At 40.7% G+C, this 126,929-nt stretch overlaps 2 protein-coding genes across 4 annotated transcripts; both read right to left on the bottom strand.

Moving 5' to 3' along the window:
• Window positions 1-5,337: 5,337 nt before the first annotated feature.
• Window positions 5,338-22,146, bottom strand: laptm4a (lysosomal protein transmembrane 4 alpha). The gene is made up of 7 exons (XM_078400118.1): window positions 21,936-22,146; window positions 14,818-14,938; window positions 12,284-12,360; window positions 12,063-12,185; window positions 11,070-11,165; window positions 9,711-9,809; window positions 5,338-6,333 (listed from the first exon to the last, which is right to left on the bottom strand). The coding sequence occupies exons 1-7, from the start codon at window positions 22,032-22,034 to the stop codon at window positions 6,259-6,261; spliced, it is 690 nt and encodes a 229-aa protein (XP_078256244.1). The 5' UTR covers window positions 22,035-22,146; the 3' UTR covers window positions 5,338-6,258.
• An 8,748-nt stretch (window positions 22,147-30,894) lies between these two features.
• LOC144593976 (protein LYRIC-like) lies at window positions 30,895-78,734 on the bottom strand. 3 transcript variants are annotated; one of them, XM_078400117.1, is made up of 12 exons: window positions 78,330-78,734; window positions 65,548-65,646; window positions 64,488-64,572; window positions 58,217-58,390; window positions 52,242-52,478; window positions 50,773-50,844; window positions 44,112-44,210; window positions 40,585-40,700; window positions 38,651-38,771; window positions 36,010-36,122; window positions 34,220-34,358; window positions 30,895-33,080 (listed from the first exon to the last, which is right to left on the bottom strand). In XM_078400117.1, the coding sequence occupies exons 1-12, from the start codon at window positions 78,621-78,623 to the stop codon at window positions 33,013-33,015; spliced, it is 1,617 nt and encodes a 538-aa protein (XP_078256243.1). In that variant the 5' UTR covers window positions 78,624-78,734; the 3' UTR covers window positions 30,895-33,012. The 3 variants fall into 3 exon arrangements, with proteins under 3 accessions (XP_078256243.1, XP_078256241.1, XP_078256242.1); XM_078400115.1 differs by lacking the exon at window positions 36,010-36,122 and having other exon boundaries at window positions 38,655-38,771; XM_078400116.1 differs by lacking the exons at window positions 36,010-36,122; window positions 58,217-58,390 and having other exon boundaries at window positions 38,655-38,771.
• Window positions 78,735-126,929: the final 48,195 nt, after the last annotated feature.

Raw genomic sequence — 126,929 nt, 5'->3', positions numbered from 1 at the left:
CCGCGCTTTTGCGGTTGCAGCTCCTAGACTGTGGAACAGCATCCCTCTCCCCATCAGAACTGCCCCCTCCATCGACTCCTTTAAGTCCAGGCTCAAAACCTATTTCTACTCCCTAGCGTTTGAGGCTCATTGAGGAGGCGCTGTGAACTGTTTGCGTGCTACTGTATGTTTCATTTTTTTTCCATTGGAACCTAATCAGATGTACAGCACTTTGGTCAATGTGGGTTGTTTTTAAATGTGCTATACAAATAAAAATTGACTTGACTTGACTATCGCTTCTGTTATGTCAATATTAGCTATTTTTCTAAAGAGCACTATAATGCAATGGTGTTGATCTCTAAAATATTGCTGAAAGCATAGATGCATTATCCTTTAAAGTGGAAATAAAGAACTATTATGGACTTGAATATAAACAAACTGTTTTTTAGCCTAGATCCTGGGTCAGCTCAGTTCAGCCATTCCTTCATCAGAAGACAAGGGGAAAAATCAGAAGTCACACCAAATAAACCTCACATAGAGGCTGTAGCACCAATGCATACACATAAACAGTATTTGTATCCTGTATTGTACATGCTGTACAGTATTGTATGCTGTTATCAGGCAACCAAAACATCCTACCACAACTAGAGAGCAGTCCTGAACTAGTATTTACCTCATTGGAGACCCTCGGACAATTTTTGATCGGACTTTACTGGCTTTATCTTGCACTAAACGTTATTCCCTTATCATGTATCTGTACACTGTGAATGGCTCGATTGTAATCACCTATTGTCTTTCCACTGACTGGTTAGCACGCAACAAAAGCTTTTCGTTGTAGCTTAGTACATGTGACTATAAACTAAACTAACTGTATCCTTTTCATCGTATAAACAAATAAACTTGCTTCAGGAAACTACATCAGGAATAAATGACCTCTGTTGGCTCCTCTTAAAGTAAAATATATGTGCAGTGAAATGATTTCAGAGATTTGAAATGAAAATCAAGTGAGGAATTCTCAGCTTTTAATGTATTCTTCCTCTTCAATTGCCTGAAACAAATATTTCATCAATACTGAAGATCTAAATCCATGACCAATTCAATGTCCAGCGAAAGTATACAAACTGCTCAGGCAGTTCCACCGCATATTGGCACTCTGGGAAGATGACTAGGCTTTGTCTTCCTGTGAAATGAAAAGAATTATTAAAAAATTGCTGAGTTGAAATAAAAAGCAACAATGGGTTTCAACAGGGATCAAAAAATAAAATCCAAACTAACAAATGACAGCAAATGTACATAGCATTTCTCCATTACTTCCAAAAACTTAATACAGAACACTAAGGAAATGTATGGTCCACAAAGGTTGTTCTCTCCAAAATCACTTTGAATTGACTTTAACTGTTGTGTTAGCTCTCCAAGAGGAAACTTGCATTATTTCACATATTCTATTGGCTTGGCTTACACGATACTATGTGGCTGAGCTGCAGATAGAAAGTTTCCAGGTGCGATAGGAAAAATGTTCGACTCTTGAGTTCTTTTACCCTGCGGATATTTGCTATACTAATAATATATTTTATGGACTCGAGTTGCCCAGAGTTCCTGTTCATTCCTGTTCGATCTTATAGAGACGTATAAAATTATAAAAGGACTAGACAAGCTAGTTGCAGGAAAAATGTTCCCAATGTTGGGGGAGTCCAGAACCAGAGGATACAGTCTAAGAATAAAGGGGAGGCCATTTAAAACTGAGGTGAGAAGAATTTATTTCACCCAGAGAGTTGTGAATTTGTGGAATTCTCTGTCACAGAAGGCAGTGGAAGCCAATTCACTGGATGAATTTAAAAGAGTTAGATAGAGCTCTAGGGGCTAGTGGAATCAAGCGATGTGGGAATAAGGCAGGTACAGGTTACTGATTTTAGATGATCAGCCATGATCACAATGAATGACGGTGCTGGTTCGAAGGGCCAAATGGCCTCCTCCTGCACCTATTTTCTATGTTTCTATGTTTTATAACTGACCATAAATTAGAGAGACCTTCTGGAATCTGTGGTGATTGACAGGCATCATAGCCAAGTCATCTGGTGGTTAGGCTTCCATGGGTTCACTAAAGCTGCAGAATCTAATGTGAAATTCATCGAGGCATCCAATAGCCGAGCATGCTTCAATCAACTCAAAAAACAGCGAGTCTCACAATTTTAGATTTTCATGCAACCCCATCCATGTTATACTGATTTTTATACTGATCATTAACAAGTTTAAAATATCCTTGGAAAATTAGAGGTGGAGGATTTTATAGTTATCTAAAATTGGAGAATTCAAAGTTCACACCGCTGGTTTGTAAGCTACCCAAGCAGAATATGGGGTGTTGCTCTTCCAGCTAGCTTGTGGTCTCGCTCAGGCAACAGAGAAGGACCAGGACAGAAAGGTCAATATGGAAAAGGGAAGAGGTATTAAAATGGTTAGCAACCGAGATCTGGAGGAACAAAAGTGTTTGGCGATACAATTGCCAAGTCCACACTCTGCCTTATGACAATAGATGCAGGAGTAGGCCATTCCAGCCAGCACTGCCATTCACTGTGATCATGGCTGATCATCCACAATCAGTACCCCCTGTTCCTGCCTGCTCCCCATATCCTTTGACTCTGCTACCTTTAAGAGCTTTATCTAACTCTCTCTTGAAAGCATCCAGTATAGGCCATATCGGGAACAATGGATGCAGTAGAGGGGGTTCGAGGAGTATGTGAACCTCTGTCTCACCTGGAAAGTTTGCTACGGTCCCTGGATGGGGGTGAAGGAGGTGTTTACAGGGGAAAGTACTGGGGAAGGGGTAGTTTGGATGGGAAGGGATGAGTGAACTGTTTCTGTGGAAGGCGGAAAGGGATGGGGACTGGAAGATTTGAGTGGTGGTGGGATCACATTGGAAGTGAAGAAAATGTCGTAGGATGCAGTGGCTGGTGGAGTGAAAGAGAAATCTATCCTCATTCCATCTAGGGGAAGTGAGAGCAAAAAATATGGGACACAGAGGAGATGCGGGTGAGGGATCCATTTATGAACCAGGGGGAAAAAATCACGATTTCTAAAGAACATTTTTGGTGATCCTGGAATGGAAAGCTTCATCTTTAGAGCAGATGGGGCAGAGACGGAGAAATTGAGAGTTGGGGACAGAGTCTCTGCAAGAGACAGGGTGGGAAGAAGTGTAGTCCACATAACTGTGGGAGTTGGTAGGTCTGTAGTACACATTAGTTGATAGTCTGTACCCAGTGATGGAGAGAGATAAACAGGGAGAGGTGTCAGAGATCATCCAGGGAAATGTGAGGGCAGGGTGAAAGTTAGTGGTAAAGTTAATGAAATGAACGAGTTCTGCACAAGTGTAGGAGGCAGCCCCAATGCAAACGTCGATGTAGCAGAGAAACATGGGGTGTGGTGCCAATGCACATTTAGAACAAGGATTGTTCGACACAAGTAACAAGAAGGCAGGCATAGCCTTCGTTGGAGAAAACGAGAGGAGCCAAAGAAGTTGTTGAGAGCGAGGACATATTCGGCAGGTGGATGAGTGTTAGCAGAAGGAAATTGATTGGGACTCTATTCAAGCTTCAAGTCTCAGTTATCTGTACATGTCCTCCCAGCCTGCCTCTAGCAAAGACGCAATCCCCTATTGAATTTTTAGATGTCCTTGGTCTTTAATAAATGTGCTTTTCCCCCCTACGGTCATGGATGGATCCCTCATCTGTGTCTCCGCTGTGTTCCTGAGTTCTGCTCTTGCTCCCCCTCCTTCAAGACAAAACTAGGATAGAGATCCCTTGGCCCTTTCCTTTCACTTCAACCACCGCATCAATCCCTTTGTCTCACACAGCCTGTATTTTCATTTCTGGCCTTTGCCCACTATCTGCCTATCAATCCAATCCCCTCCCCTCCCCTCCCCTGCATCAGCCTATTACCAAATTGGACTTTGATCTGCCCCTCCTCTTCCAGCTTTTACCCTCATCAAAACCCTCCTCCACCCCCACAATCAGCCTGAAGGGTCTCAACCAGAAACATCTATCCATATTCGCCAGAGATGCCGCCTGACCCACTGCGTTACTGCACCACGGTGGGACTTGTCTTGTAAGCCAGCATCTGCTGTCCCTTGTATCCACCATTACTAATCAGGTTAGCTTTCTACTTTCCACAGTAGTCGTTCTTGTCACCTTGGTACAAGATGATCTCCAAAGTTGCACCGTATGGGAATGGATTTTTTTCAGCACAGAGGCATAGATGTTCCCTCAGAGCCCCAACAATCATGTTCTTTCCATGTGGAGTTTGCACGTTCTACAGTGACTGTGGAATTCTGGTTGTTTGCTTCCATCCACATTAGCTGGTAGGCTAATTGGCCACAGTGTAAACCACCCTTATAGTGTAGTAAATGATAGAAACGGGTAGGGAGTTGATGGGAATGCAGTTAGAATAAAATGTTACATGCGAGTATAAATTGGAACTTGATAGACACCAAATGCTATACACCAAAAGGGTCTATTTGGGTGCAGTAAGACTGGAAAATGTTACTTTAGAATTTTCAAAGACTGCAGAAACATTTACCCCATGAAATAACGCTGCAGACATGACAGCATAGATCATAACTTTAATCTGAATTTGAATGATTACGAGATATATCAACAGATGCAAAGAAACAGCTTTTAGTACCGTGTTCTTTTTTCTGACTAGTTCTGACTTTTTCAGAAGGCAAGAGAATGAACTAAAGATGAGATCAGATATAAGCTGTCCCCCAACCTCCATACCCGTTACCTTAGTATACCATCCAAACCCTGTTCATCTATTACTTTTCTTCATTGACCTATGATGGCTCTACACTTAAACATGTTTGTTACTCAAATCCTCCATGGGCTTCCTCCTCCTCATTTCGAGTTCCTGGGAGGTCTTTACTTTTAAATAAGCCTTTCTCTTCTGCAATTCTTTTGTTTCTTCATTAACTAATGTCTAAAGCATGAGCTCTGGAGCAACCTTCCTAATCTTCTTTGTGTCCATCATTCTCCTTTAAAATGTTATCCTGCTGCCCATGGGCACCATTTTACTTTAATCAGAACACACTAGCTCAGATTTGTACAAGGTTAAAAAGGACAAGACAATGAAAAGTTCTAGTAGATCAAAAGGAGAGGCTCAACTAGAACACACCAGAGGATAGATTTCATGTACATGAGCATGGAGTTTAAAAAAACAAAATGAAATTAATAAATCAGAATGGTTTATCACCTTCATAAACTGCTTGTGGGTACCTTATTCCAGACCCAAATGCTTTCTATCAGGCTAGGTCAAGAAAGAATTCATGCATTTTCATTAGTTTAATATAACAAATTATGTTTTATTCCATAATCAACCTATTCATTAGGTACATGGAGATACATCAGTTCTTTAATTCAACTAGTCAGCTTAAAATGAAACTTAGCTGTAACATAAATTGAAGTATTATTGTTAATCAAAACAAAGCCATATGACCATTAAAATGAAACTGTTTACACTTTATCAGCTATACAATGCAGAAAACAGCAACAATGTCTTTATTATTATTTCTTCACACTTAAAAGGATTCAAATTAAACTGAAAAGTATCTTAAAACAAATAGAAAAAAAAAGCACAGACAAGTGCAAATATATTTGACTCATACATTCAATCAGTACATTTCCTTACTGCAAATGGACAATTCACTATTCTGAATTGACAGTGTCAAGCATTGAAGTCTATAAGCAGAAAGTTGGAAGGATCAGTGGAAATATTCTGTGTAGTACATGATTTCTGCCTCAAGAGGTTGCATTAGCCCTCAATAATGAATCACTAACCTCTAGTGGTAGAAACCAAGTATTGCAATGTCAAACTGCACAGCCTTCCAGCAAAGCTTTCATTGCTCATCTATTCAAATGGTCAAGTTTCAAATTAGTGACTAGCTTGGTCCTCTCGACTTAAAACAATCAACTTGACACTCAATGTTATAAAGATAAATTTTAAATGGTTCTCAAGTAATTTTGAATGAAGGATAATTCAGATGAAAATCTTGGACAGAAGTAGAAGGATCAAAAACGATCACCCAGCTAATTTAACAAGAAATAGTTTAAAAATAGTTTCAATATTCAAGGTTTAGTTTTAATCACGGTTGCATACAAAATATAAATCTCCTAGACACGAGGATTTACTCAAACACAGTATTGCTCTTACAAAGTTTCAAAGCTTAAATGCAAGATAAACAGGTTCAAATTTAAGAGAAATCGCTCATTTTGCTTTTGATTTACATTGTGTTCAAGCAGGCATGTATGGAGGCGGAGGTTCCTTCTCTGGCATCTTCACAGCCATTTCGTAGGTTGGGAGCACATACTAAAACAAACAATTGTGAAAATCAGCTGTACTATTTCAACAAAAATATCTTAATGTACATTTAAATTAGTAATTGAACCAAGAACTATATAGGATTTCAGTTAATATATATGATATTTCAAAGAGACCAAGCTATGATGTACCAAATAGAAGGAAACACTACATACTTGGGCATCAGTAAACATTGATTACATCAAGCATCCAAAATCTGTATATGAAATAATCTTGTCAGTGTCATGTCCCTGCCCAAGGTTGCAAACAAGGAATAAAGGCAATCTGAAGCATACAGGGAAAATTCAATGAAGATAGACAAAATGCTGGAGTAACTCAGCAAAACAGACAGCATCGCTTGATAGAAGGAATGGGTGATGTTTTGGGTCGAGACCCTTCTTCAGGCTAAGACTCATGGGAGATACAGAAATAACAAAGAGAAATATAAGAAGATAACTGCAGATGCTGGTACAAATCGAAGGTTTTTATTCACAAAATGCTGGAGTAACTCAGCAGGTCAGACAGCATCTCGGGAGAGAAGGAGTGGGTGACGTTTCGGGTCGAGACCCTTCTTCAGACTGATGTCAGGGGGTGGGACAAAGGAAGGATATAGGTGGAGACAGGAAGATAGAGGGAGATCTGGGAAGGAGGAGAGGACGGGAGGAACAGAGGAACTATCTAAAGTTGGAGAAGTCGATGTTCATACCACTGGGCTGCAAACTGCCCAGGTGAAATATGAGGTGAACTATGGCACTGGAGGAGGCCCATGACAGAAAGGTCAGACTGGGAATGAGAGGGGGAGTTGAAGTACTCGGCCACCGGGAGATCAGTTTGATTAATGCGGACTGAGCGCAGGTGTTCAGCGAAGCGATCGTCGAGCCTGCACTTGGTTTCGCCGATGTAAATAAGTTGACATCTAGAGCAGCGGATGCAATAGATGAGGTTGGAGGAGGTGCAGGTGAATCTTTGTCTCACCTGGAAAGACGTTTGGGTCCTAGGATGGAGTTGAGGGGGGAGGTAAAGGGACAGGTGTTGCATCTCGTGCGGTTGCAGGGGAAAGTGCCCGGGGTTGGGGTGGTTAGGGTAGGAAGGGACGAGTGAACCAGGGAGTTACGGAGGGAACGGTCTCTGCGGAACGCAGAGAGGGGAGGGGAAGATATGGCCAGTGGTGGGGTCCCTTTGTAGGTGACGGAAATGTTGGTGGATGATTCGTTGGATCCGCTGGCTGGTGGGGTGGAAGGTGAGAACGAGGGGGATTCTGTCCTTGTTGCGAGTGGGGGGAGGGGGAGCAAGAGCGGAGCTGCGGGATGTAGAAGAGACCCTAGTGAGAGCCTTATTTATAATGGAGGAGCGGAAGCCCCGTTTCCTGAAGAACGAGGACATCTCTGAAGCCCTAGTGTGAAACACCTCATCCCGGGCGCAGATGCGACGTAGACGGAGGAATTGGGAGTAGGGGATAGACTTTTTGCAGGGGACCGGGTGGGAAGAAGTGTAACAAAGAGCAAGGTGTGAAAACGTGACATCAAAAGGGATGTTGGTCAAGGAGAATGTAGAATAGATAATTGTTAGCTAAGACAAGGTGACAGTCAGACTGGCCGGAGAACTAGGAAGGGGAAGGATGGAGAGAACAGGAAAGGAAGGGTTACTTGAAGTTAGAGAAGTCAATATTCATACCACTGTGGTTCAAGCTGCCCATGCGAAATATGAGGTGCTGTTCCTCCAATTTGTGCTGGACCTCACTCTGACAATGGAGGCCCAGGACTCCACTCTTGCTCCTAGCTAACAATGATCTATGTATGAGGGGGATTATCTACTGCTGTTCTAGTATTTACGTGCAGCAGGGGTAAGCCAAGTAACAGGCTAGTGGGCATTACATCAGTGGAAAGGAATTCCTGGTGAAAATCCCAAGGGATATGTATATTTGAGAAGAATGGAACTGATCAGAGATACCCTGCACGGCTTTGTGTGAGGCAAATCCTGTACTACTAATCTGACCAAGTTTATTTTTGAGGAAGTAACCAAGATTGATGAAGACAGGCAGCTAGATGCTGCCTATGGACTTTAACAGATGTGATGGGTTACTAGAGAGTCAGCTGGCCCAGAGTTTAAATAGCCACTAGGGATCCAAGGCAAGTTGACACATTTCAGTCAAAAATTGGCTTAGTGATGGAGAAAGAAAATAGCTGTAGAAGGTTATCTTTCTATTTGGAAGTCTGTGACTGGTGGTGTCTCTGTCACCACCCTTGTTAATCACGATATATATTATCATTTTGGATGCAAATCTAGGTGATATGATTGGTAAATTTCTGTACATGCTACAATTCGAAAACACAGGAATATTTCAATCCCACAACATACTCACGTATTAATTGTGCTATGGTATTGAACATAGTCTGATATTCCCATAATAGCCAAATAAAGTATTTAAAAAGACAATGTGATTACTTTTAAAAAGCACCCAATAAATAAGGAGTTACAAAAAGTTACGATAAAAATGTCGCATCTACTTCGTCTCACTATTGTTTTATTATATTTTCAATACCGAAGCCAAAAATAAATCATGGGCCAAAAAATTTGCTTGAATGAGATTACATTGACAAACCTCATGACTAAGTGAAAATGCCACTTGAAAATTATGTATAGTTGTTGTACAATTGATGCAATTTCATGATTGAGCTTACATGATTAGTTTGACAGCTAACCAAGTTCAAATTCTGTTCCTTGAATTTAGTCACATTTAACTGGTGTTGAGTTAAATAATAGTCAATGCGCTGAAAAGAGGAAGTCTTCAGAATAAGTGATCAGCAAAATCAACAGCCGTCCAAAAGCAACATTCAATTTTTTAAGTGGACATGGAAACATTATGGCTCCGAGACCCTAAATGCATCTAGATTAGCACATTTGGCTGGTTCTAATTCAGAATATACCCCGCTTCATCAAAAAGAATGCTGAAGTTAAGAATCCTATTCAATATTCAAAATAATCTGCAGGAGATGTCAGCATTTTCAAGCCTTAATGACACTGCATGTACTGTTCATAATTTGCATTTACCTATTATATTGAATCCAATGTCAAAAAATAGACACATAAATTGTTACCGTAACAAGTATGTATTTTAAACATTTTACAAGGTCAATCATGGGCAGTGTAAACAAAATCTAGACAGGACTTCTGATCAGATGTGACTAAAGGGAGTACAAAGTCAGAAGTTTGGCACTGTTCCTAATGACATGGCTGAAGACAGGGTGTGATAGAAGAGGATTAAATGTACCCAATAAAAAGAGTTCTGTAGCGATGAAGACAGGACAGTTTGAAATTTAACACCATTTAGGATGTAAAAAAGTGATGAAAAAAGCAGATATAACCCATATCCTTCTTTTGCATACCTGTATTGGTGTTTCAAAAGCTGGATACACAGCTATCTCAGGTGTGTTTCTGTTGTTGATGTACTTGTAGCAGTTCCAAACACAGTTAATGAAGTAAGCCTGCAAAACATAATAGAAAATTTATGCATTTACCCATAACGGGTTCTGTTTGATGTAGCAAAACATTGGTAGATTTCTAGCTCAAAATTAAACAATTCCAAATAAGAGTAGAAACAAGGAACTGCAGGTGCCGGTTCACAAAAAAAGGACAAAGTACTGCAGTAACTTAGTAGGTCAGGGAGCATCTCCGGAGAACATGGATGTGGCCTGAAGAAGAGCCCTAACCCAAAAATGTGACCTATCCATGTCTTCCGAAATGTTGTCTGACTTGCTGAGTTACTCCACCATCTTATGTGTGCTCCCCCCCCTCCCACCCCCAACAAATATATGTACTCAAATACATTGTTCTTAGTGCCAGGAATCAGATAGACAGGGATTTGTTAATAGAACTTTAAAGATGTAACCCAAAAGACATTTGTATGAAAAAAGACTGATCTTTCATGTATTAGAGCAGGTGGAGGGAATAAATGTCAAATGATGCGTTTTATTAAAAAACAATATACTACATGATGCAGGAATGGCTCATTACCAGAGAATGTATCGTAGAGCACATTTCTAAAAGACCAAAGAAATAGTGAAAGAACAATTAATGAGTTACAGTAAAAATAGAATTCATTGGAAATACTCAGCAAGTCAGAGAGCTTCTGCAGAGATAAACAGAACTAATGTTTCAATCAATAACCTTTCAGTATACTTCCAACATTCGGCATTTGTATTTTCTAGTTTCTAGCCTTAGCATTCATTTTATTTTTCCATTAATGAGGAAGAAAACTGAAGACAGCCAGTGGGCAGATAAAGAAGAATTGATGAAGTGCATCAAAAACAGGTCCCCAAGGCCACAGTAGCACAGCAGCTTTAACAATGTTGCTGCACAGCTCCTGTCATCTGGGTTCATTTAATTTCATATTAAATACTAATTTACATTTTCAATACTACTATTTAGCACTGTAACCACTATTGTGGATTAAAAATACATTTTCATTGCATATCAATCAGAGCAAAAATAATCTCACAGCAATCACTAGTGTAGTGTTTCCATGTTCACACTGTGACTGAAGGAGCTTTTCCTCCGTCCCGATCTACTCACACTTCAGGGATGTTCTAGTTGGTAGATTTATTTGGAAATGGCAGATTATGCAGAAAATTGGATGGGGGGGGGGAGGGTTAATGCCTTTGATTAAAGCTTGAACTGTTCTGATTAATTACATTATTTTTTACCTTAGAAGAAACATTACTTTGACACTGCTTCTACCACCTTACCTTAATAGTTATAATAATGGTAAAAGAAAGCAGAACCATCAGCAGAAGGCAACTGGAGTCCAAAGCAAGTAGGTCATCCTTGTAAGGAAAATCAGGCTGCAAAAAGGTAAAGAAATTAGGTGCTGTGCATATCAAATGCATTTATAACACTTTTATTTAATACCGTAACCACTATTGTGGATTAAAAAGTCATAGTTCATCAGTCAGAGCAAAAAAAACTCAGCTGCATTATTAATGAGCAATATGAATAACTGTCCTACTACTGAAATCATATATTTGTAAGTTACTCCCAGATTACAACAGTCAGAAATGCAGCCATGAACCGCATTCGCACACAATAGAAGATGCCTGTAGCCCTACAGCAGCCAGCAAGTCCATGTCGCCGGTCTCCCAACTGTTCACATGTACAAGCTGTAAGCAAGTCAGGCGTTCAAAACCTGGGGAGGATCTGCATACAATATTTTGGTAGTTCAAGTTAAACATACTCCAACATCAACGTTTTACAAGTACTTCACTGGCAGTAAAATGCAATGAAGTATTTAACCGCAAACATATCTTAAGAAAAATCAATTTTTGAAAGGTCTGGGCACATACGAGATGATAGGTACAATACTTAAAAACTAAAGAGTGCTATGTCCACATCTAGACTCTACTCTGCCAATTATCATGTCACATAGGAGCTTTAGAAGCCAATGGTATAGAACAATGTCATTCGATGGAAGGAGACTTTTGGATAGCTTGGTATGCAATCAACTTAAATCAAAATTATCTACCATCTTAAATAAAGCAAACTTATGTTGTTTTCCCAAAGCAACATTAATGATTTGGGAATGAAATCCATACTTTATAAAGGCAGGCTATATTTCATCACAATGAACATTTAAAATACAGCACTACTGAAATCAAGGATGTGTTTCGAAATACTAGTATTGGTGTATGCTAAGTTAATATCTGCTAATTGTAAAATAATGCACATTTCATCAGCAAGCTTACCAATTGGTCAAGATAGTCCTTGATCCTGGGAACATAGGTGAGAGAGCTGATGGCCACAAGGCAAGAAAGGGCAAAATTGAACAACAAGTAGCAGAAGAAAGGAATCAGCCATCCTCCACGATGCTGGATGAAGAGGAAATAGTAAAGAGAAAGTCAGGTGAATTTGCAATTACAAAGATGACAATTTTATTGGACAAAATTCTTGGCATGAAAATACTTACAGTGACAGCACCATACACCAACATGGCACTGATAGTAAACATCAAGAGAGAGATGGTAAACCCAACACAAGCATTTTCTAAACAAAAAGAAAATTAAAATTCATGAAATCAGAATTTACTTTTAAAAAAATTATCAGGTCTATGGGAAATGGTTGGAAAAACTGCCATGTTTGTAATTTAAACTGTATACGTGCACCATGGCGGCATCATTCAATTATTATAACTATTTCCAAGAGAAGGGAACTCCAATATCATAAACAGGGCTGTTAGATGGTTTCAACAACAAAACAAATTCAAACTAGACTGCTAGTCTTGAACAATTAAAAAAACCCTATCTAGCTGGCTTAAATAACTGAGTATTTCTCATTAGAAAGACATCTTCAATTAATAATTCTCTTAAGCTTTGATTCCAAATTCACCAAGAATAACATGTGCTGGAAATTGATTTCCTAAATTTGGGAATCAGTTCTTTAAGAACCGGCTATGGTAAAGATTGGTATAATTCTGCATTTCAAACAAGTTAATTATTTGAAATGAAAGTGGAGAATAATCCCAAGTGTAAATATCGTTTTGTGGCTTGACATCAATCCTATTGTCTTGTTCAGACAATAGAAATAAATAGTTTCCAATGATCAAAGTAGCGGGTCGAAATTGTTTACCCTGCAACAATTGTACTATATTATCAATAATGAATTTCCAGAATCAATATTAATACTAGCTCTAGTCAGATTAACCACTATTTTTGTTTTGATTTTACCGTCAAAGTATGCATTAATAATGGATCAATTTCAGCACAGCCATTGTACATGTAAAAATGTTTCTCTGGCATATAGAAACTGACAGAGGATTTTTCCAGGGAATCATATTTAAATGGAAATACCCAAATTGCAGATAAAAATCAATGGCACATGAATTATATTGTGTATTGTCAATGGTGAGACCACATGGAATACTGTGTGCAGTTTAGGTCACCCAGCTATAGGAAGGATGTCATTACGTTGTAAAGGGTAGAAGAGAGAGTCACCTGGAAGTGAATAGGGAGAGATTGGATCAGCAGAAACAGTTTTTTAAAACTTAGCGAGTGCAAGGGGCTGAAGGGGCGACCTTCGAGGTTTACTAGATCATGCGGGGCATGTGAACAGTTTTTTCCTGCAGGGCGGATTCTAAAAATAGAAGGCAATGGCGCATGGCAAGTGTTTTAAGAGGAGACTTTTACATCGAGAAGATGATCCATATCAGGAATGAGCTGCCAGAGAAAGCTATAGAAGCAGAAACAATTATTGTTTAAAAAAAATATTTGCAGAAATATAGATGGGAAAGGTTTGGAGGGCTATGGACCAAATGTAGGTAAATGGTACTAACCCAGTATGTCAACTTGGTTGGCATGGACAGGGTGGGCTGAAGGGCCTGTAAGTTACCTACCTAATAGAAACAGCGCTATGACTATTACTAGGTAGGTTACATACCTACGCGAAAAAAACTTTTTTTTGTTGCATTTGCGTCATGTTTAAAAAATATATATAGTGGCTTTGACATACATGGTCATAGTGCTTTCACTACCCCACACCACAAATCTCCCATTTTTTATTTGACACAAGAACTGTACAGTCCTTTGTCTAGAGTATGCAGTAATGTTTAAAATAGTGAGAAAACAAATAGACAACTATTTATTTCATCCTGATGTCTGGCAAACAGGCAAAATAAAAACCTGGTTCGAACAGTTGAAGTTTAGGGACACTATTATTGATGCTGCTTTGTAACTTGTGGTTGAGAAGTTAAATTTTAGTTCAGGGATGAGAACACATGGTATAGGATGGCATGTCATTAAAATGTACTAGAGCAAGACCATTGAAGGTTGTAAATGCCATCCTTCAAATGAAATACGAAACTGAGTCTTGGGCTTCTCCTTATTTAAACAATCACAAAAGAAAAAAAATAGGAATGCCTCAGTATTATACCGTTTATAGAACTTTGTTGTGCATAAAGTGCCTGCATTCTCTAAATTGCAATAATGCTTGGAGTTTAAAACAGTTTATCTCAAAAAGTTTTTTAAAAAGGAAGTTAAACATCGCTTGTTTAGATGTTTCATCAACTTTGATATGGACTACTGGGTTCAGTTCAGACCACTACACACTGAACACTGATAAATGAGATCAGAATTATATTCTGACAATGGATTGCATTATCTACAGAGTTTAGGGCATTTTTGGGCAACTTAGTTGGTATTTAAAATGTCTAAATAGAGAAATTATTTTCTTGTGAAAATTCGAGAAAAGTCAGCCCATGCAGATGAATTTAGGCATCATCTTCTCCCTCCAAATGCAGCAAAAGATAGAAATTCTTCTACAAAAGTTAATGAACATCGAGTTTCATCTCTCTCAAAGCTGTGTCTACCAACGATAAGAATAAGTTTCTGGAACAAGTGTTTCATAAGTGGACAAACCAATATGTTTATCAAAATGAGGAAAATCATTGCATTTAAGTAATCGAATCATCTTCTAAGGATCAAAAGAAAGATCAGTTATTTCTCATACCCGTTATTCGATCTGAGGAATAATAGTTTCCAATAACTTCATACTGTATGTCCAGTGGGGGCACAGTTTCAGGGTGAGTTACCGCCACAGTCAGCAAAATGCCCATCAGCAAATTCACCACCTATTCAAAAATGTAAATACAATAATGTTAAAAAGTTTCAAATATTTACCAACATCCATTACAAAGCAAAAAGTTACCAATAAATCTAATTTGTGCAATATTTACATTAGACAGTAGCATTTGATGCAATATATAGAGCAACTGTTTAAACACAGAAGTGTCAATTTCAACAAGATGAAAGTCACCTGAAAGCTTTGCATAAAGAGATGGAAAGTCTTAATGTAATGATATAATGCATATTATATGACCCTCAGGCAGTGAGCATTCAATTTCATCCTTCAATAATTCTGCAAAGCAGCAATGTTACAATCAAAGTTATTCACAGGAATTTGGAATACAATTAGGAAGGCCAAGGATCAACAAACTTGTCTTCATCAACAGTGGTGGTGGTGGAAAGTGTTAATACTTCGAGTTCCCGGACGTGCATAACTCTTGAAGATCTGTCGGGACGCAGCACATTGATTAAATTATAAAGAAAGCCCATAAACACCTCTACTTCCGCAGAAGATTGAGGGGATTTGGTATGTCGATGAGTACTCGCTTAAACTTCAAGAAGCATACTGTAGAGTGTATGTTGACGGCCCGGTTCACCAACTTGAACGCCCAGAAACAAAGGCGATTACAAAATGCGGTGAATGACCTCTCCACCATCAAAGGGTTCAATAGAGGGCACTGCCTCAAAAAGGTGACCAGCATCATCAAGAGCCCACACTCTCATTTCACTTCTGCCACCAGGAAAGTAATAGGAGTCTGAAAACTAACATCCAGGTTCAGGTTCATTGGGAACAGCTTCTTCCCAACAACCATGAGGCTATTGAACACAATGAACTCCAACAAAACTCCGAACTACAAACTGCCTTGGGACTTTGGGCTTTTTTTTTGATTTGCACCATATATTTTAAAATTTATTGAACTTGTCATTATTTATTATGGTACCTACTGGGTACTACGTTTACTTGTGTGCTGCTGCAAGTAAGAATTTCTTTGTCCTGTTTCGGGACATATGACAATAAAACACTCGACTCATTACAAGGAGCAAGACTCTAAAAAACATACCCGGACCTTGACATGGAAGAGAAAACGTGTATTATGTCGCAAGAGGATTATCAGAGATATTGCTGACGCTTAAAAACACATGAAATAAATTCTATACAGCTAATAAAACCTCACCTATTAGATACCGACTGTATCTAGTTCATTAAATGGCATTAGAGAGCAGTATGCTTAATCCACACCTTGCTTACATTTCAAAAGCTCTTCTTGTGGATTCCTTCAAGAACACCAAGTTGTATGAAGCTCCAGCTTGAGCTACAAATATATTGCCACCTACACAACAGCCACAATATGCTGATGTGCAATTATGCATTGCATGACAGAGCAAAACGATCTGCTGCCAGCCAGCCAAGATGAAATTACTTTTATGACAACCAAGCATTGCTGCCAGAATGAGAATAGGTGGCTTGATGGTTAATCAATAGAAGTTTACAAAGTCATCAAGATGTACCATCAATATTCAAATAATAGATCTTTTCTGGCTGCTTTTTCGCAAATTATCAACAAGGAACGCAAAGAAATGTCAATCAAAAGTATTCAAAAACCCAGCACATTAATCAGTATCTGACTACTGTTTAAAACAAGTAACAATACAGTACATTGGACTTTATTGCAAGAGGATTTGTGAACATAAGTAGCGATGTCTTGCTTAAATTATATTGAACCATTGCAAGACTAATTCTGAAATACAGTGTAGAGGTCTAGAGCAAAAGATAGGATGGAAGTGCTCACAATGCAGAGTTCATGCAAGGTTCATTAAGTTGGTTTGTGAGATAGCAAATTTGTTATAGCAAAAGAGTTTAAGCAGGCTGGGCCTATAACTCTCTTGGGTGTAGAAGACAGTAGTATTCAGGTTGAAAAGTGTCCAAAACGGATATTTCTCCTGAAGATAGACACAAAATGCTGGAGCAACTCAACGGGACAGGCAGCATCTCTGGAGAGAAGGAATAGTGACGTTTCAGGTAGTGACCCTTCTTCAGACCTAAAACATCACCCTTTATAGAGATGCTGCCTGCCCCACTGAATTACTCCAGCATTTTATGTCTATCTTCTGTATAAACCAGCATCTGCAGTTCCTCTTGCACATTCTGGATATTTCTCCTGGAAGGATAATCCATAATCAGGGGTTAGTCTCAAAACAGACAAGAATAAATCTTCAACCATAAGGGAACTAATCATTTGAATTCTCTTCCCAACAGGGGGTGTGGTCACTTAATTGCTAAGTATATTTAAGGAATGGATTAGTGCAGGAAAGTGGCAGACAAAAAAACATCATCCATAATTTTACCATGAAGCAGTAAGAACAATGGACCAAATGACCTACATCTGCTCCTGTTTCTTTCATTCACATGATCCGTACACGATGCACACTTTCCAAATCACGACAAAAAGAAAAAGCAAATCCACGGAAAAGGATGAAAAAATGTGTCAATAGACAATAGGTGCAGGAGTAGGCCATTCAGCCCTTCGAGCCAGCACCGCCATTCAATGCGATCATGGCTGATCACTCTCAATCAGTACCGCGTTCCTGCCTTCTCCCCATACCCCCTCACTCCGCTATCCTTAAGAGCTCTATCCAGCTCTCTCTTGAAAGCATCCAACGAACTGGCCTCCACTGCCTTCTGAGGCAGAGAATTCCACACCTTCATCACTCTCTGACTGAAAAAGTTCTTCCTCATCTCCGTTCTAAATGGCCTACCCCTTATTCTTAAACTGTGGCCCCTTGTTCTGGACTCCCCCAACATTGGGAACATGTTTCCTGCCTCTAATGTGTCCAATCCCCTAATTATCTTATATGTTTCAATAAGATCCCCCCTCATCCTTCTAAATTCCAGTGTATACAAGCCTAATTGCTCCAGTCTTTCAACATACGACAGTCCCGCCATTCCGGGAATTAACCTAGTGAACCTACGCTGCACGCCCTCAATAGCAAGAATATCCTTCCTCAAATTTGGAGACCAAAACTGCACACAGTACTCCAGGTGCGGTCTCACCAGGACCCGGTACAACTGTAGAAGGACCTCTTTGCTCCTATACTCAACTCCTCCTGTTACGAAGGCCAACATTCCATTGGCTTTCTTCACTGCCTGCTGTACCTGCATGCTTCCTTTCAGTGACTGATGCACTAGGACACCCAGATCTCGTTGAACATCCCCTCTTCCTAACTTGACACCATTCAGATAATAATCTGCCTTTCTATTCTTACTTCCAAAGTGAATAACCTCACACTTATCTACATTAAACTGCATCTGCCATGTATCCGCCCACTCACACAACCTGTCCAAGTCACCCTGCAGCCTTATTGCATCTTCCTCACAATTCACACTACCCCCCAGCTTAGTATCATCTGCAAATTTGCTAATGGTACTTTTAATCCCTTCCTCTAAGTCATTAATGTATATCGTAAATAGCTGGGGTCCCAGCACCGAACCTTGCGGTACCCCACTGGTCACTGCCTGCCATTCCGAAAGGGACCCATTTATCCCCACTCTTTGCTTTCTGTCTGTCAACCAATTTTCTATCCATGTCAGTACCCTACCCCCAATACCATGTGCTCTAATTTTGCCCACTAATCTCCTATGTGGGACCTTGTCGAAGGCTTTCTGAAAGTCGAGGTACACCACATCCACCGACTCTCCCCTGTCAATTTTCCTAGTTACATCCTCAAAAAATTCCAGTAGATTTGTCAAGCATGATTTCCCCTTCGTAAATCCATGCTGACTCGGAATGATCCTGTTACTGCTATCCAAATGCTCAGTAATTTCGTCTTTTATAATTGACTCCAGCATCTTCCCCACCACTGATGTCAGACTAACTGGTCTATAATTACCCGTTTTTTCTCTCCCTCCTTTCTTAAAAAGTGGGATAACATTTGCTATCCTCCAATCCACAGGAACTGATCCTGAATCTTTTGAACATTGAAAAATGATCTCCAATGCTTCCACTATTTCTAGAGCCACCTCCTTAAGTACCCTGGGATGCAGACCATCAGGCCCTGGGGATTTATCAGCCTTCAGTCCCATCAGTCTACCCAAAACCATTTCCTGCCTAATGTGGACGTGACGTGGCGGCGCCTAACGGCAGCGGCTGACTAGCAGTCTGTCCGTCTTTTTTTTCCCTTTTTTTGTTGTGTGTCGGTGTTGGGATGGTTTTTATATATATTTTTTTGGTTGTGTATGTGTGGGAGGGGGTGGTGGTGTGGGTGGGTGGGTGTGGGGGGGGGGGGGAGAACTTTTCTCTTCCTCACGGCGCGGGGTGCGGCTCGGCTGCGGGGCCTAACATCGCCCGCTGCGGCTCGGCTGCTGGACTTTGCATCGCCCGGTGCGGCTTGGCCGCTGGACTTTGCATCCCAGTGCGGCTTGGCCGCTGGACTTAACAGTGCCCGGTGCAGCTCGGCTGCGGGGCTTAACATCGCCCGGTGCAGCTCGGCTGCGGGGCTTAACATCGCCCGGTGCAGCTCGGCTGCGGGACTTTTCACCGCTGGTGCAGCTCGGCTGCGGGGCTTAACATCGCCCGATGCGGCTCGACCACGGGACTTAACATCGCCCAGTGCAGCTCGGCTGCGGGGCTTAACATCGCCCGGTGCAGCTCGGCTGCGGGGCTTTTCATCGCTGGTGCGGCTCGGCTGCGGACTTGACATCGCCCGGTGCGGCTCGACCACGGGACTTAGCTGCGCAAGGCTTGGTCGCGGGCCTTTCATCGCCCGGTTCGGCCGCGAGACGTTTCAGCGCCCGGTGCGGGGACTGTGCGGGTCGGTCGGGGACGAGCTGTCTGTCCGTGGGCGTGGGGAAGAGAGTGGAAGTTTTGTTGCCTCCATCGCAGTGGGGGGGTGTTTGGAGTCACTGTGATGGACGTTTGTGTTGGGGTTGTGTGTCTTGTGTTCTTTTTTTTTCTATGACTGCTATGTAGTTTCGTTCGGTACTTCGGTACCGAACGACAAATAAAGCTCTGTTATATACCTGTTATAATAGGGGTGAAGTAGAAATGTGACACTATAGACAGAAAAACACAAACTTCTGGTGCACACATGAATGTTCACCAGAACATTAAAAAATGAACATTAAAAAAAGAATGTGGGGGTCTCATTGATTAAACTAACACTTTTAGTTGGGTTTAAAAATGAATTCAACTACTTTCATTTACTACAGTAGATACAGTAGTAGAGAACCCAAATGCTAGTTGTTCAAGTACAACTACCGAAATTCACAATTAGAACACCAATCATAAATAGGAGCAGCATCAGAGGTTTTGTCTCAAACATTCAACTCCTGGGGGAAGATAGGAAAAGTCTCTGGCATAATCAGAGTACAGATTCTCAGGTCATTAGGAGTGTCAGATTTTCACTTATCCAAGATGAATAGACATACTGAAAGCATTACAGGCATCAAGGGTTATGGGGAGAAGGCAGGAGAATGGGGTTGGGATGGAAAGATAGATCAGCGCTGATTGAATGGCACAGTTGACTCGATGTCCAAATGGCCTACTTCTGCTCCTATGACCATATTAATTTATTCTCCCAGCAAAGGAACAGAACACATTCCACTAAAACGACAGACTCATAGACAATAGGTGCAGGAGTAGGCTACTTAGCCCTTTGAGCCAGCACCACCATTCAATGTGATCATGGCAGATCATTCACAATCAGTACCCCGTTCCTGCCTTCTCCCCATACCCCCTGACTCCACTATCTTTAAGAGCTCTATCTAGGTCTCCCTTGAAAGCATTCAGAGAATTGATCTCCACTGCCTTCTATGGCAGAGAATTCCACAGATTTGCAACTCTGACTGAAAAAGTTTTTCCTCATCTCCGTTCTAAATGGCCTACCCCTTATTCTTAAACTGTGGCCCCTGGTTCTGGACTCCCCCAACATTGGGAACATGTTTCCTTCCTCTAACGTGTCCAATCCCTTAATAATCTTATGTTTCAATAAGATTTCAGTGTATACAAGCCTAGTCGCTCCAGTCTTTCAACATAAGATAGTCCCACCATTCCAGGAATTAACCTAGTGAATTCCCTCAAGCCCTCAATAACAAGAATATCCTTCCTCAAATTTGGAGACCAAAACTGCACAGTACTCCAGGTGCTGTCTCACTAGGGCCCTGTACAACTGCAGAAGGACCTCTCTGCTCCTATACACAACTCATCTTGTTATGAAGGCCAACATTCCATTGGCTTTCTTCACTGCCTGCTGTACCTGTATGCTTCCTTTCAGTGACTGATGCACTAGGACACCCAGATCTCGTTGTATGTCCCCTTTTCCTAACTTGACACCATTCAGATAATAATCTGCCTTCCTATTTTTACCACCAAAGTGGATAACCTCACATTTATCCACATTAAACTGCATCTGCCATGCATCCGCCCACTCACACAACCTGTCCAAGTCACCCTGCAACCTCATAGTATCTTCCTCACAGTTCACACTGCCACCCAGCTTTGTGTCATCTGTTCATTACGCTATCTCTCGAGAAAAGGGAATGGGCGATAGGCTGGGAGCAAAGGTTTGATCCGTGCCCAAATCCGCGGAGAAAGGATGGAGTGAGGAGGAGGAGCGACAGTATTGGACCGGTCCACGGAGGAAGCATCAAGAGTCACATGTTCCTGATAGAACAATTAAATTCTTACTCGGAGCAACAAAACACAATATGTAAACATAGTACACTGTAGACAACATAATAAACGAGACAAATAAGCCCAGTGTGTGTATGTATAGACACACGAACACATATTCACACAAAAAGAAACAATAATAGTGCAAGCCGACAAAACCAGTGCATCCTCCGAGACTAAGCACCCGGAACCCCGTAACCGGCCCGCCCGCCCGCCCGCCTGCACACACAGCCCGGATCCGCGGGCCGCGGCCCCACTCCAGCCCGGCCCAGCCGGCCGTTTGTCCACTCGGCCGTTGCTCAACCCTCCCACCGCCGCCGGCCCGCGCACTCACCATGTACCAGGCCCCGAGGACGATGGTGCCGGTGCGGACATGGCACAAGACGCAGCAGCGGGTGCTGTAGAAGCGCCCTCCGACCGTTTTCAGAGACATCTCCGCGTTCACTCGCTTCCCTCCCCGACCGACCGTCTCCGCCGCCTGACCCGCGGGGCACGTACACGTCACCCGACTGACAGCCCGCTCCTCCAATCCAAGCGCGGCCAAGGGCACCCGCGCCAGCCGGCCAATGGCGTGGCCGCGGGACCTGCCCTGTGACGTACCTGCGGGGGCGGGGCCCTCCGCTGACGCCACACACATTCATTTTCCCTTCGTCACGGCACGTCATGGGCTAGCAGCTGGCGGACGGGCCGAGGGGTTGGGTGTGTGTGGGCAGCGGTGTGGAAGTCACTTAGTAAAAGTGATGCCCATCAGAGATTCCCTCTAAGGTAGACACAAATTGCTGAAGGGTCTCGACCCGAAACGTCACCCATTCCTTCTCTCCAGAGATGCTCTGTCCCGCTGAGTTACTCCAGCTTTATGTGTCTACCTTCGATTTAAACCAGCATCTGCAGTTCTTTCCTACACAGAGATTCCCTCTACCCGCTCTCCTCCACCCTTTTCAGCAATTTAAAACAAACTTGTGTACTCCACTCTGTCAGAGTAAGGGCACACGGAAATTGGAGGAACAGCACCTCATATTTCACAACCCAGCGGCATGAATATTGATTTCTCGAACTTCAAGTCACCCTTGCTTTCTGTCTCTCACCGTCCCTCTCCCACCCCAGTCATCTTGCTAATGTCACTATTTGTATTCCCTCATTGTCACCACGTCCCCAGCCAACAATGGACCATTTCCTGAGTCATCGATGCATGCTCTGCTTTGTTCTGCACCTTCCCTTGCCTCTAGTGTCCCCCTCCCTGACTCTGTCTGATGAAGGGTCTCTACCGGAAAAGTTGCCCATTCCTTTTCTCCGAAGATGCTGCCTGACCCACTAAGTTACTCCAGCATTTTGTGACTATCTTTTGTGTTCTCACTATTACAGTACTGAGATATGGTCTCTATTCTGAGACATTCACCTCTGTTTCTCTTTCCCCATATACTGCCTGACCTGCTGGGCGTTTCCAGCATTTTCTGTTTTGTTTTGTTATGTTATGAAACCAATGCACGTTAAAATTACTTATGATATTACTACCTCTTGTGTGAATTTTAAGGGTGTCAAAGGTTACTGGGAGAAGGCAGCAGAATGGGACTGAGAAGGAAAGCTATATTAGTCATGATTGAATGGCGGAGTATAGGCCTAATTCTGCTCCTGTCTTATGAACTTATGAAATTCATATACTCATGTTCTACAGTGACGTGCAAATAAATTTAATTCAATAAATTTAGCAATGTGTGTGGCAGGAAAAATCCCCAAACAATACAATAATTCTGTTCAGAGGTTGGATTATTAGGTGTCTAGTTGACTTGAGTGGGACAGCAATAAAACTTTCCATTAGATACTATTACAAACCCAAAAGTTCATGTTAGACGAGCAGAATTAGGCCATATGGCCAATTACTCCGCCATTCAATCATGGCTGATCTATCTTTCTTTCTTAACCCCAGTCTCCTGCCTTCTCACCATAACCCCTGACACCCTTACTAATCAAGAATTTGTCAATCTACACCTTAAAAGTATCCATTGACTTGGCCTCTACAAGTGTCCGTGGCAATGAATTCCACAGATTCACCATCCTCTCACTAAGCAAATTCCTCCTCATCTCCTTTCTAAAAGTACCTCCTTTTATTCTGAGGCTATTGCCTCTGGTCCTAAACTCTCCCACTAATGGAAACATCCTCTTCACGTCCATCCTATCCAGGTCTTTCGCTGTCCAGTAAGTTTCAATGAATTCTCTTAAAAGTTCACATTATTCCTTGTACAGTATTTCCTTTCTACCATATATTGCTGAAGCATAATCTTGGAGTTACCATTTTTGAATGCGATCCAAAATTATCTGCCTTTGATTTCATAATGCATGTTACACTGAGACAGAAATAAAATGCTCTTCAACCAAGTCATTATTTTTTCTGGATACATTTCTTTATTCAAGATCTTCCAGGTTGCATCAAGCAGTCTTTGAAAAATTGTTGAGACATTTCATCGCTGCTCTATTTAGGAGGACTACAGTATTCATACTTCGTTTAATGAATCCTTCATTGTGAAAGACTAGATGTATAAACTAACATGACTTAGTCTGTGAATTTGCATATATTATCAATCATGTGATGGGACCAGGATGATTCCTGCCCCTTCAAATAAGTCAAACCTAGTTTGTGAAAATAAAAAGCACAGAAACTAGTCATTCACTCAGAGATTGCTTTGCTTTACTACACTTTTCACTACATTTATCCTCACTTTTCTTCAGGAGACTACAGTGCCCAGGTAACGTATAGATAATGGGGAGAGCAACAAGTTGCCCCTGAGGTTGTTGCCATGGTAACCAGGCACTTGAATAAGCACAAAGATTTGATCTTGGAGAGGTAAACAAAATACAGAGTAACAAGGACACCAGACGCAGGTCACTGGAGGAGAGTGGTTATCAGCGATGTTCACTTGTAAAGTTTGAAAATAATTGAATTTTAAGGACCTTCCTCTCCTGTACCCTATCTAGACTCACACTGATTTTTTTCCCTCCCCCTCTAAAGTGAATATCTATACACTTGTGAAGTTGTACCTTGTATATGAATGTACATAAAATTGCTATGCTATACACAATCAAAGTGAACATCTGTGGACCAGTTCCTTGAGGTAATGGGCCTTCTCTTTTCTTTTTCAAAGGTAATAAAGTACTTCCCCATTTGACCAGTGTGTGCGAGTGATTCTCTTGCTCCACAACATAGGCATAAGGAATGTACAGGGGAGTTCTGAAAATACCCCGATCAATCTTATGGGATTTATCTTACAGAGAACTACATCAGTATGTAGTCCAGACTGTCAGAGCCAACGATTCCCCGAATAGAAACTGAACATTATTTGGGAGTGAAGGCAGAGCTTTGACCCTGAAGTTACAACACACAGGACAGCCTGTAACATGCCTCAACTACTAATTTTAGGTAGCAAACTGTTGAAACCTGAACGTTTTCCTAACAAATCATATGTTTTATGACATGGAAGGCTATTTGGCCCACTGAGCTATGTTAATTTTCACAAAAAACGTATGATGCCGTACTGTGGTGACATTTTACAAGCAGCACAATTAGACAGGTTCAAATATTACAGTTCTGTATTTCTATGGATAAAAGAAACATCATAAATCAGTACTGTAACTGATAAGCTGCAAGTCCATTTAAATGGATTAACTTTATTATGATCTTACCACCTGTAAGGAAATCCCCATGTACGGAGAAATCGCTGACCTCATGTAAGAACACACTTACAAAGAATACAGTGCCAGGAAGACCTCCATTGTGTTCGGGAATATGATCGACGGGGCGGCCTGCAAGTAAGACTGAAGCGCAAGTAATGACTTGGTCGTCATGGACAAGTTGGGCTAAAGGGCCTGTTTTCAAGCTATAATACTCTATGGCTATAAACCTGCCTCACATTAGGGATCAGGATTGAAAGTTATCCTTATTAGCAACATCCACACAGAATAACATTGTCTTCATTGTTCAATTGTATTATTGTGGAAGATGAAATAGTTGGCTGTTGCCCTAAGGAAACAAGGGGGTGAACAAAACCCTGTCCTCATCAATGGAGCTGCTGCAGAGATGGTCACTAACTTCAGGTTTCTAGGTATCCACATCACCAACAACCTAACCTAGTCTCTTCACAATGATTCGGTGACTAAGAAAGTGCATCAGCTTCTTAGGTGTCTAAATAGACTCGGCATGTCCATGAAGATTTTCTCGAAAGTCTACAGATGCACTCCAGGAAATATTTTGATGGGTTGCATCTCAGCCCGATATGGCAACTGCTCTGCTCTTGATTGCCTGAACCTGCAGGGAGTGTGAATACCACCCAGTCCATCACAGCTCATCACTTACTTAAATCCATTCTGTCTTCATAGTGTATTGCATGAGAAAGACTGAAAATATCATCAAGGATGCCTGCCAACCTGGTCATTCCCTTTTCTTGCTTGTACCTCTGCAAATAGATAAAAGAGCTTCACAGCTAAGATGTCCAGACTTATGAACAGCTTCTTCCCCATTGCTATCAGACTCTTGAACCAATCACCTTTTTACATCTGCTTCTCACAGATGCTGTCATGTACTCTTACTCTTATCTCTACCTCATTCAGTTAATTGGCTATTAGACTTTGATTTTTTGTTGCACTATTTTTTATTGCAATCTTGCACCATTATGCCATTTTGCACATGTATTTGTTTCATTTATCATTCCTGTATGTATTCTGTGTACTCTGTTAGTTTCATGTGAAAAAGGAATTTCACTGCACCCAGGTGTATATCACAATAAATTAATCTAATTTTAAGAAAATGGAGAAACAAGAAACTGCAGATACTGATTTACAAAAAAAAGACACAATGTGGGCTGGAGTAACTCAGCGGGTCAGGCAGCATCTCTGGAACATGGACAGGTGCTGTTTCGGATCAAGACCATTCTCGGGGTTCTTCGGGACCGAGAAAATGTTCTCTGGATATGCTGCCTGACCCACTGAGTTACTCCAGCACTGTGTCTAGAAAAATGAATCCTGATTCCCATAAGCATTCATTAGGCCACTGAAGAATCTCTTTATTGATCCATACCGTGCTCTTTGAATGCTTACATTAAAATGGTTATGAATTCTGCAGGCATCTCAAATAGAGCACATGGTGAGAACTCTTTCAATAGTAAAATCTGTGTTTGTGTTCCTACTGCTTTGCTAGTAGGAGCTGCTTCTAGTTTACTGGCCTCTACCATAAACATATATGTACATAACATAGATGAAGTCTGTCTTATGACTGTACTTTCAAACTGTATCTATCTTGTTTTCATTACATTTTCATTTCAAACCTGATGTAATAATTACATTATCCTCAGCAGTGAATATAAACATAGCACAAAAAGTAAGGACATTTGTGTTTGGTAGATTATTTCTTTGTTGTAACAATGCTTCTTGGCAATAAATCTTATACCGTTGGAAAGCCTGTTTATTTCCCTTTTAAATGGTGCCACATTTGTAAGGAACATGCATTTGTGGGATGAGCAGCAGAGCTGAGTATATGGGTTGCGCCCATGAAAAATTTGCCAAATCTTCTCTGCCAATGCCAAACAGCTTATTCTGCCATTGACTCTTGTTCGGTGTTCTTTGGTGGATTGGATGATTGTAGTCTGAAGAAACAAGACATATTGGCAATTTAACAATTTATTCATTTAATAAACAGGAGCCACAGTAGCGTGTGGAAGAACCATACACAGCCATAACAGCCTGGCACCTCCTCCTCATGCTGGTCACCAGCCTGGTCACACACTGTTGTGGGATGGCATCCCATTCTTGTCAGCACCTGGGGGTACCAGAAGCTCAAAACAAGAGTCAATAGCAACAGCAGAATAAGCTGTTTGGCATTGGCAGAGAAGATTTGGCAAATTTTTCATGGGCGCAACCCACATACTCAGCTCTGCTGCTCATCCCACAAATGCATGTTCCTTACAAATGTGGCACCATTTAAAAGGGAAATAAACAGGCTTTCCAACGGTATAAGATTTATTGCCAAGAAGCATTGTTACAACAAAGAAATAATCTACCAAACACAAATTTCCTTACTTTTTGTGCTATGTTTAGTAGTAAGTTATCTACAAAACTGCTTTTTGAAATTACAATGCTGACTAATCTTTAATTTAGATAATCCAAATGCTTCATTGTATTTCTCAGAATACAAGCAGCAATAGGATCCACTCTACAGCTTGCTTTATTTGAGAACAATTGATCACTCAGACAAGCATTGCAGACACCGTCTGAAATATGGTCAGGAAGGGGCTCTTATCTCAGAATTGAATACAGAATGACGGCTGAGGAATAAGACACATCACAACTGCTGCAGTTGCAGAATTACGGTGGCTGCAATCTGCAAGATTATCAAGAATATAAAATTCAGAAAATTGTGTGAAATCCCATTCAGTTATTAGTTTAACAGTGATCATACTCTCAGTCCAAACAACTCCTTTCAAAAGGGAAAAGGGTGCAAAACAAAGATCCCTTACCAACCTATTCCTTCTGCAAGTCACACCTGAAAATAAAGGTCGATGAGATCTTGGAAAACATGGGTCCATTCCCCTCAGCAGAGGTAGACATCGATTATGAAATTATTTATTTTCTTCAGTGTGTCAGTGCAGCCTTTAGCTGACTAAGAAAAAAAAGCCAATGGCTTTTCTTTCCCAAGATCTAACATGATTAAAATCCCGGATGATCTTGGGAAAGAAAAGCTATTAGCTATTTTTTTAAATCCTAGTTGCCTGCAATTACACCAGGTGGGAGATTAAAACCCTGCCATAGTTTTCTATTTTCTCATCTCACTCCTTCACTACTTCTCCCTATTGGTAATAACAAATCATCCCATATTCACACCTTAACTCACTACCTGCACTTACCTCGGTATGAGCATAAAGGCTGTGAATCTTAAAATTAATCTTAAGACCATTGCACAATGTGCTGCAAGACATTAGTGATTGTTTGCTGCAGTGGGGAAACGACACAATAATTTGCCCTTGATTTTACTTACAATGGCTATTTTTTGAAAACGTCATGCTGTAATATCTCCTCACATTCTCATTCTTTGTTCTCGAAGTCTCTCCAGTTCTATGTTCTCCTTGTTACTGATTCTGCTACCTCTTCTCTTCCATTCACAACTTCAAAGGCATCCAAATTCACAGACCTGTCTTTCACTATTTTGTTGAACCAATTCTTAAGAAGAATCCTTATTGACATGTCACATAACTCAGTCTTCAAAACTAATGGATAGTGAATCATCACTGTCCACTTAGTCACACAATGAACCTACAGCATAATCAGACTGATGAGAATCCCCCTCAAATGCCAAACAAGCTTTTAGTTTAGCTTAAGTGTGTAGAGATACAGCGTGGAAACAGGCCCACTGAGTTCGCACCGACCAGCAATCTCCGCACATTAACACAATCCTACACACTAGGGACAATTTACATTTATACCAATTAACCTACATACCTGTACATCTTTGGAGTGTGGAAGGAAACTGAAAATCTCAGAGAAAACCCCCACAGAGAACATACAAACTTGCACAGATGGCACCCATAGTGATCAAACCCGGGTTTCTGGCGTTTTAAGGCAGCAACTCTACCACTGCGCCACCGTGCCGCCAAAATACTAGTGTTTCCACATATTAGTGTCATATTTTGCTAGTTACAAGAACTGATGAATCGGCACATCCTAGCATCAAGTTCAAAAATGACACCAGATTCAGGCATGTATTCATTAACCCAGTAGATGACTTGACAGGAATATCAAAGGAATATTCAGGTAAATATGTCTTTGGATGTACTCGTGAAACAATTTGCAAAATGAATCTTCTGGAGTTAGTCTTTTTTTGCACTTGCTTTACATTCAAAACAGGTGAAGTAGCATCAAAGACACACAGAATTGTAATACCCGTAAGGCCTTCAGAATTGGCAAAGCTTGTTTTCCATACCTATTGTGAATATTAGGCCTATGTAACAAAGAACAAAACAATATATTTTCTTTTCTTTAATTACAGTATTTGACATTTATTTAAATTGGAAAATGCACAGATTGATGTCTCACAATGGCATAATAACTCACAACTATATGCACTTTAAAAGGGCACGTACTTTGAAATACAGTTAATAAAGTTTAAAAGTCGAAATCAACACTTTGTGAACTGACAAGTTTCCTGTTATTTTGCGTCAGTTAAAATGAAGATAATTTCTTTCAGGTTACCTGTTGGCGCCAAACATTTGACTTAAAGCTTCAAAGCAAATGTGCAGTACTTGAGGAGGGAAGTGATTATTTTAAAGGACAGTATTGCTTTTGTTGACCTACTGAATATTATTCCCTACATCTGTACCTTCAAATGAAGGTTGTGGTAATGAAGAAATAATATAGGTTAGGATGGATAACAAATTAATGAGGTGGTTCATCAATGCAAACAAACAGAAATAAATTCTTGCCTGCCAATTTTCTTCCTTTTTTCCCTGAAGGCACAAGCTTACTTAAATGTATGGTTTGAAGGGTCCCAACAGCTGTCCGTTATTGCCGAAATAGATACTTTTCAAATAACATTTTAGACAATATCTGCAGGTAGATTACGTGACAGGTACACTTGATCCTTTCATCAAAAGATTTTTTTTCAATGTTGTAGAATTAAACGGTAATACAGACATTCGGGGGGAAAAAAAGTCTGGTTATAAAAACCGAGCAACTTATTTTCAGACCAGTTTTAAATAAAGAACCACTCCGCATTTTGAGTAGGGAATCCATAAGATTCAGAAAACCGTAATTCAAATATGAAAATCACAAGTAATTTAGTTACAGAAAACATATAATTGTTTGTCAAACAATTTGGTTTTGCCACAAATACTTAGCAGAAAATCGGGTAAACAGACACTTCCTTCAGATTTTAAAGTTTCCCAAACTATAAAGAAATACATACAGATTTTGCATGCAACCTTCTTAAACCAGTAATGAAAATGGAGAAACAATCCTTACACTGGATTTTATGGTTATATAAACATTTGAATCAAACATCACTTTATAACATTAGCTACACTGTTAACATCATTAGCTACAATATAATTTCATGTTCAATTTAATATTTGATATAACATAATTGCAGCTCAATGTTTTTATTTTTAAAAAGCCAGGAGCTGAACTAAACACAAAATACATAAATTTGATTTCCATAACAGACTGAAGTCAGATATTTTGAAAGAAAATTTGAAACATTTTCATGAAAAAAGTCTTCATGAAAAATAAAAATGTAGATGCTACATCATATTAATTCTACATAAACCGCTGATGTTGCAGGAGAGCAAAAAGTAAAACACCGAGTTATAAAAGGGAAGCAAATACTGCTTTAAACAAAATAGTGAATGTTTTAAAATCTTCTATAAAATTGTTAAGTCAACATTAAGGCTAATATGGCCACTACATGACCTGGTAAAAAGTCGTACAACTGGAGGAAAAAAATGTTTTTACACAGTCAGAACATTCAGGACCTTGCTATAGTTTATCACTGATTGATTAAAAAAATGTAATAGGAGAGCAATTGTAGCAAACACCTCAATAAATATGGATAGTTTCATTGTTTGCAAAGAGTAAATATTATATTTAAGGAAACTGGCTTTGGAGGTATTGGTTGTATAAAACTAGCAGGCCACCTACATTAAACAATAGGTTGGCCTGACTTCAAATTGCCCTATAATTAATTTTTATTTCAAATAAAACTGGAAATTCTACCATTATCTTACATAGGTTTATGCCTAATATTAAATACATTCACAAATAATGCAAACTATGAACACATAGGGAAGTTACAAGTGCTAATTTAATTACTGTAAGGTAAATTGCTCGATGTGCCTTTGCCTCCTATATGGTCTATTATGCTGGATTGCCTTTTTATTTTATTAAATTCTCACACCATTGACATAAGATTCAGTCACAACAACTAAAATGTAAATTCCCTTTGTTTAAATAATTATCCTTCTTTTTGCAAAGGTCACATGTCTCAGGAGATTGCACTGTTTTGTCACAGTAGTGATCGACAGTAGTAACCACACTGGATGGTACTGGAAAATAGCACGTGTCAAATTGTTGAAAGTTCACACAAACTGGCTGAACTTCAAATGTCAAAATGTAGGCCATTACACTTATATTGTAAGGCTTAGTGCCTACAAATTGAGCTTATAATTTATTACGGTGACCGTGTTAAATTTTGAAACAGTGACATGTCAGAACAACAAAGCTGTGAAAAAGTGTATTATTTTAAAAGTTTCCAATGATCAACCTGATTAATTCTTACAACTGCTATCTTTATTCAGGAACCATGGTAGATTTCTAGCAAAGTGTTTTAAAAGATCACATTTCCATGCTCACTTTAAAACTGTGCTATAAATCCCTAGAAATGGTGGTATTGAAGCCGCGTTTATACCACTACAGTCAATAAATAATACCAAATTAAAATTCACTTTTGATTAGTATAAAAAACACTTCCATGAGTGGTGTCCATTAAATCACTTAATATGATCAGTCTTTATGATCTATTCTGCTGTCTTTACTATCTATTCTGTTGTCTCAGATTATTTCTCTCTTTGTTTTACATAAGCTTTACAACTAAAACAGTCTGATATAGAGAACTTTTAAAGACAAAGAAACAAATTAAAAATGATCAGCACCATGGACAAAATGGTACAACAGATTTAGGGTAGGTAGGGGTGGGTTCTATGGCAAGCTCCCCTGCACACTTTACAAAAAGGATTTAGTGCATTTTTATCCCAAAAGATGCAAAATTATATTACTTAAATCTTAAATCTGGACAAGCAAGATTACTGAATAATACATGAAGTGCTATATTGCTCTGAACTGACAGTGGACAAATGGCAGGCTTTGTTTTTTAGTTTCATCCTGTCTACAAGAAACCAGTATTATGATTTAAAACACAGTAATTTCAAAAGTACAATTTCACAATAGGACACAAAACATCCGTTCTTGAATATATCAAGAGCAGTTTTTAACGGATTTTAATTAAATATGCAACAATTTTTTTTAAAAAAATTAACATTTAGCCTATTTTTATACTGCCATAAATCACAGCCATTGGAAGTGGAAAAGCTACTTTGCATTCTATGTTGCGTTAGAATAGAAAAGTTGACAAAGTACAGAGGCAATGCATCCCTTTTGTGGCTGGCTGTTACCAGTCGGTAACAATGACCACGTGCATTTACCAACATCTTTTGTGGCTTCCATAACTACATCAGAGTTTCTTATTTATTAGTCCCTTTATTTCATTTTATGGACTTAGTGCATTGCTTCCTGCAGCAGAATGCCTGTACTTAATTTAGTAGTAACTGATGACAATTTCAGTATTAAAATCTGAACCATTGCATGAATAAAAAAAGGCTGCATCAGGTTTCTCTTCTGGCTTTCATTTTCCTCTTCTCTGTTTTGGCACAGTCTAAAGTGAAGCCATTTTCTGTGATAAATTTAAAAAAAACGAGAATGATTAATGTTTTTTAGATTTTTTTCAGAATAATTTGCCAACTGCCCATAGCATGTTTCAACTCTTTCATTGGAGGACATTTTAATAAAATTATCCCCTCTCCTGTTAAGATTCAGAAATTGTTATTTGTCCAGTAATTTAAGAGTTGCTGCCTCAGTGCCAGAAATCAGGGTTCGATCCTGATCTTGGGTACTGTCTGCGCAGAGTTTGCATGTTCTCCCTGTGACCATAAGAGATTCCTCCAGGTGCTCCAGTTTCCTCCCAAATCCCAAAGAAGTGCGGGTTTGTAGGTTAATTGCCGCTTATCCACTGCCACTAGTGTTTAAGCAGTATATGAGAAAGTGGGATAATATAGAATTAGTGGGAATGAGTGTGGACCAGGTGGGCTAAAGGGTTTGTTTCATGTTGTATTTCTCCAAATGAAACAACTAAAATGCTGATATTACTCATGTGTGCTTCACATAAAATTGAAATTGCAATTATAAAGAAGAAACAGAATTTTTAACAAACTGATCCAGCAAGGATTTACAAGCAATTGCAGGTCTCTGATCTAATGTGTACAATGGCTCTCTCAGATTCCAATGGCTGAAGGTAACAAGAAGATGAAAAGGTGCAGGGGCAGCCAGTGGCATAAAGGCCCTGCCTGGTTTAACGACAGCACACAATTTAACCAAAAAACATTGAGACTTGGGGAACCACTCTATGTAAGAACAAAATTACAATTGGACTGCATGGCAAATTACGTTATGCTTGCATTTTCAAAAGGATGATATTTAAATTTGTTGGCTGTTATACAATGATGGCTTTTGCTTTAGTAAACAATTCAAAACCAAAGTGCTGATACAGCAATAATTTTTTTTCAAATGAAAATGGTTAACAAATTCCATCAAAATGAGGAATCATGAAAAACAGGAAATGTCAACCAAGCACATTTAAATGGAATCGCTGTATCACACAAAATTTGAGTGGTTTTGTTTGTAGCACGAGTGACTCTTTCACATTCCTGCGGATATTTAAAAAATCTGACTCATTGGTATTATCAATGCTTTGTTTTATTAACACTAGAAAAATAAGATATTTAATCCTCAAGTAGTTTAAATCACTTCGCTTACTTTTACTGGATGATGTGCTGGCCCCATGATTGGAAAGAGCAATCTCTGTCAAGCACTGCTCCACTTCAATTCCTGATCTTTGCGACATTTCCTTCAGATCCACATCTGCCAGAAATGTATTTTGAGAACCATCTCGGAGCTATCACAAAAAAACAGTGTGATTAGCTCTACTGCAGGAACAATGTAACAATAACAGAGATAACTTCTCTATTAATGTGCTGAGATGTTACAATGGTTTTCACAGATACATCTATTATATTACTAAACCTCTCTGTTTGTTTGTTATTCTGAGGGTCTGAGGGATGTTATCCGATGTCTGTGATGTAACCGTATTTCTGTGCCCCGTCACACGATAGCGTGACAATTCTAGGATCACCTTACTCACCTTTGTCCTGGGGACCCTTTCATCCAAGTTTAATTCAAATTGGTCTTATATTTTTAAAGTTAGAGATTTTAAAGTTTAAAAATAATCTAAAAAAACTGATTTCTTGCCATGTTCAGCATGTGACGTCACAATGGGACCCGCTCGAGTGACGGCCAATGAGGGAGGGGTCCAGGGATTTGCGGCCAATGGGGGGGGGGTGACTTTAACGAATGTGCTCAACCCCTTCGCGCCTGACCTTCCTCCCATGGTGCAGTGCGACGCCAGAGGTGGAGGGATTGTCATTATATATCTATAGCATATCTCATTATTTTAGTACGGTTTATCATTTAAGAGCATGAGAGGTGGGCATCTTATAAACAGGACAGAATTCAGAAATTCAACTTCACATCAGTCCCACAATGTTTTGTTCTATCTCTTCCATCATTCTACACAAAACAGATCTTTACCAAAAAAGAAAGTGCTGGAGCAACTCAGTGGTTAGGCAGCATTTGTGGAGTGTATGGATATTTCAGGTCAGGATCCTTTACCAGACCGATGTTGTGGTGAGGGGGGGGGGGGGGGGGGAGAGAATGAAAGCTGGAAAAAGAGGGAGGGGTTAAAGGGAAATGGAAGAATGGGGAATGGGAGGGGTGGGAAATGAGTGTACATAGGAGGGGAAAGGAGAAAGATCAGTAGTCGGGCATTGCTTGAAATTGGAGAATTCAATGTTCATACGATTGAACTTTATTTATCCCAGGAGGGAAATTAATTAGAATCTTTGGGTTGTAAGCTACTCAAGCAGAATATAAGGTACTGTTCTTCCATTTTGTGTGTGGCATTACAGACATTGGAGGAGGCAAAGGACAAAAAGGTCGGTATGGGAGTGGGAAGAAGAGTTAAAATGATTAGCAACCAGGAGCTCCAGCAGGCATTGATAGACAGAGGACAATTGTTTGGTGAAACGGTCACCTAGTCTCACTGATGTAGTGGAGACCACATCAGGGACACCAAATGCAACAGATAAAATTGAAAGAGGTGCAAATGAATCTCTGTCTCACCTGGAAAGGCTGCTGAGGTCCCTGGATGGATGTTTGAGAGCAGGTGCAGGGACAAGTGTTGCATCTCCTGCAGTTGCAGAAGAAAGTGCCTGGGGAGGTGGGGGGCAGGGTTGTGTTGGAAAGGAAACAAGTGGTGGAGAGTGGTCTTTACAGAAAGTGAGGGGAGAGAAAGCAAGGGCACAAATGTGCGAAACAGGAGAGACATTTGAGGGCTCAGAAAAGCAGGTGGGGTACCACATTTAATGATGAAAGAGGACATCTCGGATGTCCTGGAGTGAAAAGCCTCATCTTGGGAACAGTGGTGGAGACAGAACAATTGAGAGTAAGTGATTCATCTTTGCAAGAGGCAGGGTGGAAGCTTTACCAACCTTATTTATTTCTGCCTCCATTAGAATGAAATGGACCTCCAAAGAACCATCAGTTACTGGAAGGGTTTTCTCTGGTTCATTATGATATTTAGAATTGAGGAAAATAATTGTAACTTTTTATTTTGTTTTTCTTAATCTTAATTTCTTAAAAATTGAGTTATGTCAAAACTAAGGGCAACTTTCTTATTTTTAAATAATTCTATTGGGCCAAACACACGCAAGTGGGACTAGTTTAGATGGGGCATCTTGCTCATGTTTGACCCATGTCACTCTAAACCTTTTCAATCCATGTACGTGTCCAAGTTTCTTTTAAATGCTGTTATAGTACCTGCTTCAACTACCTCCTCTGGCAGCTTGTTCCGTATACTCGCTTCTGAGTGAAAAAAGTTGTTTCTCAGGTTCTTATCTTGCCCCTCTCATCTTAAACCTATGTCCTCTGGTTCTTGATTCAGCTACCCTGGGTAAAAGACTGTGCATTCACTCTATCTATACCCTTTATGATTTTATACACCTCCATAAGATCACCTCTTAGCCTCCTGCTTTCAGAGGAATAAAGTCCTAGCCTGCTCAACCTTTTCCTATAGCTCAGGCACTTGAGTCCTGCAACATCTTCATAAATCTTCTCTGTGCATTTTCCAACTTAGTGACATCCTTCCCATGGCAGGGTGATCAAAACAACGTAAAACTCCAAATGTGGTCTCCAATGTCTTGTACAAATGTAACATAACATCTCAACTTCTACAAGGGTCTCAACCCGAAACGTCACCCATTCCTTCTCTCCAGAGATGCTGCGTGTCCCGCTGAGTTACTCCAGCTATTTGTGTCTATCTTCTACAATCTATATCCTGTCTGTTGAAGACCAATGCACCAAAAAGATAGGTACCATCCTATCTATTTGTGACACTACTTTCAGAGAACGATGTACTTGAACATAGTTTCCTCTGCTCTATAACACTCTCCATCCAGGCCCAACCATTCATTTTGAATGTCCTATTCAGGTTTGATTGCAACACCTTGCACTTATCTCCATTAAACTTCATTAGCCATTCCTCAGCCCACTTGCGCAGCTGTTCAAGATTCTGCTGTAATTTTTGATAACCATCTTTTCTATGTACAATACCGCCTATTTTAGTGTCAATTGCAAACATAATAATCATGCCTTCCACATTCACATCCAAATTGTTCATAGAAACCACAAGCAATAGGCCCAGCACCGATCACTGAGGCGCACCACTAGTCACATGCCACCAGTCCGAAAAACAACTTTCTACCACCACTCTCTGCTTCTTTCCATGAAGCCAATTCCAGTTAGTTAGCTCTCCGTAGATCTCATGGATCTAACCTTAAACATTAACTTTCCAAAAATGTTTGGATATAAAGGGGGAAAAAAACACATAATACAGGATTTGGGAAAAGAGTGGGGGAATGAAACAGTGATATCGGTTTTACAAAGAGCCAGCATCAGCATGATGAGCTGAATGATGTCCTTCCCTCTATGATTGCATTTAGGGTTACAGGAAATCTATTGAGGCTGGGATGAAATTAAGTTTCAGGTGTTGCTGGGGATGTAAGAGGAAGACTATGTATTAGGGCACAATGAAGTCTGCCATTGAATCCAATTGCCGGCGTGCTGCACATTTCTGGGAAACTGAGCTGAATTTGAAGTAAGTCACAAAATGCTGGAGTAACTCAGCGGGTCAGGCAGCATCTCGGGAGAGAAGGAATGGGAGAGCTTTCAGGTCAAGACCCTTCTTCAGACTGAAACAGTGGCATCATTGCTTGATATATCAAGTACAAGGACTTTTCACTCCTTGGACAGGATGAAAAGCACTGAGACCAGATCTCTTTGCAAAATCTCGAGCATCTAATCAAAAGGAAAAGCTTTGTATCAACAGGTTATGTGATACTTTGCAGACAAAATTGGTTTGTTGGATGCAGACAAAGGGCTGGTTGTACAGATCCACCCAGTTCTGTGACCAAAATAGGTGTGTTGTGGTGAAAAATATAAATATGGGATGAAGTTATGCATTCTATGTCACTAAAGATTAAGTACCACCTTGGACAGAAACAGCTTTTATTCTCTGATTGGTATCTTATCTTCGATGCTTTGCTTTCTGAGGTAATCTTAAAACGTTCAATAATTCTACAAAGTGAATCTATCACCTGTGTTCAATAATTATTACATTGCAAGTTAGAACAGCTTTGAAATTATTTCAAAACTGATGGGTATGTATATGCTTTTTACATAATCTAACAAAATGAACAGAACACCAATCTTGTTGAAAGCTCCTAAATGAATTGCATTAGAAATTTCATAAACAATTAATGTTACTGTTTCCTACAGTTTTCAAATCACAGTACATTGATAAAAAAAATTAAAGCAATATATTGTTGGACACTTCCATCCTTATCGGAACATGTAGAGATTTCATCCAAAAATTTTCAAAGGATAAAAATTCAGCTAAGCATCTGCTCCATTAGCTGCCAGTGTGGTACCTTGAAGCACTGCTTTGTTTAAGATGTTCAGTTCGTACTCTTTCTTCTGATACATTAAATAATCATCAAATTCTCAAAACAAAGCAAATTCCCATTTAATGATTAATCAGTGTAGAATTTCCATTGCTTATTTATTTCAAACCACGTACCACTTCACTTTCAACAGAATCTTCTAAGTGTTTCCCCTTCTTTTTTCGCTTCTTTCGTTTTGACCTCCCACTGCCAGCAGGGTTCACCTGAGATTTTTCGTCTTCCTCTTCGGACACCTGGGCAACAAGAAGAGAAAGGTAATAAATAGAAGGCATGGGATTTCATTTTTAATCACTGACCCCGAGTTCACCGCATTTGGGATATGATTCCATGTTAGATGTCCTAAACGTGAAAGATATTTGGTTGGCACTTCATTGCATTATTGAACTATGATGCACTATCATCCGTGTTGACATTTGGCTGAGACGTTAAACAGTAAACCAGTGCCCAAATGCTCTTTTAGAGGAATGTAATGAAGATATTGTAGGACCTTTAAAAGAACAAGGATGGTGTCTCACATGCCATTCTCAGTATGTATCTCTAAAATAACATTATTTATTCAGAGGACTGAATTTTATTGATAACACTTCAGGCTTGTTTAAGGGCACAACATGAATACAAATAGTTATTGGGAAAGGCACATTATAAAACAAACAAACTTTTTTTTTTAAACAGTAGTGATGTGTCTTCTTTAAAAATAGTAGTGACCTGGCTGAAGGGTCTCTCCTCGAAACTTCACCCATTTCTTCTATCCAGAGATGCTGCCTGTTCCACTGAGTTACTCCAGCATTTTGTGTCTATCTTCGGTGTAAACCAGCATCTCCAGTTCCTTCCTCAGCCATTTCTACGAGTGGGATCTTGGACAATAGCCGTGTACGTACTTCAAATCCTCAGTTTGGGGCTTTTTAAATGTGATGAATGTTGGTGCTTCCACCAATCTTTCATGCAATGAGTTCTAGACCCTTGTTACTCATTGGATGATTTTGATTTCTCAAATTCCCTTCCAATCTTTCTATTTAGCTTAACTTTAACAGGATCTCCTCACCCCCTGCACCCACACCAACCATTTGCTTCTCTACTAAGGGAACAAAGTCCTTCCTGATTATGCTGTCTGTCTCTCATAATTTTATATACTTTGGTCAAGTCTGACTTAGCTTTTCCTCCAAAAAACCAACCCCAGCCTAGCCAACCACTTCTCAAAATTACTATTCTCCAGCACCTGCAAAAGCACTGTATATCTGCTCTGCATGTTGTCAGATATTGGCATGCCCTTTCAGTAATGTGGTGACCTGACCTGTAGGTATTCAATACACTATTTGTATTTTCACAAGTGCTTGATGCAGTCCCAGTGCGATTTCCCTGCTCTTATGGTCTGTGCTTCAGCCAATAAATAGCTTCATCTTCTTGATATTAATAACACACTTTGTCCACAGGGATCTTATGAGCTCTATTCCTCTGTGTGTATCCATATTATACTATTTATTATGCAATTCCACATCTTGTCTACTTTCCATTCAAGTTATGACTATTTCTTTTCCAATAATTCATCTACTGCTAATATTAAGGCTGGGTGGCTTTGTCTACTACTGCCCAATGAAGGGTCCATTCCGAAATGTCACCCATCCATTTTCTTCAGAGATGCTGCCTGGCCCGCTGAGTTACCCCAGCATTTTGTGTCTATCTTTGGTATAAATAGCATCTGCAGTGTCTTACATCCCCCACTGCTACTGTTTTCTCCACCAGTTTCGCTCACGTAAACTAAATTTGTTGCAATCCATCTTTTGTTGGGCTTGCAACATGAAAACGAAATTCAACGTATTTTAAGAATTATGTGCCCTCTATTCCTTTGCATATCCCTTGTGTCCTTGTCACTGATGAAATAGTTCACATCTCCAATCAAAACCAAAATCAATTTTGTTTGTATATAGTTCATGAAATTGCCTAGATTTTTAAATCAGGACAGACTTCTGGACTTAACCATGAAACATGAAGAATTCCTAAAGTCTTTTTATTGGTATTTCTGTATAGGTGCTATCTTTTCATCATTACCTTCAGTTTCTCTTGCTCAGCTTCTTGAGCTATTAAGATTTTGTCTCCAGTCCAGTTGCCCCATTCCTCTGTTGGTGGACTCCAATCTGAGTTAAGGTCAACTGCAAAGGGGTCATCTATAAACAATGATATTCAGAGTATTATTTTAAACATTCATGGATACTATATAATGCATTGGTTTAGTTTACAGATACAGCATGGAAACACGCACCGAGTCAACACCAACTAAAAATCAGCCGTACACTAGTTCCATCCTACACACCAGAGACAATTTACAGAAGCCAATTAAACCTACAAACATGCGTGTCTTTGGAATGTGGGAGGAAACTGGAGCACCCAGTGAAAACTCACACGGTCACAGGAAGAATGCACAAATTCCATAGAGACATCACCCGTAGTCAGGATTGAACCAGTGTCTCTGGTGCTATGAGGCAGCAATGCTACTGCTGTGCTGAAAGCAGATCTGAAAATATTAGAGTACTAGTAAAGACTAGACCAAGTGGACCTGTTGGGCCCAAACCTTTCCTGTATTGGTGCAGCACCCTCGCCTCCCCCTTTTTAGTATATAGATGCCCAGTTCCGGAAGAAACTTCCTATCAATTTTTAAATTTCAGTACCCTCAACTTTAGAAAATTTACTTCTGGAAGCCTTTGCTTTGTCTTGGTAGAGCAGGTAACCTATTGCCACCCAATGCCTGCCTGGTTTGGTCATAGTAAGGAAAGATTAGAATGGGACCCAATGGCCAATCCCCTATTTCTTTTTGTGAAGAAACTTTTAATTAATTGTAATTTGTCAAGATTTGATGACTACATTTATTTGCTCTAATCAAATCTTTATGGGAAATGGTGATACTCCATTGCATAATAAAAATCAATAAACAGGGTTTCCTCATCTGTTGTTTGTTTGGACAGCTCTCTGGTAGTGTTAATCTATTTTCTGTGGCAAGCTATAATTTCCTCTCTTTGTGTCTAAAGATTTGGAGTTCCTGCAATTTCCTTTCCTTTGTGATTTCCTTTGCGTGTGTCGAAAAGAGATGGACTATAAAAATAGGAAGTCTTACTATATCTGTCCAGGATGCAGAGAAGATCATATCTGAAGTACTGAGTACAGTTTCGATCTCCTAATTTAGCAAGATATACTTTCATTAGAGGGAGCTCAGTGAAGTGTCATTGGGTTGAAAGGATTGCATTTTGAGGAAAGATTGAAAATAATATTCAATGATGTTTACATGAAGGAGAGTTGATCTTATAGCAATATTCTGTAGGGACATAGTAAGGTAGATGCTGAGAGACTGCCACCTCTGAAGAGTTGCGAGTTAGGGAAACAATCAAGATATTGGCAGGGATCACCATTTTCCTTTTGCAGTTGGTGTTAGGACAATGTCTTGAGTTTAGCACCATCATACACACAGTTAAGTTCCCTCTGCTTTGCTAACAATATGGTGTATCACGGCTGCAGGATAGCCCTTAACTGCAGTTCTCAGATACCAGTTGCTTTCTCTCCAAATTGTGAGCTACCTTTTGCTGTGCATTTCCCTGCTTTAAACCATGAGCACGTTATTGCCCAACTCAATTTGTCTGCAATCTTTACCTTGAAAGTAAAAATTTAACCTTAACAAAGAGGGTTATGTAGAAAGAATATGGACATATGGACGGTTAATATGGACATCATTTTAATTTTGTGTAGTTGGAAAACTGATGGCGATGGATTAAACTCTATCTGATTTTCCATCAATGTCTATTAAACATTTGATGCAATTTGACTGGTTTACCAAGTAAAATGAGAGTGAAGAATTTACATGAGTGCAAATGGAGGGTTAATCAGATGGTTCAGACATGTACCATGCAGCAGCTGTAGGCGGAATAAACTCCTCCAAGAGATTGCTTTGGTGGTGTTGATTACAACTTCGATTTCAATTGCATTTGATCAAATAATTATAAATGGTTTTCTTCCAAAGATCTTTCAATATTTTGTGTCAAGATCACTAGAATTAGTGCAGAAAACTACTTGACAGAATTTTCCTTCTAACGATTTATTATTAATATGAGGACACACATTTTGAGTCATTACAGGCTTGAATGGCTGACTCCGTTGTGGAGCAAAAAAATCATCACATGGTGTTCTCGGGTATTTATTTGACAAAGTCGTTCACCTGAAGAAGGAATTTAATGCAGGTTAACCTTTCAAGATATGCTCCATTTTGGCTACTTATTTTAAGATTGTGAACCCCAGATTCCAGATGCAACAGAAAGGATTTCTATTTTTCCACCACATTGAATTTAAACAGTAAAAAAAAATCAACAATGTTCTTCTTGTTCTACAGAGCCTATTTCACGCTGGTTGTGATGTCGAGCTTACTGTTGCAATTCAAGTTTATACATGTGGAATTGTGAGTTAAGTGAACAATTACATCATTTGTTGCACACCTTATGACAGGACTCTGTTAGATGCAAAATGAAAGGCCTAGATAGAATGGACATGGAAATAATCTTTCAAGTAGTGGGAGAGTCAGGACCAGAGGGCACAACCTCAGAGTAAAAAAATGGAAGGGGAGAAATTTCTTTAGCCAGAGGGTGGTGAATCTGTAGAATTTGTTGCCACAGATGGCAATAGAGGCCAAATCTCAAAGTGGAGATTAATAGGTTCTTGATTAGTAAGGATGTCAAAGGTTATGGGGAGAAGGCAGGAGAATGGGGTTGAGAGGGAAAAATAGATCAGCCATGATTGAATGGCGGAGCAGGCTCAATGGGCTGAATGGCCTAATTCTGCTCCTATGTCTTATGGACATGAATGGCACACAACGTCTACAGGTGAATGGTTGAGAGCATACTGACTGGTTGGATCAATGCCTGAGAACGAAGGAGGCTGCAGAAAAGGGTAGATCTTGCCTGATCCATTGCAGGTGCTGATCTCCCCACCACCCAAGGGAGGTGCTACCTCAAAAAGACTGGGAATATCATCAAAGACCCACATAACCCTGGCCAAACTCTCAACTCGCTGCTACCATGGAGAAGAAAATACAGAAGCCTGAAAACAATGACCTTGAGGTTCAAGTACAGCATCTTCCCAGCGACCATCAGGCTTTCGAACACTGATCACAACCCAAAGTTAGTAACTATCATCTAATGTGGACTTGGTTGCACTTCGAGTTGCACGAAAATGGGCTGGTTACCTAGTATTATCGATTGTTAATTTACTTTTGATTATTGTAATTTATTTGTGTGTTATTCGATTAATCGGCCTATAAAGTTACAGCAAGTATGAATGTCTTTGTTCCGTTGCCAGTACATAAGGCATTTATACACTCTTGACTCTTAAATATGAAAGGTGGTAACTTCTTCACTGACATTGTCATTCAGTGTTGTTGAGACCCACCACAATGTGAGAGGGCCCTTTATCAAGAAGATTGTGGCAGTTCAAAAAAGGCAGCTCATTACCAACTTCTGAAGGGTAATTTGTCCAGATGTCAAAAATAAACATTTTAAAATGTACAGAAAGGAAGGGTTTAAATAATGAGACTACCTTACCTAGTCCGAGCCATGCTTCATCAATTACAGGAGATGATAGTGAGGCACTCAAGTGACATCTGGCTGGACTATCTTGAGATGATGTATTGTCGTGGGTAACTGAAGATATAAAGCACATTTTTGTCAAAACAATTCATGATGCCCTTAAAAAGTGATACGTTTGTAACATTACTCAAAAACAAAAAAGTAAAAAACCAGACATTCATACAGCATGGAAAATAGGTCCTTCGGCCCAACTTGCCCACACCAACCAACGTGTCCCATCTACACCAGTCCTACCTGACTGTGTTTGGCCCATATCCCTCTAAACCTATCCTGTCCATGTACCTGTCTAAATGTTTCTTAAACATTGTAATAGTACCTGACTCAACTCCTCTTCCGGCAGCTCGTTCTACACACCCACCCCACCCTTTGTGTAAAAAGGTTACCCCTCAGGTTCCTATTAAATCTCCCCCCACCTTAAACCTTTGTCCTCTGGTTCTTGATTCTCCTACACTAGACAAGAGGCTCTCAGCATTTACCTGATCTATTCATCTCATGATTTTGTATACATCTATAAGATCATCTCCTACACTCCAAGATGATAGTATAATCTGGTAATAAATGGTGTGTGTGGAGTTTGCACATTCTCACTGTGACCATGCGTGTTTCCCCCTGATGGAGTGGGACTTCAGGTTTCTGTATCTCCTGCCCAATGGTGGCTGCAAGAAGAGCACACAGCACAAACAGTGGAGATCCTTGTGCTGTGCCCTCTTCTTGCGGCCACCATTGGGAGGTGCTGCCTCGTTTGAGTCATATAAACATAGCACAAAAAGTAAGGAAATTTGTGTTTGGTAGATTATTTCTTTGTTGTAACAATGCTTCTTGGCAATAAATCTTATACCGTTGGAAAGCCTGTTTATTTCCCTTTTAAATGGTGCCACATTTGTAAGGAACATGCATTTGTGGGATGAGCAGCAGAGCTGAGTATATGGGATGCGCCCATGAAAAATTTGCCAAATCTTCTCTGCCAATGCCAAACAGCTTATTCTGCCATTGACTCTTGTTCGGTGTTGTTTGGTGGATTGGATGATTGGTCTAAAGAAACAAGACATATTGTCAATTTAACAATTTATTCATTTAATAAACAGGAGCCACAGTAGCGTGTGGAAGAACCATACACAGCCACAACAGCCTGGCACCTCCTCCTCATGCTGGTCACCAGCCTGGTCACACACTGTTGTGGGATGGCATCCCATTCTTGTCAGCACCTGGGGGTACCAGAAGCTCAAAACAAGAGTCAATAACAACAGCAGAATAAGCTGTTTGGCATTGGCAGAGAAGATTTGGCAAATTTTTCATGGGCGCATCCCATATACTCAGCTCTGCTGCTCATCCCACAAATGCATGTTCCTTACAAATGTGGCACCATTTAAAAGGGAAATAAGCAGGCTTTCCAACAGTATAAGATTTATTGCCAAGAAGCATTGTTACAACAAAGAAATAATCTACCAAACACAAATTTCTTTACTTTTTGTGCTATGTTTAGATGCTTTTGATGGTGGGCAGGCCATGCCTGTGATGGGCTGGGCCACGATGCAACATGTCAGGATATTTTCTACTGTGCATTTGTTTGATAGAGTATTTGGTGAAATGCTGAATCTCTTTAAAGTTTAAGAAAGTAGAGGAGCTGGCATGCTTTCTTCATGATCACATCTACATGCTGGGCCCAGGATTGTTATCCGCGATGATAAAGCCCTGGAATTTGAAGCTGCTAACTCTCTACCGCTAATCTGCCCATGAAAACCGGGGTGGCCTGTGAGTACAGGCCTGGAGCCATTAAATGCTCATCATATATGAATCCACTCATTCCTAGAATCATCCTCATAAATCTCTTCTCTCCAACACCAGCATATCTCTCCACAGATATGGGGCCCAAAACTGCTTATAATACTCCAAATGCGGCTGACCTATGCCTTATAAAGCCTCAGCATTACATCCCTGTTTTTATATTCTCGTCCTCTCGAAATGAATGCTAACATTGCATTTGCCTTCCTTACTGCCAATCCAACCTGCAAATTAACTTTTTGGGAATCCTGCACCAGCAATCCGAAGATCCTTTGCATCTCTGATTTCTGAATCCGCTCCTCATTTAGAAAATAGCCTAGGTCTTTATTCCTTCTACCAAAGTGCATGACCGCACACTTTGCTAAGCAGTATTCCATTTGCCACTCTTTGTCCACTTTCCCAACCTGTCCAAGTCCTTCTGCAGACCCCCTGCTTCCCCAGACCTCCCAACATTTGATTTTACAAATTCATAATTTTGATGTCCGAAATTCAGAATTTTACATCAAAATTCATAATATGGCACGTAATGCAACTTAGCAAAAAAAATGTATGCACGCCAAATGTGCAATAGCGTTGCGCTACATTCACGTGTGAAAAACGACTATTATTTCCAACAGTCTGTAGTTCTTGAACTACATGTACAATGTCAGCCCTATCATGAGTATATTCTGCTATTTAAAGAAAGGTTATTAAACAGAAATACTATTTACAACACAAAGAAAAAATTGTTTTGTTTTGTTTTTTTCTATTTTGCTTTTTCCTTACACATCCCAATTCTCTTGGTATTGAATAAAAGAACAATGGTCATAAAATATATGATTAAGTCATGAAGAAAGAGTTTCATTTAAAACTGTACATACCTAATTTCATTGAAGACATACTTGCTCCAGTGGTCTTCACAGCAAATCACAACAGTCCATATGTCCCCCAGCCCCCCTCCCCACCCTTACTCCTCCCCCACTCCCCTCCCCCCTTCCCCCAACCCCCACTCTTCTGCCAATCTTCTATTCATGATAGTATCTTCCCTCTAATACCCATTGCCTCTCATCTTGTTTAGCAGCCTCACGTGCAGCACTTTATCAAAGGCCTTCTGAAAATTCAAGTAAACAACACTACTGATTCTCCTTTGTCTATACTGCTATTTACCCCCTCAAAGAATTCCAACAGATTTACTCGGCAAATTCCTAAATTCACAAAGCCCTGCTGACTTTGGCCTATTTTATCATGTGATTCTAATTACTCAGAAACCGTATCCTTAATAATGGACTCTAAAATCTTAACAATCATTGAAGTCAGGCTAACCAGTCTATAGTTTCCCTGCTTTTGCCTCTCCCCCTTTCTTGAACAGTGGAGTAACATATGCAATTTTCCAGTCCTCTGGAACCACTCCTGACTCCAGTGATTATTGAATGATCACTGCTAATGCCACCACAATCTCTCAAGCTACTTCTTTCACAACCCTGAGGTGTAGTTCATCTGGTCCAGGTGCCTTATCCACCTTCAGACCTTTCAGCTTCCTCAGCACCTTCTCCTTAGTATTAGCAACTCCACCAACTTCTGCCACCTGACTCTCTTGAATTTTTGGCATGTTGTTGGTGTCTTCCACTGTGAAGACTGATGCAAAAAACATATTTAATTTGTCTGCTATTTCTTTATTCCCATTACTACTTCTCCAGTCATTTTCCAGCAGTCCAATGTCCACCCTTCCCTCACTTTTACTCGTTATATATTTGAAGAAACTTTCTGTACCTCCTTTACATTATTGGCTAGCTTATGTTCATATTTCATCTTTTCTCCCCTTATTGTCATTTTAGTTGCTTTCTGATGGGTTTTAAGACCTTTTGATGGTGGAAAGCTGGAAATGGGGAGAATGGGCCTGGCCCAATGCTCTAGCTTCCCAATAATCTTTGCAATATTATAAGCCTTCTCTTTTACTTTTATACAGTCTATGACTTCCTTTGTCAGCCACGGTCGTCTCATTCTCACCTTAGAATGTTTGGGATGAAAAGATCCTGTGTCTTCTGAATTACTCTCGGAAACTCCTGCTATTGCTGCTCCAACATCATTCCTGCTGGGGTCCCATTCCAAACAAATTTAGCCAGTTCCTCCCTCATGCCTTTGTAGTCCCTCAAGCGCGTCTCCTCTGGTCCTTCCAGGCGAGACAGGTATTCAGGTGCACCTCTTCTAACCCCATCTACAGCACTTGGTGTTCCTGGTGTGGCCTCCTGTACATGGGTAGGACCAATCATAGACTCGGCGACCATATCGCTGAACACTTGCGCTCGGTCCATTAAGGCCTACTGGATCACTCGGTTGCTAACCATTTTAACTTCCGTTCCCATTCCCACACTGACCTTTCTGTCCTGGGCCTCCTCCATACCCAGAATGATGGCACACACAAACTAGAGGAACAGCACCTCATATTCCGCTTGGGAGCTTACAACCCAAAGATATGAACATTGAATTCTCTAATTTTAGGTAACCTCTTACTAATCCCTCAACCCTCTATCTTCCCTGTGACTTACCTGGACTCCCACCTAGTTTTTATCTCACCTCAACCCCCCGTCACTTTCCTCCCTTTGGCTTTACAATCCGCAACACTTCAAACCTGTCTCACACATAGAACATAGAAAATAGGTGCAGGAGTAGGCCATTCGACCCTTCGAGCCAGCACCGCCAGTCAATATAATCATGGCTGATCATCCAAAATCAATACCCCATTCCTGCTTTTTCCCCTTGATCCCTGATCCCTATAGCCCTGAGAGCTAAATCTAACCCTCTCTTGAAAGCATCCAGTGAATTGGCCTCCACTGCCTTCTGTGGCAGAGAATTCCACCGATTCACAACTCTCTGGGTGAAAAAGTTTTTCCTCATTTCAGTCCTAAATAGCCTACCCCTTATTCTTAAACTGTGACCCCTGGTTCTGGACTCCCCCAACATCGGGAACATTTTTCCTGCATCTAGCCTGTCCAATCCCGTAAGAATTTAATATGTTTCTATAAGATCCCCTCTTATCCTTCTAAATTCCAGTGAATATAAGCCCAGTCAACTCATTTTTTCATCCAATGTCAGTCCCGCCATCCCGGGAATTAACCTGGTGAACCTACGCTGCACTCCCTCAATAGCAATAAATGTCCGTGCTCAAATTAGGAGACCAAAACTGCACACAATACTCCAGGTGCGGTCTCACCAGGGCCCTGTACAACTGCAGTAGGACCTCCTTGCTCCTAAACTCAAATCCTCTCGCAATGAAGGCCAACATGCATTAGCTTTCTCCACTGCCTGCTGTACCTGCATGCTTACTTTCAGTGACTGATATACAAGGACACCCAGGTCTTGTGGCACCTCCCCTTTTCCTAATCTGACACCATTCACATTTTTATTTATTTGTGTCATTACACAACTGTTTGCCAATAGCGAGCAAATTTTAATGCCACGTCGTTGGCCTCAGCAAGATCCTTTACAGTGCATGTGTCATGCAGGATGTCACAGCTCAGGAGATGTTCCACAGTCTGGTGGCCCAGTCTGCACTTGCAGTCTGCCGCATCTTCAATATATCCCCACTTCAGCATGTTCGATTTGCTCCTCCCCATGCCTGTCCGCAGTCTGTTGAGATTGCGCCAGGTTATCCACGGTTGGTCGGAACCTGGTAGGAGTTTCTCAGAGGGATCGATTGCCATGTGAATGTCTTCTGGAGATTTCTCTAGTCTCTCTTCCCAGAGTTTGAGTCTTCTGAACGACGCACTGTAGTCCAGGGGACAGAAGAGAGGAAAGTTCTGCGTGATTTCAAACGCTGAGGTAGCAAAGGGTGGTCATGTAGGGGGTGTCTTTCATCCTCTGATTGTCTGAGGCATTCTTTTAACTGGCTACAGCTCTTCTGATTCCAGGAGGTGCAATGCCAGAGAGTAGGTAGATGTTGTCAGCTTTGGTAGGTTTCATGCATCCACTGATGCAGCGACCATTCAGATAATAATCTGTCTTCCTGTTCTTGTCACCAAAGTGGATAACCTCTCATTTATCCACATTATACTGCATCTGCCATGCATCTGCCCACTCACCCAACCTATCCAAGTCACCCTGCAGCCTCATAGCTTCCTCCTCGCAGCTCACACTGCCACCCAGCTTTGTGTCATCCGTAAACTTGGAGATGTTACATTTAATTCCCTCGTCTAAATCGTTAATATATATTGTAGAAAATAACTGCAGATGCTGGTACAAATCGAAGATATCACAAAATGCTGGAGTAACTCAGCAGGTCAGGCAGCATCTTGGAGACAAGAAATGGGTGACGTTTCGGGTCGAAACCCTTCTTCAGACGGGTCTCGACCCGAAACGTCACCCATTTCTTCTCTCCAAGATGCTGCTTGACCTGGTGAATATATATTGTAAATAACTGTGGCCCCAGCGCTGAGCACTGCGGCCTCCCACTAGTCACAGGTTAAATTCTTAACACCTTCCTTCCTTTCTTATCTCTGACCTTTGTTCTAACCACCTGCTTATCAAATCCCCCCCTCGCTTACGTTGACATTACCTGCCACACTTAGTCCTGCCTCTCCCCTTTTCCAGCTTTCACCTCCCCCCACTACAATCAATCTGAAGAAGGGTCTCAACCCAAAACATCACCTATCCATGTTCCCCAAGGATACTGCCTGGCCCACTGAGTTACTTCAGTACTTTGTGTCCTTTTGTGTATTAACCAGCATCTGTTGTTCTTTGTTTCTACTCCATTGTTCTGTGGCTTCTTGGCTGCCATTCAGACCCCTCTATTTAAGAAGCAGGGCAACTTATTATTTGTAGTGAAATAATACAGCGTTGAAAATTCTTTGGCACTTACTAGTTTCAGGAGAATCAGGAAAGGCTCCAATCACAGGAGGACTTTTTACACCTGCTTTATTATCCCATGTTCCTAAACACAGATCAGCAAGATCAATTCATGGCAAAATAAAAAAATTGACTTTTAAGCCACAGAGTTTGAGTTGCTTCACTACATAACATTTTGAATTTGCAACTAAACTGATTTTCAATTTTGGTATTTCCAACAAACAACATTACTGTGAGAGACACAAAAAGCTGGCGTAACTCAGCAGGACAGGCAGCATCTCTGGAGGAAAGGAATGGGTGACGTTTCGGGTCGAGACCCTTCGTCAGACTGAAGAAGGGTCCTGACCCAAAACGTCACCCATTCCTTCTCTCCAGAGATGCTGCCTGTCCCGCTACTCCAGCTTTTTGTGTCTATCTTCGGTTTAAACCAGCATCTGCAGTTCCTTTCTAAACATTACTGTGATATTGTGAATTAGAAACTGATTATATCCGGTTTGTATCCTTCCCCCAGTGTTTGAACAACCCCAGCCACAGAAATTTTAGTGATCACTCAATCTCCAATCTAACCCACCTACAGACAAGTTAGGAGTTAAATAATCCAGCTTGTGTGGGACTTTGAAGGTGCTGGCCTGCCAATGTTAGATATCTGATGGGCAGATAGAGCCGGGTGGGAAAATAAATTGTTGAGACCGAGGCTGGTATGTGCTGGGTGGAAGTAAATAACTGGGGTAAGATTAGGCATTGGTTCCTTTCTTTTTGCGTATTTCCACAAACCCCATGACAGCATTGGGCCTCTACTCGCTGGAGTTTAGAAGGTTGAGGGGGGGACCTCATTGAAACTTTCAGAATAATGAAAGGATTAGATAGCGTGGATGTGGAAAGGATGTTTCCACTGGTAGGTGAGTCTAGGACCAAAGTTCATAGCCTCAGAATTAAAGGGTGCTCTTTTAGAAAGGAGGTGAGGAACTTCTTTAGTCAGAGGGTAGTTAATCTGTGGAACTCATTGCCACAGAGGGCTGTGGAGCACGTCAGTGGATATTTTCAAGGCAGAAATAGACAAATTCTTGATTAGAACAGGTGTCAAGGGTTGTGGGGAGAAGGTAGGACAATGAGATTAGGAGGCAGAGATCAGCCATGATTGAATGGCGCAGTAGACTTGATGGGCCAAATGGCCTAATTCTACTCCAATAACTTGTGGATAACGTGACTCCTCTCCACCCCACCACTACCACCCTACTGAGTAGGGCCTTTGACTATGTTTGTTCCATATCTTGCAACTCTCCTCTTACTGCTGCCCTCTTTACTCAGAACCGCAACCAAGCTCCCTTTGTCCTTACCTTCCATCTCACGAGCCTCGACATTTAACAAGTCTTGCTCCGGCAATATCACCTCCTCCATAAAGACACCATCATCAGGGAAATATTTGCTCTTCCTTCACACCATCCAATCGCTACATATCCAATTAACCTGAAGGATACTCACCTATATTGGAAAAAATGTCCTTCTCAACAGAATCTGCAATTTCCCAGTCGACTCCACTGTTGCTCAAATCCTTTGGCGGTGCTCCCCAGCCTGAGGTCGTCACTGGTTTGTCTGAGGATCCCCAGCCTACAGTGCCCACATCTCCACTCCCTGCAAAGTGCCAAGCACTGGCCTTTTCCGTTGCTTCATTCCAGCTGTCTGCTGGAGAATCAGGTGGGGCATTCCATGCAATGGTCTCTGGAAAAAAGTGAAAAGGCAATGACAGATTAAATGCCATTTGCTGCAACACCTGCGGTATTTCTGTCCACTTTATAGTTAAATACAAATCCTAAGTTTCATAATTCAGTTCATATCTTTTATTTCAAAAGATATCCAGTTTTCATGGTGTATATCAAAGTATAAACAATTCAACTCAATGCCAGCATGTAAATACCTCAGGTTAATTTGAGATAATACAAATATGCTTCATTGATGTTAGTATTGACCAGATCCTACTGCAGGAAAGGAAGCGTTAACTTATTCAGAACAATATTTTTATGCTGTTTCGAGGAACAGAAACATGCTGCATTCATTCCAGTCTGAAATCTTCAGATTTGTTCAGGGTGGACAAAGTTCAGTTTAGTTTATTATTGTCGTGTGTACCAAGGTGCAGTGAAAAGCTATTGTTTGCGTGCTGGGAAGCTGGGAAGAAATTTCTCTGGAATCTGGAGGTATACTTTTTCAAACTTCTGTATGTCTAGCCTGATGGGAGAGGGGAGAAGAGGGGGCGAGACCGGTCCTTGAGGCTGGTGGCCATGCCGAAGCAGTGTGAAGTGGAGATGGTCTCAATGGAAGGAAGGGAGGCCGGTTTGTGTGATGGTCTGGGCTACGTCCACAAATCTCTGCAATGTCTTGTGGGTTTGGATAGAGCAGTTCCCAAACTGTTATGATGCATTCTGATCAGATGCTTTCCATAGTGCATCTGCAGAAATTAGTGAGTGTTGTTGAGGACTTGCTGAAATTCCTTCGTCTTCTAAGGAAGTATGGAAAAAGTACTTATTTTCTACTTCTTGGCCAATAAATGACTTTTTTTCTGAGTTGTGTGGGGGTACATGTACAAATGTGTTTTTATCTTTTGAAATCAAACAACCGTCTGAATATTTAGAGAAAAAACTCTCGTTCCTTTATTTCCCTTGCCATTTTTTAAAAGCTGTGTTCATACTGCTTTGAAAAAATGTGGACATTTTTGACCAGCCCCAGACTTATCAATTTAAAATTAGCTGTGGGGAAGTCATTGGAATATATCATTAAGAACATGACAAAGAACATTTGACCAACTTTGAATGAATCCGAGACAGCATGGATTGATAAATGGTTCACCAAACCTAAGCAATTGTCGAGGATGTCATTAACACACAACAGAGGCACATCAATGGATGATGCTTATTTATATGTCCAGGAATCATTTGATGTTTCAAAATAGGATTATTACATACAATATCAGAAATAATACTGAAACACAAGTTGATAACTGTTGGGAGGGGTAGGACTCAGGGTGAGGAGATATTGGGAATGTATTTTGATTTGAGATGATCTGTAGGGAAATGTAACAAGGTTGTAACTTTTCTATCATCATTAGATGACAGGTGGTTGGATATCCAAGCTTCCAGGTTGCATTAAATTAACAGGCAGAGAAAGTTTTATGGGAAAATAACATGATGAAGTTAAGACAGTAGTTTTCTGCTTTTTATCTCCCTTCTTTTTTAAATAAAGAATATACATTTGCTATTTTCTAATGTAATGGAATCTTCCCCAAATCTAGGGAATTTTGGAAAATTAAAACCAATGCATCAACCATCTCGCTAGCTATAATAAAAGTAGAAAATGTGAGAAAAACTAACAAGGTCAGACTAGATTAAAAAAAGTTAACGTCTCATGTCAAAGAGCTTTCATCAGAAATGAAATCTCATTAGCCCATGATGTAGCTCTGTAGGACTTTGGTTTGGCCGCATTTGGAGTATTGCGTGCAGTTACATTTCCCATTACAGGAAAGATGTGGAAGCTTTGGAGAGGGTGCAGGGAAGGTTTACCAGAATTCTGCTTGGATTAGAGGGTTTCAGCGACAGGGAGAGGTTGGATAGATTTGGATTGTTTTCTCTGGAACATTGGAGGTTAAGGGGAGACGATAGAAGTATATAAAATTATATGAGGCATAGATAGTATAGATAATCAGAACCTTTTTCCTAAGATGGAAATGACCAACACTAGAAGGCACAGCTATATGGTTAGAGGGGAAAAGTTTAATAGAGGAGTGCGGGGCAAGTTTTATTTTGCAGAGGATGGTGGTGGCCTGGAACACATTGCCAGGGGTGGTGGTGGAGATAGATACAATAGTGGGATTCAAGAGACTTTTAGATAGGCACATGGAAGTGCAGGGCCTGAAGGGATATGGATCCTCTACAGGCAGATGAGATCTGTTCAGCTAGCCATCATGTTTGGCACATTGTGGGATGAATGACCTATTCCTGTGCTGTGCTGTTCTATGTTCTAGCTATTTCTTTTGTAAGTCTAGGAGGAAGTCCATCAGAATCCAGAGATTTGTCACCATGTAGCTCCAACAGTCTGAACCACACCGCTATCCTGATGGTTGTAATTATCTTGAGTTTCTCCTTCCCACACGATGCCAATTTATTTCTTTACGTGGGCCGTTACTTAAATCCTCTTTAGTGAAGACTGATGTAAAATATCTGACTAAACATCTGCCAACCACTTGATTCCTATCCTATCATTAATTTCACAGGCTTACCGTATGACTGGTGCTTACTTTATTAACTTTTCATTTAATTTATCTTCATAAACCCCTATAATTTGTTTTATATTTCTGTCTAGTTTAATCTTGTCCACTAATTATTTTATCCACATTAATCATTTAGGCATTCATTGTTGCTTATTTAATCTTTTGACTTGCCATCCATCTTTGACTGATGATATGCTTTTCCTTTAAGTTTGATATTACTTTTAACATTTTTAGTTAACTATAGGGGTTGCCAATGGAATTTTTCTTTTAAAAAAGTTTTCCAAATATGACTGTCACTACGGACTGCTAGATCACTTAACCTAATCTGTCACTTCATTTTCGCTTTAGCTCAAGTATGCATACCATCTTGAATGCTAAACTGACACCACTCTGCCATTTTGGATCTCAATGCTCTAATTAATGCCCTCTGTTGACCAAGGGTAGATGTTGCCACACCAGTTCCCATTTAAATAGTTCTGCAACTGCTTTCAGTTAATTACTTTTCTACCGGTGTCTTTCTGTGGTTGGTTCAGGTGCCAAAACTACATGATACACCAGCTACTACTACTAGTGATACACCAGCTACTAAATGGTCTGACTTCAAGAATCGTGAAGAAACTAACCTATCAAGGTTACCTGGGCTTTAATTGTTTTTAATGAATCCACCTATTTCTAGAGTGCAACTGGAAATACTTGCTGCATCTCTGACTTACACTTCTGTGTAAAGGTGGGCACTGAAGCACTAGATACAAGAACACTGACATGTCAACATTTCATTCTTTTTGTTCGCTAGGAGGCATCAAATGGAGAAAACATGTAACACTGGTAGGACTATAGGCTTCCTCAGGGTAAAAATGCCAGGGTAACAATACTTTGTAGATGCTACACTTCAAATCTTCTCACTAGCATTTAAAAAACAATTATCTTAAAATTAAAAATTACAAGAAGTCATATTGACTAAAATACCTAACACCTAACCTAAATAATTAAAAACATTAAATTAAAGCAAAATCATTGCAAAAACGTAATTTACCTTCTCCCTTGTTTCCTAAATCTTTGGCCCACATCCAAATGGAAACACAAGCAACAGTCAGTACTATCCGACCCCCACAAAAGGTCTAACAATCAGGTCAGAATCCTTCAACAGCTGCCTACTACTCAGTGTAAATTTGTAACTTTTAAACAATCTCAAAATGCCACGAGAATTGTAACCGATGGGCTTGTTAAGTAGCGTTGGTTACCAGAGGCCATGAACTTCATTGCTAAGCACGTCTTTAAGAAACTGGGCAGCAGCAAAATAGGCTCTCCTGAACTGGACAAGGGGAAGGTGTAAGCTGATGTTTCAGAGTGGAAGATTTCCTTGGGGACTGGGTCAGCACAACCCAGCCCGTTATTTCAGATCCCCGATTTATAGTTTAAAAAATATTAACCTGATACCAGTGCTTCATTTATTATTGTGCAGCAATAACTTTGTGGGTAGTTTGCACTATTCTGGTTCGCAAAGGAAATATGTTCCCTAGGGCTTTCCTTTGGTATAGTTTACATTGAACTGATGACCTCTAGATGTGGCTCTTTATAGAACAATGCAAATACTGCATGTATTACATGATACTATTTCAGCCAGTCACAACCCAGATCAGAATACAGGACATAACAGCCTTGGGTATTTATTACGATACCACCAGCCAACTCAAACCTCAATAATAGGATTCATCTGAGTTTAATCAAACACAAGTCTCTGAAATATCCAAATAATTTTGAAAAGGATCCAAACCATTTTATTTCACAGGCATGAATTTAGTTTTAACCAAATAGAACATTAGTATTTTGAATTATTTTGTAATGTATTTGAATTTCATATTGAATTTATGGCTACCCTCGGAATTCACACGTTACTTTTTAACAACGGACTCTCACAAAGGAAAAAAATTGGTCAAAGCCCATTCGCTTGCTTGCTGAAGTGATATTTCAGTTATGCAAAATTATATTTAGGCTATGTGAAAACTATGTACCAACTTGCTTTGCATTGGTGTTATGCTAATTAGAGTATCCGTGTCTCGCATGATTATTTTAGGCGAACAGATGTTTACAAGGCTAGAAGGCTGAAATCTGGAATGTCCTAATGAGAAGGACATCTTGCTGTAGATTTAGCATTACCTATTGACCAAACTTGTATTTATTTGACAACTTAAGCAGAAGGACAATTGTTTCACAGATAGATGCTGAGCCAAATAAGGATATGGAAAAAGGTCAAAGGAGTGAGTTTTAAGAAAATTCAAGAGTGTAGAGGAAGGTGGAAAAGGTAGCAGAGTTTAGAGGACGAGTTCTGGGCACGTGTCAGGGGTAGCTGGAGACACAACCATATAGTAAAGTTAATAGAGTGCATTGAAAAATTGACGGAGATCCATTATTAGGTTGAATTCCTCAATAGAAAATTGGAGAAATACAAAAAGAGAAAAATAATTTATTTAAAAAGTTACAGGTGCAGTCTGAAAACTGAAATATTACTCACGAGTTGAGTTGTTGGAAGGGTTCTTGATCATCCATTGTAACTTTAGTAGTATGGAATGCATGGAAGCCATGTGATAGGGCATACCCAGTACTTATTTTGCAACTACAGGGTTTCCACAGATCCTTCAGTGAAAGTACAGTGTAAGATCTAGAGATCCCCGTAGAAATTCAATCCCCTGTATTCTATAACCGGCCAAATAATCAGGTGCCTTAAAATAAGTATTCAGTAAACAATCTCTCAACAGCTACTTGTGCAATATATTTGAAAAGATCCTACATTAGCCATTCCTCTCAATTTAAAAATAAGATTGAACTGATTTAACGAGAATTCAGGAGAATTTTCTTGGTTCGCTAAGCATTGCTCACAAGTTCTATTAGCAAAATTCTTCTGTGGTATTTCAATGTAAATAGAGTCATAGAGATTCTATTTACACTGAAATAACAACAGAAGCATTTTACTAATAGAATTTGCCTTGGATGTTCAGTATCTGCATTTGAGTTTTACTGGTGGCAATAATGTACAATATTTAAATTAAGACTTTATGCCAATGTTGGAAAATAATTAGTAACAATTAGGAGGCTGGAAAATAAATGTATTTTCTCTGAAGATATGTCCCATGGCCTTTTGTATTTTAATACTTCAACCTACACATTTACCAAAATCACACTCGTGGCATTTCTGAAATACCTCCTTGATCATCTGATCCCCTGTGATCCTTCACTGTTCTTGATGCAGCCTTGCTGCCACCAGTATAAAGAGAAATATTTGCATCAACAAAATCATTCACATCACATTTCTTCTTCTGCCGCTCCTTTCTCAGTTGACGTTTTTCTCGATTACTGATTTTTGTGACCCAGTCTCCTAGAAAATTATAAAACAAAACTTACATTCATTTATCATGTTATCACGTTGAAATATTTCAGTATTTCTTACACTGAATCATTATTCATGAGCAGTTATTACTGTGGTGGAGGCGGAAAGATGGTTCAAAGCACCTGCATTTCAAACCAAATAGACCGACATGATGGATTAATTTACAAACAAAGTAAATAACAAGAGAACAGTTAGTTGAATTATGTAATAGATATCCATGGTGAATTTACTCAAGAGCAGCATTTTCATCTTGGATTGTAAACCGATATTACAATTTGTAAGTGACACAAATAATTTAGGTCAATGTTCAGCCATTGCCAGGTACAAAGAAACAGCAGAAAATCCAACCAAATTGTAAGTTTTCCAAATAATTCAAAGCCTAAAAAAATATATAAGTTGTAAAAATTACATGGATAGTTGCGATTAAGATTTTGGTTGTCTTTCCATATATCGAGGAACAGTGAAATACATTTTTGTACACAGTTCAGTACAAGTATCACAGTACATAAGCACTTAGATACATATTAGATAAGCATCTCAGATACAATTCGGATGTATAGCAGTAGTACACAGAGACAGTATACAGCGTCGCCAATTTGGTGCCATTTTCAAGTCCTAGTTGTTGTCAGTGCAGGGATCTTGATCTGACCACGAAGGCCCTTTGTTCTGGTAGGGTTGCAGGGTCGGCCTGGTGAAGCGTAGCCGTTGGTGTCCTCCGCTGCTGCTCCATCGCTGTAGGCCATCCAGTCTACGTGCTTGGCTTCTGGGAGCAGCCCCCGCACCAGCCAAGCCTCAGGCTGCTGCAGGGCCTCCTTCCATCGAAGCCGTGCACTCCCTTCCGCAGCCAGTCTGCTTACCGGCCTTCCAGGTGTGTTCACATGGGTCCTCGATCCAAGGTGAGCGAGCTGGGCCTTCCGGGCGTCTTCCGGTCCCTGGGTCCTCCATCTGTGGCGGGCGAGCCAGGCAGATTCCGGTCTCCAACGTGGTCGTGGTTCCACCATCCGTGGCGGGCGACTTGGGCCCACCGGGCAGGCGAGTCCTCAGTCTCCTGGGGGTCAGCTGAACCTTCCAGGCGGGTCCCCGGTCTACGGGCCGTGGCTCCTCGAGATACTCCCGCCGCCATGTAGCTCCCCGGAATACTCTGTTGCTCAGTGTGGGCAAGTTGAGCCGAAGGACCTGTTCCATGCTGTGTGACTCAGAATCGTAGAGTCATACAGCATGGAAACACAGTGGCTATCCATTTATAGCTTTCTTTGTTTCCATGTTTTGTCGTTTTAGAGATACAGCATGGAAACAGGCCCTTCGGCCCAGAGAAGTGCCGTCCAGTGATCCCCGCATTAACACTATGCTACACACACTAGGGACAATTTACAATTATACCAAGCCAATTAACCCACAAACCTGTACGTCTTTGGAGTGTGGTAGGAAACTAGAGATCCCGGAGAAAGTCCACGCAGGACATGGGGAGAATGTACAAACTCTGTACAGACAGCACCCATAGTCAGGATCAAACCTGGGTCTCTGGTGCTGTAAGGCAGCAGCTCTCCTGCTGCACAACTCTACCGCTCCGAACACATGCCGCCCATGGTCTAGATGACTAGTCTTGGTGATCAGGAACTCTCCTTCATCTTGACTAGTACAGCTGTCAATGTAAGTTTCCAGAAGTTCGGTGCATCAAGTGAGGCTATATGGGTGGAGCTGAGGAACAAGAAAGGGATGATCACCTTGTTGTACTACAGACCCCCAAATAGTCAATGGGAATTAGAAGAACAAATATGCCAGGAGATTGCAGACAGCTGCAGGTCAAATAAGGTTGTTGTGGTAGGGGATTTTAACATTCCCAATATTAACTGGGAAATTCATAGTGTGAAAGGTTTTGATGGGATGAAGTTTCTTAAGTGTTCAGAAGGGTTTTCTCCAGCAAAATGTACAGACCCCCACACATGAGAGGGCAACACCTGATCTAGTCTTGGGAAATTGGGAAGGGCAAGTGAATGAAGTAATCTTGGAGGAGCCTTTTGAGGCCAGCAACCACTGTTTGATTAGGTTTAAAATAGTTATGGATAGGGACAAAGAGGGTCCACGTGTTAAAATGCTCAATTGGGGTTAGACCAACTTTGAGGGTATGAAAGTAAGTCTCGCTCAAGTTGACTGGAGCAGGTTATTTGAGGGGAAAGGAACATCAGCCAGGTGGGATATTTTTAAAAGTGTGCTGACAAAAGCTCAGGTTATGCACGTCCCTGTTCGAGTGAAGGGCAAGGCAGGCTTGGCTGATGAGAAAAATTGAAGCATTGATCAACAATAAGAAGGGCGCATGTGACAGGTTTAGGCAGCTGGGACCAAATGCATCCTTAGACGAGTTGAGGGAACTAAGTAGTAAACTGAAAAAGGAAATCGGAAGGGCAAAAATGGGCCAGGAGATAGCTCTGGCAGATAGCATTAAGGACAATCCCAAGAGACTTTATAAATACATAAGAGAGAAAAGTATAACTAGAGAGAGTGGGACCCCTCGGGAATCAGAGGGTCATCTATGTGTGAAGCCACAGGAGATGGGCAAGGTCCTCAATGAGTATTTCTCCTCTATATTTACCGAGGGGAAAGACAGGAGGATAGAGGAACTTGGGCTGTCAATGGAAGTGTCTTGAGAATAGTCAGTGTTATGGTCGAAGTGGTGCTGAAGGTACAATCGGGTATGAAGGTAGTCAAATCTCCAGGGCCTGATCAGATATATCCAAGGACATTGTGGGAATTGTGGGAGAGAAGAAATTGTGAGAGCCCTGGTTGAAATTTACGTCGTCTTTAAATATAGTAAGACTAGAGAGTGGCAAATGTTGTGCCTCTATTGAAGAAGGGCTGCAGGGAAAATGCTGGGAACTATAGGCCAGTGAGAACATCTTAGGCTCAGTTATTAACTTCAATAGTTGGAAAGTTACTAGAGAGTATTCTGAGGGATAGGATATACATGCATTTAGATGGACAAGGGCTGATTAGGGACAGTCAGCATGGTTTTGTACCTGGGAGGTCGTGTCTCACACATCTGATTTGAGTTTTTGAAGACGTGACCAAACAGGTTGATGAGGGCAGAGCTGTAGATGTTGTATATATGGACCAGCAAAGGATTAGTTAAGGTTCCACATGGTTGGCTGCTCTGTAAGGTTAGATCGCATGGGATCCAAGGAGAGATAGCTGAATGGATAAAAAATTGGCTTCATGGAAGGGAGCAGAGGGTGAGAGTGGAGGGTTGCTTCTCGGACTGGAGGTCTCTGACCAGTGGTGTGCCTCAGGGTTCGGTGCTAGGCCCGTTACTGTTTGTCATCTATAGCGAAGATTTGGATGAGAACGTACATTGCAAGATTAGCAAGTTCGTTAATGTGGGTGGTTTTGCAGACAGTGAAGATGGTTGTGAAAAATTGCAGCAAGATCTTGATTGATTGGCCAGGTGGGCTGAGGAATGGTTGATGGAATTTAATACCGAGAAACGTGAGATGTTGCATTTTGGGAAGTCTAACATAGGCAGGATATACACTGTGAATGGTGGGGCTCTGGGGAGTATTGTAGAGCAGAGGGATCCAGGAGTGCAGGTGCATGGTTCCTTGAAGGTGGAGTCGCAGGTAGATAGGGTGGTAAAAAAAGGCTTTTGATACATTGGCTAACATCAGCAGAGTATTGAGTATAGAGGTTGAGAGGTCATGTTGCAGTCGTATAAGATGTTGGTGAGGCCGCATTTAGAGTATTGTGTTCAGTTCTGGGCACCATGTTATAGGAAACATGTTGTCAATCTGGAAAGGGTACAGAGAAGATTTATGAGGATGTTGCCAGGATAGGGGGTCTGAGGTATCAGGAAAGGCTGAGTAGGCTGGGACTCTATTCCTTGGAGTGCAAAAGGATGAGGAGTGATCTTATAGAGGTGTATAAAATCATGAGAGGAATAGATCGAGCAGATGCACAGTTTCTTGCCCAGAGTAGATGAATCGAGGACCAGAGAACATAGATATATGGTGAAAAGATTTAATAGGAATCCGAGGGGTACATTTTTCACACAAAGGGTGGTGGGTGTATGGAACAAGCTGCCAGAGGAGGTGGTTGAGGCAGTGAGTATCCCAATGTTTAAGACACAGTTAGACAGGTACATAGATAAGACAGGTTTGGAAGGATATGGACCAAACGCAGGCAGGTAGGACTAGTGTCGCTGTGAAATGTTGGCCGGTGTGGTCAAGTTGGGCCAAAGGGCCAGTTTCCACGCTATATCACTCTCTGACTCTAAGTGTCCACATTCCCAAAGCTATTAAGGTACTGGACACAAAAAGGGATTTAAAAAAAAACTGGAATATATCTTATATACAAAAGGTATCTTTTCCTTCTAAGTAAAGCAATATTGCAGATATTTTCTCAGATTTATTCAGCAAAATTATTTTACAACAGACAACATAGTGAATAACATTAATAAAAACAAATATATTCACCATATTATTTATGTTTCCAGTTCTTAAAAGAAAAGCAATATCACTTTGGAAACTCCTGTGCTAATTATTCCTGGTTAGAGTTAATGTGCTCTAACTCTAACTCCTGGTTAGAGTTAAATTTCTTGCCACTGAAAGAGCTACATGATCTGACCCTGGCATTTGAAGCCTCCAGATGGAATCACTATTACTTCAATTCAAACTGAATGTTCTTAAAATAGTTCTTGAGACTCCATGGATTTAACTAATGAAACACTCATCCAGCATTGTTTATGTATTCTGTGGCTTGGCAACCGCATCATTTTGTTTTACAAGACATGTATTGATTTAGACTTAAGTTACAAAAAATGGAATTAGACTTTTATGGAGTGGATTTAATGGCAGTGACTAGGTTCAAATTTGACACAAAGAATTACTTCTTTGTAACAATTTTCATAATTTAGGATGGGAACTGACATTATTCCATCAAAAGGTTTGTGGGAATCCCAATAAGACTAATAGTTGTGCGTTAGGCAACAAAACTCAGCATAAAAGCAAAGAATGTGGCAGATGTTTTGCTCACCCATCCTGGTACTTCCCCTGGAGCCATTCACCCTCTTCCAGTGTGAACCTAAACACAACGGTCTACTTGGAGGTGGCCCCCAGCTCATCAGCAAAGTATTAGCATCTTTAAAAGTTCAACTGAACTCAAATAACTAGCTATAACAACCGGCGATGCCCCATTGCTCTCCCATCTGCTGTTGAAGCTGCCATTGAAATGGCATTCAAAATCATAAAAGTAATATTTTAAAAGAATAACAAGATTTAACATTTTTTTAATGACAGCAGACACTTTAGAATATGATTAAATAGGTTTAATTAAACTGAATTATAACAAATAAAAAGGTTGACTTACTGATCCTCTGGCAGCCATTTAATCCTATTGATTTCAATGCGCCTGCTACACATGTGCCAGGATCAACAGGCAGATTGACCAACCTGAGAGATCACTTGTCTGCACTGCCCCCTTGGATGCCATCAGGGCATCACAGCAGTAGCTGGCAGTATAGGCAGCACAGTAGAGGTCACTGCTGCCATTGGCTTAAAATATGCCAATACTGGATTTTAGGACCACCATCAAAAATGCAGGTAAATCCAACAGAAATGCTGGAGTCCAGGGAGAAAGTCAGCTGGAATGTTTTGTTAAGCTTACCGAATTCCTTCTTGATCGAACCTCATCACTTTTAATTTAATATTCACACCATTTTTCTTAAGACTGTGGGGAAAATTACATGGATAGCTGCGACTAACCTACCCTGCAGTTCAGACAACTTTCACAGTGGCATTTATAGGAATCAATCCAAAATACAAAGGGATCATCCTCTGAATGCAGAGAAATTAATCAATATCAATGTTAAAGAAAATGCACTTGGTTTACTGTGCCAGCATTGTCTGTTGGGTTAAATGACTTATTTCAACACTGAAAGTGTCAGTCACAGAGGATTCATAATAGAAAAAAATATTCCATCTATTGCCTGATATAGTTGAGGGACTAGAAGTTAGTTCATGCCATAGGAAATGATCTTTTCCTTAACTGTGCATTCTCACTTTTCAAGATCCAATTTAATTATGATTTTCAAACTCACCAGCTTCTTCCTCATTTTTTCCTCTCCTTCCTGTAACATTCAGATCCTTAGTTCTCTCATCTAATCGTTGTTTTTTCTTTTTGGCCTAAGAGAGTAAAGTAACAATGGCTTCAGAGGTCTACGATGTGCAGAATGTTTCATATAACCACAGGAGGTGCAAACCATACCACTTAGTAAAAAACAGTTTGATTAAACCGTGCTTACGGCTGGCTATTATTTTCATATCAAGATCAGATACTGATGAAGGTGGAATGGCTCCAAATTACTATGATGTTCCTAATAGCTTGTCTCTGAGCCAATTTCTAATCTGGATTTGGATGAAGTACAAACTCAAATGACAAGGCATACAGTAGTTTAATGCTAATTTATCATTATCAAGCCATCAAAAAGCAGATGCTTTAAATTATCAGGGAAATGCTGTGTGAGGTTTTACAATATAATGCTCAAAACTATGCCATCATACACATCAATTTACACCCACATTTAACTGCTGCATGTCCAATGATACAAACTTGAAATAATACACTGAAGATAAACATGGCAACAAGTAGGTTTGTAAATAAGTGAGGCAGACAATCAGGTTAAGCAAGTTTTCACCCAAGACTATACATAGTAGGGAAGCACGATGGGAAAAAATGACCTACATAGAGAACTTACGGATGTTAGCAAGGCAATAAATAGACTTATCGTGGTATTTATGTTCCACAGCATAGTTAGTTTAGTTAAAAGAAACATTGGGGGTTGTACACTAAGTTGTGGGCAATAAAACTGATCAGGGTGTAGCAAATTTTATTGCACCCATTTGTTAAACAATTTTCTAAATAACAAGGAACATAAGGTTAAAGATAACTCTGGAGAAAGACAAAGATGAACAGCCACTGACACACTGATCAAATATTTCAAAAATTTAGAATCCACATGTAACCATTGTGTTGTGAGAGTATAAAAATGCTATGGGTGCTGTGAATCTTTGAAAACACCTTGGAGACCCTTGGAGTATTTTACCGAATCTGCTGTTGAGAAATCTTAAACAAACTGAAAAAGGCTATATTCAATGTACCTTAAAAGTTTTCTTCTCAGGAGCTTGTGAGCCTTTAGTTTCCACCACAGCAAGCAGCTGTACGCCATTTGAAAAAGGAGGGTGTCCATTCACTGGTTCCTTCAAAGAAAAGCATAAGCAAATTTTAATTTTCCAATTGAAACTGAAGTGTGTTTTTGGGGTTAGGTGGTTTGAGTGCCTGTTTGATGCTTTTATTGTTGGACTGTGTTTTTGGGGGTTTTGGGGTTGTGTAATTTGAATGCCTGTTTAGCGCTTTTATTGTTGGACTGTGTTTTTGGGGGTTTTGGGGTTGTGTGATTTGAATGCCTATTTAATGCTTTTATTGTTGGACTGTGTTTTGGGGGTTTTTGGGGTTGGGTAATTTGGGTGCCTGTTTAGTGCTTTTATTGTTGGACTGTGTTTTTGGGGGTGTAATTTTGATGCTTATTTAATGCTTTGTTGTTGGACTGTGGGTGATTGAATTAACATTTTGTTCAAGATGGCCGCGCCGTTGTGTTTGGCTGCCTGCCACTGTATGTTTCTTTTTTTTCCTAGTCAGATGTGCAGCACTTTGGTCAACGTGGGTTGTTTTTAAATGTGCTATACAAATAAATTGACTTGACTTGACAAATGAATTGCATTTGTTTGTGACTTAAGTTGGAGATTCAAAATAATTATTGAAAAGTACAAAACAATTTGAAAGATAATGAAACTTTAACAACTGTACATGCACTAACATTGCAAGCTTTGACTCAAGGAAAACATCTTAAATGGTTTCTTAACCTCCATCTTCCCTGTGGCTTGCAACCCTTGGTAGAGAGTACAAAAAAAGTCACCAGTATAATCAAGGACGAGTCTCATCCCGGACACTCCCTTCTTTCCCCTCTCCCATAAGGCAAGAGGCACATAAATGTCACAACACCTACCTCCATATTCAGGGACAGTTCCTTCCCAGCTGTTATCAGGCAAATTAACTTTTCTATAAACAACTAGAGAGCAGTCCTGAGCTGTTATATGCCTCATTGGAGACACTTGGACTATCTCTAATTGGACCTTATTCAACTTTATCTTGCACTAAACTTTATTCCCTTTATCATGTATTTGTACACTGTGGATGGTTCGATTGTAATCATGTACTGTCTTTCCACTAACTGGTTAGCATGCAACAAAAGCTTTTCAGTGTACCCCAGTATACATGGCAATAAACTAAACTAAACATTTTTTTTAGCAAAGATTTGGTGGCAATGTTAAGGCACATTCTTTCATAGAAGCTGGAAGTCCTTTTTTTTGTCCAGAACATGATAGATATATATATTTTTTTGTGTGCATGCACTACTTCTAAAAGCAGTTTTAAGATCCCCAGAGGGTATTAGAGCATAATTAATCCTATGAACGTAACAGGGCCAACTCAGTGACAGTGATAAACAAAGAAAAAATACATCTTGTTCAGCCAATAAAACCAAATATGCAAGTGGCAGCATGGGTATTCGGCAGTGAGGCATAATTTCCACAAATGTAAGATTTGGGTGGTGTTACTGGCTGTGTTGGGATGAAGAGGTGTGCCATCACTTCAAGCAGAATCGCTGAACCAGCAGCTGTATATCTCCCTGATTAATAATCAGGCTGAAAACAAGCCTCTTTGTCGTCCAAATAAGTAGAGGTTGTGCACATCCAACACTCCCAGTGACTGAACGGGTTTAACCCAAGTGAAAAGACAAAAAGTGCTGGAGTAACTCAGTAGGTCAAGGTCTACCCATGTTCAGACCCAAGCGATTCAGTTTTCTCCTACATCCCAAAAATGCCAGGTTGGTAAGTTAATTGGCCACTGCAAACTCCCCTTTATGTGTACGTAAGTGGTAGACTTTGGGGAGGAGTTCATGAGAATGTAGAGAGTAGAAAACAGTAACAAAGCAGAATTAGGGAAAAATGGGTACTTGATGGTCAGCACAGCATGGTCATAGTCCCTTTCCCCTCCTCAACCACCGATCTTCCACCCCTCCAGACTCTGTGTCCCATTTTCATTTTCCTCCCCTGCCCTCCACCTGTTTTCTTCTACTCACTATCCCTCCCTCTAATTCTACATTTTATTCCTCATTATGCGATTCCACATCTGCAGACTGGAGACGCAAAAGTCTGCGGATGCTGGAATCTTGAAAAAAACAACAATATGCTGGAGAAACTCAGCGGGTCAGTTAGCATCTGTGAAGCAAATAGACAAATGGCATTTAAGATCAGGACAGTTTTTCAGACTGATGAAAGTGAAAGACTGAATGTCGAGGGGAAAAGTTCTCGAGAGAGAGATTAGGGGCAGGGGTGGGGCAAGAACTGGCAAGCGATAGATGGATTCAGGTGAGGAGGGATGAATGGCAGATAGATGGAGATAGCAACCAAGGCCAACGGTGAAGTGGAAACAAAAGGGTGCAGATGTCCTATAAGACCATAAGACATTGGAGCAGAATTAATCCATTTGGCCCAATGAATTCTATCCCATCTTGAATGGTACAAAAGCCAGGCAACAATGGTGCACATCCTTATAAGAAATGTTCAATGATTGTTCTGATCAACACATTCTTGTCAAATTCATTCCCAACAAGCAGAGTGATGCAGATTACGCCCAGGATTTTTCTCATTTGCATTGCTCTCTCGACACCTGACATGAACCTAGTCTGGCACACAAAGTGAAAACAGAATCAGCCTTAACCGTGAAACTTTAATGGCCAAAATAGTCTGCAGGCAAACACTATCCAAGCTTATATAAGAAGTTTGTGGAGAATGCACTAAAATAAAGAATGGAATTAAATTTTAATGAGGAGTTAACATGTTTGGGTGTGCAGTAAGGTGAAAAATTGGTGGGAAAGGAAGAAATACTGAATGTGCACTTTCAACTATTCTTATCTACTGGATATTATTGATGAAAAATATATCCAGCCCTGATAGTCACAGAATTATAATTATGAAAATACAGTATACCAAATATGCCCAGTGTAAAATAGAAATGCCTTACTTCAGCCATTATTTCATGCCTAAATTATTCCACCACTGCTATAGTCTTTAATCTTTTCTGCACAAGTCACCATGTAAGTATGGTGACGAGGGAGCAAACATACTGGGAACACTGTTGTAAGATGGAACATCTGCAAGGGCACTTAATAACATGCCTGGGTAATAATAGCTGTCTGCCCACAGCACGCACTTTTGCAATTAAAATAATGTGTTATCACAGGAAACACTGTATCACACACACACAGAAACACACAAAACAAATCTGCTAAAAATGTATCTCTTACTTGATGCCTGATTTTGGTGCAAAAACAATTAAAAGTTTATACCCAAATCTAGTAAAAGTTTAAGAATTTTCTATGGCATTTTGAAGTTTCTCCCTGGGAATTCTTGCCTATCTCCATAACCAGCTCCAACGACACAACACTTTGGGATCTTACATCACTCTCATTCTGGTTTACACAATCATGTTGTTTTATTTACTACACCACTGCAGCTGTCCTTTCAGCTGTTGAGACTCTAGACTCTGGAATTCGCTCTCGAAACCTCTAACTGTCTGCCCTCTTTAAAATCCTTTATTTGGCAAACCTTTTAGCCTTGTGTCTCAATAGCTGGGTATCAAATTCTGTGATAACAGTTTGTGAAGGGCCTTAATTAGACAACACCCATGCTGCTATTGATTTAGGAATTTATTTCTTAAGCACCAGAGAGCCTGACTGAGTTTGCACATTCTCTGTGTGACCAGGTGGGGTTCCATTGAGTTCCTCCCACATCGTAAAACCATGCAAGTGGGTAGGATAATTAGCCACTTTAAATTGCCCCTTGTGCACGAGTGGTAAAACCTTTACGAGTTGATGCAAATATGGCAAGAATACAAAATAAAATTAGTGTAAATGGGTGGTTAATGGTTAGCACAGACTAGGTGGGCTGAACAGCCTATTTCCATGCTGCATCCCTATAACTCATATTTATTCATGTACAGGAATCATAGAAATGAGCTCTTTCAGCCAGCTTGTTCAGGCCGACTGTGATGCCTATTTACCCTTATCCCATTTACCTTCATTGGACCCACATCCACTTTCCTATCCAAGAACCTGTCCATATGTCTTTTAGATATTGTAATTATAAACATAGCACAAAAAGTAAGGCAATTTGTGTTTGGTAGATTATTTCTTTGTTGTAACAATGCTTCTTGGCAATAAATCTTATACCGTTGGAAAGCCTGTTTATTTCCCTTTTAAATGGTGCCACATTTGTAAGGAACATGCATTTGTGGGATGAGCAGCAGAGCTGAGTATATGGGTTGCGCCCATGAAAAATTTGCCAAATCTTCTCTGCCAATGCCAAACAGCTTATTCTGCTGTTGCTATTGACTTGTTTTGAGCTTCTGGTACCCCCAGGTGCTGACAATCAGGTGCCTGATAGAGTAACATCTTTTGGTGGAGGCAGTGTGATGGTGTGGGGCGGCATCTCCCTCACTGGAAAAACGAGGCTTGTCATCATTGGAGGCAATCTCAATGCAGAGAGATATCGAGATGAGATTCTGCAACCAGTGGCAATCCCATATCTCCACAGTATGGGATCGTACTCTATCCTCCAAGATGACAATGCTCGCCCCCACAGAGCAGGGTTTCTCAGAGACTACCTCCAGAATTTGGGAGTGGAGAGGATGGAATGGCCTGCCAGCAGTCCTGACCTCAACCCCATTGAACACTTGTGGGATCAGCTTGGGCGTGCAGTTCGTGCCAGAGTGACCAACACAACCACGTTGGCTGACTTGTGACAAATGCTGGTTGAAGAATGGGATGCCATCCCACAACAGTGTGTGACCAGGCTGGTGACCAGCATGAGGAGGAGGTGCCAGGCTGTTGTGGCTGTGTATGGTTCTTCCACACGCTACTGAGGCTCCTGTTTATTAAATGAATAAATTGTTAAATTGCCAATATGTCTTGTTTCTTCAGACTTCAATCGTCCAATCCACCAAACAACACCGAACAAGAGTCAATGGCAGAATAAGCTGTTTGGCATTGGCAGAGAAGATTTGGCAGATTTTTCATGGGCGCAACCCACATACTCAGCTCTGCTGCTCATCCCACAAATGCATGTTCCTTACAAATGTGGCACCATTTAAAAGGGAAATAAACAGGCTTTCCAACGGTATAAGATTTATTGCCAAGAAGCATTGATACAACAAAGAAATAATCTATCAAACACAAATTTCCTTACTTTTTGTGCTATGTTTATCTGCCTCCACCACCTACACTGGCAGCTCCTTCATTCACCACTCTGCGTGAGAATTTAACATTCCCTTTAAATTTTATGCCTCTCATCTTATATCTGTTCCCCCTAGTTCTAGACTCCCCTGTCCTGGGATAAATATTCTGTCCATCTATGTGCCTCATAAACTGCTATAAGGCCACATCTCAGCCAATAGATTCCAGTGTGAATACGCCCGGCCTATTTGACTGCTCCGTATAATGACAGCCCTCCATTCCAGGCAACGTCTGACTGAATCTGTGCTGCACTCTCTCCATTACTACCATATCCTTCCTGTTTAGTCCTAAACACCTCTCAACTGAGTCCTAAACACCTCTCAATGATTTGCAAATCATTACCAATGGTCAGAGTGCTCTGCAAATCTTAAGCAAGTTCAGAACCTAGACAAATCCAGCAGAGGGTAGGAATTCCATTCTTCCAGTCCCAGTGCATACGACACTTAAACTCAAGTCAACAGCATTGGTGGATCTGGAGTGAGACAAGGTCAAAATTGCAGATTTATTTCCCTCACTGACCACGGTGAATCAGAAGGATATTTATGGTTACTGAGATCAGTTTATTTCCAGATTTTATTCTATTTCCAGTGTACTTAGAGAATTTAAATTCCCTAGCTGCCAAAGTATGATTTGAATTCATAACTCTGGAACAATAGCTGTGGTTCCAGTAGATTATGTATTTTAAAACTTACTTATGATTGTGTTGCAAAGTTGTTATGTTGGTACCGGATAGAACAGTAGACATACTGGGTAATTATTTCTAAGACAATGTAATTTGACTCTGTAGGTTCAGTTAACAATACTCCCTGATTTCATCATGCTCGTATAGTCATGACCATATTAGTTGAAAGTAATTTACCATATCAACTATTGCTATATTACAATGTTTTGAGTTTTATATAATGGTTTGTGAAAAATTGCATATCACTACACACTAAAATCTGATTTACAACTTTTGCTTCCAAATACGCCATGCAGTAAATGGTATAACAAATGATTAAATGCATTTTACCCAACCAAAGTAGACTCAAGAGGACCATGAAATTCACCTAACTTTGGTGGCCTGGAGTCTAATCTAGGACCGACACTCACCAATGATGCTGCAAATCTCACAGAACCCTAAACAGAGTACTCTTTCAAGAAAAAAATAATGGCTCGACAACCATCAAGAAGTTTTTTTAAAACATTTGTTATATTATTGGGATTCCAAATGAAGACTGTGGCCTAGCAGCTAAGGGGAGAACTGGACTTGTCAAATAGGTCTGGGAGTAGCTCAAGCAAGTTAACATGCTGAGAAACAGATTTTGCAAATCATTACCAATGGTCAGAGTGCTCTGCAAATCTTAAGCAAGGAACCTCCGGTGTTCAGAACCTAGACAAATCCAGCAGAGGGTAGGAATTCCATTCTTCCATAGTCCCAGTGCATACGACACTTAAACATTCTTTATTCTTGACTCCTGACACAGATAGCCTTGCAAGTTGCAAGCAGAGGACCTGCTCCAGGACCATAAATAATCTTCAGCATAAGGTCTGAACTAAGGATAACTAACTAGGTTAGTTCAGACCTAAGTGAACTCATCCTAAAATTAAGAGGAGATGCACTGATAAGGCAGTGGATTCTTAGTCACAGAATGCAGTATCTTAAAAGAGGGGTTGAATCATATCTGTTTGTCCTATTCTCTTCTTTCAACTCTACTGTCGCTGTGGTGCTTCTGCTCGACCTGCTGCCTCATAGTGCCAGATTCCCAGGTTCGATCCTGACCTCGGAGTTTGCACTTTCTCTTTGTGACTGCTTGGATTTCCTTTGGGTGCTTCAGTTTCCTCAGGTTGAAGGTTAAGTGTGTGGATTGAAGATTAATTGACCTTTGTAGAATTAGTGTGAATGGGTGACCGATGGTTGGCGTGAACTCGGTGGGCTGAAGGGCCTGCTTCCATGCGAAATCTGGAATGGAATACTTTATTGTGACTAGGCACAGTGAGATTCTTTGCTTGCATACACAACGTATACAAATAGCGGCCACCTGACAAAGTTACAAAGCACGTCAGCTCCTCCTTTGGAGGAGAGATAATACAGCCACTAGAGGAAGATAAGCGTAATTGGAAAATAGTCATTCAGAAAGTTGATGAGTCTACCCAAGATTACACAGAGCAAAAATATCAACCATACGAGGTATACGCAAGAGCAGATAGTCCAAAGAGAGATAATCCAGCCTTCCTCAATATGCACAAAAAGCTGGAGTAACTCAGCGGGTCAGACAGCATCTCTGGAAAAAAGGAATAGATGACGTTTCGGGTCTCGACTGAGTTACTCCAGCTTTATGTGTCTTCTTCGGTTTAAATCAGTATCTGCAATTCCTTCCGATACACTTATGCTCCAGGAAGGGCTGAACTCAACCTACTAGGAGGACTTAAGAGTTGTGAATAGTGATGGGGGTCACTTACTTTGTGACAGTATTCTGATCTGGGGAGACAGACCGTAAGAGAGAGAAGTCACAAGGTATCCACAATAGAAACCATAGCAAGGTCCAAAACAAAACACCTATCCCAGACATAAGTGAAAACAAAGGTCTGGAATAGAGGATTGTCCTGGAAGGAGACATTTCAATTGTAAAGTGGGACACTTTGCCCGGTAGTGTAGACAAACCGATCATAAGATCAGGGTTATATTATAGATCAGCGATTGAAATTTGAAAAAGTTCAGATGTTGGAATTTTTCTTGATCTGGGGATGTTTGAACGTTTGCTTGGCCATGACAATTATTTTCCAGCATTCCTTTGTGTTTAATCAACATCAACACTGTTTCTATAGTGTTGAGAACCTGGATGGTCTAAAAGCTTTTGACGACAGAGAACCCAGACACCCAAATTTATGATGTGAGGACTAACTCTCCAAGCACAGACATCCCAATTATTGATCACGGTGCAAGTATGTCTATTCAGAGATTAGGAACAGCAGATGCTGGTTTATAAAATGAGACACAAAATGCTGGAGTAACTCAGTGGGTCAGGAGCAACTCTGGAGAACATGTTCTGAAGAAGGGTCCCTTAACATCTCCTATCCATGTTCTGCAGAGATGCTGTACTCATTACGTCAAATATTTCTATGACCAGAAATGATGTGCCAAGTGACAAAATGTCTGATCTGGAATCTTCCTTGATCTGTATCACAATGATGTGAAAAAACTTAGTCTGAAGATGTTTGATGAAGGCCAATTAACATAGTCCTTTTGTCTTACATTCAGGTGATGCACACAAAACGCCTGACGCATGCATGAATGTCTAATGGTTATAAGTTCACAAGTTATAGGAGTAGAATTAGGCCATTCGGTCCATGGAGTCTACTCTGCCATTCAATCATAGCTGCCTAATCCCATTTTCCTGCCTTCTCCCCATAACCCTTGACACCTGTTCTAATCAAGAATTTTTCTATCTCTGCCTTAGAAATATTCACTGACTTGGCCTCCACAGCCCTCTGTGGCAATGAGTTCCACAGATTAACTACCCTCTGACTAAAGTTCCTCCTCGCCTCCTTTCTAAAAGAGCGCTCTTTAATTCTGAGGCTATGACCCCCAGTCCTGGACTCTCCCACCATTGGAAACATCCTTTCCACATCCATTCTATCTATGCCTTTCATTATTCTGTAAGTTTCAATGAAGTCTCCCTCAACCTTCTAAACTCCAGCGAGTAGAGGCCCAGTGCTGTCAAACACTCATCATATGCTACCCACTCATTCCTGGAATCATTCTTGTATACCTTCATTGGACCCTCTCCAGAGCTAGCACATCCTTCCTCAGATATGGGGCCCAAATTTGCTCACAGATGCTCCCCGACTTACGATGCTTCAACTTACGATATTTCGACTTTACAATGGTACAAACGCTGGGTAACGGCAGTGAGCCTCAGCTCGCATCCGGCCACGTGATCAGGTGTATTGAATGCATTTCGACTTACGATATTTTCAGTTTACGATGGGTTTATCGCAGACCTCCCAACATTTGATTTTACAAATTCATAATTTTGATGTCCAAAATTCAGAATATTACATCAAAATTCAGAATATGGCGCGTAATGCAACTTTTCAGCAAAGTAAATGTATGCACACCAAATGCGCAAAATGACTATAATTTCCAACAGTCTGTAGTTCTTGGACTACATATACAATGTCAGTCTTATTACGAGTATATTCTGCTATTTATAGAAAGGTTATTGAACAGAAATACTTCTTATAACACTAAGAAAAAAATTGGTTTGTTTTGTTCTTTTCTATTTTGCTTTTGCCTCACACATCCCAATTCTCTTGGTATTGAATAAAAGAACAATGGTCATAAAATGAATGACTACGTTTTGAAGAAAGAGTTTCATTTAACAATGCACATACCTAATTTCATTGAAGACATACTTGCTCCAGTGGTCTTCAACAGCAAATCACAATGGTCCATGTCCCCCATCCCCCTCCCCCCTTTCCCCCCCATTTCCACTCCCCCTCGCCTCCCTCACATCCCCTCCTCCTCCCCCCACCCCATTCACCCTCCCCAGCCCCTCTTAACATCAACGGGCCTCACTCTACGTGGCGAGCGACAGGGCGAGTGGCCGAGCGGGGCGAGGGGCAGGGGGAGGGTCAAGGCATGCGTTTTGTGGAAAAATGTGAGGCGAAACCGCCAAATTCGGAAGGGTTGGGAGGTCTGGTATCGGAATGTAATGCCATCGTAAGTCGAGGAGCACCTGTACTCCAAATGCGGCGTGACCAGTGTCTTATAGAGCTTCAGTTAGTTTGCAGGCCATATTTCTTGAGCAGCTAGCATCCTGCTGTACGCCAGTAGCCTGTGCTCTGCAGACAGCACGATTTGTTGCAAAAAGAACACGTTTTCTCCTTTTAAAGACCAGTTCTGCTTTGTATTAATACCTTACTGCTTAATTCCATAACTCCTCAATAATTCCTAACATTGGTATTGTTTTTCCCCCCTCTTGTGCTTTCGACATTCCCTTAAAAGCATGATGTTATTTGTTAAATCATTGCACAAAATTAATTCTTATAATGTCTGAGGAACTGGTGGCATTAATTTGTAACAAACTAACACAATTCTGACATGGCGTGGTTGTACTGTTTAAATACCACACTTAAAATACTTAGCTTGAGGGGGTAACAAAATCCCGACTGTACAACTACTAATAAATTATCTGGCTACTTTATAATGTAACATGGATAACAAATGAATATATTTTCAAATTCTATCCAGGCCAACAAGTTATATCGATGACTCAGATGAACCAATCCCCGAGGTTCAGCTATTACTGGCTTGCACATTTTTTATGAACAGTTTCCTGCAAACTGGCAGAATAAAGCAAATGGAAACTTTTTTCCTATTAAATAACCACATAGCTTTAGCAAGAGCGCATCATAGCATGTCTATTGGTAAGAACTGCAGATGCTGATTTAAATCGAAGATAGACACAAAATGCTGGAGTAACCCAGTGGGACAGGCAACATCTCTGGAGAGGAGGAATGGATGACGTTTCGTGTCGAGACACTTCTTCAGACTCATAGAAAGTCTTCTGATTTATGGTCAGATGTAGTTAACGATACATTTACCACACCAAATGTAACTTTATAATATTTGAAACATGAATTTGTAAATATATAGCAGCTGATAAAATTAGCCTTGACATTTGGCCTCAGTGATAACCTGAGTCAGCTCTTCAGGGTAAATTAGTTCTACACATGCTGACACTCGTTGCCATGTTCCCGAATGAAAATGTATTTATCAAATGAGGAGAATTAGTGATTTACAGTGGTGACATTGTTAGCCTAAAATGTGAACATGACATCCTGAGTGTGATGGATCTCTTCTCCTGCATGTACATGTGTACGCTAAATATATCAGAGCCAAAGACTGCTGAAGTGTAGAAGCCTTATCAATGGTTTATTTTAGTTGGAGTACAAAGGAACATGGAGTTTTCCCAGAGGAAGAAACTTTAATGTGTCAACACCAGTCACAATCAATCACACAATCACAATCACACTTTATTAGCCAAGTATGTTTTGCAACAGACGAGGAATGTCATTTGCCATACAGTCATAACAATAAAAAGCAACAGGACACACAAAATACATTTTAACATGAACATCCACCACAGTGACTTCGCAACATTCCTCAGTGATGGAAAGCGAAAAAAAAGTTCAACCTCTCCCTTCTTTGTTCTCCTGCGGTCGGGGACCTCTAACCTTCCGTTGATGGGATGATCTTGACTCCCATAGCAGGCGGCAGGCCTTCCTCATCAGGGCGACCAAGGTTTGGGGAGGGGGGGGGAATTTCAGCTCCCTCGTGCCAGGTGATCGGACCCCGTGTCAGGGCTTGTTGAACCTCATGCAGCTTGGAGTTCCCGACCGGTCTCAACCCGAGACTGCGAGCTCCTTGATGTTAAGTTGGAACATCGATCCAGGCAAGGAATCGCACACTCAGATGTTAAGTCCATGGCCCCGCAGTGGGGCTCAAAGTCAGTCCCAAGGCAAGGCCTCCAGCTCCACGATGTTACGCCGCAGAGTGACCGGAGATATGATCCGGAAAACAATCGCACCTCCATCAGACGTGATGTCTTTCAACCCGGAAATAGGCCCAACTCATAATTGCTGACCAAGATGCCCCATCCATGCTGGTCCGATTTGCTTGTGTTTAGTCCATATCGCTCCAAACCTTCCCTATCCATATACCTGTCCACATGTTTTTTAAATGTTGTTCTACTAACTGTCTCAACAACTTTTCCTAATAATAAATATCAGTCCGATATTAAAAACTGGTGCACTTAAGGCATTATACCATTAAAGCCCCTATTTGGAAAAATATTATACCATGCACCCTCAACTACACTTTTTTGTTTTATATTTGTAAATATACATAAAAGACATTCAGCATTTCCTGTTATAAAAACGGGAAAGGTTGGAAATACTAAAAGGTCCTGATAACATGAAAATCAAAAATGCTGAAAAGCTGAAATAAACAGCAGAAAATGCTGGATAGACTGAGCAGGTCATGTAGCATCTGTGGAAATAGATAGAGTAAGCGTTTCAGAGCGAAGACCCTTCGTAAGATACAGAGTTAACCTTTCCATAACCTTCCTGACGATAGGTCATTGACCTGAAACGGTAGCTTTGCCTCTCTCCGCATGTGTTACCTGACCTGCTGAGTAATTTCGGCATTTTGTTATCACTTCAGGATTTCCCTCATCTGCTGTTCTATTACGTTTCCATTTACTCCTGTCTTAATGTTAAGGGTTGATTATATTGTATTCTTTAGGAATCCCCTTTTCTACCTGCGTAGACACAATATTTTAAAGTTCTATCATCGAATAATTTCAATATTGTTTCGTTGTTCTTTTAACACGTGGTTCCGAGAATGTTAAAGTGATGCAGACGGTGCACTATTGTTCACATGCAGCCCAGCTGTTTCTTTGAAAACGATCCGTTTCACTCTGTTCTTTCATCTTCACCCATTCACCGCCTCCCCCGCTCCATCCATCCCACCCATTTTTTTACCTTCGCTTTCTCCTTCCTCCTTTTCTTCTTTGGCTCCTCGTGTTGTCGCGGTTTCTTCCAAGAAGCCGCGGATGCCTCCAGCAGCAAATGCTCGTCGATCGGCAGGGCCCTGCTGACAGCATGGCCTCGACCCTGCACAATAACAACAACAACAACAACAACAACACCGACCAGCAGGCTGAGAGCGACTGCGGGCAATGCAACGAGCGCAGGATCAGAGAGACCGCCTCCGAACAGCAACTCCCTGCCTCGCAGCAACAGCACCTGCAGCCAGCGAGCGAGCGGCTCGAGCATGGCGAGGCACCCGGGCAGGGGAGCGAATGGAACGGCCCGGGGACCAACGTGTGTTCCAAATCCGAACGTGAGCCCGGGCGCGCGGACGGACGGACGGCTGTGCAACCTTTGCGATCAGACACAAAGCAAAGCTTCACTTTCGCACTGGCGACACAAACTTTTCTTGCTGCAAAGCTTTTAAGTTCGGCGTGCCTAAACGTGACGGTGGCCATGGAAGACCAAATCGTTCAAAACACATTTCAAATTAAAGCTTGTGTGCAGACTGGCGAGTGCAAAACAGTATTCGCACGAACGGACTACTGGACTTTCAGTGATTAAATAATTTGTGGAAAAAAATAATATCCATTAGGGGAGGGGAAATTATTTCCTATTGAGTTCCATTGCGTGTTAGCAATGTCGATTGGCCGATTGCAATCGACCATCCCGACTTAAGCGCCCCATCTCCCGTGCTTGAGTACAATTTATACAGTGCAACTTGATTATCGTCTGTTCGATACAGCACAGGATGAACGTTGGAGCTTTGAGAATTGGGTCCAGTGTCGGACAAAGCAAATCAATCATGCGTTAATTGCAATGTGCAAATTACTTCCGTGAGATTCGAAAATGAAAAAAATGGGGTTCTGAAACGAGATCCACTGGGAATGATTTTTGTTGTGTAGATTACGTTTATAAAACTAAAGCCGGTAACTGACATGCAGTCATGTGAAGTCATTTCAACCCTCGGAACATTTTACAATTTAAAGCAAGTATACAAGTTGAATTAAAGCAACACGCTGTAAATTCCTCACGCTTTGTTTCATGCATTAACAACAAATGTACATAAAGAAGCCGCAGAAGAGTGAGCTGCCGTAAATACCTAATAGAACAATTCCTCTATAACAAACCGCCCACACCTGCAAACCCCACAAAGGAGTAAGAATTGCATCGTTGCTATGTTGTGGGCTTGAAGATTCCTCTCTAATTGATATTATTAATGAACTACGGAAATTATTTTGTATTTGCTGTTTGCTGTGAATATCAAAGTAAACAACAACACTTAAATGACAACACCCAAATGGAAACGTAAAAGCAATTCTTAACCCAGCGTGTATTATTGTAAAGGAATGATTGAGATTGCCACAGCATCTCCCTTATAAGTGGGTTTGATTATAATTTGGGGTTGCAGAGTGAGTGGAGCTCTGAAGAAGGGTCTTGAACCGAAACGTCACCTTTTAGAACGGAGATGAGGAAGAACTTTTTCAGTCAGAGGGTGGTGAAGGTGTGGAATTCTCTGCCTCAGAAGGCAGTGGAGGCCAGTTCGTTGGATGCTTTCAAGAGAGAGCTGGATAGAGCTCTTAAGGATAGCGGAGTGAGGGGGTATGGGGAGAAGGCAGGAACGGGGTACTGATTGAGAGTGATCAGCCATGATCGCATTGAATGGCGGTGCTGGCTCGAAGGGCTGAATGGCCTACTCCTGCACCTATTGTCTATTGTCTATTGTCTATTGTCCTTTTCTGCACAGATGGTGCCTGACTCGCTGAGTTACTCCAGCATTTTGTGTTTATCTTTGTGTATTATTGTAAATCTTGGAAGAGCAGTGGTGCTGTTCCTTTATCCCATGGACCACCCAATTAAGAGTATAAATCCCACTTCTATCCTCCAGCACTGAATGAGAACACATATAGTGAAATTGTAACGTTTCCAGAGATTAATGATAGTGCACTGAATATTGCAGACTGGGATTTAGCCATTTTGGCGTTTTTATACGTTATTGGCAAGTCACTTTAGATAGTTTTATTCACAAAATGCTGGAGTAACTCAGCAGGTCAGGCAGCATCTCGGGAGAGAAGGAATGGGTGACGTTTCGGGTCGAGACCCTTCTTCAGACTCTCGACCCGAAACATCACCCATTCCTTCTCTCCCGAGATGCTGCCTGACCTGCTGAGTTACTCCAGCATTTTGTGAATAAATCGATTTATACCAGCATCTGCAGTTATTTTCTTATACTTTAGATAGTTTGCTGCTTTGCACTCTGAAGCTGCCTTTGCCTTCAAAAAGACATCCACCCATTAGTGGTATAAACACCATAAGTAAAATTAGAAGAGAAATCCCAGTCACAAAGTTTGAATTACTAGTTAATTCCAGAAATAGCTTTTGTTTCAAGTAAGAAAAATAAAAACATTTTTGTCAGTCACAAGATATTTTTGTGGGACAGATATTAACAGGGGCGGAGAAATCTGACCTGTTGTCTGGTCTTAGAGGGAGACAGAAAGTCATAGAGTCATATAGTATGGATACAGGTTCTTCAGCCCAACTTGTCCACGCCAACCAAGATGGCCAACGATATATGTCTGCATTTGACCCATATCCTTCTTAATCTTCCCTATCAACTTACCAGTCCAAATGTCTTATAATGGAGGTAATTATCAGTGACCAATTAACATACCAACTAGAACATCTTTGGGATGTGGGAGGAAACTGGAGCATCCAACAGAAATCCAAGTGTATTGTAAGGAAATACAGGATTATCTAAGATCTCTCTCTCTCTCTCCCCCTCCCCCTCCCCCCCCCCTCTCCCTCTCCCCCTCTCCCCCCCCCCCTCCTGGCCTATTCTCTTCTATGTCCATCAACTTAACCTTAATTCTCCCAGCATCCTCCAATCTAATTTACTGCAGTCAGTTGGCGGCAAACCAGAGCACCTGGAGGACACCCACATTGTCACAGGGAGATTGTGTAATCTATACATAACTGGAAAAAGGAATACAAATGTCAGGAGTCCTCAGAGTCGCTGTTTGTGACTCAATGCCATAGTCCTGGCCCAGGTCAACATCCACAGCATTAAGACTTGAGTCATACACAGTTGGCTCTGGGTGGTCACATCATTCACAAAACCAACATCAGACTCCTGAGACAAGCATTCTGATCTGAGCTCCAAAATAGTAAGAGCTAGTAACCTGCCACCACAGTAAGGTAGGCAGAGGAAACTTCAATGATGTTATCAAAGTCTCATTGAAAAGATATAATAATTGACTTACTCAGGGGAATCGCTAGCTCGTGAATACTGACAATTGCTAAAGGAGCCTTCAGAATGGCCGTGATGGCCTTGAGTTATGAGCTCGGAGAATCCCAGTCTAAGTGGTGAGGGAATGCACCACCTCCCAATATACCTGCCACCCTCATCAACAAACTCCTGCCCCATTTATGGCCTCATCAATCACCTCAGAACCCACAGAGCTGGATTGGAAGCAAGTCATCCTACATCTCAAAGAACTGCCTAAGAGAGTCATCTGAAGGCAATTTCAGTTCATACATGAACAGTTTTGATTTCAAATAACCTCTTCACCAATTCCACCACTATGTACGAGTAAATCTAACCTTCAGTCCTGGATGAGCTACAGTTTCCTCCAAATAAAGTTGGAAAGTCCAAAGCAATATTTCCTGGCTTGCCTTATTCCCTCACCATTAAGTTCTCTGAGAATATGTAGATCAATTTTCCTAACATCTCCTGTTTAATTTGGTGTCTTGATTTTATCAGACTGTATTTATATAATCCCTATTGGATCCAACGTACAAGACCTCAACAGCAGAGCAGGCGGACAAAGTTTTCTTGAACTCAACGGCTGTGAAGGCAAATGAAGGCTGCAACAAATCTATCAGCTCCAATCATCGTGGTTCCCTTGCATTGGAATTAGTTGATTGATTTGTGAAGGACCGTGTACTTCTTGGAGTGCAATATCAAGTACAGGTTAAACAAACACACGCACAGGCTTCTTCGTTCTGACATCACAATTTAGACCATCATCCTCGACCTCAAGGGATAGCAACTACGATTGGATGTTTGCAAATGTTAAGGTTATTATATATGTACAACTTCTTTATTTAAAATGCAGAAACTTTGATTTGTTTCTGAAAATATTATTCTGTGTGAGACAAATCTTCAGACTAGATGATATGTTGTACATGTACATATGTTGTAAATCTTCACAATGAATTGTGAAACTTGTAATAAAAGTGTCAATTATTCTCCTGACATGACAGAAATTATGAAAGCATTTTTCAGCTGGTACTTCAGAAGTGTTTTTAAAATAGTTACATTTGTTGAGTCGTTAGTACTTGTTTCAAACATGTTGAGCTGGGTCAGAATGCAGATTGCATTTATGTTGCAAGCCAGTAGAGAGAAAATAAAATAGTCACAACATTACTATCTAAAATTAGTATTTCCTTATTAAATTGAAGAAGGGTCCCGACCCGAAACAACATCTGTCCATGACCTGCAGGTATGTTGCGTGACCTGCTTACTCCAGCACTTTGAGTCTTTCTTTGTAAACCAGCATCTGCAAATCCTAGCGTCCAGAAGATATTCTTGCAAGGTAAAGCTGTCTCTCATTTTTCAATTTTTAATATGGAATCGAATGACGCTGAACAGCTTCACCTATCGATTTTGTTTAATTATGGCCGCTTGCATTTATGAAGTTGCAACAATGATCATTTGGGCTTTAAAAAAAATCGTGTTGTTTATTGGATGCAGGCTCACGTTGATGGAACTCAGACAAGTTTTATCAATACGTATAACAGCTACCGTAAACCCTCATAGTGTTACTTAGACTAAAGGGAGGGTGCATTTTAATCCAAGCCCCGGATTTGGGAACTTAAAAATGAAGTTTCCAGAAGTTCTAAAAAATGATTGCATTATCATTGCTTTACTTTTAAACTGAGTCGAAGAAAAAAATTATAATTGACATTGGCACATTTATGTAATCTAATTCCTTCGGTAGTTAATACATTGTAAAGCAATCAATATGATGATGACGTACACATTTCACAAAACTATCAGATGCAGAAATTTTTATCTTTGCCTATTGAAGCAGAAATTTGAATTAATGATTCATTGAAGAGACAAGGTGAGTTTTTTGGGCGGGTCTTCCACGATTTAAATTTTATAAGATAATAATTCAGTTCAGATTGCAATGAACCTAAGTAGGATCAGAAATTTGTAATTTTATATCCCATTCACAATTTGAGTAAATCTCTGCAAGTGTCAGCTTATGAAATGAAGATCCAGCCCATCTGTTCATTTGGCTACTGAAAATAAAAGAATACAAGACATGGGAGAAGGAGATGACCATCCAGCTCTTCAAGCCTGCTCTGCCAATAATTCAGATCATGACTGATCCTTTACCTCAGATGCATTTTCCAGCACTGTCCCCACATCCCTTTATTCCCGTAATGCCCAGATTCCTTATTCCCATAAATCATGTAATAAAGTTTTCCTGGTAACTTGATCAACATTCTTCCCTCATTTCCCTCATTCCCTGCAAATGCCATCAAGTCAAAGGGCCTCCATGGTCAGGTTAAGAAACTCTGCACTTACAACAACCAGGATTTCAAAATGGCACCAATACTGATGGCTCGTATACAGTTTCAGTGTACTATTTCTATACACTTGTACTGTATCTAAGATGTGCTTATGTACAGTATAGTAATACTTATATTGAACTATATACAAAAATGAATTTCACTGTACCTTGATACATGTGACAATAAAGTACTATTGAACCATTGAGTTATTATGGAATGTCATTAGTGGAGGATAACTGGTAGCTTTCCCAGCGTTACCCCACCGTTATAGATAGACAGAAGCAGCAACAGGTGATCAATGGTCTCCATGGACATGGTGGGACATGGTGGGCCATAAGGCCTATTTTCATGTATCTCCGAAAGTAAAGTAAATGAATTTAGAGCTAGCAGATGTTGGGTCTTAATTAAAAATCATAGAGTTATACAGTACAGAAATAGATTCAAGATGTCTGTGCTGCCATCAAGTTCATATCCGCACTAACTCTATTCTCCAACATTCAGCCCAGAATGTCTATGTCATAGCATTTCAAGTGCTCATCTAAATACTTCTAAAATGGTGGTATTCTCACCACCCACTCAGGCAGTGAGTTCCAAATTTAAACCATCTAATGGGGAAAAAAATCTTCCTAAGATCGCTACATTTCCTGCCCAAAATTCTTCCTCAAATCTCCTCTAAATCTTCTGCCCTTATTTTATACCAACATCCTCCAGTTACAAATACCTCAGCTAAGTAAAAACAGTTAACACAATGAACTGTAGAACTATAGATGATGGTTTGCCAAAAAAGACACAAAATACTTGGCTAAATCACTGGGTCAGGCAGCATCTCTGGAGAACATGGATAGATGACATTTTGGGTCAGAGTGCTTCTTCAGACTGATTGTAGAAGAGGGGCATAAAGCTGGAAGAGAAAAGTGGGGGGCAGGACAAATATGGCAAGTGATAGGTAGATACAGGTGAGGTGGGGGGGGGGGGGGGGGGGATTGATTGGTAGATGGTTGGACAAAGACCAGAGATGAAAAGACCGAAAGACAGGATATAAGAAGCAGATGCAAGACTCCAGTATACTAATTGGTTTATATTATTATTTCATTGTGCCCTGGTTAATATGCGCTATGCCTTCTTATACCTAATTAATCTGTACTGCTACCCTCAGAGAAGGTTGCATATATGTACCATGGTCCCTCTGTTTCTCTACATCTTCAGATCCTACCATTCAATCTGTATATCCAAGCCTTTATTCATCCTCCCAAAATCCAACCCTTCACATTTTGGGGGATTAAATTCCATCCGCTAATGACTTTACCATCAATATCTCTCTGTAGTCCAAAACTACCAGCCCCACTATCCACAACACTAAAATTTTCATGTCACCTGCAAACAAATCACTCGCTGGGGTTTAGAAGAATGAGGGGGACCTCATTGAAACGTACAGAATAGTGAAAGACTTGGATAGAGTGGATGTGGAGAGGATGTTTTCACGAGTGGGAGAGTCTAGAACTAGAGATTATAGCCTCAGAACTAAAGGACGTTCCTTTAGGAAGGAGATGAGAAGGAATTTCTTTGCTCAGAGGGTGATGAATCTGTGGAATTCTTTGCCACAGAAGGCTATGGTGGCCAAGTCAATGGATATTTTCAAATCAGAGGTAGATTGATTATTGATTAGTACAGATGTCAGGTTATGGGGAGAAGGCAGGAGAATGGGGTTAGGAGGGAGAAATAGATCAGCCATGATTGAATGGCAGAGTAGACTTGATGGGCCGAATGGCCTAATTCTGCTCCGATCACTTATGACCTTATGACCTCCTTCATTCCCATCCAGATTGTTAACATGTGTAACAAACAGTAAGGGTCTCAGTACCAATGTCAGCAGTGCACCACTGGGCCTAGGTTTAATGAAACATTTTTTGACATGCTCCTTGGTACAATATCTGCAAGAAAGGAGGATACTTGTATTGGAAAAAAGGTGTGACTGGAGATTACAAATGTGCAGGCATGAGTTTTGCTGAAATCCATGCATTCTTTCAAATTTGCAGTTAATGTTGAGTAACAAGGATTAAACCCAGTCTACAAAAGGTATCAGCATTTGGTCAAACCATTCTGGATTGTGGGAGTTGAAATTTTAAATAGTTACAAACATTAGAGTTTGGGCTTTCACTGGGAGCTGCGTTTTTGTTAGGGATGGGTTACTACACAATGTGTTGACAAACCGAACAATCCAGAGAGTTGGGAATAACTCTGTTGTTCTACTAACCTTAGTGGAATTGGTTAGTGCTTCTTAGAGCATGATGCTCTATCCAGGAATCCACACCCAGCTTTATCCTGTCCTGAGAACTCAAGACCTGCTTGAACAAAGTAAAGAGGACAAACATCATGAAGATTAAGTCTACACTATCATATCCTTTAGTTTAGTTTATTGTCACGTGACTGAGGTACAGTGAAAAGCTTTTTGTTGCGTGCTAACCAGTCAGCAGAAACAAAAGACATGATTACAATTGATTCATTTGCAGTGTATAGATACATGATAAGGGAATAACGTTTAGTGCAAGGTTTAAGCCAGCAAAGTCTGATCAAGAATAGTCTGAGGGTCATCAAAGAGGTAGATAGTAGTTCAGGACTGCTCTCTGGTTGTGTTAGGATGATTCTGTTGCCTGATAACAGCTGGGAAAAAACTGTCCCCGAATCTGGTGGTGTGTGTTTTCACACTTCTATACCTTATGCCTGATGGGAGAGGGGAGAAAGGGATTGGCCAGGGTGCAATTCGGCCTTGATTATGCTGCTGGCCTCGCCAGAAAATGAAGGTATAAATGGAGTCAATAGAAGGGAGGTTGGTTTGTGTGATGGTCTGGGCAGCATCCATAATTCACTGCAATTTCATGGATGGAGCTGTTCCCAAACGAAGCTGTGATGCATCCTGATAAAATGCTTTCTATGGTGCATCTGTACATTGGTGAGAGTTGTAGGGAGATGCCAAATTTCCTAAGCCTTCTAAGGAGGTAGAGGAATTGGTGTGCTTTCTTGGTCTGCTTCAATATGGGTGGTCCAGGTGAAGTTGTTGGGGATATTGACTCCTAGGAATTTGAAGTTTTCAACCATCTCTACTTCGGCACCGTCAATGCAAACTAGGTTATGTCCTGAAGTCGATCACTATCTCCTTTGTCTTGCTGGCATTGAGAGGAAATTGAGAGAAATCCTGACCAGGGAATCCAGATAAAGAATCTATCCAAAAATAAATCAGGTGTCAAAAAAAATTAACTTAATAATTAAAGTTTTAAAGAGGGGAAAAATTTCTTAGGAACCCGAGGGGTAACTTTTTTACACAAAGGGTGGTGGGTGTCTTCGAACGAGCTGCCAGAGGAGATAGTTGAGGCAGGTACTATTCGCAACATTTAAGAAACATTTAGACAGGTACATGGATAGGATCGATTTAGAGGGATATGGGCCAAACGCAGGCAGGTGAGACTAGTGTAAATGGGACACGTTGGTTGGTGTGGGCAAGTTGGGCCGAAGGGCCTGTTTCCACACCATATGACTCTGGCTCTAATTCATATATTTTTGGACTAACCTTTTATGTCTTTCTCAAGCACTACAAACCTCAGCTTTTAGATATGTCCATACTTCTCACACTCTGCCACACTCGCCAGGTTGTCATTGACCTAATTTCCTTGGGAATCTTCCTCCAGGGCCTCCAATCTCATAGTTCCATTCTAACCTGCCCAGGTTCCACAACAATAGTTGATCAAGAACCATACGAATCATGTTCTCAATGCTGCAGGACTGTCCCTGCTTGAACCATTGTTTTTGCCTACTTATGGCCCTCAGAATTTATTTCTTCCTATCTTGATTCTATTATTTTTCTTCTTATCCAAACCTTTCCCACTTAAATCTGTCATACCTTTGATGCCCATTGCACTTTGACAGCTTATTTCCTCGACCACTTCATCTTCCACATTCCTCTCTAACACCTTTCCAGGCTTGGATGATCTGAGAACCCTTCACTTCCTCCTTGAATACAGTTCCAATTGGTTTCTCTAATGTTTCCTCCACCTCACCCACTTTCTCCAAGGCGAGATAGGCAATAGGAACACACGGTCAAGGGTGGATGAACCATGTTGAGAAGAACCCAGCCAGCTTTCCAGATTTGCATGGAATGGCTCAAAAATACTTGTTATCGTGTTCCAGTTTTGGTTACTTCAATTTTTATTATAACACAGAAATACAAGGGTCAGGTAATTTAAGACAATAACTGCAGATGCTGGTACAAATCGAAGGTATTTATTCACAAAATGCTGGAGTAACTCAGCAGGTCAGGCAGCATCTCAGGAGAGAAGGAATGGGTATTAGAAGGAATAGCCATTACTTCTCGGGGATGAAATGTAGTTATAGCTTACGCACATGTCGCACCCTGATATGACAAAACGAATCTTCCAAACTCCTTTTCTTCATTAATAGGTTTTATTAAAGTAGCACCAATCATAGAGTAATTCATCAGTTTCCGTACTTTATCAACTGTTTCTTCTTCAAACAATATCTAGAATTCTTGCAGTTATTACCGTGTGGTTCTTACAAATATAGATGATACAAGCGTATGGTACGAGCGCGTGGTAAAGAACTGTATGCTCACAATCCTCCGAGTCTAAACTGACCCACAACCTCTGTCGACACACTAGCCTCCTCCCATCTAGACACTCCCAATTACGCATTAAGTCACACCCACAAGCAGGCAAAAAAGACATAAACTAGAAATATTAAAACATAGCCATAACACAATGACAATAACTGAATTAAGCATAAATGGCTCCTACAAGTAGTTCTGGACACTATATTAGTTAAACATATTTCAGCATCTGCAGTGTCTTGTGTCTCCAAATTTTAGTTTGTTTCCTTTGTTATTTAAACTCAGTTGGTAGTACTTATCATAAATGTTGTGCAATTGAGAGCAATATATTGACAGACTCTGCTGTCTAACACTAGGTGGCACTATTAAACTAGAGTTTTTAATTTTAAGGAATGGGCTTGCATTGAGAACATGATTCATTTTGTTCTTGATCAATTTCAATTTTCCTTGAGGAAAAAACATGGTTCTTTTTCCCTATCTTTTAACCAGCAGCAGCAACAACTTATTTACATAGTATCTTAAATACAAAAGAAAATCATTCCAAAGCGTTTCACAAAGATCAAACAGTTGCTCGTATTAACTGACCAGTAGCTGATTTAGTTTTTGAGAGATTCTTGATTGAAATAGAGGAGGTTCAGGAGACAATTGCAGACAAAGGTCTCAGCAGCTAAAGGCTGGTTTGGCAATGGCAGTGAGATTGGAAAGAAAATGCAGAACAGTCCAATCTTTGAAATACAGTGCCTGGGCTGGGAGTTGGATCTATAGGATCGGAAATGGTGAGGGCATGAAAGGATTTAGATATATGGATGAGTAATTAAAATTCAAAGCTTTATGAACTCCAACACAGATCAGGAGGACAGGGGTATAAAGAAATTGCTTATGAGTGGAATAACTTGTTGCAAATTAGGGACAGGAGACTGACAAGAGAACATTTGGAATATTTGAGTCTCGAGACGGCAATTGAACAAATAATTGTTGCATTGTTGATGGATTGAGCGATTGTTGCATTATTGATGGATTGAACTCTGCAGGAGTTTGGGGCATAGGGTTGGTACATTTACATAAATATATACATTCCATTTCACATTTGTAAAGCTTTTTAATTACCAAACATTTTATTGTATTTAGAATCATGCATTTTCTCAAGTGTCTGAATTAGGGACTGCATGAGCAGATTAGGCAAATTAAAAGTTCATGTTTCCTGGACCATTAAACACCAGACATAGCCATGTCTGACAAACTCTCCAAGAACCATTACAAAATGTTTAATTGAGTGTGAGTAAGCCCAGTCAAATTCACTTAGATGTCAGTAAGAGCTTGAAAATAGACTTGGTCAGTTTAGTTCAGATCAATAAATGTGTAGGAGATTGAACAAAATAATCATTGAAGAAAATGTTAAACTAGAAATGTCTGAAAAAGGCTTAAATCCGAGCTTTTTATCTTGATTCCCTTAATTTCCTAGCAGCCATATGACGTGGCCTAATTATATTTTGTTTAATAAATCTAGCACTTGGTTGATAGGTTTGGCAAGTAGAGATTCAAAGCCCCAAGCAATGCCTAGCCCAGGAAGTTTACATACAATTAGTTATAATGTACCTTTTTGAATAAGAAAGTGCAATCATTATTTCACAATACATGGTGTGATGTGGCTATTGCATCTTACTCACCCTGGCAAGAAATCTGAAAGCCTGAGGCTTGGGCGGTAATGTGAGTTTGCACGCTGCCACGACGTGGATTCAAAGTCATTGTAATTTGATGAAATTAGTCATAGAAACATCGAAACATAGAAAATAGGTGCAGGAGTGGGCCATTCGGCCCTTCAAGCCAGCACCTCCATTCAATACGATCATGGCTAATCATCCAAAATCAGTACCCCCTATCTGATTTCTCCCCATATGCTTTGATTCCGTTAACCATAAAAGCTATATCTAACTCTCTCTTGGAAACATTCAGTGAATTGGCCTCCACTGCCTTCTGTGGCAGAGAATTCCACAGATTCACAACTCTCTAGGTGGAAAAAAAAATCATCATCTCAGTTGTAAATGGCCGACCCCTTAATCTTAAAGTTAGTCCTTCATTCCAAATTAAATATAGTCAAGCAGCCTTAACCCAGCCCTTGACGGGTGGTCAATATGTATTTTGTAAAAAATTAACTCAACCCTTACTCATAAGTATCTTATGGTAACTACCTACCCCTTGAGAGGTTTATAAGTTACGTATCATATCATTCTTCTGTAAGCATTGAGTCAGAAGGCGTTGATAATATTGCAAGGCATTGTATTTGAACTCAATTGAAAAATCTCTAAACATACCCTGTGATAACATATAACATATAACATATAACAACTACAGCATGGAAACAGGCCTGTCCGGCCCTACCAGTCCACGCCGACCATTCTCCCTGACCTAGTCTCATCTACCTGCACTCAGACCATAACCCTCTAATCCCCTCTTATCCATATACCTATCCAATTTACTCTTGAATAATAAAATCGAGCCAGCCTCCACCACTTCCACCGGAAGCCCATTCCATACAGCCACAACCCTCTGAGTAAAGAAGTTCCCCCTCATGTTACCCCTAAACCTTTGTCCCTCAATTCTGAAGCTATGTCCCCTTGTTGGAATCTTCCCCACTCTCAAAGGGAAAAGCCTAACCACGTCAACTCTGTCCGTCCCTCTCAAAATTTTAAAAACCTCTATCAAGTCCCCCCTCAACCTTCTACGCTCCAAAGAATAAAGACCCAACCTGTTCAACCTCTCTCTGTAGCCTAAGTGCTGAAACCCAGGCAACATTCTAGTAAATCTCCTCTGTACCCTCTCCATTTTGTCGACATCCTTCCTATAATTTGGCGACCAGAACTGCACACCATACTCCAGATTCGGCCTCACCAATGCCCTGTACAATTTCAACATTACATCCCAACTTCTATACTCGATGCTCTGATTTATAAAGGCAAGCATACCAAACGCCTTCTTCACCACCCTATCCACATGAGATTCCACCTTCAGGGAACAATGCACAGTTATTCCCAGATCCCTCTGTTCCACTGCATTCCTCAATTCCCTACCATTTACCCTGTACGTCCTATTTTGATTTGTCCTACCAAAATGCAGCACCTCACACTTATCAGCATTAAACTCCATCTGCCATCTTTCAGCCCACCCTTCCAAAAGGCCCAAGTCTCTCTGTAGACTTTGAAAATCTACCTCACTATCAACTACTCCACCTATCTTAGTATCATCTGCATATTTACTAATCCAATTTGCCACACCATCATCCAGATCATTAATGTAAATGACAAACAACAGTGGACCCAACACAGATCCTTGGGGCACTCCACTAGACACTGGCCTCCAACCTGACATACAATTGTCAACCGTTACCCTCTGGTATCTCCCATTCAGCCATTGTTGAATCCATCTTGCAACCTCACTATTAATACCCAACGATTTAACCTTCTTAATCAACCTTCCATGTGGAACCTTGTCAAATGCCTTACTGAAGTCCATATAGACAACATCCACAGCCTTGCCCTTATCAATTTCCCTGGTAACCTCTTAAAAAAATTCAAGAAGATTAGTCAAACATGACCTTCCAGGCACAAATCCATGTTGACTGTTTCTAATCAGGCCTTGATTATCCAAATAATTATATATATTGTCCCCAAGTATCTTTTCCATTAATTTTCCCACCACAGACGTCAAACTAATAGGTCTATAATTGCTAGGTTTACTTTTAGAACCTTTTTTAAACAAAGGCACAACATGCGCAATGCGCCAATCTTCCGGCACCATCCCTGTTTCTAATGACGTTTGAAATATTTCCGTCATAGCCCCTGCTATTTCTGCACTAACTTCCCTCAATGTCCTAGGGAATATCCTATCAGGACCTGGAGACTTATCCACTTTTATATTCTTCAAAAGTGTCCGTACCTCCTCTTCTTTAATCCTCCTAATTTCCATCACTACTCTACTTGTTTCGCTTACCTCACATAATTCAATATCCTTCTCCTCGGTAAATACCGAAGAAAAGAAATTGTTTAATATCTCCCCCATTTCTTCCGGCTCAGCACATAGCTGTCCACTCTGACTCTCTAATGGACCAATTTTATCCCTCACTATCCTTTTGCTATTGACATATCTGTAGAACCCCTTGGGGTTTACTTTTACATTACTTGCCAAAGCAGCCTCATCTTTTTTTCGCTTTTCTAATTTCCTTTTTAAGATTCCTTTTACATTCTTTATGTTCCTCAAGAACCTCATTTACTCCCTGCCGCTTATATTTATTGTATATCTCCCTCTTTTTCCGAACCAAGTGTCCAATTTCCCTGGAAAACCATGGCTCTTTCAAATTATTATTCTTTCCTTTCCACCGAACAGGGACATAAAGACTCTGTACTCTCAAAATTTCACCTTTAAATATCCTCCATTTCTCTATTGTATCCTTTTCATAAAACAACAATTTCCATTTCACTCCTTTTAAATCCTTTCTCATCTCCTCAAAATTAGCCTTTCTCCAATCCAAAATCTCAACCCTTGGTCCAGATTTGACCTTCTCCATAATGATATTGAAACTAATGGCATTATGATCACTAGACCCAAAGTGCTCCTCAACACATACCTCCGTCACCTGACCCATCTCATTTCCTAACAGGAGGTCCAACACTGCCCCTTCTCTGGTAGGCACCTCTACGTATTGCTGCAAAAAACTATCCTGCACACATTTTACAAACTCCAAACCATCCAGCCCTTTAACAGAATGTGATTCCCAGTCTATATACGGAAAATTGAAATCACCCACAATCACCACTCTGTGCTTACTACTAATATCTGCTATCTCCTTACATATTTGCTCTTCCAATTCTCGTTCCCTATTTGGCGGTCTATAATACAACCCTATAAGTGTTGCTAAACCTTTCTCATTTCTGAGTTCCACCCAAACAGCCTCCTTAATCGAGCCTTCTAGTCTGTCCTGCCAAAGCACTGCTGTGATATCCTCCCTGACAAGCAATGCAACACCCCCACCTCTTGCCCCTCCGATTCTATCACATCTGAAACAATGAAATCCTGGAATATTTAATTGCCAATCGCAACCCTCCTGCAACCATGTTTCACTGATCGCCACAACATCATACTTCCAGATGTCAATCCAGGCTCTAAGCTCATCCACCTTTCTTACAATGCTCCTAGCATTAAAATATACACATTTAAGGGACCCATCATTTCTTATTCTCAGTTTATTTCTTTTCCCTTCTTTCTCTCCTACATATTGGGTCTGAGTGTTTCCCTTTTCTGCCTCCTGCCTCACACACTGCCTATTAGCTATCTGTGTTTGAGTCCCTCCCACCAACCGTACTAGTTTAAAGTCTCCGCAGTTATTTTAGCAAATCTCCCCGCCAGGATATTGGTTCCCCTCGGGTTCAGATGCAACCCGTCCTTTTTGTACAGGTCATACTTCCCCCAGAAGAGGTCCCAATGATCCAGAAACTTGAAACCCTGCTCCCTGCACCAGTTCCTCAGCCACGTATTTATCCTCCACCTCACTCCATTCCTATTCTCACTATCGCGTGGCACAGGCAGTAAGCCTGAGATTATTACTTTAGAAGTCCTTTTTTTTAACTCTCTTCCTAGCCCCCTGAATTCTCCTTTCAGGATCTCTTCCCTTATCCTACCTATATTGTTGGTACCTATTTGTACCACGACCTCTGGCTCCTCTCCCTCCCCTTTCAGGATATCCTGGACACGCTCAGACACATCCCGGACACCGGCACCAGGGAGGCAAACCACCATCCGGGTCTCCCGACTGCGTCCACAGAAACGCCTATCTGACCCCCTCACTATAGAGTCCCCTATTACTACTGCTCTCCTCTTCCTTTCCCTACCCTTCTGAGCAACAGGGCCGGACTCCTTGCCAGAGGCCCGGGCACCGTCGTTGCCCCCAGGTAGGCTGTCCCCCCCAACAGTACTTAAACAGGAGTACTTATTTCCAAAGGGTACAGCCACCGGGGTACTCCCTAGTCCCTGCCTCTGTTCCTTGCCCCCCCTAACAGTGACCCACTTGTCTACCTCCCATGGTCTAGGAGTGACCACCTCTCTGTAACTCCTATCTATAACCTCCTCACTCTCCCTGATCAGACGGAGGTCATCAATCTGCCGCTCCAGGTTCCTAATACGGTCCCTTAGGAGCCCCATCTCGTCACACCTGGCGCAGATGTGGATGTCTGGAAGACTATCAGACTCCCAGATTCCCCACATCCGACACCCAGAACAAAAAACTGCCCTGGCAGTCATACTCTCCAAACAAAGCCCCGCGCTCGGTTACTAAACCTACCGCCCGGCCACTACTCCAACCGCTCCAACCGCCCACCCAAAAGAACTGATAAGCAAAGAGCTCCCAAAATTGTATGTTTTGAGATAGTCAAAGGTTAAATTGTAATAATATTTAAACAACAACTAAATCCAATTCAAATCTTCAACATTTGGTTTAAAGTGTGGCCAATCCAATTGAGAGAAGTGGATTGGCCATTTATATATTATAGTAATGGTGCTGACCTTCATTTCATCTATTCTATTTAAAACCACAAGCCGATGATTTTCCCAAGCCTCAGGAAAGACAATAGGTATTTCCTCCAGATGTAGTAAACATAATTAACCCATATTATTCCCAAATTATTAAGGGAATAATAATTATTCCCATATTAACCAATATGGGAATAATTGGTTAATTTCCATATTGACCATATGGGAATGTCAGTTCCCATATTGTGATCTGTGGTTATCCTCCTGATCAGCAACAGGACCTTTCCAAACAATGCTGTACTCTACCTCATGCCATTAGATAACCCGGCTGCCTTCTTTTCATGAAGGGTCTCAACCCGAAAGTCACCCCTGCCTTTCTCTCCAGAGATGCTGCCTGTCACAAAGTCATAAGGTCATAAGTCATAAGGTCACAAGGAATAGGAGTGGAATTAGGCCATTCAGCCTATCAAGTCTACTCCGCCATTCAATCATGTCCGATCTATCTCTCCCTCCTAACCCCATTCTCCTGCCTTCTCCCCATAACCTCTGACACCCGTATTAATCAAGAATCTATCTATCTCTGCCTTAAAACAGTCTGTCCCACTGAGCTACTCCAGCTTTTTGTATCTATCTTCTTTTCATGATACCCTATTACCAGAATTTTCCTTTTCTTTATTGTTTAGAATTTGCCTGCAATCGGATCTCTTATAATCACTCCACCTCCTTGTGCTAACAGGATTTTCCTCAACAGTTCAACAACAACAGTTCAACAGAGCTTTATTTGTCATTCGGTACCAAGGTACCGAACGAAATTCCTCTTTACATTCCAGATGGTTCCCACTCCCTCTCTTCCCCAATTGTTCAGAAACCACCTGCCAGCATGATTTCTTCACCTTAGTCAGGTAACACAGTTTTTACCAACACAAGAAAATTGTATGATTAATTCCATTGAGCCATAACATAGCGGGAAGGATTTACCATTTGGACCTGTAGGTTTTGCTGCATAGATGCATACTCCAATGACTATACACTTATCATTTATAGTGTCAATCAATTTGTTGCTCACATACTATCAAACAGATGATTGATGCATTGTTGACCAAGGCAATAATGATCAAGAGCCCATTGTATATTGAGGTCACACTTAATTGTCAGTTGGTGAAAACAACCTGGTCTTTATTTTGGTAATTTGCATGAGGTTGGATTGAATAAGTTGATTTAGCCAGTTCAATATGGTGTTTGAAAGGAGCCAGTTACACACAAACTTTGTACATTGGTATCAGAAAGAAATTTTACGCACAAGTAAAGAGCAAATCCAAAATGGCAAATGTTGACAGACACAGTTGAATTTCAATGCTCTCCAGAAGCTTGCTTGATTGCTCTTGGTGAAATGTATATGGGTGATGGGGAGATCTGCTTTTATATTTTACCCTCTGTACTTTTGTTCCTCCCAGAAAACTTATTTCTCATATATTCATTGAGTATCTGCTTTTCTTTCTCTTCCTGCCCTGGCAGTGTTTAAGATTATTATCATGTATAGATAATAATAATCTATTTCTTGAATTGCTCTAATTCTGCACTGTTATTAAAGTTGTTCCTCACCAGAGCTGACTAATTCAGCATAAAATAAAGTACCTGGTCAATCACTTATTGTCATTTATGTATTTTGTACTAAAATATAAATTATATTTCTGTTTGAAAATGTAGGGGTATTTCCTTGCAAAATGTAAAAAATGGGTGTTTCCTTACGACATTTAATTTATTTTATTAATATCAAATGAAAAGAAGGAGAGCTGATTACTGTGTAGCCACACCATGGTTTATTTGGTATTGCTGACATAACACAATACAGAAATATTCTTGAAAAGTAGAAATTTGCAGGCTCCGAAAGATGAATCCAAGGAGAAAATGGACATACTCAGCAGGACAGGCAACATCTGGAGAGTAAGAAAAACTGTTAACATTACTGGTTAATGACTTTTAATCAAAACTGGCACTTTTATTCCTGAAATATTCCCAACCATTTGTTGCATGGTATGGTTCTAAACTGCTGAACTGGTGAGAGTTACTATCCTTTGGCAGCCAGAGAGAAGTCATTATCCAAGAAGAAGCACTTTGGTGATAGTTTGAAAGGTGTCCAAAGTTTTTAACCATTTTACTGTGCAAATGATACATATTTTAAAATAATGATGAGGCTTTCCATTCGAGGACATCCAAGATGAGTTTTTCTCTGGTAAACATGGATTCCTCCCTTCCATCATAGATCGATCCCTCACCTGTGTTTCTTCTGTGTCCCGTAGTTCTGCTCTTGCCCACTGTTCCGACTCTACCCCTATGCTAACATGCCTTCCGAGTTTTAGAGTCTGAGAGTTACTCTAGGGTAGAGAACACCAGGAATCAAGGGAGCCCTCCCTCACCCCCCCCCCCCCCCCCACCCCAACCAGATGGAACAGGGGTAGAGTTCCCTTGGTCCGTACCTACCACCCCACCAGCCTCTGTATCCAACATATCATTCTTTGACATTTCCACCACCTTCAACGTGATCCTACCATAACTTATGTCTTGCCACACCCACCCCTTTCCGCCTTCCAAAGAAACTGGTCCCTCTGCAACTCCTTGGTTCACTCATCCCCTCCCACACAAACTACACCTTCCACAGATACTTTTTCCTGCAACTACAGGAGATGTAACACCTGTCCCTATACTTCCTCCCTCTCACATCCATCCAGGGAGCCCAGCAGTCCTAGATGAGACAGTGGTTGCACATCCTCTAACCTTATCGACTGCATTTGGTGTTCGTTAATGTAGCCTCCTTTACCTCAGTGAGACCATACATAGACTCGGCAATTGTTCCATTGAATTCTGGCGCTCGGTCCAGTTCTGGCTGGATCTCCTGGTTGATAACAATTTTAACTCTCCTTCCCATTTTCATACTGACCTCTCTGTCCTGGGCTTCCTCCATTGCCAGAGTAGGTAGCTTACGAACTGATGGTAGGAACATTGAATTCTCCAATTTCAGATAACCAACTTACTAATAACACCCCGGCCATCCCCCCCCCCCCCCCCCCCCTCCTCACCTTCCCTTTGCCCCACCTGGATTTGCACTCATTTCTCTTCTTCCTCCTCTCTCTGCTTTCCCCGTCCCTTTCCACCTAAAACCCTTCCTCTGGCTTCACAATTCACATGTTTTCTATCCTTGTCTCACACTTTTTGTCTCTTCATCTCTGGCCTTTGTCCAACCATCTACCTATCAAAAAAACCCCTCATAGGTATCCACCTTTTACTTGCCATGATTTGTCCTGCCCCCACCTCTGCTCCAGCTTTCTCCCCACTCCCCACCACAATGTCTGAAGCAGTTTTCTCCGCAAACTTTGGTTTCCTCCACACTCCAAAGCCGTACAGGTTTGTAGGTTAATCGGCTTGGTATAAATGTAAAAATTGTCACTAGTATAGGATTGTGTTAATGTGCGGGGATTGCTGGTCAGTGCAGACTCGGTGGGCTTAACTGCCTGTTTCTGCGCTGTATCGCTAAACTAAACTAAAAAGTTAATATTGGCCTTTAAATTCGAGTTCTCTCATGCAAGAATAATGGGAGCTTCTCAGGTATGCGTATTAGAAATTTGCACCTCATAGGATCATTGAGTAGAAAAAAAGCCTTCAGCTCACTGCGTTTGTGGGGCCAAGGAAAGAGCGCTCACGTTCCACCAATCTTTCCACCACTACGCACAAGAAGCACAAGAAGCACAGAATGCCATTGTTTGCAGATGCCGAGAAGTGTGTTGAGCTCTGGCTGAACAATTTCTAATCTTGTGATGTGGACTCGATAAGAAGACTGAGTTTGTGCTGACCGTCAACCACTCATTTTTACACTGATCCATCTCAACCCATTTTATTTACCCACACTTCCATTAATTCCTTAGATTCTACCTTCACAACACCCCTGGGGCAATTTACAGTGGCCAATTGGGATGTTAGGGTTTAAGTTTATTATTGTCATGTGTATTGAGGTACAGTGAAAATTTGTGTTTTGCATGCTCTGCAATCAAATCAGATAATTACATAAACACAATCAAAACTAAATTCAAGCACAATAGGTAGAGCAAAGGGAAAGATACAGAGTGCAGAACATAGTTTTCAGCATTGTATCAGACCAGTTCTGAAGATAAAGCTCAATGTCAGCAATGGGATAGAGGTGAATCAAAGTATTCTAGCTTATGGAAGGATCTTTCAGAAGCCTGAGGAGAAGAAGCTGTTCATGAGTTTGGTATGAGCCTTTGGTCTGTACCTTCTCTCTCTGACAGGCGAGAGGAGAAGAAGGGCGGCACAATAACGCAGCAGTAGAGTTGCTGCCTTGCAGTGCCAGAGGCCTGGGTTCAATCCATACTATGGGTGCTATGGCGTTTATACATTCTCCCTGTGACCGCGTGAGTTTTCTGTGGGGCTCCAGTTTCCTCCCATACTTCAAAGATGTACAGGTTTGTAGATTAATTGGCTTCCGTAAAATTGTAAATTGTAGCTAGTATGTCGGCTAATATTAGTGTACGCGGTGATCGTTGGTCGGCGCAGACTTGGTGGGCCAAGGGGCCTGTTGCTATGTTGTATATCTAAAGTAAAGTAAAGTAAAGAGGGAATCACTGGATTGGGACAAGTCTTTAATGACGTTGTCTGCTTTTCCAAGGCAGCGTGAAGTGTAGATAGAGTCAATGGTAGGGCGTCTGATCTACTTGATAGACTGGGCTACATCCACAACCGGAAGAGAGGAACTAAAGCACCCTGAGGAAACATATGCAGTCACAGGGTGAAGGTCTACACTCAACACTAACAGGACCCAAGGTCAGGTTTGAACCAAAGTCACCAGAGATGTGAGACAGCAGCTCTACTAGTTGCCCCCTGTTGCCCTAACTCCGACTTTTTCACTTTTCATACATAAATGGTTAATCACGCAGTGTACTGACCAAAATGTTTTGAAAATCTTTTGGGCATTAGAAGTATACAATCTTTTTCTGCCAACTATTTATCCTCCTCTCCCTCCAAAGAATAATAAGAATGTTTATTTTTTTGTGTTTTGGAAGGACTCCCATCGAGAAACTAAAAATGCTTCTTGCAAACATTAAGAATACTTTAAGAGTGATTCCAAGTGATAGGGTGTTCAGTCGGTGAAAATAAAACTTAATTGCTTTGACAATGTCATTTGACTGAGAAAGTATACAGAAAAGCCATTCGATAGACTGAGTTAATGCACTATAGTGAAATGTCATTTCAGCCCTGAATGATTTTTCAGTACGCTGGAGATATTCCTTCTATAGCCTAGTTTCCATGCTCTTGATATTTTTTCCTAAATACCTCCGTCTCTTTCCAGCTTTCCCCTTCTTTAAAATTCTTCTTCAAACCACCTTTGAATAAAACATTTTATTTGTCTTACTTAATATGTCCTGGTGTAGTGTCCTGATGGAGGGTTAAAGGCTTTTCAAGATTCCAACTGCCCTCATCTCCCTATGGGTGCTCTTAATTGAGAGGGCTTCAGGAACATTTCTCGTCATCCACTTGTTGGGCCATCTTGCCAGGAGATGGGTGATGAAGGAAGGCATTTCCTTCTCATTTCAATGCCTGGACGACCAGAGGTGTAGATAAACTCTGTCCTCTCCCAACATCACCAACAACACCCCAACTATCTGCCAATTAGTCACCAACCCACCCAGGATTTTATTCCGTAATAAAACACTTTTAACAACTTGAATATAACACAAAAATGTTGGAAACACACAGTAGGTCTGGCAGAATATGTGGAAAGATAAACCATCAATGTTTCAGGAGAGGAACCCTTCATCAGAACTGAGAAAGAGCGAAGGGTCTCAACCAGAAACTTCTTTCCAGAGATGCTGCCTGTCCCGCTGAGTTACTCCAACTTTTTGTGTCTATCTTCGGTTTAAACCAGCATCTGCAGTTCCATCCTTCACAGGAAGTTAGAGGGGCTTGTTGAGTCAGAATAACTCCAAGTAGTCACACAAAACTCTGCTGCTTACTAATGGCCGAGGGCTGATCAGACTCAAGTGAAATTTGGAATTGAGGCCCAGAACTGATCCAGGCCTGACTTGAGTGTAAATAGGGAGGTGAGCAAGGATTTCAATGCCCTACTTCATAGGTCAGGGCTCAGATATAAAAACTGCAGAGTGACATTTTGTATACAGGCTAAAGCATTTTTTAAAAAATTTAAGATAATGTGCTCATGCAAGAAGGTTAATGTGAAAATACAAGAAATGCTAGATAGACACAAAAAGCTGGAGTAACTCAGCAGGACAGGCAGCATCTCTGGAGAGTAGGAATGGGTGACGTTTCGGGTTGAGACCCTTCTTCAGACAAGAAATGCTGATTGTTTGTAAAACACGAAGTGCCAGTCATAAAGCATCTCTGGAGGACATGGATAGGAGATGTTTTCGGTCAGGACCTTTCTTCAATCTGATTGTAGTAGGGAGGACAAGGCTTGCAAAAAGGTAGAGATGTGAAAAAGCCTGACAGGTGATAGATGTATACAGATGAGTGGGGTTTAATTGACAAATGGGTGCATCAAGGCTCGAGATGAAAAGGAGACAAAATGGTGTCAGATAAAGAGAGAAGTGAAATATAAAGCCAGAGGGAGGTATATAAGTGGACGGAGGGAGGTGGGAGTGCGGGAAAGGGGGCTAAGGGGGAGGATAGTGGGAGAGATGGATGCGCAACAGGTGGGTGTTGCACAGGAAAGACATGGGGGACAAAAAGGAGAGGTGTTACCTAACATTGGTGGACCAGTTTTTCTGTCTGCTGAAAAAGTAAAGCACAGATAATTCAAATGGCCACTTTCAACATTCATGCATTCACATTAAAGAGTGTGATTTCCAAACACAGGCATGGAACAACGCTTATGCAAGTTGTTTTTTTAAAGTACTCATTATTTCAGTTTGATCAGTGTAGTACTTTACTGGAAAGTAGCATTATCAGAAATAACTTTCTGGGCCAAAGCTTAATGATCAGAGTAAATTAAATACATTAACTGGGCGAAGGACATGAACTTTAAATTTAAAAAAACACAAACAAAGAATCTGCAAAGCAAGGTTAGAAATTGTGTTTAAATGAACATGTAATGGACAATTTCAATCTGGAAGACACAGCTGTATTTTCCTATAATGGACAACTGGGACTGCCAAACTTCAATTTCAACATGATAACATCACAAGTATAAATGTCAGGTTGTTCTCACAGTGTGGTGACATAATTAAACAGGAATTATATTTTGGTGCTTGAAATGCTTGCTTAACCAACAAATCTGCAAGCGAGACAGGAAGGGTGAGAATTTCTATATTTCACACGCAGGTGCTTATTGAACACAATAAATTACACACAAAATAAATGAAACACATAATTTAAAGCAAACTTAGAAACACATGTGAGATCCAGGCTTAAGAGGAAATTGAGAAGAGAGAAAATTCAGACATAACAACTGAATATGAAAATTCATGCTCCAGAGCTCTGGTCTTGAGGGACTCCAGTTGATGAGAGTAGATGGATGGTGCAGAGAAAAAACATCACATCACTAAAAATGACTTGATCCCATTCCTGATCACTTTTTCATTATAGACTTTAGCTGGAGTAATTCAGCGGGACAGGCAGCATCACTGGAGAGAAGGAATGGGTGACATTTCGGGTTGGGACCCTTCATCAGACTGAGGGTCAGGAGCGGGGGAGACGAGAGATATGGTAGGGTAAGGTGTGAAAACGACAGATCAAAGCAGACGCTGATGAAGGAAATGTAGAATGGTAGTAGTTAGCTGGGGAAGGTGACAATGATGCATTCAATCAGTAAAATAAATTAGATGGACAGTGAAACTAGTTGGAGAACTAGGGTGGGGGAGGGATGCAGTGGGAAAGCAAGGGTTACTTGAAGTTTGGGAATTCAACATTCATACCGTTGGGTTGTAAGCTGTCCAAGCGAAATATGGAGCGAAATGTCCTGCATCATAACTCGAAAGTTAGCATTGCAAACACTTAAAAAAACAATCAGAGAGTTTTGGCACTCATTTTAATGGGACCAGAAGAACAATTAATTTTGCCACTCCCTGCTGACCTATTTTCACCTATAATTACCAATGATTGCCTCCAGCTTTCTTCTATGTTGCCTTTTGAAAACGGTGACCACCAGGTTCAGGAATAACTTCTTCCCAATTATCAAGAAGCTCTTAAACACCACACCACACTAACGTCAACCATGAACTTCCTTGGACCGACTTGGGTTGCATTGAGGACTTCAAGTTTTTATTTAAGTATTTAATTTCTCCATTGTTGGTACATATGACAATTTAACACTCTTGACTCTTGACTGATGGCAGTTAATTCATTACTTTTGGCTCAGAATAATAGAAGTGTTACTGGATTCTCTTCCCACCCTGATTGTTGACTGGCATGAGCATACTGGCAAGCTGGTGATCAAATAGAAGGATCCAGCCTTCAAGATAGATGTGGCTTCATAACAAGCGAAAGGAGAACACGGAAATGAAAAAGAGGAACAAAACGAAAGGAAAAATGAAAGATAGGTTGAGGAAAAAAGAAATGAAAGGAGAAATAAGGGAAGAAAGGATAAAAAGGAGCAAAGGAACGACTTCACACCTTTCAGGATGTTCTGAAATGCTTTACAGTCCATTAAGTATTTTTACTAATAACAGGGGAAAAACAACCATCAATTTGTACAAAACAAGCTGTTGCAAATGACAGTGTGATAGAGACCAGATTGTCTACCTTTAGTAGATATGCTGAAGGATAAAATCTGGACAGGATGTCAGGGATAAATCTCAAGCTTTGTTTTTATACAGTGGCACTGGATCATTTCCTAGCACCTGGGAGAATAGATAGCAACTAGGTTTGATGTTAAACCTGAAAGGTGCCTGTTTTGACACTCACATTCACTACCTCAGTATTTCACTGAAGTATCAAACCTACAGTTCTACTTCCAAGGGATTTGCTTAAATCTATCAACTTCAGTCTCACAAACAAGAGTGTTGCCAATGTGTGACCATAGATATTGAGTGGGTGGCATGAATGTACTGCCAATTGCCTTCTTGATGTCAACACAAGACACAAATCCCTCTGGTATTTAAGGGATAAAGAAACAAACTGCATGTGAAGAAAATAAGAAATGAGATTAAAAAAATAATGTAAATAGATGAAAAATTCTAAGGAATTCCAAAAGATGCAGTGGATAAGCACACCCATAGCATTAATATTTATTTTATCCAGTTTGACGGAATAAAAGTTTTCCTTATTAATCTGCTATAAAAAAAATACTGTTGATTAGAATGACCAATTCTTTGCTCAGTACTCAATAGTTGTGGTCTCCCTTACTTAAAAGAAGTTTCCAAATTTAGCAGGATATTCAACGAGGATACAGGAAAAGATCTCAAGAAATAGACCTACTTGTCTATGGACTCCAGCACTTTTTCAACAAGTAAGCTTGAGGAAGAGCGTCTCCTCTTTCAATTGGCAAATTCCAGTCTTTGGGCCGCAATGTTGCATGAAATACTTTAAAGTAACTGGATTTTTATGTAGATATCTTGCAGCAGACCCGTGCTGCTGCAAGATATCTATTGATAATATTAATTTGTTTTTTCTCTAACCCCAAATACTGACTGATGGGTTGGACATATCCTCCATTCTCCTTTTGGGCTTCAGATTTCAGCAACAACTAGGATTTTTGTTTCATATGTTTCACATGCCTATTTATTTTGTTTCTTCTTGTAACCACCCTACTTAATCTATTAAACTGACAGTTCCAAAGGCATTGGAATCATGACATTAGTCCAGTTCTCAATTACTCAGAGATATTCTCATCCTCTCATCCCTTGCCATTTCTGAAACTTAAAACAAACTTGTTTCCTCATTTTACCAGTTGAGTTGAGTTTGAGTTTAGTTTGTCATGTGTATCGAGGTACAGTAAAAAGCTTTTGTTGCCTGCTAACTAATCAGTGGAAAGACAATATATGATTGCAATTGAGCTATCCACACTGTAGAGAAATATGATAAAGGGAATAAAGTGAATAACATTTAGTGCAAGATAAAGTCCAGTAAAGTCTGATCAAAGACAGTCCAAATGTCTTCAATGAGATAGATAGCAGTTCGGGACTGCTCTCTAGTTGTTGGTAGAATGGTTCAGTTGCCTGATAACAGCTGGGAACAAACTGTCCCTGAATCTGGAGGTATGTGTTTTCATACTTCTATACCTTTTGCCCGATGGGAGAGGGGAGAAGAGGGAGTGCCCAGGGTACAAAGTGTCATTGATTATGCTGGTGGCCTTGCTGAGGCAGCGTGAGGCATAAATGGAGTCAAAGGTAGGGAGGATGGTTTGTGTGACGTTCTGGGTTGCGTCCACAATTCTCTGCAATTTCATGCGGTCTTGGATGGAGCTGTTCCAAAACCATGCAGTGATGCATACCAATGTAATGCTTTCTACGGTGCATCTGTAGAAGTTGGTGAGAGTTGTTGGGGACATGCCAAACTTCCTAAGCCTTCTAAGGATGTGGAGTCATTGGGGTGCTTTCTTGATCATTGCATCTATATGGGTGGTCCTGGAGAAGTTCTAATGAAGGGTCTTCCACCTGAAACATTAACTGTGTTTCTCTTGTCTAAGATGCTGCATGACTTCACGAGTGCTTGTAGTATATTCTGTTTTTATTTCAGATTTCCAGTATCTGGAATTTAAAAAAAAAATTCAATCCATGTACTCTGAAGTTTGTTCACCAACTTCCTGAGTGGGTTCTCAATAAAGGCCTCCTGAAAATGTAAATTTGCCATATCTGCTAGTTTCCCCTAACCTATTCTATGAGATACATCCCGATTAATCAAACATGGTTTTACTTTCATACATCCATGCTGAACCTGCTCCGTCAATTATTTTTTTAAGGACTTTATGTATTAAATCCTATTCACTATTACTGAGATCAGGCCAAGAGATCAGAAATTCTCTGCTTGTTCTTTCCTTACTTCTTAAGTAATGCAGTCACGTTTGCTAGCCTCAAATCACAAGAATAATTTCATATTCTGTTTCAGGACTTTGAAGGATGATACAGCCACTTATTTCAAAACTTTGGGATGTGGGATGGTTGGCAAGGAAATTATTTCATCACCATTTTGTTATACACTTGTCATTATGCTTCTGTCATTTTATTTAGTCGTGCTACCTTTGATTGATTAATTGAAAATACAAAGAGCAATAGGGGCACCGAGTCGAGGCCAACCAGCATTCACTTGTTCACACTAGTTCCATGTCACTCATAGCCACTCCCTACACACGGTGCAAATTACAGAGGTCAAATAACCTATAAATTTGCACATCTTTGGGATGTTGGAGAAAACCGGAGCAACCAGACTAAACCCATGTCACAGGGAGAAAAAGTAAACTCCACACAGACACACCCAAGGTCAGCATTGAATCTGGTTCTTTGGTGCTGTGAGGCACTTTGACGTTATAAATTAATATTTTTTTGTAGTATAATGGATATTCAGCTATGTACCACATATAGTTAGGTGGGATAAAACCCACTTGGTTTATTTTTGTACAGAGAGTGTACAGCAATGGCTTTCATTCCCTTGATGCACTGTTACCTCTGATGTCCCAAAATTACATTCTTATATCCTTCATATTTCTCTTTTGCATGCTTTTCAGCAGCCTTATCTGAAGACAGAAACAAAAAATGTTGGAAACACTCAAAAGATCAGGCAATATTTCTGGAAGGAGAAACAAGATATAATAAAAGAAATTCAACCCGATTCATAGGATCATACAGTATGGAAGCAGGCCCTTCAGCCCAATTTTCCTATACCGACCAAGATAGCCCATTTGCACTAATCCCACCCTCCCCATTTGGCCCATCTCCATCTAAATCTTACCTGTCCAAATGCCTTTTGAATGTTGTTATAGTACATATCTCATCTACCACCTCTGGCAGATCGCTCCTTATATCCCCCACTCTCTATGTGAAAAACACGCCCCTTGGGTTCCTATTAAATATTTCACATTTCACCTTAACCCTATGCCCTCTGGTTTTTGATTCCCCTACTCTAGGTAAAAGATTCTGTGCATTCATCATGTCTATTCCCCGCATGATCTTGTACATCTCTATAAGATCATCCCTCAGCCTCCTGCACGCCATAGAATAAAATCCTAGCCTGCCCAACCTCTCCCTTTAGCTCAGGCTCTAAAGTTCAGGCAACATCCTTGTAAATCTTCTCTGTACTCTTTCCAGCTTAACAATAATTGATTCATAAACACTATTTTTAAAAAATCATTTTTTTTTAGAGATACAGCGCGGAAACAGGCCCCTTCGGCCCACTGGGTCCGCGCCGCCCAGCGATCCCCGCACATTACCACTATCCTACACACACTAGGGACAATTTTGCACATTTGCCCAGCCAATTAACCTACAAACCTGCACGTCTTTGGAGTGTAGGAGGAAACCGAAGATCTCGGAGAAAACCCACGCAGGTCACGGGGAGAACATACAAACTCCGTACAGATGGCGCCCGTAGTCAGGATCGAACCTGAGTCTCCGGCGCTGCATTCGCTGTAAGGCAGCAACTCTACAGCTGTGCCACCGTGCCACCGTTTTCTCTCCATAAACATAGCCTGACCTGTTGGGTGCTTCCATCATTTTCTGTCTCTGTTTCAGACTTCCCATACATTGTTACTTTTTTAAATCATTATCTCCTGAAATCATGTAATTTCCCTCATCTATACCGATGGAACACAGATCTATCTTATTGCCAGAGGAACTCAGTGGCCCAGAAAGATGGCTCACCATTTATTCTTAAGGATATTTTGGAGTGGGCCTTAAACATAGAATTCTCCATTGATGTAAGACCAAAACATCCTTTGTACTATGCTGTGTTATATACATGGAAAACATTATTCTTACTGTTGTTGTAGAAGGAAATTAAAATCATTAAAATTCAATTAACATATAAACTGAAGTAGGCCACATACAATGAACGACTTCAATTTTGTTTTGTTTCAGTTTTTGGAGACCATGTATGTACTATTTGACAGAATGAGAAAATCATTGGTATCAAAGTGACAATTAAATATTGTTTTAATGACACTTTTTAAAGAGAAGTAGTCGAATTATGCCTGTGTCGTGGTCAGCCCTTCATAATATGATTTTCTACCAGTTTGCAGTGGCCCACTGCTATATACAAGTTGGCGGCTGTATCTTCCTACATTACTGCAGTAACTGCACTTTAAAGGTACTCATTAGACTGAAAAGTTCTTTATATCTGAAAAAAAAAAAAAAAATTCTCTCATTCTTTCTTAATCTGTTCCAGCAAGGACTAACTTCTTGTTGATAACCAACAAATGGTGCCCAGAGTTTTCCCAGTTACTATTAATCGTTGTTTTAATAAGAATTCTTTGCAGAAAAGAGCAGCCTGACCTCTGAATCCTAGATTCTTCAAAAGCGTTTGGTACCAAAAGTTTTCACATAAGTCCTTTTTATTGGCATCAAAAGCAAATTGATGGAGAAGATAAGAATGTGCTGTATGACAGAATCTGCTGTGATGAATGGAGACTTACTAAAGGAGGTAACCCTGCAAACCACAAATAAGTTCCTTTGTTGTATATCAATTATATTGAAGATATGATCAACACTACATGTAGATTGTTCAAAAATTATTATATTTTATATTAGAAAGTAAATTCTTAATATTATCATGAATTTAGTATGTGTCATTTCAATATATATATATATGTTTATCTTTTTCAGAGTAAAGACTCATGAGCTGAATAAGTATAGAATCTGACCACTTGGTTAAATAATAAATGTTTTGAATGTATTAAAAGTTAACCATATTTGGGTATTTTGTTATCCAAACATAGGGATTTGTCAGCTGCAGGATTTCAATGCAGACTTATCTTTCATAAAATTAGTTAAGTAAGTTGTGGCAGCATAATCATTATTGATAATTACTGTTTCAAAATCGGGGATCACACTTTGGGAGCTCAGCATCAAAGGGGAAAGGAAATGTAAGACCTTTGGAACAAATATATGTATTTTGAACATGTTGCATGTGGCTCTTCAAGACCAATTTTGCATTAGAATATACATTTTTATGGGCTAGAATATAGTAAATATGCCACACTATATAAAATATGCAAACACAAGGAATTCAGTTTAAAAACAATTAAAATTCTATGAGCAATCATGCTCATTCCTATTGTGAGCATTGGAACCCCATTGCTCTCTGGTTGCAAATAAGCATGGCAAAAGCATCGAGAAAACAAAAGAATGAGGATGAATACAGGTCTTTGAGAGGGATGAGAACATGATATCTTCTATGAGCGCAATAGTGGCGGTAAATGTATCTGCTCAATATGTGACAAATCGAATAAAAAGTATTTATAAAAATTGCATTTAGTGAGTCATTACACTACGCTCATCCATCTACTTCAACATCTACTTTCCTCTGAGAAGGTTAGTTTAGTTTAGAGATACAGCGCAGAAACAGGCCCTTTGGCCCACCAAGTCTGCACCAACCAGCGATCCCCGCACAGTAACGCTGTCCTACATACGCTAGGGATAATTTACATTTATACCAAACCAATTAACCTACAAACCTGTATGTCTTTGGAGTGTGGGAGGAAATCGAAGATCTCGGAGAAAATCCATGCAGGTCACGGGGAAAACTTACAAACCCTGTAAAGACAGCACCCATAGTCAGAATCGAACCCAGGTCTCTGGCGCTGTAAGGAAGCAACTCTACCGCTGTGCCATCGTGCCGCCCTAGATTAGGAACTTTGAACAGGAAAGAGTCAAACAAACCTTAAAGGTCAGAAGCAACAAGCAAAATTAATTTGGTCTCCAGTACGCACTACTCCCTTTGAATTGCTGACTATAGCAAGCAACCCAACTTCACTGAGCTTTTGTCTCAGAGAGATAGCCATGCATCAAACTATCAATTAAATACATAGAATAAACAAGTGGCTAAATTTGCAGAGTAGATATAAGGAACAGCAGATGTTGGTTTACAAATAAAAAGACACAAAGTGCTGGAGTAAATCAGAGGGTCAGGCAGCATCTCCGGAGAACATGAATAGGTGACGTTTGTGCTCAGGCCCCTTCTTCAGACTGATTATGGAGGGGTTGGGAGGGAAGAAAGCTGGACAAGAGGAATGGCTGCACAAAGCGTGGCAAGTAATAGGTTGATACATGTCGGGGGAGGGGTTCGGTGATAGGCAGATGGTTGGACAAAGACCAGAGATGAATATACAGAGGGTGTGAGACAAAAAGATTGAAGAGTTGCAAATTGTGAAGTTAAAGGATAGAATGTAGGTGGAAGTGGAGGAGAGAAATATGTGCAAGTCCAGTAGGGGCACAGGAGAGAGGGGGGTGGCAAAAATAAAGGGGAGGTGAGAGGAAGATAAGGGTGGAGGGTTTGTAGTTACCTAAAATTGGAGAATTCAATATTCATACCGTTCAGTTGTAAACTACCCAAGTGGAATATGAGGTGTTGTTCCACCAGTGTATTTGTAGCCTCAGTGTGGCTATGGAGGAAGGCCAGGACAGAACTATCTTTAATTCATTGGAGACATTTGAGCTATCTTTAATCAGACTTATCAGACTTTGATGTTATATCTTTGCACTGTGTTGTACCCTTTATCTTTTAACTGTGTTCTGTTCAGGGCTTGATTGTATTCACGTTTAGTGTTTTATTTGACTGGATACCATGCAAACAAAAGCTTTTTGGATGGAACCCGGGTCTCTGGCACTGTAAGACAGCAACTCTACCGCTGCGCCACTGTGCCACACTATAAAATCTCTATAACATTCTATGTGCATTACATTTCTTGCAACTTCATAGGCTTTCTTTCACTAATTATATCATTTAAATTATAGGCACAGTACTATGATCCATAGTTTGGTGAATGAGTCCTGAATATGGATAAACACTCAGCACATTACAATGATTAAGCTGTATTTCAGTACTTTTGACTTCTCCAAATGGAAATGTATTTTAAAGTCAGCATATTTTTTTGTACTGTTTAGGAGTAGAGACAATATATTTTAAAATAATATGCAAATAATACAAACAGGATGGAGCCTGCTGAACATCTATCACTAATAAGCTTCCAGGAAGCGTGCAGCCTGCAAGCATCCTGTGACTTGCTTTCAACCAGAGGCTCATTTAACTAAACCCATTAGCTGGGAAGCCTGTTGGAGCATGTTGGTGATGACTCTTTATTCTCAATCTAAACCGCTGAACTATTAAAGTGGGAAGGGCTGCATGTCATGAAAGAAAGCTTTCTTTTCAAAGGCCACATTTCACAACAGATGTAAACAGATGCGTTTATAAACTAGAGCAAAAAGTGTACTGTTGGAAAAATATTAAACAGTTTCATGTGAATAGTAATTTCAAGACCGTTTCCAAAAAAAAATCTAAGGACATCTTTCACCATAAGCGTGTGCTTATGGTTAATGCTTTCTTAATCTCTGGTTTGGAGTTATGTCATTCAGTTCACATTTGACTTTCACATCAGAGAACATTACCTACCTTATCTGCCACAGATCAACAATGTCTTGATTTCCTATATTGGTCCAATGCAAATAAAAAGAAAGCTGCCTGTGAGAATGTATTTTTTGCTAAACTTGTTGCATATTATTTTCAATCTAAACTATAATGCTATGCGAGTTGAACAGACATTACTTTGGAATTAGCATTCAGTTTAAGTTATATGACGAAATATGAGTGGAGCACTTTGCTTCAAGATCTCTATGACAGATAATGACCCACCCATGACAAGTGCATTTCATATTAATTAATTACAATGGAAAACTGGTCGAGCATATACGGGCTTGAAAGCATACGTATGTATCAGGATGTACGATTCATACGGTTTCCTTCCGTTTACTTTCATTCCCCCCCCCCCCCCCCCCCTCCCAGTGTAATTCCTGGAATTTAAAACTCAACATTACATGAGTACTTCTACATACTACTTCGGATTTTTATAATATTTATTTGCTAGCTCTGATACAAATGCAATAGTATTTTGAGATTCACAGGATAATCTTCAAAGAGATTTTATGTACATCAAGGGAAAGAGGGTAGCTGAGAATAAGACCCGTCATCTACGTGTGGAGTAACAGGAGATGGGCAAAGTCATCAATTAGTATTTTTCCTGTTTTTAAAGTAGAGAAAAAAAAATGGAGATGTCTTGAGGACAGTCTGTATTACGGTCAAGGAGGTGCTGAGCATCCTAGGGAGTTTGAAGATAGATAAATCTCCCTTGCCTGATCAGATACTGTTTCTCTGAGAATACTGGGAAACTAGAGAAGTAATTCCAGGACCCCTGGCTGAGATATATGAATCATTGTGAGACGCGAGAGAGGTGCCAAATGATTGGAAGGTGGTTAATGTTGTGCCTTTATTTAAGAAGGGCAACAAGGAAATGTCTGGGAACTATAGACCAGTGTGCCTAACATCTGTGGTAGTTAAGTTACTGGAGAGGATTCTGAGGAATAAGATATATATGCATTTGGATAGACTGGGGGTGATTAGGGATAGTCAGCATGATTTTGTGCATGGGAGATCATGTCTTATGAATTTCATTTTGTGATGAAGTAACCAAAAAGGGCAACCATGTAGTGGTAGTCTCTGTGGACTTCAGCAAGGCATTTGATAAGGTTCTGCATAGTAGGATGATATCACCACAGGGGATCCAGAGAAAGCTAGCTAACTGGATACACAATTGGCTTCATTGAAGGAAGCAGAAGGTGGTGGTATAAGGTTGTTTTTTGGACTATATTGATTAGTGGTATGCCTCAGGGATCAATGATGAACCCATTGGTCTTTGTGGTTTATAACAACGATTTGGATGAGTATGTACCAGGCATGATTAGTAACTTTGCGGATAACACTAAAGTAGGTGGTATCGTGGACGGTGAAGACGGTTATCAAAAATAACAGCAGCATCTTTGTCAGCTGGACAAATGGGCTGAGGAATGACTAATAGAGTTTAATGCAGATAAGTGTGGGGCATTGCATTTTGGGATGTCAAACCAGGGCAGGATCTTCACAGTGAATGATATGGCCCTGGGGAGTGTTGTGGAGCAATAGGATCGAGCAGTGCATTTACATTGTTCCTTGAAAGTGGTATCACAGGAAGATAGGGTGGTAAAGCTTTTATTATCCAGGGTATTGCGTATAAAAATTGGATGTTATGTTAAAGTTGTACAACTCATTGCTGAGGCTGTATTTGGAGTAATGTGCTCAGTTTTGGTCATTATACTATAGGAAGGATGTCATTAAGTTGGAAAAGGTGCAGCAAAAAATTAGAAGGATGTTGACAGAACTAGAGGGCTTGACAGAGCGATTGGGCAGATTTAGACTTTATTCCATGGAGTGCAAGAGGTTATCTTATAGAAATGTATAAAAATATGATGGGAATAGCTAGGGCGAATCCAGAGTTTTTTACCCAGAGCAGGGGAATCAAAAACCAGAGGACATAGTTTAAGGTGAGAGGGACGAGATTTAATAGGATCCTGAGGGACAATGTTTTTCACACAGAGAGTGTATGAAAGAGCTGCTAGAGGGGCTAGTTGAGGCAGATACTGTAACAGTATTTCAAAGACATTTGGACTGCCACATGAATAGGATGGTTCAGAGTGATGTGGGCCAAACACAGGCAATTGGGACTAGCTTAAATAGGACTAGTTTAGATGGGGCATCTTGGTCAGCATGTACTAATTGGGCCAAAAGGCCTGTTTACCGGTTGTATGACTATGACTGTAATTCATGGTGAGTTGTCACTCATGAGGCTAATGATGGAACATCACAATTCAGCAAAAGTGTGTGAATATTTATGAATCACAGGCTCAACACAAGTTGCTGGATAATTTAAACACACATGTGCTTTAAACATGCTATTAACTTGCCTGTAAATTCTGCTTTGCCATGAGCTGTTTAGATTTATTAAGCATTCACTTTGTTTCTCACTAGTAATCGAAAAATTTTCTTTCCAAAATATAATCTAAAATTTATTAATTCTTCTAATGGATGCTTTAACAAAAGTCATAGCTAGTATTAGCTTTTTAAAATTCAAATCCAAAGAGCTATATTCAATTATCGCTGTACTCAACATTAGTGATCATTTTGATCTTAAGGTTCTATTTCTTTAACTTATTTTCAGCACAAGTGAACAAAAACATTGTTAAACTATTGACCATTTATTCCCATGGATTAGTTTTGGTCCTTCTAGTTTGACAATGGCTCTTACAGTTGTTCCTTGTTAGTTGTTTCTGTACAATTTTGCAATACGAATCTTTGTGTAACATGTCTTGGTGCTGCATGACTAAACTTCAATCACCAGTATTCAGAACTTTGTTTTTGAATTCTGGAGGAATTCAAACAGGGTTATAAAGCACAAATTCCCACGAAAAGCAGAAAAAAGAATGGAGTTTTAGCTAAAGATCTTTTTTAAAGATTAAGGTATTTAATAATCTATGCCAGCCAATGGGTGTATGATGATAAACGAAGCCCTGTGATTTTTATTCAAAAGGCTGCCTGTTCTTCTTCCTTCCCAGAACTGAAAAAAAACCCACTGCTTATTTTAATAGGGAAATCTATAGCCTGGTGTATCATTGTGCAGTTGTTCTTCAAACAGGATAATGGGGTGATGCACATTGAAAAAGATCTGGGACATTCTCCTGCACTTGGTTCTCTATATTTAATCTTTGAAGAGGCCAAATTTCAGTTATTTGCACAACAAAGTTAACTTTAAAAAAAATGCCATACCACCTCTTTATCAAATAACTGACTTAAGCTCTTTTGACCAGATGCGTCAATTTTTTTCTAAAATAATGATTGTCAAGCTTGCTAAGACCTGATTTTCATTCGAGTACCATATGCTTGAACCATTACATGAGCAAACAAAAATAGTCTTCTGGCCACAATGTTCCTTCCTTTGAACTCTGTATATCAAATGTACATTGTCAAGGACAAAGAAACTTTTGTGATTTCATGCCCTTGTCCTTTCTTTCAATGCACTGTTGTTGTTGCTCAGACCTAGGACCAGCATTACCTGGCATATCTGAGTACCTTTTCGTCAAAATGTTAATTTAAAGTCCATTTATTATAGATGTTTCCTTGCAATGATACTTATATTTTAAAAGAAAATGAAGCAGGGTTCATTTGAATAATATTTTTTGAGAAATAAAATGTCCACATTTTCTTTAACTTACTTCCTGGTGCCTTTGTATCTAATTATTGTGAATGCAATTTGATTTTTTGCCTGTCTGGGCAGGGTGGAATATTTTCACTTAAGGCTGCTCATCGTGCTTTGATCAGTGGCCATTAGACTTTGTACATACATGCCCAGTTCATCCACTTCAATGCTTAAATGGTAACTTGGTCATTGATCACATATTACATATTACTTACGCACAAAGCTCAAGGAAAGCATGTTAGAGCACTGCCTCTGGGCTAAATATGTCAAAGTGGGATAAGAGTAGTATGTAATGTGATGAAATACATTGTGGAAGGTCTGTAACATTTATTTAAAATTTAACATTCGCTTTTGACTATTTCTTCAGTGACCTCCCTACCAGTGTTTTGAGGAGCATATTGGGATTCAGATGAATAGACACAAGCACAGACATCTCTGATAATTGAAATAAAATGGAAAGTAATTACAAATGTGTTTTGCTGAACCAAGCATTAACAGCACAAATTGACTGAATACTTTACTATAATCTAAGTGTAGGAAAATAACTGCAGATGCTGGTACAAATCGAAGGTATTACAAAATGCTCGAGTAACTCAGCAGGTCAGGCAGCATCTAGGAGAGAGGGAATGGTGATGTTTCGGATTGCGACCCTTCTTCAGACTGATGTCAGGGGGGCGGGACAAAGAAAGGATATAGGTGGAGACAGGAAGACAGTGGGAGAACTGGGAAGGGGGAGGGGAAGAGAGGGACAGAGGAACTATCTAAAGTTGGAGAAGTCAATGTTCATACCGCTGGGCTGCAAGCTGCTCAAGCGAAATATGAGGTGCTGTTTCTCCAATTTCCGGTGGGCCTCACAATGGCACTGGAGGCCCATGACAGAAAGGTCAGACTGGGAGTGGGAGGGGGAGTTGAAGTGCTCAGCCACCGGGAGATCAGGTTGGTTAAGGCAGACTGAGTGAAGGTGTTGAGCGAAACGATCGCCGAGCCTGCGTTCTCCCACTGTCTTCCTGTCTCCACCTATATCCTTTCTTTGTCCCGCCCCCCTGATATTTACAGCGACTATAGGTAATTTGACAAAGGTTCATCAACCTGAAACATTAACTGTGCTTCTCCCTCCCTAGTTGCTGCCTAACCTGCTGAGTATTTTCAGTATTTTCTGTCTAGTATTTGCAAAATGTTGTTATTTTATTCAGTAATTTCTTGGTATATGCTTCAAATTCCATTGAAAATTTGACTTAAGCACCTCTTCTTCAAACTTACTCATAAATAACTGACTTGTTTGCATTTTCCCCATATCCCTCGAAACATTACCTATCCATGTACCTGGCCTAATGCCCTTTAAATGTTGCTATTGTACCTGCCTCAACTACTTCCTCTGGCATCTCATTCCATATACCCACCACACTGTGAAAAAAGTGCCCCTCTGGTTGCCACTGAATCTTTCCCCTCTCAACTTAAACCTATGCCCTTCACTTCTTGATTTCCTCTACCTTGGGGAAAAGATACCATGCATTGACTCTATCTATTCCCTCATGATTTTATAAACATGGGAAGATCAAGTGTTGGTGGGCAAGCCTTTTGGGAACAGCGATCACCATTCCAATAGTTTTAAAATGGTTATGGGTAAGGGCAGTTCTGGTCCACAAGTTAAAAATCTGAATTGGGGCAAGGCCCACTTTGATAATATCAGACAGGAATTATGTAATGGGGCTTCTTGGTCGGCATGGACAAGTTGGGTTGAAGAACTGTATCCATGCTGTATGACTGTGACACGAGAAATTAAGGTTCTGGTAAGGAAATCAAAGAGACATGGGTCAGGGTATAGGCAACTGGGATCATGTGTATCCCTGGAGGAGTTTAAGGGACTGAGGAACATATTTAAGAAGGAAATAACAAGGGCAAAAATGGGGCAAGAGATAGCTCTGGCAGATAAGACAGGAAAATAGAAAGATATTTTGTGAGTACATTAAGAGAAAGAGGACAATTAGAATGCCTTACAGCACCACAGATCTGGGTTCGATCCTGATTATGGATGCTTGTCTGTATGGAGTTTATACGTTCTCCACATGACCTGCGTTGGTTTTCTCTGAGATCTTCGGTTTCTTCCTACACCAAAGAAGTACAGGTTTGTGGGTTAATTGGCTTGGTATAAGATGTAAAATTGTGCCTGGTGTGTGTCGGATAGTGTTAATGTGCAGGGATTGCTAGTCGGTGCAGACTTGGTGGGCTGAAGGGCCTGTTTCCGCGCAGTATCTCTAAACTAAGCTAAACTAAACTCGAGAGAGAATAGGGCCCCTCAGAAATAAAAACGGTGATCAATGTGAGGAGCTGCAGGAGATGAGCAAGGTCTTCAAAAGGATATTTCTTCTCTGTTTTTACTGTGGAGAAAAAAAAAGAATCAAAGTTGCCCAAAATTAATCCTGGTTAATCAATTCAGTGTTTGATTCATCTCACTTTGTTTTATGCCAAGGGATTCTTCCACCAGAGTGTAATGATTGAAAATTACTTGAATTGATCATAGAAAGGTCCATGACTTTACAAAGCCAAGACAGTCATGAAGAGAGATCAGCACTCAATAATATGTGGAATTTTCCTCATAGAAGATATATATTCTCTTTTCACATTGACAGGTTTCTACTAAATTAAACCTTGACTAGGCTCCACTGAGAAGAGGAAACTTGGTGCTATTTCATTCAGGGCTTTAATTTACCTACTGATATTAGATTTGTGCGAAAGCTTCTCACTTTGTGGGTGTACTATTTCTTTAACAATTTTGTAACATTGCAATAAGTGTAGGTTTGTACAAGATACAGACACAGCCATTCACCTGGCTTTTTCTTGTTATTTTTGTACATCAGCTAATTTAATAACAGAGTAGGCACCCAGTTTCTCTGGTGAAATACATACTGGTTTGTTGAGAACAGCAAAAGGTTCAGAAAGCAAGTGCACAGGTTGCAAATTTTTACCCTTCAAGCCAATTGTCCTGTGGAGAGGAGGATTTTATTAAATCGCACAGTGTAATGTACAGAAGGGAAAACCAATAAACTAAAGATAAGTAAGTATAACATAGATGGTGGGAAACACATTGGAATTCACAATCTGGGTCAAAATAAACTTCCATTTGCTACAGTTTGTCAAGGGAAGTTAGCACTGTCCAGTTTAAAGCATATTATGCCAGATCAACACAAATAAATTGAGGTGCCCAAGGAAAACAAAAAATGCCGGAAGCACTTAGGATTTTTTTTAAAAAATTGGTTTCCCAGTATCTGCAGTTTTTATTTTCTCCACTAATAGATGCATACGTGGAGAAATAAACGGGGAGGAAGCATGGCAGAAAGAGTTTCATGGACAGATCTTCTATTTCAGATGATTAAAATGGAAAGAGAGCATTATTAGTGGCTCATTCTTGATCTTCTAAAGCAATAAAACTTTTAAAGTTGATATTCATGACAGAGCTTCCCCTAGTACAGAGCCGAATGCTGATAAAGTACTGATAGAAATATACACCATAGAAACAGGCCTGTCAGCCCACAGTCCACATCAACCATCAACCACCCATTTTTTACCAATTCTACGCTAATCCTATCAAGTTGGAATGGCCATGGTAGAGAACCTTGGAGTTGGATCTGAGCAGCACAGTGGTGCAATGATAGAACTGCTGCCTTACAGCGCCAGAGACCCTGGTTTGATCCTGACTGTGGATGCTGTCTGTGCAGAGTTTGTATGTTCTCCCTGTGACCACGTGGGTTTTCTCTGGATGCTCTGGTTTCTTCCCACATCCCAAAGACATGCAGGTTTGTAGGCTAATTGGCTACTGTAAATTGTCCCTAATGTGTTGGATGGCATAGCATAGAACCAGTGTATGTGTGATGTGAACTCGATGGGACGAAGGGCCTATTTCAACACTGTGTCTCTAAATTAAACTATCTCTAAAAAGAAAAAGATCTGATTAAGAACCACAGATATTTCAATAAATCATCGTACATAAAAAATACTAGTTTGAATCATTTGCAGGGCTCTTAATCCGCTTCACCAGTTTCCAACATGATCCTAAGAAATTGCAGGTTCTGGAAATCTGAATAAAAACAGAAAGTTCTGGAAACAATCAGTAGATCGGGCAGCATCAGAGGACACCGTTTACATCATCCCTCTCACCATCCAGGGAGCCATAGAGTCCATTCAAGTGAAGCAGCTATTTACTTGCACTTCTTCCAACATAGAGTTTTTCATTCAGTGCTCACAGTGTGGTCTGCTCTACGCTGGAGAAAATAAACTGAGTTGAGGTGGCTGCTTTGCAGAACCTTCAGTTAGCTCTTACTTTACTTTACTCCCATTCTGACCTCTTTCTTTGGTTTTTGGCACGATCTGAACAAAGCCTAACTTAAGCTCATGGAACAACACCTCATCATCTGTATTACAGCTGTTGGGACTCAGTATTGAATTGAAACAATTTCACACAACTAGCCTATCCTGTTTGGCCAATTTTGAGACAAGTTAATCCTCCTTAGATTTTCTCTCTCCCCAGAGGCTACCCCAATCTTTTGTTCCACATTTCCAACAATTACTGTGTTCTGTCTCCCACAATTTTGACTTTTCCTTTGAGTTTCGATTCTCTCTTAAATTTCTTCACGACATCTATAACTTGACTGCTCCAAAGCCACCCAGTCACCTGAACAACCTTCGGTCCCCATCCGATCACAGGCAGGAGCTTTGTTCTGTTGTTCTCTGTAACTTAAGAAATATTTGTTGTCTCACTTCTCTGGTTCTGATGAAGTGATCTGAAATGTTGACTCAGTTTCTCGCTCCACCTGACCACTGCTTGAACTGCTGAGTATTTTACCTGTGCTTCCTGTCCTGGTTTTAAATATGTTCCTGCCTTTGTTTCTTTGTCAAATTTCAGGATTTCAGATTAGGCCTACACTTAAAGTAAAGACAAGTGTTCATTTTCAGTTCAGATTTTATAATTTGCATAAGTTAGTTGGTGACATGCCAAAGTTAAACAAGTTTGCCTCTTTCCATCCAAGTCCATGTGCTCGTCCATCTTGAAACCCTCTCCTCCATTTTTGTTAAAAACCATTTTACTTCACTCTAATATTTTCCTCGATTCCAAAATCCCCAAGAGAGATAGCAAATCGAGACCTACTTCCAGATCCGAATCATTAAAAGTCATAGTCAGCAAGAAGATTAAAAAGGGGCAGCACCGTGGCGAAGTGGTAGAGTTGTTGCCTTGCAGCACCAGACACCTGGATTGGATCCTGACTAAGGGTGCTGCCTGTATGTAGTTTGCATGTTCTCTCCATGACTTGCGTGGGCTTTCTCCGGTTACTGGTTTCGTCCCACAGTCCAAAGGCATACAGGTTTGTAGGCCTATTGGTTTGGTAAAATTGTGAATTGTCCTTAGTGTGTTTAGTTTAATTTAGTTTAGTTTAGAGATACAGCGCGGAAACAGGCTCTTCGGCCCACCGGGTCTGTGCCGACCAGCGATCCCCGCACACTAACAATATCCTACACCCACGGGGGGCAATTCTTCAGTCTGAAGAAGGGTCTCGACCCACAACGTCACCCATTCCTTCTCTCCTGAGATGCTGCCTGACCCCCTGAGTTACTCCAGCATTTTGTGTCTACCCATGACTGAGGATTACTTTCTTTACCCTAGTGAATTGTTAGATTTCTCCACCAGAAATGGTATAGAGAATCAGTTGCAGCATATACGTAAGACTCATCTCAGTAATTATTTGGATTTAAGGAGATCAAAATATATGATGTAAGAACAGGAAGTGGCAATGAGATAAAAGATCAATCATGGTCATTTTAAATGAGGAGTAGAATGGTTTTCTTCTGCTTTTAATTTTTATGTTCCCATCTTAATTTAGCTAACAGGAAAAGAAAGCCACCTAAACTGTAAATTATGTCAAAACTACAATTACAGCACAAGAATGAATTGCACAGAAATGAAACCAAATGTGTTTAAAAGAATATTCATCACTGAACTTCTACAGTGCCCATACTTTGAGCATTTTGCCCACATTTTTATCATTTAGTTCAGAAGAAAGCCACATTCACTGCTCCCGCAGCTATGAAAATACTTAGTCATGGGTCAGTCAAACATGGCCATGAATCAAAGGAAGCCAGAAATGCATATTCAAAGCAGACACCACTGGGAATCAGTTAAAAACCACCAACCCTATACTTGTCATTCCCTTCCCAGTTGGAAAACAATGAGATATAAAACAGAAATATCATATGATTATGAACCAAAACTTAGCAAGAAATAACAGATTTGTAATTACAATTAGACCGTGTAACTGAAGCACAAGAGCTTCAGTTATTACACCATGTTTCTGACTTTGTTTTACTTCACAGAGCGTTGATTTATTAAACCACTCCACTCTTGGTCCTCAAGTTTGAACACTCATGAGTATGTACACTCTTTATCTTAAAATGGCCACCCTCTCCTGTTGTTGGCTAGGGTGTTTGGGAACCTGCTGCTGGTCTCTGTCCTCGTCACTCCTGCCCGTTGCTGGTATGTACACTCTTTATCTTAAAATGGCCACCCTCTCCTGTTGTTGGCTAGGGTGTTTGGGAACCTGCTGCTGGTCTCTGTCCTCGTCACTCCTGCCCGTTGCTGGTATGTACACTCTTTATTTTAAAATGTACATCCTCTCCTGTTGTTGGCTGTGGTGCTGGGAACTTGCCGCTGGACTCTATCCTCCTCACTCCTGCCTGTTGCTGGGGATCTGCTGTGATAGAGTCCAGCGGCAAGTTCCCAGCACCACCCCATGGCTGGTATGGAGATGCTGCCGGTGAGGGCTGGTGTTGGGCAGGACAGGGTGAAGGGTACAGGTGCTCAAGGCTGAGACGTAAGTCTCAGAGCTGCACCCTGCCCAGTGCAAAGAGTGTAGACCAACACTGGGAACTGATATGCTTCATGTGTGGACAGACCGCCTGGAATCAACAAGTTCTCTCAGCACCTTCTGTTGTACATATTGGAAGCTGCCAACTCTCCCTCTCTCCCCAACCCAGATATTTCTCTAGGGTAATGAGATCAAAGAAGGTTACTGGCCATTAGGTCGCAAGGAATAGGAGTAGAATTAGGCCCTTCGGCCCATCACATCTACTCCGCCATTCAATCATGGCTGATCTATTTCTCCGTCCTAACCCCATTCTCCTGCCTTCTCCCCACAACCTCTGACACCTGTACTAATCAAGAATCTATCTATCTCTGCCTTAAAAATATCCACTGACTTTGCCTCCACAGCCTTCTGTGCAAAGGAATTCCACAGATTCACTGCCCTCTGACTAAATACATTTCTCCTCATTTCCTTCCTAAAGGAGCCTGTTCAGTGCCACCCCTGAGTTTAAAAAAGACTTGGCAGTGAACAGGTTATAAGCTTGTTACCATAATGAAATCTGGGTGGGAAGAACCTGTGCAGTGAAGGAAAGAGATAGAAAGACAGCAGATTCCATCACGACCAGGATGAGGGATTCCCAAATGCAGGAAGCCTGCAGTGAGCTCACACTCATTGTTCTGGAGAAGGTGCTGCCCAGTGCCCGAGATCTCATCGCTGAGTGGCTGCACCTCTCACTCCACCCACCCAACACTTTCTCACTCCACCCCACCCAACACTTTCTCACTCCACCCCACCCAACACTAGCTCTCGCTGATTGCATCACTACACCAAATCATGGAATGATTCATTGCTAGACTTAAAGTAGGTTTCTGACACAGAAGCATGGATGGCCGGTCCAGCAGGTTTCCAATACAGCAGTAATGAGTCACTCTCTCTATGTAATGCCTTTTAATCCTGATTAGAGTCATAGTCATAGAGTGATACAGCATGGAAACAGGCCCTTTGGGCCAACTTGCCCACACCGGCCAACATATCCCAGCTGCATTAGTCCCACCCGCCCGCATTTGGTCCATATCCCTCCAAGCCTGTCCTATCCATGTACCTCTCTAAGTGTTTCTTAAATGTTGGGATAGTCCCTGCCTCAACTACCTCCTCTGGCAGCTTGTCCATACACCTACCACCCTTTGTGTGAAAAGGTTACCGCTCAGATTCCTATTAAATCTTTTCCCTTCACCTTGAACCGATGTCCTCTGGTCCTCGATTCAGATAATCTGCGCAAGAGATTCCAAGATCTACCCAATCTATTCCTCTCATGATTTTATACACCTCAATAAGATCACCCCTCATCTTCCTGCGCTCCAAGGAATAGAGTCCCAGCCTACTCAACTTCTCCCTATAGCTCAGACCCTCCAGCCCTGGCAACATCCTTGTACATTTTCTCTGTCCCCTTTCCAGCTTGACAACATCTTTCCTATAACATGGTGCCCAGAACTGATCACAATCTTGATTACATTAACAATTCTATTACTCGCACTGGTAATTTGCATACTAAACCAGGTACCAGTGCATGCCTAATGTATAGATCCTGATTGCATTTGTTGATACTTCTGATCAGTGTGATAAATTACTAATTTTTAACTTTGTTCAGCAGTATTCATGGACAGGAAGGTTTTAGAGGGATATAGGCTAAATGCAGGCAGGTAGGACTCAGCATGAGCAAGTTGGGCCGAAGGTCCTGTTTTTGCGCTGTAGGATTTTACGACTCAATGAGTATTGGGCATCATCGCTTTAATACCCCTTTGATATTAATAACTGATTGCTTTAGCTGAAGGGAAAGGATTCAGCATGGACTTTATGCTTTAGTGGTACCTAATGGTGAGCATGAAGATCTCTGATACTTCTAGTGCTCCTGCGGAAAAATAAAATGCATCAGATTATGCACCCATAGATTTTGCATTCAGGCAAAATGCCAAGCGCAGGGATGTGGCAAAGGGCTGTCTCATATAAAATAGCCCATATATTTAGATATTCAGAAATACTAATGTGAGCATGAATGCTGCTATTTGAGAGTTAAGGGCCTGTTCCACTTAGGCGATTTTAAGGCGACTGCCGGCGACTAGGCTGTCTCTGACAGTTCGCCGGGGTGTCGCGGGCATGATCGTGAGGAGTCTTCCAAAGATCGTAGTGGATCATAGTGGATCTCGGCACGTTGCCGAGAAATCAAACTGTTTGAAATCTCTCGGCGACAGCTGGCTTGTCGCCAGGTATCGTTGCTTATTGTGGTGGCTGACGCATTCTGTCCCCAGGTTTGATAGGTTCTCTTAGATGCATTTAGAAGCACATAATATTAAAATAAGTAAAGTCATTTCAAAATACCATAAAATGCTTGTGTTTAACCAATTTATTTACCATCAGGACATTTGACAGGTAGATTGGAGGCGACAGTTTGACGGTCAGGTAAGTGTGGGAATTTTTGCGATGTTTTTGGCCTCAGCCATTACATTTAAAGTGAACTCCAAACCCAGATATGCAACCCAGAAACCAGATATGCATCTCCCTTACATTTTCAAAGAATGCCCACACACTTTTCACAAAAATCCACTTAACCACTTTTAAAATTATTATTTTTTAATACAGCTATTAGTAAACTGGAAGTAAATCCTGTTTATTCCTTGTTACAGTGAAGCTTGGTTTTTAAGTAACCCATACAAGGTGTTATAGTTCAAAACTCTCAAGTACTTACCAACTTGTCAGTGATTTCAGCGAAAACCAGACGCCGGAGACGCATTGACAGCGTGGGAATTTTCGCGATGTTTCAGAAGACGCTGTAATCTCGACCTGACTCGGCATTGTCGTGGTCATTGTCGTCGGGTCAAAGAAAAGTTCGGCGATCTGCTACGACTTTGGCAGTCGCCGGCAGTCGCCAAAAAGATCGTCTAAGTGGGACAGGCCCTTTAATTTCATTGATTTAGGGTGCGGTTGGGAATTAGCATTATTAAGTAGGATTTGAAGGTTACAGCAATTTCAATGGGAAACCATCTTGGGGAAAATATGTCGAGAGTAAAGAATAATTTCTGAATAACAATGTGTGAGATCTGCAAAATGGGTGAATGTTCACATTACTACCTTTGTGAAATTGCTCTTTGAAGAAGCCAGGCAAAGGCCGACTGTGTTCGTTGGAACAGGATAGTGGCTTTCCCAAATAAAACTGCGCACTGTTAGTGGATGGGGTTGGCCAAAGCCACTCAGGTTAGTTTAACACCTTACACATAGCAGAGGACCCATCCAACTGCTTGCCACCCATCATTAGCCTCATGGGGAGTAGCATTTGCCCAACAGAATCAGCGGCTGGCAGGTCTTTAGATGGATGGCCAGAAACACCAATGACCTGTTATTCAGAATATTTATGATTTCAGGAATGGTTTCATTTATGTACAGTTCATTTGTGTGCACTAGTTTTCCGTTTGATATAATTTACAGTTTAGGTGGCTTTCTTTTACTGTTGGCTAAATTAAGATGGGAACATAAAAATTAAAAGCAGCCGATCATCCTCACACCCATTATTGTTATTCCCATAAGTATTGTGGCATTAATAATAGGAGGCAGGGGTGGGAGGGTATATACATCAAATGTAGGTACAATGATCCTTACTAGTAATCTACGCCGATCAGCCAAAACATTGTGACCACTGACAGGCGAAGTGAATAACATTGATTATCTTGTTACAATGACCCCTGTCAAGGGGTGGGATATATTAGGCAGCAAGTGAACTGTCAGTTCTTGAAGTTGATGTGTTGGATGCAGGAGAAATGGGCAGGAGTAAAGACCTGAGCGACTTTGACAAGGGCCAAATTGTTATGGCCAGACGACTGGGTCAGAGCATCTATGAAACGGCAAGGCTTGTGGGGTGCTCCCGATCAGCAGTGGTGAGTACCTACCGACGGTCCGAGGAGGGACAAACCACAAACCGGTGACAGGGTGTTGGAGGCCCAAGGCTCATCGATGCGCGAGGTCAACGAAGGCTATCCCATCTGGTCCGAACCGACAGAAGGTCTACTGTGGCACAAGTAACAGAAAATTTTAATGGTGGTCACGGGAGGAATGTGTCACAATACACAGTGCATCGCACCCTGCTGTGTATGGGGCTGCACACGGAGGACCAACAGCATATTTGGCAGGTGGTCATAATGTTTTGGCTCATCAGGTCATAATGTTTTGGCTGATCGGAGTATATCAAAAATGCATAAACAATACATATATGGAAGTAAGTTTAGAATAATCAATTTTTGCTCATAATTGTTCAACTGTTGAACACATTCTTCATGTTCTTTGTTTCTTCAGTTTAGAGATACAGTGTGGAAAAAGGCCCTTCGGCCCACTGTGTCCGCACAGACCAGCGATCCCTGCACACTAACACTATCCTACACACACTAGGGACAATTTTTACACTTATACCAGGCCAATTAACCTACAAACCTGTATGTCTTTGGAGTGTGGGAGGAAACCGAAGATCTCAGAACAAACCCATGCACAACTCTGCACAACTATTTATTTTCTATGTGAATTTATTATTTGGGATTGACTGATTAGTGATGGTTACATTAAATATTGATTCATATATGACTGATCCAAGGCATTCATTGCATTGCAGCTATTTTGCAACTTTAAAAGCTGTGGCATCTTCTAAAATAATATTTGCACAAGCTTGGTTATCTGTTAATATTGTGATATGCAGGTGTCCCTTTAAT

Source organism: Rhinoraja longicauda, chromosome 5 (assembly GCF_053455715.1).
Source record: "Rhinoraja longicauda isolate Sanriku21f chromosome 5, sRhiLon1.1, whole genome shotgun sequence".
Taxonomy (NCBI): Eukaryota; Metazoa; Chordata; class Chondrichthyes; order Rajiformes; family Arhynchobatidae; genus Rhinoraja; species Rhinoraja longicauda.
Note: the sequence above shows the minus strand (reverse complement) of the source record. Positions and strands in the feature narration are given on the sequence as shown.

Bases quoted from the DNA above. Each gene is read 5' to 3' on its own strand.
- laptm4a (XM_078400118.1), bottom strand. From the start codon at position 22,034: ATGTCTCTGAAAACGGTCGGAGGGCGCTTCTACAGCACCCGCTGCTGC. The intron at 14,939-21,935 runs GTGAGTGCGCGG...ATTTTTGAATAG, and splicing joins TCCTCGGGGCCTGGTACATG to GTGGTGAATTTGCTGATGGG. The intron at 12,186-12,283 runs GTAAGTATTTTC...CTCTTCATCCAG, and splicing joins TGGTGTATGGTGCTGTCACT to CATCGTGGAGGATGGCTGAT.
- LOC144593976 (XM_078400117.1), bottom strand. From the start codon at position 78,623: ATGCTCGAGCCGCTCGCTCGCTGGCTGCAGGTGCTGTTGCTGCGAGGC. The intron at 64,573-65,547 runs GTACATTGAATA...TTACTCTCTTAG, and splicing joins CTGAGAAGAAAACTTTTAAG to GCCAAAAAGAAAAAACAACG. The intron at 36,123-38,650 runs GTGGTTTGAAAT...CAAAATAAAAAG, and splicing joins TGTTGAAAGTGAAGTGGTAC to TTACAATTATTTTCCTCAAT.